Raw genomic sequence first — 108,142 nt, 5'->3', positions numbered from 1 at the left:
TACAATACTTGTCATGTTATAGACATCGTATTATATTACATAAATATACACTAGACTGTACACTGTATTATATAAATATGTAACATACTATATTATATATACAACATACCAAACATTGTATTGTATAAATATCCAATACAGTATTTATTGTAGTACATAAATATATAATATACTATACATTATATTATATAAATCTGCAATATACTATATATTATGTTCTATTATATAGATTATATATCATATAAATATATACTGCATCATATATTATGTTATATAAGTATACGATATATTAGCTAATATAATTTTATTTATTATTATATGAAAATGCTTGTTGGATTGGATAAAGGAAGTTTAAGCATAAGAACAGCTAAATTCTTTACCCTCCTTTGTGTTAGGGAGGCTTCTCCAAAGTGGGGCAGGCTCCTTAGGGATTGCTACCCTGAAAGGAATATGGGCTGCGGAAGGTCTTTAGTTGAGCCCTCCAAAGCATGTTGTTTACAAACATGAGATCTATTCCGTTCCTCCTCTGCTTCAAAGGCTTTAGAAACAGAATCTAGCCCAGGAGTGGGAAACCTCGGGCCTCAAGGCCACATGTGCCCCTCTAGGTCCTCCAGTGTGGCTCTTTGACTGAATCCAAACTTCACAGAACAAATCCCCTTAATAAAGTTTGGATTCAGTCAAAGGGCCATACTTGAAGACCTAGAGGGCCACAGGTGGCCTCAAGGCCACAGGTTCCCCACCCCTGATCTAGAGGAAGGAATTATTAAAACTTCTGCCAAGTGGAATGGTCCTGATGGGGTGCTTGGGTGCTTGTGCTCGGACCCTAATTCTAACATCACATTTCTCCTTAGCCTCTGCTTGGGTGCCTGTGCCTGGACCCCAACTCCAAAACCACATCCAGTTCTAAAATCACATCTCTCCCTAGCCTCAAAACATTGGCCCTAGTAGTTCCTCTCCAGTTCAAGGGCAGCATGCCTTAGCAAAATACTTATCTCTCCTCCTGATACTGCGGCTAGCTGCACCTATAGAATTTATTGGTCCGACTCCCTGTGTAGTGCTAATTGACTGTGCACTGAACCATAATGATATTTACTACTTACTGACTTTAACTGATATGTATCCTAGACATAGTCAAATGTATACTCCCTTACATTCATCTTGTCTAACAAGACAGTTGATGGGAGCCACTTGGATATTTCCAGTCAGCCCTGACCGTTAGTTGACTTAGTGACATTTCATGGTCAAAACCACACCTCCAGGTCATCCCCCGTGCCTTGGGCTATTTCCCAGTGAACTCTGGGTAAGATACCTATGCAATAGATACAAAAAGTGCATGTTCCTTTAAGAACTGACCACCCCTTAACCACTCCCTGATTCCACCCCAAAACAGCTAATTGACATGTTTCACCCCCAAATCTCCTATAAAAACTTTCTCTGTAGCCCTGTAAAGTTGCAGGTTCCCTAAGAACTCTTGCCCGCTGTAAAGCATAATAAATCTTTGCCACTTTGACTCAAAGAATGCTTGAGATTGTGAATTCATTCCAGATGGCCCTGACCCTCTCCAGTACTCAGGTCCTTGAGGGGCAATCCTCCTCAATGACCCCATCTGGAAACTCCAGTCTTGGGGTTCCTGGACCTTGGCTCCTTCAACCCTCAACAGTCCCACTCTTGATATCTTCTCTGACAGATGGTAAGCTTCTTGAGGTTAAGAGCTATCAAGGCTTTTCCTTTATACCTTCCAGGCTTTATGTGTAGTAGGTACTTAATCAATGGTTGTTGAACTGAACTGAATGCTGATACCCTAGGCAGTCTCTGGTTCTTCTTTTCCCAGGCCCATGACAAATACCATCTCTGTGTTCTAGAAAGTTTTGGCCCTTCCATTTGGTCACACAGTCTCTAGGAAACCAAAATAAGCCAGTCAAAGGCCTTATAGATGGGGACAGTTATCACTGGAGCCTAGCAAAGACTTGTATGGAGATTAGAGTAGTTCCCATCTGTTTCCAATCCTTGACCGGCTGGTTTGCATATTAATGACACAGCTTCCCAACTGCTAGCCAGAGCCAATAAATCAGCTGAAACCTATTAAAACCCACCACAGAGCCCTTCCCTGAAATGACAGCTTTGTTCTTGTTAAAGCTTGAAGGGACAGAGTGTCTCAGGCTGTGAGAATGAAGACGAGAACGGACTCTTGAGATTGCTGGCCAGCAGTCAACTCTTGCCCTCTGAGGCTGCTGCCATGGTTGAAGGAGGTTTCTAGGAGAAGGGAATGGGGACTATAAACTCTCTTGCATCTAAGGCTGGACTTTGAATTAAGAACAAGCTGGTGAGGAAGATGTAAGTAGAAGCAACAAAAGGAGCTTGGAACTTCTCTCACCCTAAGTCCTAGTCTTAGTGAAAGAAAAGAAATCCCAGAATCCCAGTACATTAAAGCTTAGAAAACAGAAGGTAAAACATTTACAAAATAGCTGAAATTTAAAAAAAAAAACCAACATGGAATCTGGAGAAAATTTTGAGCAAATCACAACACTGAAAGTCAGTGTGTTCATAACCAGTAGATGGCACCAAGATTTTGGAGACAACTTGTGTAGTATAAATGTATGTATACATATGTAGGGCAGCAAGGGGGAGCAGTGGATAGAGTACTGGACCTAAGGTCAGATAGATCTATGTTCAAATCCTGCCTCAGACACTTAGCAACTGTGACTCTGGGCAAGTCATTTAACTTCTATCTGCCTCAGTCTCCTCATATATAAAACAGGGATGATCATATAGCACCTACCTTACAGGGCTATGGTGACAATCAAATGAGATATTTGTAAAGTGCTTTGCAAACCTTAAAGCACTATATAAATGCTAGTTATTACAAGACCAATATAACTGAGTTTTGTTCATCTTTTTTTTTTTTGCTCTCCTGTTGACCAGATTAATATTTAGGGTGACAATGTTATCTACTGGAAAGAACACTGTACTTGCACTTGGAAAAGACCTGGGATTGAATCTTGCCTGTGACACTTGCTGTGAGAAATTTGTAAAAGTTAGGGAAAATTAAGTTTCCACAGAACAATTAATGAAGTTCAGCTTGAACAAAGAAGGGAATAAAAATTAACTAAGATAGGTGGATCCAGCCAATCAGAGAAGGGCTAGTGGTTTTCTGAAAACTGCAAACCCAGGATGTTAGGAAAACTGGCTTGAACCAGCCAGAAAACAGTCAGGGTTGAACAGAGAACTGGATTAAATTGCTATTACGCATGCTTAATTGGCTAATTGAATATTACCTTACACACCCACAGGGAGGAGTTTTCCGCCATTTTTGAACATGGGATGTATGACAACGGGAGGGGGACATGCTCACACATATCAAGGAGAGAACACATGAGGAGGTATATCAGGAAGAGTGTAACCCAGAAGGGAGCAGACCAACCCGCTCTCTGAAGGGAGGTACTGAGCTGATGCTGCATCAATCTGCGTCGGTCTAACACTATAAAACCGATCTCATTTTTGTAAGCAGTACTCCCTCTTCCTAAAGAAGGGCGGAGTCTGCTCCTGACCTGGACCATTTTCCAACTCCTTTGGATTTCTCAATAATAATAAATTGCCCTTGATACCTGCATTTCAATGTCAACTGTATTTCTAACACTTGCTATCTGTGAATCCTGACCATCTCACAATCTCAGTAGTTTGTTTCCATATTGATAAAAGAAAAATAGTCATACTTGTGGTTCCTGTTTCACATGATCATCATATGCAATCAAATCAGATAATCTATGTAAAGTGCTTCATACAATTTAAATTGTATAATAAATTTAGCCATATCCATGAAAGATTATTTTAAAAATTCCATCTCCCACTTCTTCATCTTTGCACAGGCTGCTCTTTCTCAGGCCTGGAAATTATTTGCCATCTAGAATTCTAGCCTTCTGCAAAGTTTAGCTCAGTTACCACTTTCCAAGTGAGGCCTTCTCCGATTTCTCCAGGGGCTGCTGCCAATACCACCCCTGATCAGGACCAAAAACCTTGGTCTACTTTGCATATGTTTTGTATCTATTGATACGCTATTTTCCCCCTTTATAATATAAGCCTCTTGAGAGCAAGAACTGATTCATTTTTGTCTCTGTATTCCTAGGGCAGTACCAGGTCTGTAATGGGCACTTAACAAATGCTTCTTGACTGTTAAAAATAAAACATAGAATCATAGGTCTAGAGCTGGAAGGGGCTTTGAGGATGGGTGGTTTAATCTGATTCCTCCATTTCACAGCTGGGGTCTAGAAGCAGAGGTCCAGATAGCTTAAGAGACTTGTTCACACTCTGCTAGGTCCAAGTCAAGCCAATCTAACTGTCCTATAATGGGATGACACACAGCTCAATGGCTGGAAGTGACTTCAAAGGCTATCTCGTCCACATAGGTAATAACTAGCAGTTAGAATTTGAACTCAGGTCCTCTGATTCTAGGCAGTGTTCTTTCTATTAGACCAGGCTGCATTTTAATGGTTACAAAGTATTTTTTCTTTACAACAGGCCTTGGGTGAGAAATGTGATTTTATCAGGCTGGGGAAATGTCTTCTACCAATATATATTAGAACTTGTCTTCAATGCAGTAGATCAGTCCTAGGGAGTTGCTTGAAGTTGGGAGAGGTCAAGCCCACTTGTCCAAGGGTAGCCCTCGAATGCAGGTTTTGCTGACCCCAAGGCCAGCTTTCTGTCCTGATTTTACAGATAAAAACATTAAAGCTCAGATTAAGTGATTTGCCTGTGATTATTTTTGGTTTGGGAAAGTCTGTATGACAAAAAGGACAGTTTCAGAGGAAACTGGGAAAATTTGTGCGAATTGTAGCAGAATGAAGTGAGCAGAACCAGGAAAACAATTTATATAATCACAGCACTGTATAGAAAAACGACCTTGAAAGACTTTAGCACTCTGATCAATGCAATGACCAATCATGATTCGAGAGGACCAGTGATGAAAGTACGTCTTACCCACCTCCTGGCAGGGATGGGTTCAAGATGCAGAATGTTTTTAGACACAGCCAATGAGGGAATTTGCTTTACTTGATTATGCATATGGAAATGGAAAGGTGAGAAATAAATGCTTGTTAGTTGAAAAAATAACAAAATTAAATTCGAAAAAATAAAGTGCTTGCTTGTAAGCACGGGCTGTAGCCCTTTCGTAAACAGAGCTGTTCCAACTAGGTACTGAGATGTAAAGCAGCTCCTCATAGCAAGGAGGCTGCATAGACTGCACAGACCCCCACTAATCCTTCTCATCATTGCTCATTCAGCCCCCAGGGCAGTTGAAAGAGGGTGTGGATCATTTCCATTTTGTTTTTGCATCCGAAAGCAAACAAGACCAAGCTCAGTCCGGGTTGCAACACAAAAGACCAGTGGCACACTAGGGTACCGGAAGTGAGAGGGGACTCCAAATATCAGAGAGCTATTAGAGTCTATGGGAGTCCTCAATTCACTGGGTACAGATTGGGGTAGAAACGGGGAAGGGTGCTATTTCAATCAGCAGGATTTCACAGGCCTGTGAACTTTCAAAATTTCCCAAATACATCGGTCCAAGAATAGCTTGAGGTCAAAAGCACACTCTCCCAGTTAGCAGTAAACAGGGCCAGAGAGGAGGAGGAAGAGAGGTCTCTGAAAGCTTAGTCATCCCCAAAGATTTTAAGTGAAAACAGTTTCTGTGGGGTCAGAGCATCACAGCTTAGGGGCAGGAAACAACAGAAGTTTCCAGTCTGTCCTATAGAAGGTGTCCAAAAAACTCCCTCTCCTCTTCCTTAGTTTGGAACCTCAGGCAGAATAAAACGTTCACGACGACTACTTCCTGTTGACCTAGGCAAGCATTCTTTTCTTCAAGGCCCCTCCAAATATGCTATAGTATGCCCTATTGGGGATTCAAAGATTCATCTAGTTCAACTTGAATTTTATAGAATAGGAAACCGGAGTCCAGAGAGGATGAGGAACTTACTCGCCCAGGTGACACAGAAAGTGTTGGGGCCAAGATGATAACCCTACACTATTCTTCTTGCAGTCCAAACATAGATGACAGATCTTATCAAGTCAGTGCCCCACAGTAGCTAGGGAAGCCACTGGGCGCTCTTAGCGGATAGTGAACTCCAGAGATTGGTCTCAATTGCATCTATGTCTCCAGGACTGGGAAAAGCACTCTCCCTGGAGTCTGCAGTCATATATTCAATCCCCCTTTGGATAAGCTTTTTCACCTTCCTGAGCCTCAGTTTCCTCATCTGTAAAATGGGAGAGAGGAAGGGTTTGCTCCATGGCTTCTGAGTTATGACTCTGACTTGAAGGGCATACATGTACTCAAGATTGAGATTTCCTCCTAAATGGGAAATGGAGAAAGCTTTTGGCCTTGTAGAATCATCCTAACTCCCAACCCCACTAAGATAGTTTCTTATCCTTTTGGCTAGCCCTAATTTTATTATGAAGCATTAATCATTAAATTGAATCTTCAGCTTTTCCCTGTCAACTGGCTTGTTCCTTACTGCCGATAGAGAACCGGAATCTCCCTTATCTTTTAAATAAAACTCACTTTACCGTACCATCTGCTCACTTTATTCACCCAGGGGTGAGGAACCTGTGGCCTTCCAGGTTCTTGAGTACGGCCTTTTGCCTGCCCTTTTATTAAGGGGATTTGTTCTGTGAAGTTTGGATTCAGACAAAGGGCTGCACTTGAGGACCCAGAGGGCCACATGTGGCCTCGAGGCTGCAGGTTCCCCACACCTGCCATACCTTCCCTCGTTTTCACAGTCAAAATGCTAGAAAAAAAAGCCTTCCTATACTCGTTGCCTCCACTTCCTCTCCTCTCCTCTCCTCAAGATTTCTTATAATCTGGTTTCTAACTTCATCACTCTGATACCATCTCCAGAGTTAAAAACAATCTCTCAGTTGTTGAATCCAATGATGTTTTCGCATTCCTTACCCTTCTGGATCTCTTTGCAGTACTGAACACTGATGATCACCACTCTCTCCCAATTCCTAGGCCTTCCTTCTCTTAGTTCTCCACCCATCAGCAGACTGACTGATCCGCTGGTTCCCTTGCTGGATCATCATCCATATGTTGCCTCCTAATTGGGGATGTATCCCAATGTTATATGATCTGGGCCTTCTTCTCTATACTAATCATTTCCCTGCACATGATTCCCATATCTATCTATATATCTATAGATATCTAGACATAGCTATCTATATCTATCTATATATATACAACTCTAATCTCTCCCTTGAGATCCAGTCTTGCATCACCACTTACATTCGGGCCATCTCAAATTCAACATGTCCCAAACATGATTCAGTGTCTTTCCCCTAAAATCCTTCCCTTTTCCAATGGAGGGCACCATCATCTTCCCCACCACCCAGGCTCACAGCCATGAATCCTCATTTAATATTATCATTCTTACCTCCATAACCTTTCTCCTAAATGTCCCCTTCTCTTCATTAACAGCCACTATCCTAAACAGATTTTCATCACCTCTTGCCTGGACTGCTGTTGTCTTGTTCTTGTTCAGTCGTGTCCAACTCTTTGTGGCCCCATTTGGGGTCTTTTTGACTAAGACACTTGAGTGGTTTGTCATTTCTTTCTCCAGCTCATTTTGCAGATGGGGTAATTGAAGCAAACAGGGTTAAGTGTCTTGCCTAGGGTCACACAGCTAGTAAGTGTCCGAATCCGGATTTGAACTCACGAGGATGACTATTCAAACGGCCTTCTAATTGGTCTCCTCACCTCAGATCTCTTAAAGCCCTTCCCAACCTGGTCCCTTTCTACCAGTCCAGTCTCATTACACTATTCCCCTCCATACTCTATGAGCTACCTACCTACACTGGCTGCTGGCCCATTGCTCACCACCTCCTGCCTCCTTTGCATTGGCTCTCCCTCATGTCTGAAATGTTTTCTTCCCCCAAGCTTGCCTCCTGGTTTCCCTGACTTCCTTCAAGACCTAGCTCATATCTCACCTTCTGCAGGAGCCCTTTATGCTACATATATGTGCATTCAGGGTGCCCAAAAAAGTCTTAGTTCAGTTTTAAGCTTTAATAGCTTAATAACCTTGAACTTATGTTGTCTTGTCTCTTTGGAATGAGAGTTCCTCTAGGGTAAGGATTTTATTTTTTGCCTTTCTTTGTATTCCCTATATCAGCACAATACCTAGCACACAGTAAGCTCTTAACAAATGCTTATTGATGGATTTGACTCTCCCACATCAGTTTTTATGGGTTCAATTCTCATGTCTACTCAAATGACTCACATCCATCCAGTCATCCATCTATCTCTATTTCACCATCCATTTATGGGTTCAATTATCGTGTCTTCTCAGATGCCTCATCCACCCATCCATCTATCCATCCATCCATCCATCCATCTCTAGCTCCAGTCTCTCTCCTGAGTGCCAATCTCACATCAACGATTTTGCATGGTGGAAATTTAAACAGAATAAGTATTTATGTAGCACCTATGCCAAGCAATGGGCTAAGGCTTTTAGCCTTTTATTAAGGGGATTTGTACTGTGACTCAAAGGGCCACACTTGAGAATCTAGAGGGCCACAAGTGGCCTTGAGGGTGCAGGTTCCTCACCCCTGGCTAAGCACTTTACAAATACTGTCTCTTTCAACCTCATCATAACCTGGTAAGGTAGGTGCTATTATGACCCCCATTTTGCATATGAAGAAACTGAGGTGGACAGAAGTTAAGTGATTTGCCCAGGGTTACACAGCTAATGCCTGAGGCTGGAATGGAACTGGGTCTTCCTGACTCCAGGACCAGCACTCTATCCCTTGCACCACCTAGCTGCCTCTGCAACGTCTTGTGGGAATCTCATAATCGACATACCCAAAACAAAACTATCTTTCTCACCCTAGACCTAAAATTCTTTCCTAATTTTTCTATTTCTATTGAGTTTGCCACCATACTTCTGCTTAGATGATTTAAATTGCATAAAATTTAAAAGCTTTTGCATGAACAAAGTCAATGCTGGTAAGAAAAAAAATTCTCGAAGGGTCTCAGTGTCCACATTGTTTTAGATTACTCATCCTTTCTTACCCCACACATCTAATCAGTCACCAAACCTTGTTGATTCAACCTTTTGTATCCATGCCCTTCTCTTCTCTCCCATGGCCACTACTCTACTTTGAGGCCTCATTATCCTTTGCAAGGACCAGTGCAGTAGCCTCTATGTGGTCTCCCTGCCTCATCTCTACCCCCTCTCCAAACCTTCTACCACATAGCTGCCAAAGTGATATCTCTAAAGTGTAGAACTAACCATGACACTCTCTACTTCAAAAGGTTCCAGTAGTTTTCTTTTAGCTCTGGGATTAACTAACTTCTTCCTAAAACCCTTCATAACCAGCCTCCAACCTACCTTTCTAATATTATCATAAGTGACTCTCTTCCTAAAACCTCTGGTCCAGGTAGATTGGCTGTTTCTCATACATAACATTAGATGGAAAAGGCAGGTCTCCTTGCCCTTGGACAGGCTGCCTGCCCCCTGCCCCCCCCATCACCCCCAACCCATGCCTAGAATGTATTCCTTCCACCTCAGAAAATCCTTAGTTTCCTTCAAAAGATCAGCTCAAACAACACCTCTTACATACAAAGCCTTTCTTGATCCCCTAAACAGGTAGTGCCTTCCCACCACACAAATTACCTTGGATATATTTGTATGTCCTCTTCCCCCATAAGATGTAAATTAATTCTTTGAAGGCAGGACTGTTTTTTGTCTTTATATGTCTAACACCTAGAAAAGTGCCTAACACATAGCAGATGCTTAATAAATGCTTGTCTGTTGGTTGATTCAAAAAAATATAAAATGCGATCACTGGAAAGGACAAGACCCAGATGCAAATGGACACATGAGGCTGGTATTTGAGAACCCTAAGAATGCCAATGATTGGGGGAAAGAACTCCCTTACTCAACGACAACTGCTGGACAAATTGGAAAGCAATTTGGCTGAAATTAGGTTTAGACCACCAGGGCCTCAAAGCACATTCCACAATGAGCTTCAAATAGATATGTGATGTAAATATAAAAGGAGAATGGAAGGAAGTACTTTTCAGATCTATAATTAGGACAACTCTTTACTAAGTATGGGATAGAGGAGATCATAAAGATAGACAATTTAAATTACATAAAATTTAAAAGGTTTTGCATGAACAAAATCAACGCAGCTAAGAAAAGAAGCTCTCAATTGTTTAAAAGAAATCTTGGTGTTAAACATCTCTCATAAAAGTCTGAGATCTAAAATATGCAGTGAATTGACCCAGATTTATAAGACCAAAAGCCATTTCTCATTAGATAAGGGATTAAAGGATGTGAACAGTTTTCAAAAGTAGAAAGTTACTAATAACCATATTAAAAAATGCTCAAAATCACTCATAATAAGAGAAATGCAAATTAAAACAACTCTGAGGTTTCAATTCACATCCATCAAACTGACAAAAGGCAGAAATACTAGTGTTCTGGAAGACTGTTCGTAGAAGCATAAATTGATTCAGTCCCTCTGGAAGATAATTTGGAATTATGCCATCAGAGCAATACATTATTCATATCACTGGATGCAGAGATCCCTCTTTAGAGCATAAAACTCCAAGGAAGTCAATGGTATATGGTAAAAGGGAGCTGATAGTGAGGGCATATGGAAGTTGTAAGGAAGATGGCCTTTTTCCATTTAAAAACAATGGCAACAAATAAAAGTTCCACATACTATATAATAAAATATTCTTAGCAGCACTCTTTGTGGTTACGAAGCTAGAAAAAAAGTGGGTGCTTGCTCACCGACTTAAGAGAGAGTTCACATAAGGAAATGACCCTGATGTAAAAATAACCTAGAACAAATGGCATTAATTTTAAAAATGGTTAAAAAATAAACCATAAAAAATAAAAACAAAGATAAAAGGGCTGGGAAATAGACTGAAATTCCAAGCCTGAAGGCAACACTCAGACCATGCAGAGATCATCTCATTCCCAACAGAACCAGTCATGCATCTCACTGCCCCCTCCCCCACCGGCTTCTTCAGGTCTGGACCAGGGCACAAAGGGGCAGCACCAGCAGGAAAGCATGTATTGCTTCTCTTGTAGAAGGTCAGATTTATGGCCAAGTCAGGGGATAATCCTCACCCTCACCCAATGACATGAAAACAGCAAGTGGAATTTTGATGTCATAGCTTTATTGGATATGTGAACTGAGTCAGCGAGTCCAGACCCAACTGTAACGGATTGCTTCATGGTTGTCAGAGTCTCTAGTGTGCATTATCTCGGAAGATTACAACCAATGCAGAAAAAAATCATTAAGACAAGAGACGCTAAAACGTGCCCTAGTGTCCCAAGTGATCTAAGGCAGGGTCAGGTGGCACCCCGGCTTCACTCCACCCTGGGCTGGTTTGGCAACATGCCCAAGGAAACAAATTGGCATTAAAATAATAGCCCCATTCCTCTCCTCTTTTACAGAAATGAGAGCTCTGGGGAGAGACCTTAGAAAGCCACACTTTCAAAGCCTCTTCCCCCTCCCATGCTATGTCCCCATTAAAGGGGCATAATGGTGATTACTGTAGACCATGGTAAAGGAAGAGAAGCCTTCCCACATGGCCCCTTGCATTTGGGGCTGAAGCTAATGGCAGCTATCACACGAAAGCCACACCATGGAGCTGAAGGAGGGTTCAGAAGTGGAAGCAAAATGAGGCCAGTGATGTTAGGCAAGCCCAGAGTCCCATCTTCCAGGAACAATGCAGGTAAACTGCCTCCAGATAGAGTTTATCTACTGCTAATGATACTGCTCCTTAACACTGTATGGAGTGAAGTGGGGCTGGGGACAGAGGAAAAGGAGATGACAGAGCACCAGGTTCATTCAGGGATTTGCCAACATGACTGCTCTATCTCCATGTTGCTCCCAAGTCTGATTTCTGCTGTCCACCAAAATTCCCTTTGGGTGGGAACAACAGAAACAGACCAATGGCTGCTGCCAGAATACCAGAAAAGGGAAAAAAAAAGTCTACCCCAAGATCAGAGAGGAAAAAACAGACCTTTTGGTCCAAGTTCACGTAAGATGCTGGCAACACCTCCCAAACCTCGAGGGAAAAGGAAACACAATTCAATGTTGTCCTGTTGCTTTACACAAGGGAAACCACCGCCCTATCCTGAGACGTTCCTATCTACTGGCCCTTAGTGTGTTTTTTTTTAAAGTTTTATTTATTTTTAATACCCAAACCAAAATTTAAAAAACATTTTGCTTTTAAAAAAGAATCCTTAAAAAAAGAAAAAAGGATCTAAAACCTCCACAAAAACATGTCTCAGTGGACAAGTTTCAGACTTTTCTTCTTACCCCACTCAACTTGTTGCAGGCACCATAGCAATGTTTTGGAAAACCAGCTCAGTCCTCATGACCCCCTCTTTTCACCCCTGACCCCTGGGTCAGACCTTTAGCAGCATGGAGGACTGAGCAGGGAAACTGTCCAAGAGCAGGGTCACAGCTGGATCTTTTGGCTAGAAATGGGGTTGGGGGAAAAAATGCACTTCTAATATCATTAAAAAACAAAATAAAAAAACACTACCCCAAACACCCTATTATCTGCGCTGAGCTTTCAAGGGAATGTATAAGTTATTTGGGAAGAAAGGAGGCAGGCCAGAGGAAGGGGGAAAAAATAAATACCAATAGCTAGATAATAGTCATCAGCTCCCCTAATGTGAGCAGAGGCCCCCTGGCCCTAACTCAGCTGCTTGGAGAGAGACATCACCAGAAGAGGCTGTCCTGATCCACTGACCCTGACTGTCCAAATACTGCATGGCCCTCTGGTCTGCCCCAGGCAGAGCAGGACCAGCCTCTTTTCACTGCCTGTGCCCAATCTGATGGCAGTTTCCACTGGCTCCTGTTTCCTCTTCAGCCCTATGATCCTGTAGCCTTGCTTCCCTCGATTGGTGCAGGAGGATCAGCCTGCTCTCTACTCTGATGGGCCTGCTTGGCTTATCTCCGGCCTCAACACTCAAGGATTTCTTGGCTAGTCTGACGTGAGAGGATGGTGGTGGGGGGGAGGTGAGTTTGGAAGCGGGCCTGGAATGGAATGGGCTCAGCATTGCCTACGCCAGCAGCATTGGGAATCATCCCCTGGACTCTCCAGAGGGGGTTCAGGCCTGCTCCTTGTCTGCCCTCCACAGCCGTTCCTTCACCTCCAGGGGCAGGGTATTAAAGAGATCCTCCTCCACCACCAATCCGCTCCGCTTCAGCAGGGGACACTCCCCTAGCTCCACAGGCAGGCATTCCAACCGGTTGCCCCGAAGCTCAATCTGGGTCAGGTTGGTCAGCTCACCCACCCGGGATGGCAGTGACTGTAACACGTTATTACCCAGATGCAAGGTCCGAAGCTTCCGACACTGGAAGAGTTCAGGTGGAAGGCCCTCAATCTGGAAAAGAAGGCAGGGAAGAAAGAAATTTCAGTTCCAGGACTCCATAAACCTTCAGAAACCCTGGACCTTCCAGAGTCCCCAGTCCAACACAGGGCCTAGGGCCTACCCTGCATCCCCCATCTGCCCATGAACTTTGGGTCACATTTGCATCTTTAATTTCTTCCAGACCTTACTCTTTCCCCCTGCAAATGCTGTTAAGAAGAACAATGGTTATAATGTTTGATTATTACAGCAAATATTATATTTACTAATTGTCTGGTACGTCTATTAATCAATTCCATGAGTCCTCTGACTTTGTTGTTCTAGGACAACTGAAGCCCTTCTGGGCTGATGGCATTCTAGTCCAAAGATTTACCAAGATAGGTAAGAATACATTCCTGCCCTCCAATAAAAGTGACCCATGCTGCTGCCTCTATCAGCTTTGACCCCCAATTCACCCCTTATACTTTGGATTACAAAAAAGCAGGATGGGAGGCTACCAGCTCCTTTCTCCCAAAGGGAATAGTAACCTTTCCTTCTGTTCCTGAGCAGGCTGTTCTGCAATGCACAAGGACAGTCCTGTCACCCCACAATGTTCTCAGGGAAACAAGGTAAAATAAGGGAGGGACTTAAGTTTCCCTCTCTCCCCAAGGTAAGACTACCTAGGCTAAGGAGCACATAAGGACAGCAACTGGTTCAGTGTCAGAGCAACAGTTCACTGGGGCAATCCTTCTGGGGGGGCCTTCTGCCCCTCACCTTAGCGGCCTCTTAGGGATGATGCTCCCTTGCTCTGTTCAGAAAACAAAGAGTCCTTGCAGTTTTCCATGAAGGTCAGCAAAAGCCCCAGCTTCCTTTAATAGCCACATCCGGCATTTACTGCCAGGGATTGCTCTAAACACTTCTTGTGCCTATTTATATTTCTAGTCTGCACTTTTTGGGGGTCATAATGAATTCTGGATTCAGTAGTTTGTGGTGTCAAATAGGGCTTTTTCCTATTGATTCTAAAACTACCTCTTTTAAACCCTTCTAAGACTTGATTTGATAAAGAAAAAGACTGTTGGCCTGGGAATTAGAAGACTTGAGCTTCGATTATGGCTCTGTCCCCAACAAACCAGATGACCCTGAGCAAATTACTTTTTCTTCACAGGTCTCAGTTTCCTCATCTGCAAAACAAGGGGACTGGACAAGATGATCTCTAAGCTCCCTCACAGTATTCTAAGGCCATGCTTCCCTTATTCCATGCCCCCACTCCTTCCCCATCCCCTTTAAAGACCAATCACATTCACTCAGCCTTTGTCTCTCCAGATTGAAAAGGCTTTTTGGAAAAATGAAAACAACCGCCCTGGTTTCATATTCAGTTCTTTCTGCCAGCGCCTAGAGACACCGAAGCCCCTCACCCAGAGTACATGGTGTAGCTTCATCCCAAGCAGACACTGAAACAGTTTAAAAGGACTATCAAGACAAAGTTTCAAATTACAATGGCCTGTTAAGAGTACAAAGGTGGTTACTCCAGTACAGGTTCATGCTTTCCCAAGACAAAAAAATCTTACAATTTCAAGGTCAGGAAAATCTAATCTCTCCCTGGAGGGAGGCAGACAGACAGAAGGACAGCCTTACCAGCAAAAAGCTGGGTGCTAAATATTAAATCCCTAGAGGTCTGGAATACACCAAAGCCATGGAACCCACCTCCAAAGGACACAGTGTTGTGGTGGTGGCTGAAGGAGTGTGTGTGCTAATTCAAATCAAGCTTCCACCTTTTTCCTAGCAAAATCCCATAGCCAAAGGGCTGCCTGTGATGACAAGAGGTCACCCATCTAGACCATAGGGATTCTCCAAGTAGGTAAAGGGCAATATTTCCCATGACATCAAAGCAAGTGGGTGGAGGAATATATACCACAGTTGGAACTGACCTTAGGTTCCTTCTCAGAACCCTCCTGCCATCCCAGGAAGTTTTTTTAATCATTGCATGGCCCCACTCTGCCTGCTATCTTCTCCCACCAGAGAGGCTCTTCCTTCATCTGGTTCTTTAATGGAAAAACAGATCCAGATTTTGGCAAGGAGGGGAAGTAAGGAAAGAGAGGGAGAAAGGGAGGGGGAGAGGAGGAAAGGGAGGAAAGAAAGGAATAAAAGGAAGGGGAAAGAAAGAGAGGAAGGGAGGGAGGGAGAGAGAAACAGACAGACAGACCCTCACCCTGCCTGAATGGGCATCTGAAAAGAAACAAAGCCCTGTGTTCACCTTGGCCCAGCTGTGGGTGTGGGAGTAGGAGAAACCCAGAGCAGAAATAAGGAGCGAGGTAGTTTGAGGAAAGGCTATGAAAGTAGGAAAGCAGACATACTGTGTTTGCCAATCCATGTAGTCACACACAGCTGTTTCTACAGAATCTGGAGCCAGACTAGTGAAATGTCTGATGGGTTTTCCCCTAATTGAGGGGATCCAATGCAGGCAACTAAGCTCTCCTACCTTCACTTCCTCTTGTGTGTGGTCTCCCACACATTGACTTTGTTGTTCTAGGACGACTGAAGCCCTTCTGGGCTGATGGCATTCTAGTCCAAGGATTTACCAAGATAGGTAAGAATACATTCCTGCCCTCCAATAAAAGTGACCCATGCTGCTGCCTCTATCAGGTTTGACCCCCAATTCACCCCTTATACTTTGGATTACAAAGAGACTATAAGCTCCCAGAGGGCAAGAACTATTTTAGATTTTGTATCCCTAGCATTTAGCACAGTGCCTGGTACACTGCAAGCACTTAATCAATGCTTATTGACTAATATCCTTTTATTCACCTCTCACTTCCTTCCACTTTCCTCACAGCTGGTATTCCTAATGTGTAGTACAGGAGAAAGCACTCTGGGTTTGGAGTCAGAGGACTTGGGTTCAAATCCCAGTTCTGACATTTATGACACTATCTGGGCCTGAGTTTCCTAATCTCTAAAATTAAAGGGTAGGGGTAGATGATCGTTGACATCCCTTCCATCTCACAATATATGATCTTTAAGACCTCCAACTCCTAGCCTCCCCTCTCTCTCAACAGACATCTTCACTTCCTCCTTCACAAAATAAACTGAGACTATCCAACACAACTTGACTGTCCTGTGACCTTGGATGAATTACTTCACCTTCTCTGGGCTCCAGTCCTCTTCTGGAAGTATGAGGGGCTTGGACTAGATCATCTCTGAGGGTCCTTCTACATTGTACACTCTCTAATCCTCTCAGCTAGAAGTTCAGTCACTGAGATCAGCACCTGAACCATGGACCACATTCATCAGGAAGTTTATGAAGTACTCTCAGGGAGGAGATAGATCCTAGACACCAAACTCATCTTCCCTGGTACTTGGGAAAAAGCACAGTCAGTGAAATCACTGGCAATCCAATGTAAATTCTGTTCTGGCAGGTGGTTTACACAATGATGCTGCCACCTAGATGCCGATATCTACAGCTGATGGAGGACTAGTCAGGAACCTTCCAAGTCAATGATATTTATTCAACCACTTTTTCCTCTCGGTTCAAACCTGGGAAGGACATTAGATCAAAATAAAGGGACTAAAAGCTCCAATAAATCTAATTTCATGCCATCTAATCTAATCAGGTGCTGACTCCCCTTTTAAGCCTCATTTCACATTACTCCCTTGAAGTTCAGTCAAGTAGGACTAGAATCTATTTCAAAACTGCCTCCAGTTTTGCCTGAGGCGAGCAGTCTCCCATGCTTAGAATTCTTTTTCTTTTTCTATTTCTTCATTTCATCTTTTATGGCTTAGCTCCGACTCCACTTTACCTGGCCCCCGTTGTTAGTACTCTCACTCTTCTCAAACCTCCAATCTGGATCTCTTCTCGGTCCTCATCACTTCCTACTTTATGCATGTTATTTCCCACCAAATAGCAACCAATCAACCTTTGTTAAGCACCTACTATGTGTGAAGGAAGTATTATGTTAGGACTGGGCATACAAACAACAGAAAGATTTCTACTCTGCAGGAGCTGACGTTCTATCGGGAGAGACAAGACATACACGGTTAAATAGACACAGAACGTATACAGAATTAATGCAGGGTGGTTAGGAAGAGTGGTCACTGGCAGTTGGGGGGATTAGGAAAGCCTTTGTGTAGAAGGCGGTGCTTGAGCTGCACGTGTTGGGTACAGGAAGAGAGCCAATCAGCATAAAAGCAAGGACTGTTGCTTTTCATCTCTGTCTCTCTGATGGTTAGCAAAGTGCCTTAAGAAATGTTTGTCAGATTGACCTGGTTTAACTCAACCAAGTCTCATTCTCACACTGGGGATGTATGGTCCCAAAAGGATATCACTAGTGCAGGCGTGAGTGATGAGGGACTAGATGACGTCACACTGGGGATATGTGGTCTCAGCAGCTCAGGAAAGACTCTACCCCTAAGAGCCTTCAGCTTTATCCAGATGGAACAGAGAACTCTAAAGGGGAAGGAACACGGACTGGTGTGTGACACTCATACACAGAGGAGTATCTGAGCATATTCTATTGCTCTGCTTCAAACTAGAATTCTGGACTAAAGGACTGGGAAAAGGCAGGAGATGAGGTTAACAACAACAAAATAACCCATTTTCATGTAAACATGTCTAGTACTCTGAAACAGCTGGGCAGAAACATAGGAAATGATTAAGCAGACTACTAACCAGGGCTTTCAAATTTCCAAGAGGGTCTCTGGAAACACACATGCCAAATTCAACATCCTCCTCCTCCCTTAGTCATCTGCAGGAGCCCTTTTTTCTACAGGATGACCTTAAGACTGCCAAAAGCCCAAACAAAAGAAGGACAAGCTGAAGAACTAATTTCACAGGAAGAGAACTGGCAGGCAGCACAGAATCTCTGGGATGGATAAGAGAGTCTTGGGAGCCTGAAGACAGCCCCCCCACCAAAGACATCACCCTCTCCACCAGTCTTTCTCACAGGGTTAAGGCTGCACCTGCCCACTGCTCCTATACAGTGGAGGCAAGGACAAGGAAACAAGGGGTCTGGAAACTGGACTGAATTCCCTTGGGAGTAAACCAGGGTAGTAGGTGACAGGACTGTAGATTTAAAGCTAAAGCTACTTTGAAAAGCCATCTAATCAAAACCCCCTCGTTTTATAGATGAGGAAAACAGGGTTCAAAGAAAATGACTTGCCCAAAATCATACTGATGCCAAGTATAGAAGATTAGATAGATAGATAGATAGATAGATAGATAGATAGATAGATAGATAGATAGACAGACAGATTCTCTGACTTCAGGTCCTGCCCCTTTTTCCATGGCATCATGTTGAGTCTTAGATCTGGCTCTGCTACCACTTCACTGTATAACAAACAAGTCCCTTTATTTATCTGTTTCTCAGTGCTCACATCTGTGAATTGGGGGAATTGGACTAGGGGACCCCCAAAGTCCGTTCCAGTTCCAACTTTACAATTCTCTGCTCTACCTACCTTCCTTATTGACTTAACTCATGCTACCTCAAACTTAGGACACTAAAGAGTTCCCCTGAGGAAAGGAAAAAGAATGTGATAGTTAGACTGAAGGGAAGACAGTATTATTGTCCCAAATATTTGTGGAATTATTCCTAAGGGGGCACTGAGCTTCTGCTCTCTGTATCCAAGGAAAAGAAGCAAGTCTAGGATACAGCAGGAAACAGGGAGTCGGTTATATGCTTCTACACTTCACTGCTTTTGAAATCTCCTCCTTAAAGGACCTGTGACTTTTTTTAGTCTTGGAGAACTTGTAGGGATGAAATAATCATCCCTGTATACATCCAATCCATGATGGGCTTCTTCAAACTTAGCTAGTAGCCTGGTCCTAACACAATAGACACACACACACAGTTTGCCACTGAACCCATATTAAAAATCTTTCCAGCTTGGCACAACAGCCAGAACTTATTGGCTTGGTATGCAAGAATCCAAGGTTATTTTCATCTTTATGATGAAACATCACTGAAGGACTTAAATAGAAGAAGGTTAAGACAGAAGAGGAAAACTTCCTGGTAAGTGATTAAATTCAGGGAGAGGAAAGGTTAGTGATCTTTAGCCTAAGAGATCTTAGAGAATGCACTTGGTTCTTGGCCAGTTCAGGAACGGTCCTCCAGACCAGAGCTACAGTAGGTTCCATGTAGCTCTAACTCTGTAAGAACTAAATACTGGATGCCAGCAAATTACCTGGCATAGAACATATGCCAGTCCTCTGCTTGTTCTCCTTTCAGCACCAGAAAGGTCCAAAGCAGGCTATAAACCCTTTACCATCTACACATTTAACCCAACCAAAATGCTCTTCAAATACTCCCCAAGAAAGTAAACTTCAATACATGTGACTGTCCTGGGGGTAGGAGGTACACAGAACAACTGTGATATTGTTTAAGAAACTCAAACCACAAAAACCACAAGATCTTTCTGTAGGTTCCACCCCATCTTAGCAAGATGTCCGTAGCCCAGCCACACCTAGGAGTGTGAGGGTATAATAAAATTACAAATTCTTCCTAACTCAGGGGGTGTCCTAGGCACTCAAACCCTCCAGGGGTGAGACCACCAAGCCAAAAAGGCTGACCCTGAGTAATCCTCATGGGAAGTCTCATAATATGCTAGGAGCTGCATACTTTCATTTCAAGGAAGGTAAATGAGAGACAGAAAAATCCAAGTCCTCTAAGCTAAGTGCCTGGATACCTTTTCAATTCTCATAGTATTATACACTGCTATGGTGGGAGTAGAAAGGGTCTTTAAAATCCACCATAATAAAAATAAAAGAAAAAAAATCTACCATCATATCTCTAATTGAAAACACTGATTACAGTTTAAAGACTGGTTTCATTCCAGCAGTTAATATCCTTCCTCAATGAGTCCTTTTCTTTCCTAACAGATGAGCAGGTGAGGGTGGTTCTTAACTTTATTCTGTGTCATGGCCCCTTCGGCAATCTGGTGAAGCCTACGGATCCTTTCTTAGAAGATCCCTTTTAAATAAAGTAAATGCTCAATTTCAGCTAGAGGTAAGTAAAAATAAAGATGTCATTTTTTTCCCATCCAAGTTCATGGACTTGTTGAAATCTACCCCTTGAGGGTCCATGAATCCCAGATGAAAAACCTCTATGAGAGACTTGAAGAAGTAGTGGATTTGCCCAGACTCCCAATCAAGCCAACAACTTATTGTGGAGGTAACGAGTTACCTCACCTCTTAATTCTCTGTTTCATTCATGCTTTTTTTGAGAAATGTAATTCCTAGGAAAGGTAAAGAAACAATTACACAAATGTGATTTTCTTTGTATGAATTAAGCTCCCTCTCCCTTTTGGCTAATCTAAATCCCTCTGCTCTCTCTTCCAAGATTCTTTTTTTAAAAAAAAAAAAAGGCCACTTTCAAAATCCTGATTAACCCACCTCACTGATCTTACATTAACCGTACAGGCTCCTCTGCACTGGGCCCACCCTGTACTAGAGTGATTTTTAAATGTTTTACACTAAAGCTTTTCTTCAGTCCTATCCACTCTCTATGTCAGTCAGTAATCTCTTTGAGGGAACCGACTAGGTCTTCTACTGTTCTTGTATCTCCCTCCAATATTCATTGAGACCAAATTATTTTATGTATTCAAGCTTTCACAAGCTCCTGTATAAAAATACAATTCTTGACCAGGAAAGTATAATAGAAAACACAGGAGATGGAGCCAGAAGACTTATATTTGAATTCAGGTTCTAACACTTACTTGGTTGTATGACCTTGGGCATGTCGCTTTACCTGACCTTGTTTTTTTATCTATAAAATGAGAACAACAGTATTTAACACTGCTATCTGCTTCCTGGGGTCATGGTGAGGAGAATATTTTGTAAAATTTAAGGCACTATAGAATGAGAGTTGTCATCAGCTGCTTCATCTAAAGCCCCGCCACCCCCCTAATTCTACCATGAACTTACCCGGTTGGCTGTCACAGCCAAATTCTGAAGGTTCTGTAGCAGTCCAATGTCAGCAGGAATAAAGGTCAAATTGTTGTGACTGAGATCCAGGTAGCGTAGCTTGCGGCAGTAGAAGAGCTGGGTAGGGATCTTCTCTATCTTGTTGCGGTTCAGGTAGAGCCGCTCCAGGTTGGTGAGGTTCCCGATCTGGATGGGGATGTAGGCGATTTGGTTATACCACAGCTTAAGGCAGGTGAGGCGATGCAGGTGCTGGAAACTGATGATCTCTTCTATGGTCTTGAGGTTGTTGTCCTTCAGATCGATCTCCTGCAGGTTGTGGAGACTGAAGATGGAGTGTGGGATGCGTTCCAAGTCACAGCGGATCAGTTCCAGCTCAGTCAGGTTCACCATCTTCTTCAGGCTGTTGAGGACAATCAGCTTGGTCCCTTCGTTGTTGATGGAAAGCTTCTGGAGGTGGACACCCACATCCGTGACCACCTGTGGCAGCTTGGTTAGGTTGCTCTTGAGCCGCAGGACCTTGAGCCGCTTCAGCTCCCGCAGACCGTCTATCACGATATAACGGTTGTTCTCTGCACTCAGGTTGCCGGTCAGGTGGAGCTCCTCCAGAGTCTTTAAGCTATAGATCCACAGAGGGATCTCTTTGATGTCAGTGAACTTGATGTGCAAGGCCTTGAGGTTCTCCCTCAGGAAGGCCAGGGCAGGGGCCTCGATCTTGGCTGCCGTGTGGTAGAGCCAAAGCTCCTTGAGGCTGGTGAGCTGGGCAATGCTGGGAGGGATGGTCACATCAGGGATAAGCTCCAGCTTGAGCACCTCCAGCTCAATGAGGTCAAAGACGGTGTCTGGAATCCCACTTAGCATGAAGAGGTGCAGCTCCAGCTTATCCTGGGAGTTCTTGGTGATGCGCTGCCTCAGCTTCTCCAACGTCCACTCGTTGTTCAGGTTCAGCTGCCGTAACTTATTTTCACTCACCTCTGAGAGGAAGACGGCAAAGCGCTTGGAATAAAGGGGGTCATACTGGTCGATGAGGTGCAACATGAAGGCAAAGTCATTCTTCACATCAGGGATGTCGCTGTAGCTGCTCTCCTCCCGGATGGACTCAAAGGAGTACTTCTTGAGGGAGCGCCGGAGCATCCACCATAGCGTGTACATGCATATCAGGCCGTAGAAGATCACCAGACTAATATAGAAAGAAGCCAGGATCTTGAAGAGGGTGGCGAGAGGGTGGGCACAGCGGTAGGTGCGGTAGCCCGTCAGGCTCTGAATGTCCACGGTACAGTCGACGTCAAACTTTATATTGTTGACGTAGTACACCGTGTAGCTGATGATCAGGATAAACTTGATTACCTTGATGATGGTCTGCCGCATGTAGAGGCGGTAGACGATGTCCCCCTCCTCCACGTGAGTCCGGAATTTCTTCACTTTCTCAAAGAGAGCTTTGGCCTGCTCCCCTTCCTTCTTGTCTAGTACTCCGGTCTCTGACCGGTCCACGATGCCTTGCTCAATTCTTGACTTGCTCCGCTGTAACATGGGCACAGTAGCCTCCACATCTTCACTCACGGTTGATGACTTCTTGTCCATGGAGCCATTCATCTTGCTAAAGGCTGGCTTAGGGTCACTCTCTTCCACCACTGTCTCTGAGAGTGCCCGAGTAGTCCAAGGGGAGTCAAAACATTTAAGCAGGATAGAGACAAAGTGCTCCAGTTTGGAGCTGGTCCGGGGAAACTTGAACCAGAAGTTACTGCAGGCCAAGAAGATAAGTGTATGGAGCAGCACCAAATAGGGGAAATACTTGGCGAACCAGTGGAGCCGGTTCTCATAGCATACCGCATCCACATAGTTGTACTGATGACGATCAAGGTCATACTTGATTCCTTTGGGCCCTGGGTCTGGAGATGTAAGGATTGTAGAGTTGTAATAGGTGGGATCTGGGGCAGGAGTAGACCAACCTTGAAAGGAATCATTGCAGGAGTCTTTAGTAACCCATTTACAAGGGAGACAGATCATCTTGTCCTGGGTGACCTGAAGAGTCCCCCCAAATACTGCAATCATCAGCATGACAATGGATATGTAATCTGTGAAGACATCCCACCATGGTTTCAGGATTCGGTAAGCTGGCTGAGTATCAGCAAAGTACCGGAGCTCAGTGACAGGAATCATGGTTTAAACCTGAAAGGAACCCACAGGCAGGTATTATTGGCAGAGGGCAGCCTGGTTTCCCCCAGAAGAGTTATTAGCAAGTCGTCTGGGACTAAGTCAGTGTGAGACAATAAACCAATTGTTTTAAATTCTACTTGAAGTCTAAATGAAAATCACACCCAAATCATTTAAATAACATTCCTCTTAGAGGAGGTTAAATGACCTGCTAGGGAAACCAATAGGTAAAGGAAAAGACTAAACACTTTCACCCCATTTACAGAGGAGAAAACAAGAATGACAAGTTAAGTGATTTGTCTGTGAACACATGGTAAAAATCAGAGGCAGAGACAAAAATTAGACCTGTTTCCCAATTTGTAATGGGAGATTCTATCCATGAAGGCTCTCAATCATTAGGCCACAAACTAATTAATGAACTTCCTTTGGTTCTATTTCCTCCTCATATTAAGAATCATTTTTCTGTGTCAACCAAAAGGATCCAGATGTCACTTTAACAAAAGATTCTGCCCAACCTGAATCTTGCTTTCTACTAACTCAAAGAAAGAGAAATTAGACATTCAAATGATTAGGAGTAACACCTGAAGAACATCTAGTCTATTTCCTTGTCTCCAAGTACTCTTCTCCTAGATAACCCAAGAAAGATGTTTAATATACCTTCATTCATTGCAACATATCTGTCTCAAGACAACCAACCCTTTAAGGTGAGAGGAAAATGTCTAGGTAATTTGAATTTGGCTACTCTACTATTAACAAAAATAACAACAAAATAATCTCCTCTATTCAAACACCACCTTTCTTCAAGCTGTCCTAAGTATATGGAATATACTAGGATATGCTAAGATGACTGTGAAGGACAAAGGTGAAAAAAGAGAGGAACTGAGGCACTCGATCAAGGTGCCGTTAGCCATGATGGATCCAGAAAAAAACAGATGCCAGAAGCCTTGATTCCCTAGGCTACCAGAGCAAAGATCACAAGTTTCTAGGAGCCAGGTCATGGTGAGGCTGATATATACCACCCCCTTGACTTGCTGGTTTCTAGAGCTGGATATCTACCCTCTCCTTGGAGAGCTTAATTAAGTCACAAGCAGAGTGACTGAAGGCTAAGCCATTCCAGGAAAAGGACTAGAGGAGAGAGAGTCACCCAGGAATGGCTTTGTGAATCCACAGGGTGGTAGCAAGATCTCTGTAACAGGGATGGGTTTCCTTAAGCCACCTACACCGTGGAGAAACCAGCCCTTTTACAACTTGCTGAATCATTTGGCCCCACCTTCCACTAAAAGGCAAAGATCCCACTTGCTCCTAGTCTTGACCTGTAACTATCTAAAGCAGTATCTAGAATGTAAACACGTGCCAGGAAGAGCCACTCATGAAGTCCATAGTACAGAGAATACAGATAATGGGAGTTGTCAGCATACTCTAAGTCACTTGAGAGTCCAAAAACCAGAGATTCGAGTCATATGAGCCAACTGCCCTGATGCTCAAGCAGGTCTCCTCCCTGACTCTCTCAGACAGGGCGCCAATATTGAAGGTGGGGTGGGTAGCCCTGGGAAGGATGTGGTTACAATTGCTCAGCCTTTAAAGAATGTTGGGGGAATGGGAAAAGAAGGTGTGGAATAGAGAAAGAGGGGCTAGGCCTAAGCCAAATTCAAATCTCTGATGAAGAAACTGGTTCCCTTCTTCAGCTCTCAGGTACACTATCCCTATTTAACGGATGGATGAAGATCATGAAATCCAAGAAACAACACAACGTTCTTTTGTGTAGCAGTGATGCATCCAGAAAAGGACAACAAGACAGCAATGGTTTTGGTGGACTCAGTCAAGAAAAGTAATCTAATGGAGCCACAATCTCTCCATGGATATTTAGGAGCATCTCTGCTCAGTTCATCAGGGGAGATAGACCTCATCTGATTGTTATGTCAAGTTATTCTGGGTAGTTTCCTTGAAGGAGGACGGGAAAGCTGACTGCAGGACAAGCTAAGAAGCTTGGTTATTGCACAAATTTTGGGGAAGACAGTTCAATCCTCCTGACCACTGCTGTTAACATGTCAGTAAGAGAAGTGACTTTGGATTGGCTTGCATAAATTAGCAACATAAACTGGTAAGGGAGAAACCACGGTCTCAGTAAAGTCAAGAGGGCAAAATCCAACAGGCTTTCTTCTCGTGTTCCTCCCTCAGCTAGAACGTGGAAGGGGAGAGATTAAGGTTCAAAGGATAGCTCAAATGCCTGCCCCTTTTGGCTGTGTCAGTTATACATGAGATGCCCTCAGTCAGGCTGTTGGATTTCTCCTTCCACAACACATCTTTGAGTAGCTGTTCTCACAATTTGAAAAATACAATTTAATAATAATAATAATAATAATAATAATAATGGAGTTAGAAAGGACATTAGAGACTCATAATTATTATCATATGTAATTAATAATTATTATTATAATAGCTATGAAAGCCCTATACTAATGCCTCACCATGGCCTGGAGTTAACCTAGGGCACTTAAAAGGACATATGTTCTAGCAGGATCTGCCAAACTGGAAAGGCTTTGAATTTGGTCTTGGGGCAGAGAGGACCAGCCAGGCTAAGTACAGAGAAGCCACAAGGTGACAAAATCTTTGGCCCTGACTACTTGGAAAATGAAGGAAAATACAAAATGGCCCTCAGTCCTGGGAAGTGCCTTTCTACTTTCTCAGTGACAGTGTGGAATAGTGAAAAAGGAGGCAAAGGATAGGGTAAGAATCACACAGTTTTTAGATTAGTGATAAACACGAACTTAACTGATAGTACTCTAAATCCTTGTTCAAAGATCACAGGGAAAATACTACTAGAAGAACCAAACTGTATAAATATTAATATTGTCTTCATAAAAGAAACCAGAAGATAGAAGTTACAGCTAAATGAAGGATGACTCACAGGTTCTCTGATGACCTATTAATAAGCATTTTGGGTGCCAGGTGCTAAGGGGAACCAGAGACATAAACACAAAAGTAAGACAGCCCTTGCCCTCAAAGAACCTAATATTCTATTACAGGGATACAATATGTCCACAGATGAGTAAATATAACATACGTACAAAGTGAACACACAATGAATGACTGGGGGGAAGAGGTATGCACTAACCACTGAAGAAATGGGGGAAGGTCTCTTGAAGCAGGTGACACCTCAGATAAGCTTGGTTCCAGAAGTGGTAGGTGAAGAGGGAGGGCAGTATAAACTCATTGGGTGGTGGGGAGAGTCCAGTCTATACAAAGAAAGGCATGGAGGCAGGAGATGGCAATGCTATGCAGGGGAAACAGCAAGCAGGCTAGTTTGGCTGGACCACAGACCACCAGTAATGTGTAATCAGCCTGAGAAGATAGACTGAAGCCAGATTGGGAAGGGCTTTAAAAGCCAAACAGAGGCATCTGTATTCTATCCTAAAGGGAGCCCCTGAGGGTTCTTAAGCAGAGAAGTGACATGGCCAGTCAGACCTGCACTTGAGGACTATCATTTTAGCATCTGTGTGGAAGAAGTACTGGAGAGCCACAAGAGCCATCAGGAGGCTCGTCCCAATGCTCCCAGAAAAGCAGCATATTGGGTATAGTGATAGTGATGCCAAAAAAAGAAAAGTGCACCAATGAAACAATGATAAAATACACAGTGATAAAATAGTCACAGAGAAGCTAGACAATGTTAGGGTTACTGTGTTAAAGCTATTACATACCTAAAAAAAAACCCCAAGACCCAAGCTGCATGTAATAGAAACATAACTTTTTATATAATTATCCTTTTCTGTTCTTTTATATACATGAAAATGATGTTCCTTGATGTCTGGCAAGTTTGTAATAAAAAAACATTTTTAAAAAGGGAGGCAGTAAGTTGAGAATATAGACCCAAGTGAATTTAGACAGCATTTTCTAGGAGTTTGGCTCTGAAAGAAATGAGAAGCAGAGGATGAAAGTCTAAGGGGATGGGAAGGTCAAATGAAGGTGGTGTTGTGGTTTTTTTTTTTAATGATGAGAGCAATCTGGACATGACTGAAGGCTGCAGGGAAAGTAGCCAGTCTATCAGGAAAGAATCAAAGGACTAGCATGTGGTAGGAAAACTCATAGTAGATTCAGTCAGCAAGGCTGTGTGGCTTCCTCTAGCAGTGTTCAGCAGTGTGTAAGCAGAAGCAGAAAAGGAAGATGAGGCAAATAATTCAGGGTCTAGAAAGGAAATGAGGTGCATGCCTTAGGGCAGTGGAACAGGGGATTTGAGGGTCCAAGACAGTGTTAAAATTGAACTGAAGCAAAGCCAGGATAGGAATGATAACATGGGAAAGCAGGATGAGTCTGCAGGTTGGGGTAAGGACAGAGAATGGATTTGGGAGGGATGACGCACAGGGAGGGCCAGAAGGACAGGTAGTTGTGGTCAGGTACAGGAATTTCAGAGTTACAGACAGAAGAGGTGGAACAGATGCGGGGGATGATGATGAGATCAAGGGTATGACTGCCTTGTGTGTCTAAGGCAGAATGAAGGTGAAGATCATGGGAGCTAATGAGGCTGATGAACTAGAGAATATGAATAATGAACACAAATAATGAGAAATAAAACACTAAAATAACTTTACAATTTAAATTAATGTAATAATCAATCTTCATTCAAGAGGAAAAATGGCAAAACAAACTTCTCTTGATAGACAAGTAGTGGGGTACAGTTATAAAATGGTACATTACTATAAGACATGGCTTAAGTCTCTGTTTTGCTGAAGTGTTTTTCCTTTATGTAAGAGAAGGTTCTGCAAGAAAGAATTATTGGAAAGTGACAACAAAAAGCTTTAATTCATTCAATGCAATTTTAAAAAATTTATTAAAATCCCTATGATGCAGCTCAATTAGTCCTCAGGGAAAAAATCATATCCTTATAATCATACATTAGCAAAATAAAAAAAGAGAGGTTAATGAACTGAAAATGCATTTTAAAAAATTAGGGAATCAATGAATAAACCTAAAATAAGCATAAAAGAGGAGTTATTTTTTTAAAAAATTAGAGAAATAGCTAAATTGAAAACAAAAAAATCCCTAGAAATAATTAATAAAACTAAAAGCTGATTTTAAAAAAAGACTAATAAAACTGGCAAATCCTTAGCTAATCTGAATAGAAAGAAGCTAGCAGAAAAATCAATAAATTAGCAAATGGCCACAGTGAAATCACAGCAAAACCAGAAGAAATAAAAAGCATAATCAGAACATATTATACACAGTTATATGCTAAAAACAAAAAATACAAAAGACATATAGAAATACCTTTGAAAAATATAATGTCCAAACTATCAAAGTACCAGATAAAGATCTTTAAAAAAGTCAATCTCAGAAAAGGAAGTAGATCTAGCTGTAAAGGAACTACCAAAAAAAACCCCACAAAAACCTCTGGACTTGATGGATTCACACAAGAATTTTATTAAACTTTTAAATATATGGTTAGTACTCATACTTCACAAATTATTCTCAAAAATTAAGAAAGAAGGAAAGAAAAAACTCTATCAGAATCCTTTTATGAGATAAGTATATTCTCAATACTTAACTAGGGAACACATGGAAAGAAAACTACAGGCCAATATCATTAATGAACATTGATTCAAAAATCTCAAAAAAAAAATTATCAAACATTACAGTAACTTACCTAAGAAATCATTCATTATGATCAAGTGGGATTTATACCAGGGATACAAGGATGGCTCAACATTAGGAAAACAACATAATTAGTCATATTAAAAACCCAAACATCCAAAACCACATGATCATCTCCACATGTGCAGAAAAAGCCTCTGACAAAGTACAATACTCTTTCTATGCTGAAAACCCTACAAAGTGCATAGGCATAGAGGGATCTTTTTTTTTTTAACCTATCATAAAAAAGCATCTATCTTAAACCAAAAGCAAGCATCATATGCGATGGGGATACACAATAACCTTTAACCAATAAATACAGGAATGAAGCAAAGATTCCCACTCTCTTCACTATTATTTGATATAGTTCTGGAAATACTAGCAATAGCAGTAAGACAAGAGAAAGGAATTAAAGGAATAAAGACAAGTATAGGAAATAAAACTATCCTTATTTTGCTGATGTTGTGATGATTTACTTGGAAAACCCCAGGAAATCAACAAAGATACTAACTGAGGCAATTAAAAGCTTCAGCAAAGTTGTAGGTTACATAATATATCCTCAAAAAATCAACAGCACTTTTATATAACAACAATGAAACACAAGAAGCAATAATAGAAAGGCAAATCTCACTCCAAATAACTACCAAATCCATAGAATACCTGGAGAACAATCTTCCAAAGCACACAAAAAACTTGCACATATTCAATTCAATTACAAAGCACTCTTTAAAGAATGCAAGAACAACCTACATAGCTGGAGGAATATTCAGGGCTCATGGCTTAGCCTGTGCTAATAGAATAAAAATGATAATACTACCAAAATTAATTTACACTTTTGATCCTGTACCAATCAAATTTTACCAAGAGGATACATCTCAGAACTTGATAAAATAATAACAAAAGTCATTTGGAAAAATAAAAGATATAGAATTTCAAGGGAAATAACAAAAGAGAAATAATGAGGACTTCTAGGCCTCAAACTTTATCTTAAAACAGCAGTCATCAAAACATGTGGTTAAAAAAATTGAGAGACAGAACAATGGAACAGACAAGCGAGATTCAGAAATAACAGAACTCAATAATCCAGCGTTTAATAAAGTAGAAAAAATAAGTTACCTAGGGAAAAACTCCCTATTTAATAAAAATTGCTGGGAAAACTGGAAAGCAGTCTGGCAGAAATTAGGCTTAGACCAACACCTTATACCACCTCCACAATACAACCTAAATGTATACGTGACCTTAATATGAAAGACCATAATAAAAAAAGTTAGAAAAGAAACAAACAGATCATGTACCTCTCACAGCTACGGGTAGGTGACATAGTCTTAACCAAACAAGATATAGAAGAACTTACAAAAGATAAAATAATTATATATATACATGTAGTATATAATGTATATATATAACTGTATAAGTAAATAATTATACAAAATAATTTACAAAAATAATGATTACTTGAAACTGAAAAGCTTTTGCATAAACAACATTAATGTATCCATGATAAGAAAGGATGTGGTTAAATGGGAAAAAAAATCTTTGTATCAAATTTCTCTGACTAGAGTTTGGTATCCATGTTACATAAAGAATTAATTATATATATGGCTAATAGCTATTCCCCAATAGATATATATTTCCCAATAGATAAAAAGAACATGAACAAACAGGATTCAAAGCCACATAAAAAAAATCCTTCAGATCACTAATTATAATAGAAATGCAAATCAAAATAACTTTCAGGTTTCACCCCATACCCTGCAAATTGGTAAAAAATTACCAAAAAGGGCAACAGTAAATATTGGAAGAGTTGTGTAAAGATAGACACTCTAATACATTATTGGTGAAGCGGCAAAATGATACAGCCATTAGGGGAAGGAAATTGGAATTATGCAAATAAAGTGACTAAAATGTCCATACCCTTTAACTTAGACACGCCACTACTGGGCTTATACCCCAAGGAAGGCACTGATAAGAAAAAAGTCCCCATAAACTTCAAAATATTTTTAGTAGCACTTTTTATGATAGCTAAGAATTGGAAACAAAGTAGATGCCGAGTAACTGAGGAATGGCTAAACAAATTATGGTACAGGAATGTAAGGGAATATTACTGTGCTATAAGAAATGATGCGTGTGATGAAATAGAGAAGCATGGAAAGATTTATATGAACTGATATAGAGTGAAGTAAGCAGTCAAGAAAACCATATACACAGTAACTATAACCATGTAAATGGAAAGAACAAAACCAAAAATATAAAAAAGGAAATGTAACAAAATAATAAAGATCACATGGGATTCAAATGAGGAGATATGAGAAGATACTTCCAACCTATCCCTTTTTCATGTACACAGATGTTATATATACTGCACGTTTTCAAACGTTCTCAATTTATCAATCAGTTGTGCTTACTATTTCTCACATGGGATGGCTCTCAGTAAGGGATTGGGGGAGGAATATAAGGGATGATACTCTGGATTCAGTGGTTCAGTCGTATCTAACTCTTCATGACCCTGTGGACCACAGTGTGCCAACGCTGTCCATGAGGGTTTTCTTGGCAAAGATACTAGAGTAGTTTGCCTCTTCCTTCTCCAGTGGATTAAGGCAAATAGAGGTTAAGGGATTTGTCCAGGATCACACAGCTAGTAAGAGTCTGAGGCCAAGCTTTTGCTTGACTTGAGGCCCAGTTATACTACCTTTCTTGAAGGGTCATCGGGTAGCGATACTAACTAAAACCTAACTTTTTCCATGCTCTGGAGCCCCCTACTCCTGTTTCTCTCTTAGGCAGTCTATGGGGTTGACCCAGAAAGGGGCCATATGTATATTTTCCTACCTGATCTGTAGCCTTATCCAGGAAATATGGTATAAACATGCACCTACACAAACATTAGGCTGTAACCAGAACTGTTGGTGTTGCTTGTTGACTAACTCATTCTCCTAGGAAACTCTGAGAGGATGTGGAAAAATAGGTTACATTGGATCCCAGGGGTTTGGGGGTTTTTTTAGTCTATGTACAGACAGTCAGACATTCAAGTCTGTGTCTCTAATCCCAGAAGCTTCTGGTAAAGACTGGAAAATAAGACCCCCATTTCTAGTTTAACAATCTGCCACCATTCTAGCCCCAAGAAGAACTTCAAGTCACTTCCCTTCTAAGCTTCAGTTTCCTCATCTGAAAAATGAATGGTTTTGGAGCAGCTAGGTGGCGCAGTCAGTAGAGCACCGGCCCTGGAGTCAGGAGGACCTGGGTTCAAATCCAGCCTCAGACACTTGACACATGTACTAGCTGTGTGACCTTGGGCAAGTCACTTAACCCCAATTGCCCTGCCAAAAAGCAAAAAAAAAAAAAAAAAAAAAATGAATGGTTTGTCTCTAAGGGCCCTTGTTCACATTTTTTGTCATCTTTGCCATTTTTCTGGTATGAAGTGAAACCTCAGGGTTGTTTTGATTTGCATTTCTTATTAGTAGTTCAGAGTGTTCTTTCATATAATCTTTGTGTCAGAAATCTCTTTTACCAAATCCAAGCAAGCCCCTTAATGCTGCTCCCTAATGTCACCTTAGCCTGTCTTCACTTCAGGATCAAGTACTTAGAGAATTCTTTCATTGTGAAGAGATTCCGGTTTAAGGGAGAATATAGTTTTCCCAATTCCACTTTCCAGAGGGAGAAATAGAGGCATTCTGCACCTAAATGCTTTGTCGGTGTTCCTGCACCCAGGTTCTAACACTAGAGTAAGTTCCTTCTTTTAGCCCTCTCACATCTGATTCAAAAACTGTAGCATTCCACACGTGCCCCACCAAAAGCGATATAAGAAATGAGACAGCAAAGCTACAGCAAACCTTAAAGCGTTCCATAAATGCTAACTACCTCCCTTTCTTCTTTGCAGGGTGAGGAGAAAACTATGGGCATGGAACATTGCATATAATGTCAGACTTACTTGACGTATTGGGTTAGTTTTGCTGAACTTTTTTCTTTTTTTTTTATTCTTTGTTATATGGACATAAGGGATGGTCCTCAGGGAAAAGAGAAGAGAAGACTATATTGGAAAATGAAGGTGAAGTTAAAAAAAAGATATTAATAAACATTTCAAACTATAAACAAAAAAACCAATAACATGATTCCATAGTAGCAAGAGCTTAAGGAATATTAGTCCTGAAACCAAGAGGCAGGGCCCTTAGCTCCTGTGAACAAGAAGCCCATTGGCCTGTCAACCTGGAGTATAAAGAGGTAGACTAGGAATCAAACACATTACAAATACTCGATTACAAGCCACAGGCCATAGAACCAGAAGGGAGTCCTAGAGATAACATGGTGGCCCGAACTCTAAATTTTAAAGAAAAATAAATGAGACCCAAGAGAAGTGAAGTTACTTGTCCAAGGTCACACGGGCAGTAAGAACAGAAGGAGGATTCAAACCGGTCACATGCTTCTTAATCCAGTGTTCATTCCACCATACCTAAAACTTCAGCCTGAAATTCCAAAGATAAAACAAAACCTGGAGACAGCCATGGAGTGGTATATGTGGAGTCTATTTTTCATTACCTACTTCATTAGGTTACTAATGTAAAGCATTAGAGAAATGTCGGAAAGGTTGTGGAAAGATGGGCACACAAGTGCATTGCTAGTGCACTGAACCCAAATGATCCTTGCTATTATGGTTATGACAATGCTGGGTGGAAGATAGACTGCAGCTGGCTACTGTGGTGTTCTAGCAACAGGGTACTCCTCAGACTTAGAAACACTGATTGGTATTTGTCCTCCTGGCATGGAGGAGGATACTTCAGAGAGGAGAATCTTGCAAGGTAGTTAACTGGACCAACTGCACAAAGTCCAGACACCTCCTTCCTCCCAAACTCCCCATCAGGCCAGGCCAGCCAAGGAATTCATTCCCTGTATCTTGGCCAGCTCTTCCATACTTACATAAAAGGTATGCTCATTAGGAAATGTCTAGGCCAAGAAGTGGGAAAAAGTAAAAAGAATCATAAAAGAGCAGGGGACACACAAAAGTTATCCAAAGCTACTTCAGAAGGCAGAACTGTGTTGAACCCTATACTTTCTTCACTTATACAACCATGCCAGCTCTACCAGGAAAAGATGTCAAAATTCAACACTGCAGAAAGCCTTAGACAACAGTCAATCATTAAAAGATCCTAAGGGTACCCTGGCTACTCCGTGTTACAGTCTTTCAATTTCAAGGAAAAGGTCAACATTCCAAATCCCTTATTCTTCTCTACCCACTCAATGGTCTGCCCTCAGAGGGGGGGGGGGGCAGGGAAGGGGAGGAGAGGGGGAAGGCAGCTCCTATTCAGACAAGTCTCCTCCATTACAGTAACTCCATTACAATACCTTCTTGGACCAGTAACTTAGGCAAAGTTTCCACCTCTGAGAGGCAGGGATGCCACTACTGATGAGAAGTATTGATGACAGAAGGAAACCCTGCTAAACCTTAAGAGCACTGAACACAAAAGATTAATCATCTTGAGCTTCACTGCCTCTCCCCAGCTCCTGTTTTCTTTTTTTTTTCTCTCTCTTTTGCACTTAATAGTACTTTACTTTTTCCAATTACATGTAAAGATTGTTTTCAACATTCATTTTTGTAAGATTTTGAGTTCCAAATTTTTCTCCCTCCCTTTCCTCCCCCCTCCTCAAGACAGCAAGCAATCTGATATAGGTTATACACATTCAGTAATTTTAAACATATTTCCACATTAGTCAGGTTGTAAAAGAAGAATCAGAACAAAAGGAAAAACCACGAGAAAGAAAAAAACAGAAACAAAAAAAAAGAGAAAATAGTCTGCTTCGATCTGCATTCAGATTCCATAGTTCTTTCTCTGGATGTGGATAGCATTTTCCATTACGAGTCTTTTGGAATTGTCTTGGATCATTGTATTACTGAAAAGAGCTAAGTCTATCATAACTGATCCTCCCACAATGTTGCCGTTGCTGTGTACAACATTCTCTCCTGGTTCTGCTCACTTCACTCAGCATCGGTTCATGTAAGCCTTTCCAGGTTTTTCTGAAATCCGCCTTTTCATCATTTCTTATGAAACAATAGTATTCCATTACATTCATATACCACAACTTGTTCAGTCATTCCCCAATTGACAGGTATCCCCTCTATTTCCAAATCTTTGCCACCACAAAAAGATATCTTATAAATGTTTTTGTACATGTGGGTCCTTTTCCCTTTTTTATGATTTCTTTGGGATACAGACTTAACAGTGGTATTGCTGGGTCAAAGGATAGGTATAGTTTAATTACTTTTTGGGTATAGTTCTAAATTGTTCTCCAGAATGGTTGAATCAGTTCACAACTCCACTAACAATGAATTAGTGTTCCAGTTTTCCCACATCTCTCCAACATTTATCATTTTCCTTTTCTGTCAATATTAGCCTATCTGATAGGTATGAGGTGGTACCTTAAGAGTTGTTTTAATCTGCATTTCTTTAAACAATAGTGATTTAGACGAGCTCCTATATTTGAAGCTCCGCAGAGTCACTCCCTACAACTCATCAAGCTATTTACCATCTACCTACTCACCAGGTCCTGATACCTGTTGTCAAGTCAAGAACTAGGTGCTATTCCTTTGTGACAAAGTTCTTGCCTCATACGTCACTAATTTCCTAATCCTCACAGCCCATTACCCAGCATTCTCTCTACTAGAAGGATTTTCTTCCTATCACTATCTCTTTCAGCCTCATCCTCTTCACAAGAGTCTCTGTTCTCTCTCTTCTCTAGCTCAACCTCTCAATGCGCCTCTCAAATGTCTTAAATCCATTAGCTCTTTAAAAAAAAGTTCTGATGCCTTTTGTTGTTTTTATCGCAGTCATTTCCCAATATATTCCTCTAACCACTGAACTCTCTCTCTTCTCTTTTTTGGTTTGGAACTGTCATTTTATTGGGAACTTCAGGTAAGACATTCCCTCTACCAATGTGGATGTGCAATCACTCTGCAACATACATCTTAGTTTCCTGGGCCACTCTGAGGTTAAATGACTTGCCCAGGATCAACCAACCGGTCCGTCAGAGATAGGACTAGAGTCCAGGTCTTTGAGGCAACAAGGCCAACACTCTGTCTACTAAATCCCACCACCTCTACAGAACCCTCCCTCGTAACAAGGAAAACCAGTTAAGCAGAACAGAACCACAAAGCGTGACAGCATGGACACAATTCTGCACCTGCTGACCTTCGCCCAAGTTTACATACTTCTTTACATTTTTTTTTCATTTTTTGTGTGGTTGCTCATCTTTTGTAGGAATCGAGATCACTCACTGCAATAAATCTGAGTTTGGTTGCCTCAAGGGTCATTTTCATTTACACTATTGGAGTTATCATGAATACTGTTCTGCTCTTCCTTTCTCCATTCATCATCAGTTAGTGTAAGTCTTCCCATGTTCCCCTGAATTACTCGTATCTGTCATTTCTTACTATATAACAGCATTCCATTACCCTATAAGCTACAATTTGTTCAGCACTCAAGCCATCACCCATTCTACATACACCCACTTTGCTTCCAATTTTCTGCTATTGACAAAGTGCAATTAATATTTAGGTATTCAGGGAACCTATATGTCTTTGGACCTCCTTAGTCCAAAGGTCAAGATGACTTTTCATTTTTGTCAATTTGATGGGTGTGGAATGAAACCTCATAGTTGTTTTTAACTTACATTATATTTCTTTAGTGATTTGCCCTATTTTTCTCCATATAGTTACTGATTGTCTTTTCTTAAACTGTTCAGATCCTTTGACCATTTATCTACTGGGGAAACCTCGTACCTCTTAAAAATTAAGTTCTCTTATTCTACCCTCTTTCTTATTTCTTTGTTAAAAAAAGATGGCTTTCTGGGAGGAGAAAAAGGAAGAGCTGTCTTAGAAAATATAAATGATGTAAAAAGGAGATATCAGTAATTATTTAATTAAAAAAAAAGACTTAGTTCCCTTCTGGGGAAAACTTACTCCATGCTCCAAAAAACCAGGATGATTTGGAAAGGATAAAGAGGGGAAAAAAAGATGAGAACCTGGAGTATATATATTAAAAAAAAAAAAAAGAAATTCATTTCATTGATCCTCAGGCTTGCTCTTCTATTATTTCTAATTCCCTCAGAAGTACCTGTCAGTTTGAGATTGTAAAGCTCCTATGAGTTAGGGAAAGCAACTCAACAAGCATTAAGTGAACCTCTGCTACAGGCCCCACACTGTGCTATGGACATTTAATTTGCCCAGTATAGTGCCCAGCACAGCATCTGACACCCATGGGTGATAGTGAATATAACCCATTTGAAGATGAGAAGGGAGGCAGTGGAAGGGAAGAAAGGAAGGTAAAAACAAGGAAAAGAAGAAAAGGTCTTTGAGGAAGTATCAAGTCTGGAAAGGGTTTTTAGGTAGGGGAAGAGCAGACAATGTTTTTAAAAAGTGATACTACTTGATTTTTGTTAAGTGCATTAAAAAAAATATTGCTGACCCCAATTCTCCCAGTATGCCAGAGTGTTCTTAATGAAACCATGACTCTCCCTGGTAGGTAGGGGGCAGGAGGCAGAGCAATCAATAAAAGGTGGAGAAAGAGCCTGAATGTCACGGGGTAGAGCAGAAGAATCTCTAAGTAGTGTTTTGAAATGGCAGCAGGTGGGATTAATCAGCTACAAAGAACTTCTTAGATATATAAAAGTGGTAAGAACCAACCAGCTGTTGAGGTAGGGTCACTCTCTTTCCCTAGAGGACTGTAAATAAGCCCCTATCAAATTTGTATTGTTTAGCTATAGCCGTTTTCAAACGTTCAATTTCTAGGCCACTTTAGCAGGGCCTAAGTCTCTAGGGACCACTTGGTACATCTATTCCCACAAGAACTGTGAAAAAAAAATCCTCCAAATGGGGGAAATGGTGCTGTTTTTGGGAAGGCACCGATAAAAGATAGTGTGTAAACTGTTCTTGCTAGAGAGATCTATGAATGTCCTTTTTAAAAATATTAATTCTTGGGGTCTCTGACCACCTGGAGCCCCTTGTGTTCACTAGCAGGTCACCCTTTGAGAAATGACTTTGATGACTTCCTCTCACGCTCAGAATTCCATAAGAATAAAGCAGGAAAGGGAAAGAGATTTAAAGTCTAATTTCTCTATTGCTGTACTCGGGAAGCACCAGACTCCAATATATGTCATACAGCTACTGAATGAATTCTAATGCACTCAGAATCTTTATCTGGGGTAAATTCAGCTGTGTAGAAAATCGGGTGGGGATTGTGAAGACAGAGACAGATAGACTCTGAGACTGCTGCTAAGAAAATGACACATATGTTATACTAATTCTGGGCACCCTGGATGGCATAGGCCACCAGGCCTAGTAGCGTTAAAAAAAATATTGCTGACCCCAATTCTCATTGGCATCGTGGTAAAGGAAAGAAAACTCCAAGAGGGGGCAGAATGGAGACACGACCCCTAGGGAGATGTGTACTATCTCACAGGGCTATGGAGAACCTCACATAGAAGCACACCTGGAGAGAAGTCTCTCCATTTCAACTCTCTGAGGTAATACTCTGGTCACCTTGCAATAGTTACACTCAAGCCACACTCAAATGTCAACGGTATTAGTCCAATGTTATTTGTTTCCATCCCTCCTTAATATAGCCCATCTCTCTGCGATTTATATCCAGGAGAGACAGCAAGACTTAATTGTGGGTTAAATGAATAGGATTCTGCTCCTAATGAAGAGACCACTCAAATGTTCCCCAAGCAACAGGTTCCTAACCTATCTTAACAGAACTTCTGATTGGGCTTTGCTACCTGAAGGCCTGGGTAAACAGCATCCAGATCCACTTCTGTTTAAGTAGTAAAAAAGAGTTTGATCCTAGTTCTGCTCCGCTCACTCAGCATTATATCCCGTATATACACAACCACAGATATATTTATTCTGTGATGACTAACCCTGATAGACTTCGCTCTTCTCAGCAACACAAGGTTCAAAGACAACTCCAAAGGACTCATGATGGAGAGAGCTATCTATATCCAGAGAAAGAACTATGGATGCTGAATGCAGATTGAGGCAAACTGCTCTCCTTTTTTTTTCTTTTGTTTTTTTTTCTCTTTCATTTTTGTGTTTCTTGGTTTTGTTTCTTCTTTCTCATGATTCATTCCATCGGTCATAATTTTTCTTTACAATTGACTATTCTAAATAAGTTTAATGCGAAGTTATATGTAGAAGACATATCGGATTCCATACCGACTTGGGGGGTGGGGGAAGAAAATCTGAAACTCAAAATCATATGGAACTGAGTGTCATAAACTAAAAATAAAAAATCTTAATTAAAAAAAAAAAGGAGTTTGATCAAGAAAGATTCCCCCCAAATGCTATCTGTAGCCTGAGAAAGAACTTTGGAGTCTGAATGCAGATGGAAGCAGACTATTTGCTCTCTCTTTTTGTTACTGTTTTGTTATGTTTCTTCTTTCTCCTCGTTCCTCCCATTGGTTCCAATTTTTCTTTACAACACGACTAATGTGAAAATATGTTTAATATGAATGTATATGTAGAGCTTATATCAGATTGTGTGCCATCTTTGGGGAGGGGGAGAAAATCTAAAACTCAAAATCTAATGGAAGTGAATGTTGAAAACTAAAAATAAATAAATTTTAAAAACAAATAAATTAAATTAAATTTAAAAAAAGAAAGATTCTCAAGCTGGGCAAGGAGGAGAAGTTCCCAACCCCCAATCCTAACTCAGTTAAAAGAAAAGGAAGGTTGGAACAATTCACTTACAGCTGTCTTTCTGTAACACTTTCCCAGGAAAGAATCATTTCTAAGAAGCCAATTTTTAGTATAAGTTGGAAAAGGGTATTAGGTCACCTGGTCCTTAACCCAGAATGAAGTCAGCTGTGGACAGAGAATAGTGGACACAGAAATCCACGAAAATACACACTGCCCCCTCATCCCCCACCCCCCATATGCCCACAAATTGGAAAGACACAAAGGCAGATGCTGATGGGGGCACTGCTTTCATTTCCTTCTAGTTAGAGGGAGCTGAAAGAGAGAGGAAGGGTTTTGTCCCCCAATTAGAGTCCACCCGCCATCACTAAGAGCAACTTACAAGCAAATGGTACTTAGATAGCCTCAGGCCACCCGCACCCAACAGTGGAGTGAGTCAGCCAGCTGGGATGAGACTAGTGCTTCCTGGCTCAATCCTTTCCCCACTTCCCTTGCACCCCCAGGAGCAGCCACACCCTCTACTCACTACAGAAGTGAGATCTTTCCCCGAGATTGAGTTGATTACAGCCCTATGCCAAATATTAGCTCTCAAGTGATTCTTAGAGGTGCATTCAAGTCTCTCAAAAAAGGTTTTCCTTTTTAGCAAACTTTGAAATGTTGAATGAAATGATGAAAATGTTGAGTAAGAGGCACCAATCTCTTCCCCTTATCAGCTCCCCCCTCTCTTAGCCAAAAGTACCTTGTATTCTAAACACAAACACACTACCCCCTTTTTTCTCTCCAAGCCACCAGATTACTGCTTCAGGCCAAAGGCAGCCACCAGGCTCAAAGTTCCTCTGCCACCTAGCTACAGAAGATCAGCTAGAGATAGTCCTTGAGACTACCTAAATATTTTCAGGTCCTACAACTATATATATCCTAGGCCTCTCCTAGGCCAACCAGAGACAAGAAATGGTCCCACTTCCCAGAATCAAAAAGGTCTCAACAAGAGCCTCTTAAAGGTAGTACATTCAGAGCTGTTTAACTGAACCTCTGGGAATGCACACACTGAGTCACCAGACAGCCTGTCCCGACAAGCAAGGAGAAATAAATCTGCTGGGGGAAAAAGACAACTCCAAAGAGTGTCTTGCCTCAATCAACTAAGGCTTCTTAGATGGTAACGAAATGCCCAAATGACTTCTCCAGTAATGGTGTATGTAGCCTCTTGGGCAACAGGACAAAACTACTCTTCCATCAGTTCAGAACAATCTTAAGCTGGATCTAAGGAAAGAGATTGTAAAGACAGATCCAATACCTTCTGGCCCCAGAAACCTACTTGCTCTCCTTGCTCTAGTCCCAGATTTCAGTGACAAGACTGACTACCCTTCACCTGATACCAAAAGCAGCTTTCTGATACTAACAGTAAGTAGAGGCAGGTTTCCTAGGGATCCTATTACAGAGATACTTAGAATGATGCAAGAGGAGAGAGATCAAAGCCAGCCTTTCACACCAGCTGATGATCAAGCCATTCATCATCCCTCATCACTCCTTAAAGGCTTGGCAGTCAGGACTCTAGGGGCATCCAGGTGGCATGTGAAAGTGATGGAATTTCACAACCACTTTTACTCCATTTGAATGCCACTCTGGGTGTAAAGCTAAATTGTATCAATACATTTAATCTTGAGGTTTTAGGCACTGGAGAGATCTTTAAACACAAACGTACTCACTTGTGTAAAACAGTAAGGAACATCAGCAAAGAAATCCAAAAAGCAAAAAACTTGTCTAATGAAAAAAAAAGACCTCAACTCATCCCCTCTCCTCCAAGGATGAGTTCAGCCCCTCAATGACATCACTAAGGAACAAGCAACATCACCCCACCCAGCCCCACAAGGACAGCTCAGCAACTTCCCCTCTGTGATGGAGCTGGAGTAGCCCTGGATTTAGTCAGTAGCTTCAAGTGCCCATCCCCCTTTGCTACTTGTGACCTGAGTGACCTAGGGGCAAATCACTTCATCCCCTTGGGCTTCAGTTCCCTCATCTGTTAAAAAAGGGAGTTGGACTAGATCTGATTCTCTTAATGATCTTAAGAATTATCATTCACAGACACTTAAGAATCTAGACGTTCTGCTGTGCTTCTAGAAAGAAAAACTGGGTTCTGGTATCTTATTATAGGTCGGATGCCAAGGGTAAAGGTGGATCCAGCATAGATTCAGCTAGAGAAGGAATTAGGGATTGACAACAGAGACTGGAACTGGATTTCCTGAAGGATCTCTGACGTGTGTCCCACTTTAGAAGATAAGAACAGGCATCAAAGAAAAGGAAGAGTGAACACCAAAGGAGGGCTAAAGTAAACCTTCAAAAACATACTTAGGCAAGAAGAGAAATCCTAAGAATAACATACAAGCGAAGGATTTCATAGCTTTCCCTAGATCCTTCCAAGCTACCATACAACTCCTCCCTCCATAAGTAACAGAAATTTCTCCACAGCAGAACACACTAAGCCCCACCCCCCCGCCCCTCCACAACCAAGACATTATATTAACATGATTTATAAATATCAGCAAGGCTTCATCCTTTGGTTAGGGGATGAAACCTCCCCAGGATTTCCCATCACCACCCAAGAAATGACTCCCAAACCAGCCACACTCTCCCATCTTAAAAATGTAAATGCTTGAAATTAAAAAAAAAAAATCAAGAGTGACCATAACCAAAATGTCCTCCAAGATGAAATTTGTGTCCCTGGGATGAGAATATTGCTATCAGGGACTCTTCTGTTCTCAGAGGAAATCACACTGCCAAGCTAGACACGGCATTTCTCTTTCTCTGGCCACCTGCATTTACTTCTCAAAGAAAGCAACATGGGCTGGAACCTGTACTCTTTCAGCCAGGATGTCCCTGGTCGTTAGAAGGAATTCTTACCCGAGAAAAGCAAGATGCTCTGCTTCCTGCCTAGTCTCCCTGCTAAGAGAAATGGCAGAGATTATGGCCCCTGACCTCTGCTTCCCTAGGGGGTAGAGTGCCTAGAAAACAAGCAGGAAACTCCGGCTGGGCAAGATTAAGATTGGGTGATTTTGTTCCTAATAAGCAAGAAAGCCTGAGAAGTCACACTAGACTTAAACAGTTTCCTTTTCGTTGTTCCAAATCCTGCTGACAAATAACAAAATCCAGATTTAAGGAAAGGAAAAAAACACAGGATTTCAGCCTGATACCCTTAGAAAGAGTCTTCAAGATGAGCTCTCAAAGGCCCATTCTACATGATTGGATCTATGTAAAAGATCTCTCAATAGACTTAATTTTCATATTTAAGTAGTACAGTAATAACCAGATAGAAATTAAATCAAGGAAAGAGAAGAACTACTCTCCTTTACTTCTAATTTCTACCAGAATTCCAGAGTAATACAGTGATAGATAACAGAGGAATATAGAGATTATTGTCCTTTGCCCTCAGCCACACTCAAGCCTGGCATAAGATACTACAGTTCCTTCCCACTCATGCTTACGGCCCCAGTAAAATTTAACTGACTCCTGCCCCTGAGGCTTAAAAGTCAAGAAGGAACATAAGAAAGGAAGCCAGGGCACTTACCTTGCAGGTGGTTTTGCTATCTACACTTCAGTCCTCTGTGCTGGAGTTGGACAGCATCTGTATGGACTGGATTCTGATTTGGTTCTGAAGCGCCACATTCCCCAAGCGCCATGGAAGCAGCCCCCCTGTAATGAAATAAGAACGAAGCATCAATAAAGGAGGTAGCAGGAACCAGCAGCCCAAACCAGAGATAAGAAGTCAGAGGATCAGGACTCTACTGCCCAGAGCTGCCCTCAACTCACTGTGACATCTTAAAGTGGGTTAACCTGTACCTCAGTGTCCCTTTCAGCTATAAAATGGGCATAATCTTTGCTTATATCGATATCACAAAGGAATAAGGTCCTGGCTAGTTAGTCTAAAGGAAAAAAAAATTCCAGGAATCATTATTGCCAAAATTTCCTAAGGAAGATGATATTCCATAGCAAGGAAGGCAAACCTCAAATGGTGGGAATGCTGCCAGGCTGGGATTAGAAGTTAGGGAGGAGATGGCTTAGGGAAAGATTCCTTCTGGGATTCAAAGCAGAATCAAAGCCCTAAAGCATACCAAGTCCTAGTTGTTAAACTCTCTCCCCTCTCAAACTACCTTAAATTTCTATACCCACAGCATATGTATGCTCCTTAGAAGGTAGGACCTGTTTCATTTATGTTTTCGTATCTATCGCCAGTGCCTCGCACACAGTAGGTACTCAAATAAACATTTCTTGATGTACTCTGCTCTGTGTACAGTTTGGTAAATTATTCACAGTATGTCAGAATTTGAAGGGACTTCAGAAGTCGTCTAATTTAACCTGCACTTAAGCAGGGATCCCTTTCCTCTCTTCCCTCCACCAGCAAATGATCCCTGACATGTGCTCTTCCAGTCCCCACCAGAAAATATCTAGGGGAAAAAATTGCCTAAGGCAGCTCCTTCTACCTTTGGATAGCTGTGAAAGTTTTTCATTTCACCAAACTAAGATCTTGCTTCTCCATAACTTCTATCCATTACTACTACTAGTTTTAACCCCTGGGAACAAAAAGAATAAGTTTGAACCTTCTTTCACCTACTTGAAGAGAGCTAGCATGCCTCTCTGCTAAATTTTCTCTTCTCATAAATAGTTACCAGGAACCCAGAAAACACTGCTTGGTCTATCTATGCCTCCTCCTCTGACCAATCTTAAGCCAGAATGTTTTAAGATGTTCCAGTAATTAAGCAAGATAAGAGTTATTTCAACCCTGCGAACCCAACCCTATAAGGTATGGGGAGTTATGTCCCATTCAGGGGGAAATAACTTTTTAAGACTTTTCCCTATGAAGTAAGGTTGAAACAACTTCACCTTGCTTAATTACCGGGTTATCCTAATACGCGGTCTGTGTTGATACTGTCCAGTGAAATGCAGTGAGCACACACACACACACAGAACATCACTTCAACCTCATTTCCTCTGGGACAAACCATCTGTCCTTCCATACCCAAAAACCTTTGCTTATGGGAAGAAACTGACCTTCATGTCTATGATGCTAATATGACCCTGCCATCTGCATCGCCAGGCTTTGCAGAACTGCCCCCTCATGACAGCATCTGAAATATCAGCTTTCTATATACAGGATACATCACACCCCCCCACTACTCTCTAATCAGAATACTTTGCTGACCACCTGGCTTTTCAGAGGGGAGGTTAATATGGTGTAGTGGAAAAGAGCACTGGATGGAATCAGATGACCTAGGTTTGAATCCTTATTCTGCAACTTACTAATTATTCAACCTTCAGTAAATTGCTTCCTTACTCTAGCCTTCAAGTTGCTCACCTGCAAAATAAGTGAACTGAACTAAATAAGATCTAAAGTTGTCCATTTCAGCTCTAAGTCCCATGATCCTGGGAGGCCAGGACGTTATTTATTGGGAAGCAGCATCGATGCTTCAGATAGATACAACAGATGCTAAATTTAACAGGAAAGAAGAAACCACAAGGAGATTTTTAAACCATACACCAATCTCAATTTAATCTATGTTTCCTTTCCCATTTGTTCTCCTGTCAACGCCTAATGCAAAGGTGTCCATGAGAGCAGGGCACAGAAGACTTGACAAGGAGTTTCCCAAATAGAATTACCCTAAATCCTTCTCCTTAGACCAGACGTCAAAGTCTCCCTTTGTCCCTCTCAAACAGGATGACATCAGTAGAATACTAAGTGATCACCAAAAAATTCTGCAAAGAGTATTAAGTACCCAGTGACTTAACAGGTAGCCCTTGCCAAAAGGAGCAAGATCCTTATCCAAACCTCATCTTCCAAAGGCCCAAGGGGAAAAAAAACAATGGTTGCGGAGTTTAAAAAAACAGCAACAACAAACTCTCAGCCCCCAGAAAAGAAAACCTGAGGGAACCTGATCACTGTCTTCAAGTGTCTAAAGGATTTTCATATGAAAGAGGGAGATAAGTAGACATATGTATACTTGACCTCATGGAGCAAAACTAGGAACAAAGGGAAATTACAGAGAGTTCTGTAATCTCAATCTAAAGAAAACTTCCTAACAATAAAAGCAGTCCAAAAGTCGCACAGGATGCTTCGAAGAAGAGTGAGTTCTACATCACCGGGAGGTCTTCAATAGAAGGCTTGCTCGCCAGCCATGTGGAGGACCAATATTCAGCTTCAGCTAGGGATGGGATCAGGGGACCGCTGAGTTTCCTTCCACCTTAGAGACTACAACCTGTAAATTACTACCACTAGGGCCCCTGCAACACAGCCTCTTCCTTCCAAGGGTCCCTCCCCAATCTCTTGCCCTTCCAAGGGAAGAGACCAGGCCCCTAATTCTTCAAGACAACACCAAGCTCTGCATGCTAGGCTGGGCCCCAGGCGTGAGTGGAGAAATAATTTTTTGTCCTACCCACCACGCTGGGTAGATTGCTGTCATTTACTTTACTCCCCTGGAAATGTTGACCAAGTACCACCCCCGCTCTGGAGGACTCAGTTTCCCCCTCTGTAATTGAAGGGATTGTCGATGATTTCCCAGATCCTTTCCAGCTTGGAAACCTTGCAATGCTGATTTTCTATGGAACAAATGCTGAATGTGGCAGAGCCCCAGGCCAACCCCTCAGACCATGTATGGAATGGGGTGGGAAAAAAAATTTAAGAGCCCCCCCCTTCACCCTGTCCCCGAGAAGGGGGACACTCCAAAGCTGAGCAATATCCTCCCCATAGGGCCAAGGGAGCTTTGAAACTGAGTGGCACCCCCAAAGCGAAATGATCCCCGGATTGGGAGATACCCACACCCAAAGTGAATGGCCCCCCTAAACTAAGTGACGCCCCCAAAGCAAAAGAACTCAACAATGCCAGGTGATAGCTCCGAAGCAAAAAGGAGGCTCTACGCTGGGGGATGGTTGGGTGACACCCCCAAAGGAAAGGCGGGGGAGAGCCCGAGGAAGGGAATGCGCCTGGCACCTCCCTTTCTCCCCAGGCGCCTAGGACAGGGTTCCATCACCTCCTAACGTGCGAGCCTTTCCTCAGTCCAGGTTAGGTGGTAACTGTGACAGCGCTGGCCCAGTCTGTTCCCCGGCCCCAGGCCCCCGGCCCCAGCACTTACGCAGCAGAGCCCGGCAGCCTCCCGGCGCCCTTCCGCGATTCGATCCCCGCCGGCTCCTCCGGCCGGCGGCTCCTTTTGTTTGTCCCCTCACTGCACCACTCGGGCTCCTCCGCCCCGGACGTGACGTCACCTACGGCGCACGCCTGAGGGGGCAGCGCGGGATGAAGAAGGGAGGGGGGAACAGCCCCTCCCACCGCCCTATGAGAAAGTAGAGTGGGGGAGGGGAGGGAGAAGAGGTGTAGCCATGTTTGTGAAGGACTCTCAGACAACACACAGTCTCGCTGAAAGCGCCATCTTACTTAAGGGCGGATGTTTAAAAAAAAAAAAAAAAGAGCTAGCGGAACGCTGTTAAAGGGACAGTAACTCCAGGCTCCAGGTTAGCCTGAGTCTTGTTTGGGGGTAAAAGCTAGGTCTTTGCAATCCAAACTTTCTCCTCCCCTGCAGCCGCGCGCGCGTGGGCGCCAGGTGAGTAGCTCTTCTGGACTAGTGGAAACAATAGGAGGAATGCATGCCAACAATGCTTACTTACCTGGAGCCTCTAGAGACCGGGCGTGCGAGCGCTTAGCGGGTCCTGTGCCTGTCACCGGGCAGTGCACAAGCACAGGCTGGATACCAGATGGGGCAGGAGGAATCACGGGCACTGACGGCCCCCGCGCCACCCGAGCTGGGCTCTTTGCTCTCGGGGGTCCGTGCGGTGGACTGGAAATTGCCTCGTCCTGGAAACCGAGAAACCTGGGTTCTAGCCCGCCGGTTCTGCCCAGGGTTGTGCGACCTTGGGCCTGGTCACTTACCTTTTCTAGGTCATTGTCCAATGTCAGTCACTGGTCGTCACCTTTACCATCATAATAGCTCCTATTTGAACTATGCTTTTCAAACCTTAAAGCGCTTCCCCTCCCCACTCCCGTTCATTAATTAATTTATTCAAAAAACCTGGATTAAGCGCTAGGCACTGATTTCCTGGTGGGGCTGCAGAGACCAAGAAAACCGACCGGCTTCTGTGCTAAAGAGGCCGTTACTGTCTTTGGAAGGAAACTTTAAGTACGAATATAAGTAAATTGTATCTGAGGCGGGATTTGTATTTGGGTCTTTGTGAATAAAGGTCTAGTGATCTGAATGCTGCACCACCTAGCTGCCCCGGTACGTGTAAATGCAGCTCAGAGGATAGGGCGTCAGGACTGGAGTCAGGAAGACCTGAGTTCAAATGTGACCTCAGATACTTACTAGATGTGTGACCCTGGGCAAGTCACTTAACCCTGTTTGCCTCAGTTTCCCCATCTGTAAAAATGAACTCGAGAAGGAAATGGCACACCACTCCAGTATCAAAGAAAACCCCAAGAGTGTGACTCGACTTAACTACAACAAAACGGGGTGGGGTTTGGTTGGGAGAATCATTAGGAATTTGGAGGAATCAAGATAGATGTTCTGTAGGACCCACCATCCTACCAGTTACCCAGATTCAAAACCTCTACTTCATCTTTAATTCACTCCCCACAGCCAGGCACTTGAAAGGTCCTGTTGATTCTCCCTAAACAACATCTCATTCATCCCTTTCATTCTTAACTCACAGGGTCACAATCCTAGTTCAGTTCTACATCACCGCTGCCTGGACTATTGCAATGCAACTGATCTCCCATACCTCATATCTCTCCCTTTTCAGATCTGTGCTCTGCACCACTGCCAAAGCGATATTCTTAAAGCACAGACCTGACCATGCTTCTTTAGAACTCAAGTCTCATCTCCTATCCAAGGCCATTCCTGATCATCCCCTTGGAATAGGTCATAAATGAATTATCAGAGATTAAAATTTACATTCCCTTTGGGCAGAGTACAATCAGGTAAGGGTGTGATACCCTATGTAGTGAGAGAAGAAAAAAAAGAAAGGAAAGAAAGAAGAAAAAAAGTTATGTTGCCCACCTGGAAGTTTAGTTCCTAGTAGGCAGGTTGTCTTTATTAATCCTTAATTACCGGATGGGCATTGCCTCAGTCACGCAGAGACCTGTTAAAGACCTTAGCTTAAAAAAGGCCAAGGTCCCCCACTGCATTCTGGGTCATCTCCAGTTGTCTTGATCCATATCTGACCACTGGACCTAGATGGCTCCGGAGGAGAAAGTGATTGGTCACTTTGCACAGCCCTCCCTCACTTCAATTCGATTCACTCTCATGTCATGGCATCACCTCGCTGATGTCACGGTCCTCTTCGAGAGCAAAGGACAAAACAGCAAAGCAGAAAATGAATCATCATCTCCATTTTACAGCCAGGTAAACTGAGGCTTAGAGAGATGGAGTGGACTTCCTCAGGGTTACAAAGCCCAAATCTCACACTATATTGGGATTACCTGAAGCATGGTCACACAGCTAATAAATCTCAGAGGCAGGATTGGAATCCAGGTCTCTCCAACTCCAAGTCCTTTATTCTTTCCAGCTCTTACTCAGGGTTTTCCCTTAGAGAACTTTCAGTTAAATACTAATATGTTTTTGTAAGAGGAGAGAGGGAGAGAATTGGGAATTCAAAATAAAAATGAATGCTAAAAAATGAAAATAAATCTCAAATAAGGACATAATGTAAAAAAAAAGAAGAAAACTTGGAAAACTTGACTTCAAATCCTGATAAGCACTTACTAGCTGTGTAACTGGGCATGTCACTTAACCTCTATCTCCCTCAGTTTCCTCGTCTGTACAATCAAAACTAATAATGGCACCTACTTCCAAGGGTTATTGTGAGGATGCAACGACGTAATATTTGTAAAGCCCTTTGCAAACCTTAAAGTGATACATAAATGCTAACTATTTTTGTTTTTGTTGAGACTGACATCATCATCATCATCATTCTTTTTTTCTAATGCTTTTAAAATTTTTTTATTCCATACTTTATTATTTAATGTTTTTTAGTTTTCAGCATTGATTTCCACAAGATTTTGAGTTATAAATTTTCTTCCCATTTCTACCCACCCCCCCACTCCAAGATGGCATATATACTGATTGCCCCGTTCCCCAGTCAGCCCTCCCTTCTGACCACTCCTCATCCCCCCCCATCCCTTTTCCCCTTACTTTCTTGTAGAGCAAGATAGATTTCTGTGCCCCATTGCCTGTATATCTTATTTCCCGGTTGCATCATCACTATCATTCTTAGTATGGTCCAAGATCTATTAAGCGGTAAAAGCAGAATTATCCTCCATGTCCCTTCTAGATTCCAGTCTAGCTTTCATCCCACGATACCAAGGTGCCATTTGAATTTTTCTCTGGTGATTATCTTTTTGGGGGTTGACAGATAACAACTGGTCTAGTGTAGACAGTTCTACATCGAGGCTTTTCCTGTGCTAAGCCTATGCCCAGAGCTTTGTTGATACAGAATCCTAATCAAAGTGACCAGTCTAGTAGAGATCAGGTGGGAGGACAGAGGCGGAGAAAAGAGAGATAAACACAGGAGAACTTCTGGCTGGACCTACTGTAATGACACAGCAAGGTTTGGGACTCTCCGAATAATTCCTTTGTTACTAAAGATTCTGCATTCCTGATGGCCGGCGTGTGGTACGTGCAGTTGAATTAGTAGTGGGATATGTAGGTTCTAGTGAATTTTAAATTTCATCAATATTTGTCTAAGGGTATGAGGATGTGTGAGAGCTTTTTCAAAACATTCGAAGGTCTGTCGTATGGAAGGAGGAATTAGATTTGAATGTCTCCTGGCATTTTCTGTCTCCCATGCCTGGAACGCTCTTCTTCCTCTGTTCTGACTACTGACCTCCCTAGCTTCTATTAAGTCCCAACTAAAATCCTACCTTCTACAAGAAGCCTTCCCTAACCTCTCTTTTAATGATTTCTTAATTATCCTGTATATAGCTTGCTTTTTATATATTTGTTTGCATGTTGTCTCCCCCATTCGATTTTAAACCCCTTGAGGGCAGCAACTGTCTTTTGCTTTTTTTTGTATCCCCAGTGCTTAGTACAGTACCTGGCACACAAGTAGGAGTTTAATAAATGTTTATTGATTGGTTGGTTGGTTGGTTGGTTGCTTGTCCTGACTCTAGGAGATAACACTAGAAGCAATGAGTGGAAGTTGAAGAATGACTTATTTCAACTTCACCTAAGAAAAGGCTTCTTAACCATTGGAGCTGTGAGATTTAAAGGGCAGCCTGACACGGTAAAATAGTGAGTTCTCTGTCACTGGATGTAATCAAGCAGATATTTATATTAGCTAAGTCATTCACCATTGACCATCATACAATGTTGCTGTTACTGTATACAATGTTCTCCCGGTTCTGCTCACATCAATTTGTGTCTTTCCAGGTTCTTCTGAAAACATTCTGCTCATCATACCTTATAGCATAATAATATTCCATAACAATCACATACCACAACTTGTTCAACTATTCCTCAATCGGTGCGCATCCCCTCAATTTCAATTCTTTGCTACCACAATTAAGAGCTGCTATAAATATTTTTGCACATGTAGGTCCTTTTCCCTTTTTTATGATCTCTTTGGGATACAGACCTAGTACTGGTGTTGCTGGGTCCAAGAGTATTCACAATTTTACAGCCTTTTGGGCATGGTTCCAAATTGTTTTCCAGAATGGTTAGATCAGTTCACAGCGCCACTAAATGTGCATTAGCGTCCCAATTTTCCCACATCCTCGCCAACATTTGTAATTTTCCTTTTCTGTCATATTCACCAAGCTGATATAGGTATGAAGTGGTACCTGAGAGTTGTTTTAATTTGCATTTCTCTAATCAATAATGATTTAAAGTATTTTTTCAAATAACCATACATAGCTTGGATTTCTTCATCTGAAAACTGCCTGTTGACATCCTTTGCCCATTTATCAATTGGTCAGTTTATCAATGACTTTTATTCTTATAAATTTGACTCTGTTCTTTATATATTTGAGAAATGAAGCTTTCATCAGAGAAACTTGTTGTAAGAATTCCCCACCCCACCCCACCCCCCGCCCCAGTTTTCTCTGCTTTCCTTCTAATCTTGGCTGCATTGGCTTAGTTTGTGCAGAACCTTTTTAATTTAATGTAATCAAAATTATTCATCCTGTATTGCTCTCAGTCTCTTGTTTGACCATAAATTCTTCCTTTATGCCTTATAGATCTGTCAGGTAAACTATTCCATGCTCCCCGAATTTACTTATGCTACTACTCTTTATATCTAAATCATGTACCCATTTTGACCTTATTTTGGTATACGGTGTGAGATGTTGGTCTAAACCTAGTTTTTGCCAAACTGCTTTTCAGTTTTCCTAGCAATTTTTGTCAAATAGTGAGTTCTTGTACCCAAAACTGGGATCTTTGTTTTTATCAAATACCAGATTACTATTGTCTTTACCTACTATATATTGTGTACCTAATCTATTCCACTGATCCATCACTCTATTTCTTAGCCAGTACCAGATTGTTTTGTTGATTACTGCTGTATTATACAGATCTGGTATGACTAGGCCGCTTCACTTTTTTTTTTTCGTTAATTCCCCTGATATGCTTGACCTTTTATTCTTACAGATGAATTTTATTTTTTCCAGCTCTAAATTTTTTTTTGGTAGTTTGATTGATATGGCACTGAATAAGTAAGTTAATTTAGGTAGAATTGTCATTTTTATTATAGTGGCTCAACCTACCCATGAGCAATTAATATTTTTTCAATTGTTCAAATCTGACTTTATTAGTGTGGAAAGTGTTTTATAATTCTGTTCATATAGTTCCTTGGTTTGTCTTGGAAAGTAGATTCCCAAATATTTTATATTGTCTAAAGTTATTTTAAACAGAATAGCTTCATCTCTTGCTGCTAGACTTTGTTGGTAATATATAGAAATGCTGATGATTTATGTGGTTTTATTTTGTATCTTGCAACTTTGCTAAAATTGCTGATTATTTCAACTAGTTATTTAGTCAATTCTCTAGTATTCTACAAGTATACCATCATATCATCTGCAAAGAGTGATAATTTTATTTCCTTATTGCCTATTCTAATTCTTTCAATTTCTCTTTCTTCTCTTATTTTTATACCTAATATTTATAGTACAATATTGAATTATAGTGGTAATAATGGACATCCTTGTGACAAGGTTTAGAGTTGGTAGAGCTGGTTCAGGTGTGAAAGAATTCACTTAGACAATTTTCTCCTAACTAAGGGGAGCTTTATTGACACAAAAGCAAGCAGGCTAGTCCTGGAAGAAGGACTAGCAATTTGCAGAGAGACAGGGGCTTCTTTTTATAAGGACAGGGAAAAATTTATGACCCAGGATGAGAGAGACAAGGAATTTTGTGGTCCAGGATAAGGGGGAAGTTTCTTGGTATGCCAGGATAAGGGAAAGAGACCTTAGGATGCCCTCAGGCTCAGGAGGGGCCTGTCAAGGTACGGAAAGAGCAACCCTTAATATTAACACTTAGGACACCTTTGAATCACATCACTTGTGTCCCCTGATCTTATTGGGAAGTCTTCTAGCTCATCCCCATTACAGATAATGCTTGCTGATGGTTTTAGATAAATATTTATCATTTTAAGAAAAGCTCCATTTATTCCCATGCTTTCCAGTGTTTTTAATAGGAATGAGTGTTGTATTTTGTCAAAAGCTTTTTCTGCATCTATTGAATAATCATGTGATTTTTGTTGGTTTCATTATGGTCAGTTATGCTGATAGTTTTCCTAATGTTGAACCAGCCCTGAATTTCTGGTATAAATCCCACCTCTTCATAGTGTATGATTTTTGTGAAGTGTTACTGTAATCTCCTTGTTAGTATTTTTTTAAAGATTTTGCATCAATATTCATTAGAAAAATTGGTCTATAGTTCTCTTTTTCTGTTTTGGTTCTTCCTGGTTTAGGTATCAGCACCATATTTGTGTGATAAAAGGAATTTGATAGGACTGGGAGGGAATTTTTATAGGGGAAAAACATTCCTAGGAGACATTTTATGTTAAGTTTCTCATGAGTGGTAGCATGTTTTAAACAATCCACTCATGTAATTTCCTTAAGGGTGAAACTTGTTTTGTTTTTTGTCTTTATATTCTTGGCGCCTAGCCCTTTTTTTTTAAAAACCTGATCTGTGATTTTGGTTTAAGAGGCTGCAGGAAGAAAGATTTCCTCTGTCTAGGCAGATTTGAACCATCTCTGTATTTTATAGAGTTACCTAGATCCAAGGTGTCAAATTGAAATAGAAACTGGGGGATACTAAATGGTGCATTAGAGTTCCTGAGGGCAGGGAGGAGACATATTGACTTAGAAAACCTTAGAAAATACTAACATTATGTTTTGTTGCATTTTTATTTATTTCGTTAGATGTTTTCTAATTAGATTTTGATCTGGGTAATCAGGAGTGGTTATAGGCAGCTTGTGGTGAGGTTGGCTTGTTGACACCTCTGACCTAGAGCATTGAGAGGTTAAGAGACTTGCTGGGGTCACCTTAATGAATGCTAGTTGAATTGTCTCCACCTTGTCTTGGTCTCTCCTATCTGTCTATTCTTATTCTCTATTCTTTTCCCGATCTACCACCAACAGTCTAATTCCTGAAGAAAGAATTCCGGTCTTGGAATCCTGAAGGTCAAACCTTGCCTCTGGCACTTATTAACTGTCTGAGTTCTATAAATATAAAGTTATCAAAGTCTTCATCTCCTACCTGTGCAACAATTGCCTTGTTCTAGTCCAACTTGCATAGGCCGTTAGGATTCATCTTCCCGACACATAACTCTAGTCATAAATTCCCACTGTCTATAGGATAAAGTTCAAACCCCTTAACATGACATTCAAGGTCCTCCACAGTCTGGTTCCAATCTACCTTTTCAGTCAGATCTCCTGTTATTCAAACAGACCTTATTCACCATCACTTGTACACACCTGGAACCTTCTTACCTCATGCCTATAGTTCATTTATGCTGTTCCCTCTGTCTGGAATGCCTTGCCCCTCCCTCAAATCATTGTCGATTGAAATTCTACCCACTTCCTCCAAGGGGCTTTTCTGGTCCACCTCTCTCCAGCTCCCCACCAGCAATCTTCCTAAATCCCAACAACATTTTGTTCTTCTGCACTTAGATTTTACTTTGTGTTTCAGTCGTTTTTGTCCATGTCTTTTCTCTTCCTAGACTATAAGCTCTTTGAGGGCAGAGACTTTATTCATCTTAGTATATTGTTCATTGCTTAGCATCATGGTCCATGACATATATCATGAGACATTTAATGTTAGTTGAATGAATGAATAAACAAATGAATGAATGAATTCAGGGATTGGTGGGTGGTTACAATTTTGTGTAAGGGATTTTTGTTACTGTAACATGGGCATGCATTAAGGAAGCTCTATAAACTGAATAGTCAGCTGGACCCTGGAGGAAGCTAGAGGAAGGAAGTGTTATCATGGTTGGAAGACTGCTGAGTGAGCTCAGAGGAAAAGCACGTCAGGAAAAACGTCTTTTTCCTGTAATAGCCAACACCAGCTGTGGCCTCCCCAGGCCATTTCTCCTGATCCCTAAGCTTTGGGCACCTGACCCTTTGCTGGAGGAGGGCAACCAGTATGGTGAGGGGATTCAAAATCATGTAATATGGAGATCAGCTGATCTGTTGAATGAATTGAAGATGTTTTAGCCTTGAGAAAATGCAAGGGTGATCTCTTCCTTCAAACACAGAATATAGCTTCAGAGGAATGTACATTCTTTGGAAACAGGGACTGGCGCAGTTTTGTCTTTGTATCTCCAGCACCTAGCACAGTGTCTGATGTCGTCTGACACAGTAGATAGTTTATTGAATGAGTATCTGAATGTCTGTCATGTGGAAGAAGAATCTTTAAAAATTTTTTTGGCTTGACCCCAGAGGGCAGAATGGGGAGAAATCAATGGATATTACAGATTTTGTTTAAATATAAGGACAGTCTTTCTAATAGACATCCAGTGATGGAACAGGTTGCCTTTGAGGTAGTGAGTTTCCCATTAACTACTAATTCCAAGCAGATGCTGAATGACCACCTGTTGGGAATACTGTAGAAAGAGAGCCTGGATTGGGTAGGAAGCTGGACATTAAAGGTTCCTTCTGGCTCAAAGATTCCTTGATTCTGTTCTCTAAGAGCAACTCAGGATAGATAGGATCTTAGAATGGTAGAGGAAGGAGACTCTTAGGGCATCTTGTGTAACTCCCTCATTTTTCAGATGGGAATGCCGAGGCCCAGAGAGGTTGAGTAATTTGACTAAAATCACACAGTAATACATGGCAGAAGTGGGGCTTGAACTCTTTCTACAACACCATTTTATTTCTTATTTTATATTTTGCCAGCCAGCCTAGCTGCCAAATATGACCTTCCATGATTGGAGCTTGGCAGAGAGGGGTAAAAGGAAGGTAAGGTAAGGGTGGTTCATAATATCATGGGATCATAGACCTAGAGCTGAAATAGACTTCAGATGCCATCTAGACCAACCCCTTCACTTTACAGATTGGGAAACCAAGGCAAACAGAGGTTAAATGACTTGTCCAGGGTCAAATAGCTAGTAAGTACCAGAGGCAGGATGTGAACCTAGGTCTTTCTCACTCCAAGTCTGACACTTAAGCAAAAGAGAGGTGAGTTTATTTTAAAAAATAATTTTGAACTAAAATTATTTTTAAAAATATTATTATTTAAGTATTATTAAAAATAAATTTGAATTCAGATCTTTGACTTTAGAAATGCTGTTTATATTTTACTGATTTACTTTTAGAAAATAATTCATTATAAATTTGTTACTAAATTTTCATACAATTAAACTTTCTTTACAACTGTTTTCTTTAACAATAAATAAATAAATAAAAATAAAATAAAGAAATAGTTTCACTTCATAAACTAAGTCCAGTGTTTTGGTTTCTAAACCTTTTCCTTTGCTTCAGAATTGATGCTTGTCTGATAGTGAAAGCAAAGATGACTGTCCAGTGGGGAAGCATTATAAAATCTAAAGCTACAGTTCACAGAATCAGACAATTGAGAGTTGGAAGGGACCTCGGTGGTTATCTAGTGCAATCCATATAGAAAAGGAACCCTCTCAATCCCATATCTAACAAGCGGTCATCCAGCCTCTCCTTGAATATCTAAAAGGACGGGAAACCTGCCCCTTCTCCAGGCAACCCCAACCACTTTTGAACAGCTCTCGTTGTTAGGAAGTTCCTCCTGGCATCAAGCCTCAGTTTCCCTCTTTGCACCATCCACCCCTTGCTCCTGGTTCTTCTCTTTGGGCCAACCAGAATGAGTCTAATCGCTTCTCCCCATGACAGCCATTGAATTGATCTCTGTCATGGACTCGAGGCCTTTCACCATCCTGATTTATCCTCCTCAGTATACTTTCTAGTTTATCAGCATCCTTCTTACACCGCTGTACATAACAGAACATAGTACTCTAGATGGGGGCTGAAGAGGGCCGAGTATATATATACTAGGACTAGGACCTCTCTGTTCCTGGAAAGTGCCCCTCTTGGTGCAGCCCAGGATACCAGTGAGTTTTTTGGCCGCCAGAGTGTACCACAGACTTTGATTTCTGTTGAGCTTGTTGTTGTTCAGTCTTTTTTCAGTTGTGTCTGACTCTCCATGACCTCATTTGGGGTTCTCTTGGCAAAGATATTGGAGTAGTTTGGTGTTTCCTTCTCTGGCTCATTTTACAGATGAGGAAACTGAGGCAGACAGGGTTAAGTGACAGAAGGCGAGTCTTACTGACTCCCGGCCTGGAACTCTATCCACTGCACCACCTAGCTGCCCTTCTGTTGAGCTTGCAGCCCAATAAAACCCTTCGTCAGATCTTTCTCAGAACAAACGATATCCACCCATGCTTTCCCCATCTTATATGCATGAAGTTGATATTTTTGTACCCAGCCCAAGACTTTACATTTAGCCCTATTGAATTTCATCCTGTTAGGTTTGGGCCGGTGCTCTATTGTAGAGAGTTTTGCAGAAGCAGCAGATGACACATGAAGGCCGGCAAATAACACAGAAAAAATTTAGGAACTCAGAAATGCATACATATATGTATAGTATTATGTAACATTAACCCAAATTTCACACTAAGGTATTGTAAATACCCCATAAAAGAAAAAGGAAAAAATTCAGACTTCTCTATACAGTAGGGCCAAAAAAATTTACTCAGATTTTCCAGATCCCAGGGGTGCCGTGCCCCTAAACCCCGTGATGTGGAAGGGATAACTGTCTTCTGGCACAACCTGTTCTTGATGAAGCCATGGTGCCTCTCTGCTTCCCTCTTTTAGGGACTCACTTCAACTGGCTCCTTAATGACATGTTCTAGAATTTTTCTACTAGTCTTAGTCAAACTGACTGGTTTATAGTTAGTTTAGAGATTCCTCTCTTCCCTTTTTTTTTTTAATCAGGACTTTCTTCATTCTCGTGCACTCTCCTGTTTTCCGTGGTATTTCACATATCAGTAAAAGTGTCTTAGCAGTCCCTGTTCTTTCAGCACCAGAAGATATGGTTTATCTGGGTCAGGTGACTTGAATTCATCATGGATTAAAGGTGTGCTGTTTCTATCTCTCTTGACTTACTCATCTAGAATGTCAACTCCCTGTTAGTCATTTTTATCTTGTCACTTCTAGCATAAAGGTCATTCTCCTTTGCAGAGAAAATAGAAATAAAATAAGGATTGGGCAGCTCTGCCTTCTCTCAGCTATCATTATCCCATCTGCCCCAAGCAAAGGTCTGATCCATTCTCTGATTCTCACTCCCCCCACCTATACAGGCTCTGACTTCAGTCTCACAACTTATACTGACTAACAGGCTGGATCCTTCAGAGAGCACCTGGCTAGATCCCCACCCCACCCCCAACACCACTTTAGAATTCCAGGGATAACTCAAGGGATTATGAGGTTTTTCTAATGCTACTGCTCATGAGTCCCCATCCTGTGTGTCTCTCCACCACCACTACCATTGATCAGCTAGTCACTACCTGCTCAATATCATCTAAACAGTGATCGGTGCCCCAATATAATTTTGACCAGGTCATAGCTTGACAACATCATTGATAGCCAGTTAACATCAATTTGCTTTTACACAGGGATATTTACTGAAAAACTACAGTAAGCACCAAAGTAGGGAAACAGACCTTGAACTGAAGTCTGCTCTCCCCTCTCCACCTTAGTCACTCTATCATGAACCATGGGCTCACACTGAAAAACGTTGCTATATCACCTCCCTCCCACCAAGTTCACTTTTGGGCTCATTATGGCCAATGGAAAGCTTGTTCTCTTGCTTGCAGGGCCTAATGTCTTGGTGACCAGAGCAATTTGCTACTGGGCTGGGTCAAACAGGTCATTCCTCAGCGCTGATTTCTCACTGAGCTTGACTATGTAAGCTTATAAGGTAATAAACCTAGTTTGTTCCATCTCCTGTACACATTCTGGGAAAGAATGAAACACAACAAAGACAGAAAAGCAGCAGCGCCATGGAGGGCCCAAGGCCCTTCTACTCAAAGCCCCACAAAAGTTCTTCCTCCTCATTCAAAAACCATCAAGAAAAGAGAGAGATCAAAGTCCTCTGTTGAAGCTGTTTGTAGACACCCTCAGTTCTGGTCAGAAGCCAAATAAAAGGCTTTTGGTCACATTCAGTAAGCCAAAAGAACCAGTGTTAGACTATCTACATGTGTTTTAAAGGAGAGGGTGGGACCTTTCCATTATATGTTTTCTGAAGCAGATTCACTGATCTGGCATTTGGGCATTCAACAGACAGAATGCACGTTGTACATTTTTAGAGAACTGGGATCCTCTTGATCAATCCCCCATTAAATGTGCATTTCTTTGAAAAATCTAAATTAGCTGATGAATTTCCTGTGCATACACATCAATCTCTTCGGACAAATCTCATTTTGCTACCTCAATGGAATCATTTTCTTTTGTACCTTCAGAATTTCATTCTTGAGCACCTCTTGTCCCTCCTAGGCTGATTTTGCTTGAAGCATTTTAATCTGCGATGCCACCTATCTTTGCTATGAATCCTCTGAAACTTGCTTTCCACAAATCTTGAATGCATGTCGTACCATGCTAATTTCCTTTCCTCTATCACAAACTTTAAGATGGAATGGTCATTTCTCCCTAATGTTCCCATTGTATTCATCCTAGCAACTTCTTCCTTCCTTTTAGTATCAGATCTAGAATAACATGTCAAGAAATTATTTGTTGCTCTGGTTTTTTTGGTGGGGGGGAGGGAGAGAGAGAAAGAGGTGGGGGGGAGAGAGAGAGAGATCCAAAAGATGTCTGGATTTAATTACCACTATTTTGGTAATGATAATAGCACATGTTTATATTATTGTGTTTTCTTAGGGAAAGCTAGTGCTGAAATTCACAAATTTCATAAAAGACAAATTCAGTTTTAAATGCTATAGAATGGTTTTCTGCACTGACTGGGTAGGAGATGGGGCCACTTGGCCTCTAAGGTCAGAGCCTGGCTCTGATAGTCTATACTGTCAGGTCTCTTTCAGTGTTAATATTCCATGTTATAATTCTGTTCTAGCTCTGACATTCTACATTTTAAGGTCTCTCACACTGCTAATGCTCTGTGTTTTGTTGTCAGTTACCTTTAATTTAATTCAATGGATATCCATTAGGTGCTTACTATGTATAAGGTCCTATTCCAGGTGCTTAGAGATACTTTGATGGCTCCATGAGTTCCTCAGTGTGAATATTCCTTTCACTGATGCTGATTGCAGCCCAACTATACTTGCTCATCCTGTATGATTTTGGTCTCTGTCTATAAATCCTGGGGTATGAGGGTAGAGGTGCCTGGAGGATAAGTCCATCTATCCGACATGCTTTCCTCTATATCTCTTGACATGACATGTTGGATCAGTGGATTCTGTGCGGTCCATTTGTTAGCCCTTGCTCTCACTCCATGACCAATCTACCTCCTTTTCTTGTCATAACTCTGCTTCTTCTGTCATTATTTTTCTCTTGCATGATTCTTTATTGGTAATAAGCTCTAGCCTTTTCTTACCCACCACATATTCTTCCACTGTCCTTTGAGTACCTGAAACTTTCATTCTTTTGGAGACTGTGATATTTCATGACTCATATCCAGACAGCACTACCTGAAGCATACTGATATTCAGAAGATGGGCACCAGCAGAGAAGGAATCAGAGGCAAGCAGGACAGCTTTGAAAGTCACATGCTGAACTTACTTAAAAAGAAAAGCCGCTACATGCTAGGTTTGCGGTTTCATGTATAATCCTTCTTTTCTGTTCTACTGTTTATATGAATATACTGACTTTATTGCGTGATGCTTAAGTTTAGAACAAAAAAAGAATTACAGGAAAATAAAAAGGGGGCCGGGGGTCATTGTTTTAGGGAGCAACTTGGGATCATGAAGAGCCCTGAACCATTTCCCGAATACAATCTAAATGTTTGATATGGATAATCAGAGGGCCATTGATCTTGTTTATATCTTCCAAAGAATTTTGTATGATTTCAAAATATGCGCGGGAGACACCTTGCTTTAAAGGCAGGATTTTCCTGTACTAGATTTAGTGCTTTATCATGAACAAACGATGAACATAGTGGGATCTTATATTCTCTGCATAGTTCAGTCATTTGTATGACTGAAAAAATGTTTTCTACAAAATATTATTTGCAAATGCCTGCCCATTCACCTCTCCAACAATGCAATTAGTATATGTATAGCTTTTTCTTTTATGTATTTTATAGGCCTGGAAATTTAGGGATATATTCTTATCACCTTTTCTGTAAAAAAAAAAAACAACAATATTTATTGATTTGTTTTTAATGTTCAACATCTACTTCTACATGATTTTGAATTCTAAGTTTTCTCCCCTTCCCTTTGCCCTCCCCTCCCCAAGATGGCGTGCAATCTGATATAGGTTATATGTATCCATCTTATTAAACATATTTCCACATTAGTCGTGTTGTAAAAAAGAATTAGAACCCAAAGAAAAACACGAGAAAGAAGAAACAAAAAAAGAGAGAGAGAGAGAAAATAGTGTGCTTCGACCTGCATTCAGATTCTATCACTTCTTTCTCTGGATGTGGATAACATTTTCCATCATGAGTCCTTTGGAGTTGTCTTGGATCATTGTATTGCTGAGAGGAGTTAAGTCTATCAAAGTTGATCATCATACAATGTTGCTGTTACTGTATGCCCCTTTTTTAATAATGAGGTCTATGGGTTTTGTTTTGTTTTTTAAGAGTTTGCTGTCCTCCCCCCATTCAGATATCTTGGGCACTATCACAATTGGTGTCTTCAGAACGTGCATCCTTTGTGTATACTCGTTTTTCTTGCTGTAACCAGAATGGCCTTTGTTTTCTTTGAGTGACTCACGGGCCCAAACTCCATTAGATGTTAACCTAATCCATGTGGATGTGAACCTCCCAGGGTCCTAAGGGGAGGGGCCTACTCAAGAACCTATGGCATACAATACCAGAGCTCAGACTCTGGTGATTCAGATGATGTTTGATGATGTCTGAAGCCCTATAAGAAGGGAGGACAGAGCCATTTGTGCGGGGTTCTGGAGATGGTGTTGATGAGGAGACTCTGGGCAGCTGTAGCTAAGGAGCCCTCCAGCTTGTAAACCTGGATGCTGAAACTTTGTTGAACTCTGGTAAGTATGTGTTGGGATTTGAATCAGACAAAGTCTGTTGATGTCTGTAATTTGTTTGCATTTTGTTTTGAAGTTCAGGGTGCTGGCTTTTTCCCCTGAACTAACTGAATGATATTTGAATGCTGAATTAAAAGTAAACTTGTCAACCCCTTCACCTTGCTTTCCTTAATTAAGCAGATCAGAAGAATCTGTGCTGTTGGCAGCTTTCTGGGTGCTGGCTGTGGGTGGATCTTATACCCCCACAGAAGCTGCTAGCCAGATTGTTGAAACACTTGCCTTTCTTAAAATGCCATTTTGCACACTGTTGTTGAGTACCTTGGAGATTATGGTGTTAAGGGTCCAAAGGGGAGAAAAGAGTTTGTTACCAAAAAAAATCGATACATCTGCTCCATTTTTTTTTTTTGGTCCTCTTGTTGTCCTCCAGTTTTATCATTAAATGCTCTAGGGATGTTTTGGCTTAATTGGACCCTTTGCCAAAACTTTCTATAAACGGATTTATTCTTCACTGCTTTTCCATTTTATGAGACAACAGAGATGCTGCTGCTCATATTTTCTCCTAATATCCTTCCCCATAAGATTTTACAAATGAGTTTACATTTTAAACTGATGTTGTGCTCTGGAATGCTGTTCTCTTCACTTAGCAAGAAGATCTAATGTTGGCCAACTGAGGAGGTTTCTAGACTCTTTTGTTCTCCAGCATTTATTAGGTGCTCATTGTATGCCAGGGGCTCAAATAGTGATTCCAAAAAATGAAGCAGTCTGTACTATAAAGTCAATAAATCAATAAACATTTAGTTTTTTTTTGTTTTGTTGGGGGGGGTTGGAGGGAGGAAGGCAGAGCAATTGGGGTTAAGTGACTTGCCCAAGGTCACACAGCTAGTAAGTGTGTCAAGTGTCTGAAGCTGGATTTGAACTCAGGTCCTCCTGACTCCAGGGCTGGTACTGGACTCACTGTGCCGCCTCACTACCCCTAACATTTACTTTTTTATTAAAATTTTGGGAGGGTTTTAATTAGCCAAAACTTGCTTTCTTGTCCTTCCAGCCTATACCTCTGCCCCCCACCTCCCAATTGAGAACACAAGAAATACAAAGGCCGTTATACATTGTTGTTATCGTTCAGTTGTTCAGTTGTGTCCGACTCTTTGTTACCCCATGTACCATAGCCCACCAGGCCCTTCCATCTTCTATTATCTCTTGAAGTCTGTCCAAAATGATGTTTGTCGTTTCCATGATACTATCTATCTCATCTTTTGCAATCCCCTTTCCTTTTGCCTTCAGTGTTCTCCCAAAATCAGAATCTTTTCCAATAAGTTCCATCTTCTCACTATGTGGCCAAAATATTTAAGGTTCAGTTTCAGTATCTGACATTTCATCAAATAGCCCAAGTTATTTCTTTAAGTTTTGACTGATTTGATCTCTTTGCTGTCCAGGGGACTCTCAAAAGTCTTCTCCAGCACCACAGTTCTAGAGCATTGGTTCTTCAATGCTCAGCTTTCCTTATAATCCAACTCTCACAGCCATATATCACTACTGGAAAAACCCATAGCTTTGTCTACATGCACCTTTGTCAGCAAGGTGGTGTCTCTGCTTTTTAGTATGCTTTCCAGGTTTGCCATAGCTTGCCTTCCAAGGAGAAAGTATCTTTTAATGTCGTGGCTCCTGTTACCATCTGCAGTGATCTTTGAGCCCATGAATATAAAATCTGACACTACTTGCATTTCCTCTCCTACAGTTTGCCAGGAAGTGGTCTTATTTTTTTTTTTATTATTCCAGCTTTTACACCCTCCTTTTTCACTCTTATCAAGAGCTTCTTAATTCCTCTTCACTTTTTGCCATCAGAGTGATACCAATTATACATTTATAGTCAATCAAAACAAATTCTTCATTGGCTATATCCAAAAATAATTTGTCTTACTCTGTATTGAGCCCTTCAGCTCTCCATCAGGAAGTAGGTAGCATGTTTTATTATTAGGCCTCTAGAATTGTGTTTGGTCATTATGTTGATGAGTTCAGTACAATAATATTCCATCACATTCATATACCGTAACTTGTTCATCCATTTCCCAGTCTATCCTTCCTCAAATTTCTATTCTTTGTCACCTTAAAAAGAGCTATAACTATTTTTGTACACCCTTAGAGTTTGTTTTGGTTAGGATTAATCTTTCCCCTAATCTACCCTCCCTCTAATTCCCTCTTCCCATTTTCCTCTTTCCCTCCTTTTTCCCTGTTGAGTGAAATGTATCTCTTTATCCATCTGTAAGTTTGTATGTATTCGTCCTTATTTTAATCAGTTCAGATAGGAATGTGGTTCAGCTGTCAGCCACTCCTTCCCACTCCTTCCTTCTTTCTTGTTTGTATAAAAGTCTACCTGTGTACCTTGACCATGTGAGATAATTTTCTCCAACCTTCTTTTTCCTTCCCCTTGCCCCACTCCTAACATATTCCTCTACCCCTCTCTTTACATTCCTTTCTTAAGATCATCAGAACAAAACAGAATCATTTATAGGCCTTGTCTCATTGGACATGCTTTATGAACCCTGATGATTATAAGGATCAGAGGGGACACATGTATCATCTCCCTTTATTTGAATGCAATCAATTGATCCTCATTTAGTCCTCTGTCATTATTCATTCATGTTTACCTTTTAACATTTCTTTTCATTCCTATGTTTGAACTTCAGCATTTTTCTGCAGCTCCGGTCTTTTCATCAAGAATGCTTAGAAGTTCTCTATTTCATTAAAGATTCATTTTTTCCCTTCAGCATTATTCTCAGTTTTTCTGAGAAAGTTATGCTTGGCTGTAAGCCCATCTCCTTTGCATTCTGGAATATTGTATTCCAAGTTTTCCACTCCTTTATAGTGATGGCTGCTAAATCATATGTGATCCTGACTGGTTCTTTGGTACTAAATTCTATCTTTCTGATGCTCGCAGCATTTTTTTCTTTGACCTGGAATCTCTGGAGTTGGGCTAAGATATTCGGAATTTTCACTTTGGGGTTTCTTTCAGGGTAGATTTTTTTTTCTATTTCCACTTTACTGTCTGGTTCTAAGAGATCTGGGCCATTTTATTTTAAAATTTCTTGAAATAGGATGTCTAGACTCTATTTTAGATATGTTATTCAGATAGTCCAATGATTCTTTAATTTTTTCTCCTTGATCAGTTTTCTAGGGCGGTTGCTTTTTGCTATAGGAGACCTTATATTTTCTTCCGTTTTTTTTTTCCAATCTTTTGACATTGTTTAAATATTTCTTGTTGTTGTATGGAGTCATTGGCTTCTATTTGGTTCAGCAAATGTTCAGGGAGTTTGTCATTGGGCAAGGTTTCTATCTCTTCTGCCAAATTGTTATTTAACATCATTGTGACTGTCTGTTTGTATAAATGGAAACACACTTGTCAGCGATAGTGGGGAGGAGGGAGATGTGTATCCCTCCATAATATGGTTGCCCCTAGTGCCCTGAGAGAGTTTAAATGTAGCCACATGGTAATGGTCCATCTCTGGGACACTGAGGCCTACCAGCATAAGGTCAGGTGGGGAGGGGTTCCTCCCTATACAGGGGTTACACACTGTGATTCATCAGGGTCTTACCACCCTGATTGGAGGGGGCCATGTCCAGTTATCCTGATGTGTATCTTGCCACTGGGCCTATGTGGCTCCAAAATAGAAAGTGAGGCTGGTGACTTTGCATAACCCTCCCTCATGTAAATCCAATTCACTTGCAAGTCACAGCATCACCTTCCTGATGTCATGGTCCTCTTTAAGAATGAAGGACAAACAGCAACAATTTTTTCCAGTTCTTTCTTCCATATATATATATATATATATACACACACACACACACACATATATATATATATATACACACATACATACACATACATACATATACACATAGATATATACATACATATACATTCACTTATATATATTCATAAACATATATAAACATATATATGCATATTCCCTTCAACTACCCTAATACTGAGGTCTCATGAATCATACACATCATCTTTCCATGTAGGAATGTAAACAAAACAGTTCAACTTTAGTAAGTTCCTTGCAATTTCTTTTTCTTGTTCTTTTTCTTGATTACCTTTTCATGCTTCTCTTGATTCTTCTGTTTGAAAGTCAAATTTTCTATTCAGTTCTGGTCTTTTCACTGAGAAAGCTTGAAAGTCCTCTATTTTATTGAAAATCCATATTTTGCCTTGGAACATAATACTCAGTTTTGCTGGGTAGGTGATTCTAGGTTTTAATCCTAGCTCCATTGACCTCCGGAATATCGCATTCCAAGCCCTTCGATCTCTTAATGTAGAAGCTGCCAGATCTTGGGTTATTCTGATTGGGTTTCCACAATACTCAAATTGTTTCTTTCTGGCTGCTTGCAATATTTTCTCCTTGATCTGGCAGCTCTGGAATTTGGCGACAATATTCCTAGGAGTTTTCTTTTTGGGATCTATTTGAGGAGGCGATCGATGGATTCTTTCAATTTCTATTTTGCCCTGTGGCTCTAGAATATCAGGGCAATTCTCCTTGATAATTTCTTGAAAGATGGTATCTAGGCTCTTTTTTTGATCATGGCTTTCAGGTAGTCCAATAATTTTTAAATTATCTCTCCTGGATCTATTTTCCAGGTCAGTGGTTTTTCCAAGGAGATATTTCACATTGTCTTCCATTTTTTCATTCCTTTGTTTCTGTTTTATAATATCCTGATTTCTCATAAAGTCACTAGCTTCCACTTGTTCCAATCTAATTTTTAAAGTAGTATTTTCTTCAGTGGTCTTTTGGACTTCCTTTTCCATTTGGCTAATTCTGCCTTTCAAGGCATTCTTCTCCTCATTGGCTTTTTGGAGCTCTTTTGCCATTTGAGTTAGTCTGTTTTTTAAGGTGTTGTTTTCTTCAGTGTATTTTTCAGTATTTTTTGGGGTTTCCTTTAGCAAGTCATTGACTTGTTTTTCATGGTTTTCTCGCATCCTTCTCATTTCTCTTCCCAATTTTTCCTCTACTTCTCTAACTTGCCTTTCCAAATCCTTTTTGAGCTCTTCCATGGCCTGGGACCAGTTCATGTTTTTCTTGGAGGCTTTTGATGTAGGCTCTTGCACTTTATTGACTTCTTCAGGCTGTATGTTTTGGTCTTCTTTGTCAGCAAAGAAAGAATGCAAAGTCTGAGACTGAATCTTGGTGCGTTTTCGCTGCCTGGCCATATTCCCAGCCAACTAACTTGACCTTTGAGTTTTTCAGTGGGGTATGACTGCTTGTAGACTACAGAGTTCTATGTTCCACGTTTGGGGGGGAGGTGCCAGCTCTGCCACACCAGCACTGCTCCTTCCCCAACCCCCAACCCGAACTGGGCTTAGATCTTCCGCAGGCTGTGCACCCCTGCTCTGATCCGCCACTTAATTCCTCCCACCAGGTGGGCCTGGAGCCGGAAGTAACAACAGCCGTAGCTGCTGCCCACCTCCGCTGCCCCCGGGGCTGGAAGCCAAACCGCGAACTCCTTCTACTCCCACAGCTTTTCGCACTAACCTTCTCCGCAGTCTTTGGTGTTTGTGGGTCGAGGGGTCTGGTAACTGCCGCAGCTCACTGATCCAGGGCGCTAGGGCCCCCTCCGCCCAGCTTCTGGTCTAGATGTTCCAAGCCGCTCAGGCTGGGCTCTGCTCCACTCAGTTCCCAGCTCCCAGCTCCGACCTCCGTGTGGGATAGACCTCACCCAGAGACCATCCAGGCTGTCCTGGGCTGGAGCCCTGCTTCCCTCTGCTGTTCTGTGGGTTCTGCCGTTCTAGAATTGGTTCAGAGCCATTTTTTATAGGTTTTAGAGGGGCTTGGTACGGAGCTCACTCCAGTCCCTGCTTACCAGCCGCCATCTTGGCTCCAACCCCTTCCCAGTTCTTTCTTCCATAACTGTCATTTCTTTTCTAATTTTTTTTTTCCTTAAGTATTCTTATTCCATTAACAAAAACATTTTCAACTCTTTTTTTTTTAAATTCTTGCTTTGTCTCCTCCAGTAATTCTAACTGATTTTTTTTTTCTTAAGCTGTATTTTTCTCTACGGCTTTGCTTGTAGATGTTTTAGAGTCATTCACCTAATCTGTGTTTGTGTATTAAGCCTTCCCTCACACCATAGAAGCTCTGTATAGTGGGATTCTTTTTTGTTTGCTCATTCTTCCAGCCTATTTCTTGATTTCAGACTTGATGTTAGGGCTGGTCTCTGCCACTCCTCTGGTAGGAAGGTCTGGGCTAGTCCTGTTGCTGCTTTTCTGGGGTATTGAATATTCTTCCAGGATTTCAGGGACAGGCTGGAGACATTCAGTGCTCCCAAAGTGATCTGATCCAAGGCAAAATCTGATTGCTGCTACATCTTCTACCATACACATCCTTTTCCCCACCCCATGTCTGAGCTCTGCAAATTCCTGACCTGGGTTTGGGTCTAAGCAAGAATAAACTGCTCCTAGACTCAGTCCCTATCAGCCAGCTAGAAAATCCTATTGGTTTGGAGTGGCAAAATTGTAGGCTTCTCCTGGTCTGGAATTCTGGCCTTAGTTATTCCTTTGCAGACTGGGCTAGATGCTAGAAGAAAGACCCTGGTCTGACTCATACCACTGCTGCAAACTTCTAAACTTCCCTTATCTATACACAGCCCATAGCCTCCCTTTTCAGTATGCCCTAGGTCTATGACTCAGAGCTGGGTCATGGACATCAAAACTGCCAGCTCATACCTGTCCCCATCAATGTGCCCCACTATGGGCCTGGGGGTGCACCCTCTGGTCCTGGGCTCTGCATATCCTTGTGCACACCTCTCCCTGGGTGCTGGATGGCCCTCACATGGCCAGACCTGGTTCCCTGTGTCCTTGGACCACCTCTCTTTCTATCCTGAGCTAGGCTGGACAAATGACTCACTGACTTTTTCCTGGATTTTCCCTTCTGGATTCATTCTGGTGCATTTTCTAGACATGTCTGGAGGAATTTTTGGAGGGGAGCTCACTAGTCCGCTTCCTGTCATACCCCCATCTTGAACAGTATTAAGCAGTAATTATGTGCCCAAAACTGCTAAATGCTGGGGATAATACAAGGAAAGGCAAAACCAGTTTGTCCTCAAGGACCTCACATTCTAATGAGGCAGATAACGTGTAAATAACTAGCTGCCAACAAAATATATGCAGAGTAGTGGAAAGAATTTTTACAACCAGTGTCTCTGATCAAGTCCTCATTTCTAAAATACATGGAGCACTGAGTCAAATTTATAACAATACAAGTCATTCCCCAATTGATCAATGGTCAAAGGATATAAACAGGCAGTTTTCAGAGAAAGAAATTAAAGCTATCTATAGTCACATGAAAAATGCTCTAAATCACTGTTTGATTAGCGAAGTACAAATCAAATGAACTCTGAGGTACCACATCACACCTATCAGATTGGCTAACATGACAAAACAGGAAAATTATAAATGCTGGAAAAGACCATGGGATAATTGGAACACTAATGCATTGTTGGTGGAGTTGTGAACTGATCCAATCATTCAGGAGAGCAATTTGGAACTGTGTCCAAAGGGCTATAAAAATGTGTATACTGTTTGATCCAGCAATACCACTTCTAGGTCTTTATCCCAAAGAGATCATACAAATGGAAAAAAGACCCATGTATACAAAAATATTTATAGCAGCTCTTTTTGTGGTGGCAAAGAATTGGAAATTGAGGGGATATCAATCAGTTGGGGAATGGCTGCACAGATTGTGGTATATGAATGTAATGGAATACTATTGTGCTATAAGAAATGAGGAGCAAGTGGAAAAACCTGGGAAGACTTATATGAACTGATGCTGAGTGAAGTGAGCAGAGCCAGGAGAACACTGTACACAATAACAGCCACATTGTGCAATGACTTACTTTGATACTTTGCTAAGAAGAGATATGAAAAGATCTAAGACAACTCCAAAAGACTCATTATGGAAAATGCTGTCCACATCTAGAAAAAGAACTATGGAGTCTGAATGCAGAGCGAAACATACTCTTTGCTCTTTCTCTCTTTTTTTTTTTTGTTCTTTCTTGTGGTTTCTCCCATTGGTTCTAATTCTTTACAACATGACTAATGTGAAAACAGATTTAACATGAATGTATATGTAGCACCTATATAAAATCACATACTGTTTTCGGGTGGGGGGAGGGGAGAGATGGGGAGAAAATTTGGAACTCAAAATCTTATGGAAGTGAATGTTGGAAACTAAAAATAAATACATTTAATTTTTTAAAAAGATATGTAGAGTAGATGGAAGGTAGTCTCAGAGAGGAAAACTCTAGCAGTTGAGAGGATTGGGAAAAGCCTCCTGTTAGGAGGGGAACTTGAGCTGAGCCTTGGAGTAAAACAGGAAAACTGAGATTCAGAAGTGAGGAGGGAGAACATTCCAGGTATGGACAGCCAGTGTAAAGACACCAAGATGGGAAATAGAGTGTTGTGCGTGCAGAACTAGGAACTAGGCCAGCATGGCCAAACAGAAGACTTTATTTGATGCTGGAGAGCGTCATGAGGGCTCACTGAATAGTGGGATGATATGATCCAATGTTATGGTTTAGAAGAATCACCTTCGAAGGAAGAAAGGATGGATTGGAGAGGGAAGAGATATGAGGGAAGGGGACCAAATGGGAAGCCGCTTCAGCAGTCCAGGCAAGAGGTGATAAGGGCCTGAATTAGGGTCATGATTGTGTGACTGTAGAGTCACACAATCTTTCCAAGTGCAGAGCACACTCTGTTGCATTCACCCCACTCTCCCAGTCATCTCAGTCTGGTTTCTGGATGTCTTGAAGGAAGATGGGGCCACCGCATTGGTTTCAGAGTTTCATCAGCTTCCCAGCATGTCCCCTCTCCTTGTGGGATTGGTATAGGAAATACTTGGCAAAGTTCTTCAAAGCCACATCATCTCCGTCAAAGTAGTAAGACATGGACAGGTAGACGTAGGAGGCGTAGACCTGTGGGTGGACCGCTGCCTCCGAGTCCTGGTGGTAGTTCTGCCGGGCCTGAGAGGGGCATGAGGAGTGATTCCAACTGGAGAGGAGTGATTCAGTGAAGGTAAACAAACAAGATTTGAATATCTGGGGTGAGTTTGAGTAATAAGTCCAGGATAACACGAGGTTGTGAGCCTGTGTGATAGGAGTGATGGCGGGTGCCCTTGACAATAACAGAGAAGTAATAGTTTTAGGATAAAAGATAATGAATTTTGTTTTGGACATGTCAAATTTGAGACATCTAGTTTTAAAACATCCAAAAGGCAATTGGTGACTGGGGTTCAGGAGACAGAATAAGGCTGTATATAAAAATCTGGGAATCATTAGCAGGGATGATCATTGAACCCATAGGAGCTGGTGAAATCACTAACCAAGATAGTATAGTTGGGAATTCTTAGCCTTTTTTGTGTCATGGGCCCAGCTGGCAATCTGATGAAACACTATGGACCCCTTCTCAGAATAATGTTCTTAAATATATAAGATAAAATACATAGGATTATAAAGGAAACCAATTATATTGAAATACAATTATCAAAATTAAAAATGTTAATGGGCCCCCCGCTAAGAACTGGTAAGGTCATTAGATTTGTCAACGAGGAGATCATGGCGGAGGGGGAAGGATACAGGGGGAATCTAATCTTGGCCGTGCAAAAATGGAAGCTGTCAGTAAAGATCTATTTTTACCGAAAGGGACATTGGTCACTTTAGAGCAAGTAGTTTCAGGTGAACAGTGAGCTCAGAGGCCACATTATGGCGTTTAGAAGAGAGTGAGAGGGGCTGAAGCGCAGGGGAGGGGGGTCGCTGCGGTTTCTTGCTTTCAACACAGCTTTAACGGAACCCGCGGCTCGATTCCCGTCCGGAGCCGCCTTCAATCACCTCTCCACCTTCACCTCCATTAACCAACACTTGCAGCAGCCGGCTGCGGCCGCCGGCCGCAACCTCCGGCTACTCGATCTCCGCAGCCATGACCACCTCGTGCCCCTCTCAGGTGTAGCACAGCTACCACCAGGACTTGGAGGCCGCCGTCAACCGGCAGGTCAGCCTGGAGCTCTCCGCCTCCTACGTCCACCTGTCCACGGTGTACTTCTTTGACGGAGATGATGTGGCGTTGAAGAACTTTGCCAAGTATTTCTTACACCAATCCCACGAGGGGAGGGAGCATGCCGAGAAGCTGATGAAACTCTAAAACCAACGCGGTGGCCCGATCTTCCTGCAAGACATCAAGAAACCGGACCGAGGTGACTGGGAGAGTGGGCTGAATGCAATGGAGTGTGCTCTGCACTTGAAAAAAATGCCAATTAGTCTTTTCTGGAATTGTCCAAGCTGGCAACTCACAAGAATGACCCCTATTTATGTGATTTCATCAAAACCCACTACCTGGACGAACAAGTAAAGTCCATCAAACAACTGGGTGATGACGTAACCAACCTGCAGGCTTGGTGGAATATCTTTTTGACCAGGGTACCCTTGGAGACCAAGAATACTGAGAGCTAAACTGCACCTGGCTTCCCCCACACCTGGGAACTGTGGGCGTGACTCTTGCTGTTTTTCAGGGCATGCATATTTTGGTTATCTGACCTTTTCATAATCTGTACCCAAAAACTCCCACCATTTGCACCCCAATAAAGTGACTTGGTACTGATGGAGAAAAGGTGGGGGGGGGGTGAAGAGAGTGACAGGAGAGGAAGTGGAAGCATCTAGTCTAAGAATTTCTTCCAGAAGTATAGGCAAGAAGGATAGGAGAGATAAAGGATGACATAGCCAGTGGAGATTATCAGATGAGGAAGGAGTGTTTTTGGAGACATCCTTTGTAGGCAAGGAAGGAGCTTACGTTGTATCTGGGGAGATAACATGAACAGAATGAATGAATGAAAGAAAAAGCATTTATAAATTCTTTCTCTGTACAAAGCACTCTGCTAAGGGCTGGCAATACAAGTAGAAAATTGCAAGATATTTCCTGCTCTCAGGAAGCTCACATTTCAATAGGGGGAGAGAGCACAGATAAGTCCCAGCTGCAAGTCAAATGGGGTTTCTTAAGGTACAGCGCCAAAGCAGCTGGTCATGCATCTTCTTTAATGTCATTCACATTGATAAAATTAAATATCTGATGTTAAACCATTTGAAAATACTGAGAACTTTGGTGGCAAGAATTTGCTTTTCTGGTACTTCAATACCTGTGGCTATTGAGGGCTGAGTGGTTTCAGCACACGCACAGGCAATGGACAGATCCTGTCACTTTTACGAGGGTCTCTATCCAGAACCTTGCTGCCCCAGCAAGGTTGGCTTGTTCTTCTAACATTGGCAGTTGGTCAGCAGTTAGGTGGTGAGCCCTCTTCCATAAGTTTGCACCCTTGGATGAAGGCTGTGGAGACCTGGTTGGGTAGAGCAGGTTGGGAAGGAGGGAGAAGGGTTGCTACCAAACTGACAGGTCTTGGTCTTACCTGCCTATCTGCAGTGCTTGACTGGTAGTTGATGTTGGTAGTTGTAGCTTAGGCAGGCCCCTTCTGTACAAAGAATGTTCCCCTCAGTGATGGCTGTGGAGACTGGGCTAGAAGCAGGACAGGCTGGGCTGGAGGGCAGTGCAATTCCTTGGGCTTTTGTTCTTTGTCTTTTTCCATTAAGGTTCAAAGTCAGGTGGTAGTGGTGTTGTCAGTGACTTGACCCTGTTACATCTATAAGTAATGTGCAGAATAAATACAGGATAGTTTGGGAGGGAGGGCACTAGCATTTGGGAAGATCAGGAAGGGCTTTGTATAGAAGGTAATCTTTAAGCTGGGTCTTGAAGAATTCTGTAAGTACAGTAGGGAGTTTTTAACTTCCTAAAGAGTAGGACAGTTCAGACATGGGGATGCAAACAAAGGTGGGAGGTGGAGTGATGTGTGAGGAACAAAGAGAAGACCAATTTGGCTAGATTATAAAGTGTAGAAAGTAATATATAATGAGCCCAGAAAGATATGTTGGGGCCACATTTGTGAAGGACTTTAACAGCCAAATAGAAGAGTCTGTATTTTGTGCTTAGGACAATAAGGAGACACTGGGAGGTGGGAGGTGGAGGGGTTGAGCAAGAGGAATGACAAGGTCAGAGCTAGACTTGAGAAAAATCACTTTGATAGCTGTGTGGAGCCAGTGGATGTTTATTAACTACCCACTGTTGCAGGCACTATGGACACAAAGGTAAAGACAATCCATGCTTTCTAAGTGGAGGAAGGATTGAAGAGAGGAGAGATTTGGGGGAAGGGGAAACCAATTGGGAGGCCATTTTAGGAGGTAACAGGATAGGCAAGAGGTAGTGGGGATCTGAACTAAGATATTGGCTGGGTGCATAAAGGGAAGTGGTTGTGATGAGATGTTGTGGATGTAGAAGCAAGACTTGGCAACTGATTGGCTATGAGGAGTGAGCATGAGCAGTTAAAAATAACAATGAGATTATGAATCTGATATGTTGGAAGAACTGCGTACAAAAATAAGGAAGTTTGAAAGAGGGGTGGGTTTTGGGGGAAAGATGGTGAGTTCTCTTTTGGACATGCCAAGTCTGAGATGTCTTGGGGATATCCAGTTTGAAAAGTCTAATAGGCAGTTGGTGATGTGAGACTGAAGTACCTAGGTATAAGTAACTAGGATCAGATATATAGATCTGTGAGTCATCTGCATAAAGATAATAATTAAGTTCATTGGAGTTGATGAGAGAGACCAAGACGGAGTAGAGGCCAAGGATGTAGCCTTGGGGAACATGCTCAATTAACAGATGTGACCTGAGAATGAGTGGTCAGAGAAGCTTTGTTTTTCTTGCTTACTCCATGGGTAGGAGAGATAAGAGAGAGAATTTAGAAAAATTTAGAAAATAAAATAAAATTGAAGGGAAAATAATTTGAAGGGTGTTACTGATTTTTTTCTTAGAGTTTCCCTATCTCCTTATCCTTTGCAACAAATGCTGTCTTTCAAGTGGTCTTTTTGCACATCTCATACCACAGCACAAGATGGTCCATGAAATGATGTTTCCTGACTTGTTGCCTTTAGACATTTGATGAAGGAGAGAACCTGAGAGTCATCTTTCCATTTAGTGCTGCTTCCTTTTGTCTTGTGGGTTCATTGATATTAAGACCAATAGTGGCTTGATTTGTTGAAGGGGGGAAAAAAACCCGGGGATTCAGGGATCCCAAACCTAAGTTCCCAGGGCAAGGTCGACTGGAATGAATTTATGGGCCCAAGCAATCTTTAAGTCAAGTTGGTAAAAGTTGATTGTTACGCTTTACAGTGGGCAAGAGTTCTTAGAGAACCTGCAATCTAATGGGGACACAATTATGTCTTATATATGGCATTTTGGGGGGAAACATGTGTCAAGTGTCTTGATTAGTTGTTTTGGGGTGGGATTAGGGAGTGGTTAAGGTGTGATTAAGGAGTGGTTCTTAAAGGAACATGCACTTTTAGTATCTACTGCGCAGGCTTATTACCCAGAGTTCACTGGGAAATAGCCCAACGAGGGGGCTAGGAGAAGGTGTGGTTTTGACTGTGACATGTCACTAAGTCAGGTAGTGGTCGGGAATAGCTGATGATACCCAGCTCGCTTGCATCAAGTGTCTTGTTAGTCAAGATTAATGTAAGGGAGTATACATTTGACTATGTCTAGGATACATATCAGTAAGGTCAGTAGACAGTAAATATTGTTATGTCCCAGTGCACAGCCAATTAGCAATACATAGGGAGTCTAAACTAATAAATTCCATAGGCAGGCACAGCTGGCCACAGTATCAGGAGGAGAGATAAGTGTTTTGCTAAGGAATGCTGTCCTTGAGCTGGAGATAATCTGCTAGGGTCAATGCTTTGAAGCTAGAGAGAGACGTGATTTTAGAGTTCGGGTTCAGGCACAGGCAACCCAGGCAGAGGCTGTTAGAATTAGGGCCAAGCACAAGCACACAAGCACCCCATCAGATTCAGTAATCATACTTGTAGGAATATGTTTTAACAATCTGGCTAGCAGCCTCTGTGGGGGTATAAGATCCACCCACAGCCAGCACCCAGAAAGCTGCCAACAGCACAGGTTCTTCTGATCTGCTTAATTAAGGAAAGCAAGGTGAAGGGGTTGACAAGCTTACTTTTAATTCAGCATTCAAACATCATTCAGTTAGTTCAGGGGAAAAATCCAGCACCCTAAACTTCAAAACAAAATGCAAACAAATTACAAACATCAACAGACAGACTTTGTCTGATTCAAATCCCAACACATAGTTACCAGAGTTCAACAAAGTCTCAGCATCCGGGTTTACAAGCTGGAAGGCTCCTTGGCTACAGCTGCCCAGAGTCTGCTCATCAACACCATTTCCAGAGCCCTGCACAAATGACTCTCTCCTCCCTTCTTATAGGGCTTCAGACATCATCAAATGTCATCTGAATCACCAGAGCTCTGGCAATTGGTTCTTGAGTTGGCCCCTCCCCTTAGGATCCTGGGAGGTTCACATCCACATGGATTATGTTAACACCTAATGGGGTTTTCGGGGCTTAGCACCTAGTAAGGCTCACTGAATTATTCAAAGAAAACAAAGGCTATTTTGCTTATCAACACAGAGTAGTACAAAACTGGCTATGATTTCAGGAAGACCTGGGAGCATCCTGATCTGAGTGGGGGGGTGTTCTGACAGTCACTTACCCTCTTAGTGCCCTAAGCAACTCTCAGAGCAGATGAAGTTGTGTAAAAGAAATCATAGGAATGTGATACACATACATATATTGTCATCACCCTCTTATCTTTTTTATCATAGTCATCTGTGTATACATTCCCTACTGTCACCCCTTCACCTGTTAGATTATATTGATTAGATTATATATATAGATCTTTATATCCCTATTACCCAGTATAATGCCTGGCACTTAAAAATGTTTCTTTAATTGAATGAATTAAGATTCAGCATTAATTCAGATTAAGATTCAGCAATCCTATAGTTTAATGGAATAGGTCAAAAGAACAAAGCCAGGAAAGGCAAGTATAAATTCATATGGTCTGGGATGCTATCTGTAATTACTGAAGAAGATTCTGGGGAGACTGAATCAGGGGAGGCTTAGGCAAAGTAGGCTTCAAGGAGCTGATGAGTTCACAGCCAAGTGGCGTAGTGGATAGAGCCTGGGCCTGGAGTTAGGAAGACCTCAGATACTTACTAGCTGTGTGACCCTGGGCAAGTCACTTAACCCTGTTTGCCTCAGTTTCCTCATCTATAGAATGAGCTGGAGAAGGAAATGGCAAATCACTCCAGTATCCCTGCCAAGAAAGCCCCAAATGGGGTCATGAAGAGTCAGACATGACTAAAACGTCTGAACAACAATAATATGCCAGAGGAAGGGAAAGGAAGAGACTAGAGTAGTCCCTCTGGCAGATTCCAGAAGGAGGCCTCTGGACCGGAGTGAGAAGTGCCTAGAGTAGTTGTGTGGTAATGGGAGGAGACACTCTAATGACTGTGTTGTGTAATAGAGGCGGGGCAGAGTTCAACTTTGTCCAAATATCTTGGATCTTGCCCTTACTCTACCCCAACTCTCTGTTTCTCTGTCTCTAATACCCATCCCTATCTTATAGACTGACATCTTCTCTCCACCACCACCACCCCGCCCCCCCTTTCTCTTTTCAGTGATTTGTTAATATTTAAAACTATTCCTGGTGTCTAATTTCAAGCCAGTTCTTGAAACTCTGGAGGTAGGGGAGTGGAGAAATCTGGTTTTGCCACTGGGCCTCAAGATCTCTGCTTACCTTCCTGACTTGTATAATTCTTTCAGTCTGCTGTCAGGAATTCAGGTTAGCAGCGTCTTCTCCCTGGCTGGAGCCACTCAGGAGAGGACAGCACTTCTGGAACACGGGCTAACTCAGGGTAAGTGGATCTGTCAGCTGGCCTCTCCAGCCTCACTCCTAGCCGCCTGCCCCCAGTGCTCTGCGAATTTATAGGAACTACCATAGCGTAGGATTTGGAGCTGGATGGGACCACGGAGATCACTGAATTCGAACCTCTAGTTTTATTTTACGTTCGCTTATTTACATGTCCTTTGTTTTTATGTCACGTTTCCCTCAAAATATATCCCTCCTCATTTCACTTTTCCAGGGAATCCTCTCTTGTAACAAGAATTTTTTTTAAAAATTCCCCAAATCCAATGCACACCTCCTTTCCATCTGGTCACATGGGCAACAGTCAACAGCTGTAGTGTCCTATCTCCTGATTAAACTAGGGAGCTGTATTTTCTCTCTACTCTGGGAACAAGCTTGGTTGTTATAATTGGCCAGGGCTGGGTTTCATTTCATTCTTTCTCCTTATATTGTAAGTCATTGTGCAGATTGTTTTCCTGACCTCTCTCCTTCACTCCATAGATGAGGAAACTGAGACCTAGAGAGGTAATATGATTTTCCTGAGGTCACAAATAATAGTAGACTTAGAATTCAAACCCAGACCCTTTTGATTTCACTTACATTGCATTTCCTACTGCACTTTCTCTCTTTTCTAGATCAGAAAAGGACTTTAAAACACTGACCTTAGGAAATTGTAATATGATTAGCCCTGTTTTATAGATGAGACAAGCAAAGCATAAAGAGGTTAAATGACCAGTAAATGGTAGAAAGAAAGAAGACCAGAACCCAATTCTTCTACTCCCTTGGACATAGTCATTTTAAAAAATGGTGTCATGGGAAGAGTGATAGATTTGGAAATGGGAAGACCTGAGTCCTCTTGCGACCACTTTTGGCCAAGTCAGAGGCCTCTGTTTCTTTATCTGTCTAGTGAATGGCTGCCCTGGACTAGATGACCTCTGAGGTCCATTCAAGCTATAAGTCTATGACACTATGACCTTAAATCTGTACTGAGCCTCCACCGTTTTTCAGGGCACTGTGTAAAGTTGCTGTAGGGAAATAGATAAATTGAATAGGAAATTCAGGAAATTTTTGTTTGCTCATTAAAAAAAAAAAAAAACACAAACCCAAATTTGTATAATAAGGAATCTTTGATAAGAGCTCGAGTTGTATAATACTAAATGAGCACAATGTGAGTTTTAGAAAGGAAACCTCATTGTGGTGAGGGAGAAGATAAAGTGAGCTTAAGCTGGGCCTTCAAGGAGCAATTAGATTTAGGTAAAAGCAAGAGTCAGGAAGACCTGGGTTCAAATTCCTCCGCAGGTACTTACTAGCTGTAGGTAAGTGCTGTATAAATGCTAGCTGTGATCCTAGACAAGTCACCTGACATCGCCGTGTCCCAGTTTTCTCAACTGTCCTATAGGGGGTGGGGGGGGGGTGGACTCAGTAGTTTCTAAGGTTCCTTCTAACTTTAAATCTATGATCCTATGAGTTAACAAGATGAAATTTAAACCTAATGAACATGACATGTAAAGAGGCAGTGAAGGTGGTTGTTGTTTGTCCTTCGTTCTCTAAGAAGACCAGGCCATCAGAGAAGTGGTGCCATGACATGCAAGTGAATTGGATTTAAGTGAGGGAGGACTGCAAAGTCACCAGCCTCACTTTTTCCTCTGGAGCCATCTGAGTCCAGTGGCCAAATATAGATCAGGATAACTGGAGATGGCCTCAATGCAGTTGGGGGAACTTGTCCTTTTTAAGCTGAAGTCTTTAACAGGTCTCAGTTTGACTGAGGCAATGCCCATTCAGTGATTAGGGCTAGGCAATAAATGAAACAGAGAATGGCCTCTTTACCAAAATACAGTGGGTAGGGATGGAAGGGAGGGAACAAGGATCTATTAAGGCCTACTACACTCCAGTCCCTATACTAAACTCTTTACAAATATTGTCTCATTTGATAACATGCTAGACCTGGATTCAAGAAGACTCGAGTTCAAATGCAGCCTCAGCCGCATAGTAGCTGTGTGATCCTGGGAAACTAATTTAACCACTACCTGCCTCAGTTTCCTCATATGCAAAATGGGGATAATAATAGCACCTGCCTCCCAAAATTGTTGTGGGGATCAAATGAGATAATAAGGCCTTTGCATGTCTTAAAGTGCTATAGAAATGCCAACTCGTAAAAGTCCCTGTCTGGTTTTTGTTTTTGTTTTAATCCTGTAAGTAGGGAGTCAGGTGAGGCCATAGGTTAAATATCAATACAGTAGAAGTGGAGTTGGGGGAGGATGGTGGTGACCAAATTTGGACTTAAGAATTAATGAAGTGATATGGATGCTGATAAGATCTGGATTTAAGAAGTTCTAAGGAGCTCTCTGATAAGGAAACTCCCTTCACCTAGGCAGATCAGCACTTTTGAATCTTAGGGAATTTCCTCAAATCCCAGAACTAAAGCCCAGGATCCCAAGGTCAGTGTCTGAGGTAGCCACTCGAAAAGCCAGGAGTGATCAATAGAAGCATAACATCCAGAATGAGGGAAATTCTGATCTCAGCATCCTCGGCTCTGGTTAGACTACAGTCAGAGACTGTGTTCTTTTCAAGGGGACAGATTTTCATAGGGACATGGGGCACAGGAGCCTGAGCTTCTGGAGGAAAGCAACTGGGATAGTGAGAAGTATAGGAGCCATGTCACATCAAGGATTAAAGGAGATGAGGAGGTTTGGAAGGAAGGAAGACTCAGAGGGAGACAATTACTGTCAACTGACAATTTGTTCAGTGTACTTCTCAATGCTTGGCTTGCTGGGGATGCAAAGTAAAAAATAAAAAGTTCTTGGGCTGAAAGAGTTTACATTGTCTTGGGGTGATGCAAATGTATACAAATGGATTAATGCAAAGTATGAACAAAATAGTTTCTTTATATATAAGGTTCTATTGATGTTTTCTGTTTCTTAGCTTATTACAAAGGGGTAAGGTGGGGGGAATACATTCATATCTTTTCATCTGAGTTCTGTTTGATCTTTGTAATTTTGTTACATTTACTTTTGGTGTGCAGTTCTTTGCATTTACATTGTAGTCATGTGTATTGTTTTCTTGGCTTTGCTGACTTCTTTTTGCATCAGTTTGTATAGCTCTTTCCATGCTTCTCTGTATTCATCACACAAGTAATTTCTTACAGCTCAGGAGTATAGTTTGAGGTCTGGAAGTGCTGTTCCTCCTCATCATTTTGATTGGTATTCTAGATCTTTTATTTTTTCCAAATGAACTTTGTTATTATTCTATAAAATTCTATAAAATATCCCCTTGATAATTTGGTTGTTATAGCATTAAAAGTAAAAACTTTGAAAGTATTGTCATCTTTATTATGTTGGCATGGCCCAGCTATGATTACTGAGTATTCCTCCATCTATGTTGGTTGTTCTTTAATTCTTTAAGAAACATTTTGTAATTTAATACATATGAGTCTTTTGTGTGCTTTGAGAGGTCAATCTCCAGATATTTTATGCATTTTGTAGTTATTTGCAATGATATTTCCTTTTCTACTATTGCTTCTTGTGTTTTGTTGTTATTATATAGAAATGTTCTTGATTTTTGAGGATTTTGTAGCCGGCAATTTTGCTGAAGCTAGTAATCATCTCAGCATCTTTGCTGATTCCCTGGGGTTTTCCAAGTAACTATCATATCATCAGCAAACAGGGATAGTTTCATCTCCCCTTTACCTATCTTTATTCCTTTAAAATCTTTCTCTTGCTAGAAATGCTATTGGTAGCATTTCCAGAACTATATTAAATAATAATGGGGAGAGTAGACATCCTGACTTTACTCTCATATTTATTGGAACCGGTTCTAGCATATACCTATTGCATATGATGCTTTCTTTTGATTTTAGATGCATGTTTTTTGTGATATTAAAAAAGGTCCCTCTGTCTACATTTTGTAGGTTTTTAGCATAAAAGAGTACTGTACTTTCTCAAAAGGCTTTTTTTTCTATGTCTATTGAAATGATTATATGGTTTTTTATGTTTTTAATATGATTAATTATGTTGATTGTTTTTCTAATGTTAAACCATCCCTGAATCCCTTATATAAGTCTTACTTCATCACAATGAATGATTTTTTGAATAAACGGCTATAAAATTTTTGAGTCAGTGTTCATTAGTGATATTGGTCTTTAGTTTTCTTTCTGTGTTCTGTCTTTCCCTAGTTTAAGTATTAGGACTGTATTTATCTCAGGAAAGAGTTCTGGTAGGGTTCTTTCTTTTTCAGTTTTTGAGAATATTTTGTGAAGTGTGGGTACTGTTTTTTAAAAGTTTGATAGAATTCTCCTGTGAGTCCATCAGGACCAGGAGTGTTTTTCTTTGGTTTTTACTTTATGGATCCCTTGAAATCTATTTCCTTTTCTGAGATTGGGTCATTTAAGATCTCTTCTGTTAGTTTGGCTATTTTATACTTTTGAAGATTTTCCCCTTTTTCTTTTGTGTTCTCAGGTTTGTTAGCATAGGATTGTGTGTAATGTGTTCTGATTATTCTTTTTTCCTTCTGATTTTGCTGTGATTTCACCTTGCTTATTTGTAATTCTACTAATTTTGATTTTCTGCTTTCTCCTTAATCAGATTAAGTAAGGGTTTATCAATTTTATTCATCTTTTTGAAGAATCAGTTTTTAGCTTTATTATTTCTATGTTTTTTTGCTTTCAATCTATTTCCCCTCTGATTTTTAATATCTCTTTTGTGCTTATTTTAGGTTTGTTTGTTGGTTGGTTTTCTAATTCTTAAGTGTATGTTCAGTTTATTAATTCTCTATTTTATTGACATATGATTATAAAGATATAATTTCCTCCCTGAGGACTGCTTGAGCTATATCCCAGAAATTTTGACATGTTGTTTCATAATTGTCATTTTCTCTTATATAGTTATTAATTGCGTCTGTGATTGTTCTTTGACCCACTCATTGATTTAAGATTTCATTAAGACTCCACTTAGATCTGTATCTTTCGTTTGTGGTTTCTGAACCAATGGCTGTTTTTATTGCATTACAGTCTACAAAGGATGTATAAACTATTTCTGCCTTTTAAAATTTGTTTGCAATATCTCTGTGCTGCATGGTCATTTTTTGTAAAAATTCTTTGTGGTAGAGAGAACTATGTTTATTCTTTTGCTGTCCCATTTGGAAGATGATATAAAACTTTTAAGTCTAGTTTCTCTAGAAATTTATTCAGTTCCATACTTTCTCTTTCTGTTAGACTTATCCAAAACTGGCAGAGGGATATTGAAGTCTCCTGTCATTAGTGTTACGCTCTATGTCTTCTTGTAGCTCACCACCCTCCCATTCTCCAAATATATACACACACACACACACACACACATATATACACACACACATACATATATATGTGTGTGTGTATATATATATATTTGTGCGTGTGTGTATGTATGTGTATATGTTTATATTACTCATCCTAAACTCGAATCTACATTATTAATGTTTTCTCCATCATTTCCTTAAGTTTAGAGTCAACAATCAACAAAATAATAAATCAAGCCCTGATTTGTATCTTTGTATTTTCCCAGGTGTAAAGGCTTACCCTGAAAATTAAATAGTTGGCTTTCCAGTAAGAGCAGGCTCCTACACAACCCTGATTATATGGCTCCTAAAGATTGAATCTTAGGCTGCCTGTGCTAGGCAGTTACAGCCTTGCTTTTTCCATCTATAAAACAGGTAGAATAATTCCTAAGGCCTTCTTTCCAGAATGAGCACATGAGGAAGGAAAGGGCTCTTGGGGCCTTTGGGAAGGCAGGGTCAAGTGAATCTAGCCCCTAACCATGGGTCAATCCATATGCCACATATTCCCAACATAGCATGGGACATCCAGTCCCAAATCCTTCTTAATCTGGAACCTCCAGAGACAGGGTTCTTAACCTTTTTGATGTCGTGGACCCCTTTAGCCATGGACCAGTGGATCTATGGAGCCCTCCTCAGAATATTGTTTTTAAATGCATAAAATAAAATATGTAGGATTATAAGGGAAACCTTATGTTGAAATACAGTTATCAAAAATCTTTTAAAAATTTCCCAGACCCCCTGAAACCTCCCTATAGAAAGGCTCCATGGATCACAAATTAAGAACTCCTGATCCAAATGAAGCCCAGTTTTACCCACCTTGTCCTCTTCTGCCTTTGGAGGGGGAAGTCAGTGGTGTCTCTGGTATCTGGGAAAGCCATGCTCAAGAGCCCCTCAGTGCTGGTGGTGCTGAGTCAGCTGGGAAGGAGATCGGTGGTGAAGCTGGCCAGGCCCTTGCACCAGACGGTAAGTGTGCTTGCCCTTCCAGGCACAGAACCACTTCTCTGTTCTTCCCCCTCAGATCATAATCCCCTCCTCTAAATACTGCACAAGAATTGGATCAGCCCTGCAAAAAAGCTGTAAACCCCTCCTAGCCTCTCACGTCTCCTTGGGACTGTACAGAGAGTCTTTAATCCAACTCCCCTCCTCGAGAAACTGAGGCCCCAGTAGATGGGTGCTTTACTTAAGGTGACAGAGATAGTACGGTACAGGGGGAATAGCACTGGAGAAAAGTCACACGGAGTGCCAGGCTTGAGACTTCTGCTCTGATTCTTGACTGTATAACCTTGGATGAGTCACCTAACCTCCCATCTCAGTTTCCTCATTTCTGAAAGGAAGGGGTTGTTCTAGGCCATCTATAAGATTTTTACCAGGTCTAAATCTTATGATCTATTCAATAATTCTGGAAATGAATTACTCCAGTTTTTGTGTATTTTGTCTCATTAAATTTCCAATGACAAAGACCCATCTTGAAACTGGAAATAAATATGTATACATGCACACATTATCCACAAACACATGCATGTGTATGTACACCTGTAAATATACCTGTGGGGCAGCTAGGGGGAATAGTGGATATAGTACCAGCCCTGGAGTGAGGAAGACCCGAGTTCAAATTTGGCTTCAGACATGTACTAGCTGTGTGACCCTGGGCAAGTCACCTAACCCTATTTGCCTCAGTTTCCTCATCTGCAAAATGAGCTGGAGAAGGAAATGGCAAACCACTCCAGCATTTCTCTAAGAAACCCCAAATGGGGTCACCGAGAGTTGGACATGACTAACTGACTATACATACACACATGCATGTGTGTGTGTATTTACATATAGAGGGGAAATATATATTTCCCTTTTCCTACACCTGTGATTTCTTTGGTATGGGGGATCCTGGTGAGGAAACTCCCTCTATCAATGCAGATAAGCACCTTGTCTGTAGTAATTTATATTCTTATAAAGACACCTGGGCCATTGAGAAGGCAGACGACTTGCCCAGTCATGTAGCATAGGTACCAGGAAGTGGGACATGAACCCAGGTTTTCCTGACTTGGAGGCTGGCCCTCTGTAACCAAAAAGCTGTGCAGGGAGCTAATTTTGGCCAGCTTCTAAATTGTTGAAACCCTCTCTCCTCTGTCTTATACGCAATTTCTAGCTCCCATTCTAATAGGAATGTCTCTAAATTAGAAGCTGTTTCAGTTTGATCTGCAAATGTTTCTTTATGCACAATTGAACAGCACCAGGCCCAAAACACTAAGATGTTATTGTGTGAAGAGGTGGATTTCAGGGCAACAAAATCTTGACAAACAACATTTAAAGACTGCATTTGGTGGCTTAAATAAAAGCTTTTTTTGAAATAGATGCCCTTCCCACTCCCACCCCCAACCAAAAAAACAAACCCCACAACAACAAAACCACCATCTTTGACACCAGTAGTTTAAAGGCACTAACTTTAAAACAGGACAGAATCACAGATTGATTCATCACTAAAAACATGAATGGAAGCCCTTGTTCTTTTCTGTTTAAATTTTGTCCGAGTACAGTCTCAATTAAAATTCTTGGCCACACTGTTTTCTGAAAGTAATTTACTTGGGACAGATGCCTATGCCCGGGCACCGTGTGATGTGACTCTGGGTTTAGGTTGTTGTTTGGGGTTATTTTTTTTCCAATATTTACAGTTTTACATTATATAGTTTTTGTATTTGGAAGTTCTGTCCCTTTCAAATAAACATGATGTATATTCTTAAGGGGATATAACTGGCCCATAAAAGCTTTTCTGAAAATCTTATGTTTTAAGTAGCAACACTAAAAGGGAAATCCAGGTTCTCTGACTATTCCAGGGCTCTTTCAGCTACAGTTGCTTTGCCTTCCAGGGCAGGAGACTAACTCCACCTCAGCTAACCTGTGTTCATAGCTAACTTTTTTTTTAAAGTTTTCATTATGAATAATCATCAACAAACACAAATATTCCAATACACAAAAAACAAAAAAGAAGATTAGTAGGTAGTTTAGGTGTATATTAAAGTTAACACAGCAGTAATAAAACTGCCCTGTTTGTGTCTCGTTCTGACCTTTTTGTTTTCTTCTGTGTATGATTTTTACGTTTTCTTAGCTAACTTTTCTAGGTAGAAATTTGCCCCTTTTTAAGCACCAAAACTTTTTTTCCCCAGAAATTTTAACTACTTAAGAAATCACACAAGCTGGAAAAGGACCCATATGTACAAGGATATTTGAATGGAAATTTTTACACATTACTTGGCCTTAAATAGTCTGTACTGAACCTAAATTGTTTTTTCTTGATAAAGAGGCAATCAGTAATATTTATGAACATCCTCTCCTTAGGTAATAAGCGTTTATTGTAAGTACCCATTATGGGCCAGGCACTGTTGTTGACTCAGTCCTGTCTGACAGGGTTTTCTTGGCAAAGATACTGGAGTGGTTTGCCATTTCCTTCTCTAGCTCATTTTGCAGATGAGCCAACTGAGGCAAACAGGGTTAGGTGACTTGCCCAGGATCACACAGCTAGTGACTGAGGCCGAACTTGAACTCAGGAAGATGAGTCTTCCAGACTTCAAGCCCAGTGCTCTGTCCACTTCACCACCTATCTACCCTTCCAGGCACTGTACTGAGTGCTTTATTTTACTATATTATATAAGGCTTGGGTAGGAGTCAGGAATCACAGCTAAATCATTGGGTAACCTTAGTCAAACCACTTCCTACATCCCTTCTTCCCTGTTTCCTTTGTATAAATGGGAAAGCTAATCAATTTGATGTTCAAAGACTGCTACATGGTAGGCCTTGTGACATCGGTAGTCAAAAGCAGGGTTGTTTATTTATTCTCACACTTACATGGCCCCTGCTTTGATGCTGCTTTGGTTTTTGTGTCTGCTTTTTCATATTTTTCTCTTGACTCTATCTGGTATCATTTCTGGCTGTTGTCGGTGTATCTGCTTCTGGTAGACTCCTCTACCCTTCTAATTTGATTCTGGCTGGGATTTTTAAGCTTGTTGGAATAGTGTGCAAAAATAATTCATCCAATTCTGAGCAAGGGTCTGAGGGGGCCCTCTTGCAGTCAAAGGCATAAGCTCTAGTGCCTAGACTTAGTCATAGTTCTCTTGGGTCCTCTGAGACCATTTCCTTCTTTTCTCATTCTTAGAGCAGATAAATGGTGCCCTGCCACCCCCCCACCCCTCCATCCTCCATTCTTGGATTCCTCTATTTCCTTGATTCTCATTCCCACCCCTCTCAGCCTCGCCTGGCTCCTTCACTTCCCACCTCACCCCCTCAGCTTTTCCCTTTTCTTCTCTCTTCTTTTCCCATCTCTCCCACCTGTTTCCCCATCCTGTACCCTATGTCTCCCTAATCCTTACATCTCTCCAAATCTTCTGTCCTTTGTTCCCTCTTCCTTTTCTATCAGGCTCTTCCAGCTTCAGCTCTCACTCCCCTCTTTCATTTCTCATTTCCTCAGCCTTCTGTCTTCATTGATCCTCTGCTCTTTCTGTCTCAGTTTCTCTCTCACCTCCCCACCCCACTTCCCTTGCCCCTCCCCACCTTCACTCTTATCCCCATACTGTACTTTTTGGGAGAATCCTCTTCCTATTTGTATGCCAGGCTTTTGGATCCTCAAAAGCCTCTTGGTGTAGTTCTATACTGGAACTATTTCAGGGAATAAATATTAACCCTGCTGACTATTATAAATACCCAAATTAACCTCAAAGATCCTATGAAGTAAGGTGCTGTTTGAATCCAGAAAAAGAACGGACAGACATATATGCGTATATGTATATGTACGTGTATATGTGTATGTATGTACATATGTGTGTGTATGTGTGTACACCCCTCACACACACACACGCGCACACACACACACACATTTGTGCCTAATGGTAGCCATCTCAAAGTTTGGGGGAGAGGGAAAAAAAAAGAAAGTTACACAATAACTAAAAAAAAAAAAAAACCAACGAACCACCCTGCTGTATCAGAACATCTGTGACTCAGACCTCAGACAAAGGTTAAACTTGATCAGCTCCGTGACCAGCTTGGGTTGAGAAGAGGGTAGGGTTGAATCAGTGTTCCCCAGGGTTAGTTTAGCCCAAGTCCCTGAATCAAATCAGAGAGCTGCTGAAAAGTCTTCATTCGAACCGGGGGGAAAGGGATGGGAAGGAAATGTGGCAGAAGGGGCTGGGCAATCTGATGAAGAGCCTGGGTCCTAAGGACCCCGGGAAACATCCAAACTAGTCCTGGAATAGACTTAGGCCGGGCATGGTCTGAGATCAGAGATCAAACCTAGAGTTACCTGAGAGTTGTTTTTGTTGTGTTTTTTTTTTAAACAAGGCACCTTTAAAAAAAAACCCAGGCTACTTTTTATTTTTTAAAGGAGGGTACTTTTCTGTTAAATGAGGCTTTTTTTTTTTTCTTGAGGTGGGGGTGGAGCTAAGGATGAGTGACCCGAGCTGGAGCCAGTGGGGGAGGGAAGAACGCTTTTCCCTGGGGTCTGATTAAGAGGGAAGGAAGCCTCCTTCCAGCACATGTGCCTTTGCTCTGCCTCTCTTTCCCTCTTCAGGTCAAAATGTCCAAGCAGGTTCAGGCTCGAAGGCTGGAAGGCATTGACAAGAACCCTTGGTGAGTAAGAGAGGAAGAGCGTGTGTCTGGAGGAAATCAAGGTGGGGTGGAGGGTGGAGGGGAGAACGGGGAAGGACGGCGGAAGATTTTGATCTAGGACGAAAGTTTGTGTGAACTAGGAAGCGAGGGTGTTGGAATGGCAGATGTGCAAAGATTTCAGGTGAGACCTGCCTTAAGTTCTGGAGAAAATAACCTATTTAGTAGGGGGAGGGAGGGGCTGTAACTCAATCTATTTATTGGGGGGGTGGGGCGGGGAACCTTAAGCCTGGGATTTCGACAGCTTTCAGCCCACACAGTTGTGAGATAAGATTTGTCCATCCCACCCTCCCTACCCCACCCTTCCTCTGGTGAGAAAGGTTTGCGGCCCCAACTCTCAGGACCAGGAGAGGGAGGAGTTAATTAGGTCCACGAATCTCCCCACTCTGAGAAGCAGGTTTTCTGAGGACAGGATTGGAGGAGTAGGGAATGAAGAGTCCATGTCTGGCCCTGAGGCATAGCAGGGGATGGTGGCCCCAGTGGGGTAATTAGGGAATCCTTAGACCTAAAGGGACTTCTCATTTGCTAACGGTCTTGCCATCTTGATGCTAGGGGACTTACAGAGGTGGACCAGATTGTATCTGTCCTTGGCCAGTCACTTAACCTCTGTCAGTCTGGGTTCCTCCACCGTGAAAAGGGGATCATGATAGCACGCGCCTCCCAGGTGGTGGGGGGGGATCCAATGGGGGTGATATTTACTTAGCAGATGCTTGGCACTTGGTAGGTGTTTAATAAATGCTTGTTCTCTTGGCCCTTTCCTCTCAGAACTGGACAAGGAATAGACCCACAGAGGAAACAAATAATGGTAATAGCTAATAACAGCTAACCTTTCTGTAGCCAGGCATCGGGCCGGCTGCTCTAGCGTTCTGTACTATGTAAGCAATGACTTTGGAGGACAGAACAGAATAGAGTAGGAAGATGGGAAGGGCATGCCAGTCGGTTGATGAGCGTTTTTTAACGTGCCGGGAATTCACTGTGCCGAGCTCTGAGAGTACAAAGAAAAGAAAAAATCTACCCCAAAAACTATATGCAGGCATAATTATACATATATGCAAGAGAATCTGGAGATGATCTCGGAGGGAAGGCCCTAGCACTAAGGAGAGTGGGAAAGTCTTTTTACAGAAAGTGAAATTTTAGCAAAGACTTGAAGGAAGACAAGAGGTGGAAATGAGGGAGGAGAGGGTTCCAGGGATGGGAGACAGCCGGTGAAAATGCACAAGATTTAAAAAGGGGGGTGGGGGGGCGCTAGGTGGCACAAGTTGGCACAGTGGATAGAGCACCGGCCCCGGAGTCAAGAGGACCCAAGTTCGGATCCAGCCTCAGACATTTGACTTACTAGCTATGCGAACCTCGGCTAGGTGCCTCTCAAAAGTTGTGTGTTTGTCTTTCCTTCTTGAAGAGGACCCTGACATCAGGGAAATGACTTTGATTTGAGGGAGGGAGGGCTGAGCCTCGAAAAAGGGAAATGCACGGTGTTGGGAGATGGGAGTGTCTGCCAGGTACAGCCCGGAGATCAGTGTCACCGGATCAGAGAGAGTACATAGAGGGGGATCAAGTGTAAGTTTATAATAATAATAACAGCCAGGTTTGCAAACGGCTTTACAAATATTTAATTTTATTCTCATAACAATCCTAGGAGGTGGGTGGTGTTATTAATATCCCCATTTTACAGATAAGAAACTGACAAACCAAGGCTAAGTGACTGACCCAGGGTCAGATAGCTCATCTGAAGCTGGACTTAGTAGACTCCAGGCCCAGGACTATCTAATGTGCTACCTATCTGTGGTGAGTGGAAAGGCAGGAAAGGAACCCAGTGATTGGCAAAACCTGTATTAAGCTGGCTTGGAAACTGGGAAGGCATAGTTGCTGTGTGATCCTGGCCATGTCACCGAAGCTCTCGGTGAAGAGAAGGTCCTGGCCTGCCTTGGTAGAGGGTATTTTCTCAACTGGGAGTTCCCTCTGCTAAAAATATTACCAGTCCAGTTGCTATCTTTATGTTAGTCCTTCTGAACACCTTTGAGGATGGATATAGTGCCCCTTGGCCCAGCTCCTTGGTTCTCCTGAAGGGTAATAATGGGCACGGACAGAATGTGGGGAACAATTGGTCTGTTCCATGACCACTGTTCTATGTGACCAGATGATCAGGGCCATTTATTTCCTAAGGACTTTCTGTAGAAACCTTGCTACAGAGCCCAGAAGGCATGGTAAGAGGACTTCACCGAGGGGGAGGGTGGTGGAGGGCAAAGAGGAGCCCTGAGGTGAGTAGCAAAGGAAGAGAGCTCAGGAACTAGCAGTGTGAGCCTCAGCGAATTACCTCTGTGCCCCTCAGTTTACTTATCTATAAAATGGAAGAGTTGGACTTATAAGGTCCCTTTCAGCTGATCTTATGACCATTCTGTGCTCTGGCTTCATTCTAGGATGACCCTTTGGGTCCTTGGAGCAGACCGGACACCAATATCCCCCACCTTTTGTCCATGCCCATGGACAGGGAGAGAGATGTGCTGGTCCCTGTTCTCTAATTCTGCTTTTGGTTTTCCACTCCCACGCTAGGGTGGAGTTTGTGCAGTTGGCCAACGAAAGCAAGGCTGTGAACTTGGGCCAGGGCTTCCCTGATTTTGCACCGCCAGAATTCTCCGTGGAAGCATTCAAACAGGCTGTCAGCGGAGACATCATGCTCCATCAGTACACTCGCGGTTTTGTGCGTCCCCCCTCTCCCTCTCCCTGCTCAGTGTCTTCTTCAGTCCATTCCTGAACCACCCCACCCCTGTCTAACCTGAACACAAGGACCAGACTTAACTCATGACCTTTCTGCAAACTTATCTTCCCCCTAAGAATGTAGAGATTTGTGCCCAGACAAAAAGGAATGAAAGAGAAAACTCTAACCCACCCAGCGAGATAGTCTAGTGACCTCTGACCTTGGCAGGCCCTCTCGATTCCCTCCACAGGGTCACCCTCCCCTGGTCAAGATCCTGGCTCAGTTCTTTGGGAAACTGCTGGAACAAGACTTGGATCCCCTAAAGAATGTGCTCGTGACAGTGGGTGCCTATGGGGCCCTCTTTTCTGCTTTTCAGGCTCTGGTGGATGAGGGAGATGAGGTGAGATATGGAAATACTGGGGAGATAGAGGTCTGAGGGTAGAGGGTTCCATATAGAGTGTCTAGTCCTAATGGTGACACCCCTTACTTTCCTTCAATTGGTCCCCAGGTCATTCTCATTGAACCCTATTTTGACTGCTATGAGCCCATGACAAAGATGGCTGGTGGCCGTCCTGTGTTTGTGCCACTACGACCGGTGAGAATTTCTAAGGAATCCAGGCAGGGTGGGGTTCCAGGGCCAGATCCTAGGAAGTGAGTGTGGCTGAATCCTGTCCCCTTTAGGGATTAGGAGTTGGGGGTACATGGGAGGAAGGAAGAGGGTGAAGAGAAGGTGGGACCAGGTAGAAGGCAGGAGGAAGACTAGCCTTGGAAACTGAAGGCAGTTCTGGCTTCCTCTCCCAGCCAACAGCCCATGATGGCCACTTGATGTCCAGTGGTGACTGGCAGTTAGATCCAGCTGAGCTGGCCAGCAAGTTCACTCCCCGGACCAAAGCCATAGTCATCAATTCACCGAACAACCCTTTGGGCAAGGTAAATATTATACTTTTCTTGAGAAAGAAATTCATTCTTGGGAAATTCAATTCTTTGGAAGAATTTCATCAGAACTTCCATTGTGGAAACCCCCTCCACCAATGCATATTAGCATTTCTGAGTTAGCCTTTTAGGGATTTAACAATGTCATACTGAGAGGTTTGGCAAGTTGTCCATGATCACACAGTCTTTGTGTCAGAGCCAGAACTTGAACCCGGGTCTTACTAATGCCAAGACTAGCTAGCTCTCTACCACTTTATTTTTATGCCTAATTCTAGCTTTTATTTATATAACACCTTGAGGTTTACAAAGTACTTTACGTTATATTCATTACCCTCATTTGATACTCTCAACAACCCTGTGAGGTCATATAGGTATAAGACCTTATTTGACAGAAGAGGGAAATGGAGGTACAGAAAAGTGAAATAACCTTCCTGGAGTCATATAGCTAAGAGAGCTGGGACCTGAACCCAGGTCTGTTGACTGAGTTCAGTGTTCTTTATACTTTATTATAGTATACTATTTAGGGCAGGCATAAAGTATCCTTCAATCATTCTCTCTTCCTTTGACTGGAGCTGGGTTGTCTCCTGCCCCTTAGGTAGGAACCCCTGAGTTCCAGTGCTGTCTCCCTGGAGGTAGCGTGGGTCCCTGCTGGATAGTATTCCATCATGGGCCTATTTTTGCCTCTTTTCTCCCCTCCCTTCCTTTTCCCTACAGGTGTTCAACAGAGCAGAATTGGAATTAATAGCAGATCTGTGCAAAAAACACGATGTCCTGTGTTTCAGTGATGAGGTTTACCAGTGGCTGGTGTATGATGAAGAGAAACACATCAGCATAGGTATGCTAAGCTTGGGCACGGCCCCACCTTGAACATAAGAGGACCTGATGGGACTGAGCATTAGCCAATCCAGTTAATCAGTCATATAAACGATAATTTATTGAGTGCCAGACACTGTGCCAAGCACTGGAGATACAAAGAAAAGCAAATTTAACAAGCGTTCTTTCATGCCTTCTGTTAGTAAAACATTGTGCCAAGTCCAGGAGGACAACACAGAGTTTGGACGAGGTGTGGTCCCTGCCCTCATGGAACCCATGGACCAAGAATCCCACCTACAAGATTCCAAGCCAATGGTCATTCAGCCTTAGCTTGAAGACCTCCAGTGAGAGGAAAACCACAACCTCTCAAGGCAGCCCACCTCATTTTGGGGTGACTTTAACCATTAGGAAGTTTTTCCTTACATCCTTTAAATATTTTCAAAGATGTCATTGCTCCTGGTTTTGCCCTCTGAGCTAAGCAAAATACATCTGATCCGTCTTCCCCTGTAGCCCTTCAAATAGTTGAAGACAGATGTCATGGCCTCTATGGTGTTCACTTCTAGGCTAAACATCTCCAGTTCTTACCTCTCCCTTCCTTCTGCACCCACTTTTTTTCATCCCTTAATTATTTTTTATGTTATTCCCTCAAATTCACATTATGCCCGTACCCTTTCACTATGTATATTCCTTCTACCATACTATTAGTGGAGTGGTACAATTTTTTAAAATTACAAGTATCATCTTCCCATGTAGAGATGTAAACAGTTCAGCTCTATTGAATCCCTTATGTTTTATTTTCCCTTTTTAGGCTTCTCTTGGGTCTTGGTATTGGCGATAAAATTTTTTTGTTAGTTCTGGTCTTCTTATGAAGGTTTGAAATCCTTCTGTTTCATTGAATGACCATTTTTTTCCCTTGAAGTATTATGCTTAACTTTGCCAGGTAGGTGATTCTTGGTTGTAGTCCTAGCTCCCTTGCCTTCCAGAATATCATATTCCATGACCTCTGATTCTTTAACGTTGTAGCTGCTAAGTCCTGTGTAATACTGATTGTGGTTCCCCAATATTTGAATTATTTATTTCTGGCCACTTGCAGTATTTTTTCTTTGATCTGATAGTTCTGTAATTTGGCTATAATACTCCTTGCAGTTTTTATTTTGGGATCTCTTTCCTGAGGTGATCAGAGGATTCTTTCAATGCCTATTTTGCCCTCTGGTTCCAGGATATCAGGGCAGTTTTTCTTTTTCTTATTTAAATTTATTTATTTATTTTTAGCTTGCAACATTCATCTCCACAAGCCTTTGAGTTTTAAATTTTCTCCTCTCTTCCTCCCTTCCCTTCCCCTCTCCAAGACGGCATGCAATCTCATATAGGCTCTACATATACATTTATGTCAAACATATGTTCACATTAGTCATATCGTAAAGAAGAATTATAACCAATGGAATGAATCACAAGAAAGAAGAAACAAAGCAAAAAAGAGAGAGAGCAAATAATATGCTTTGATTTGCATTCAGACTCTGTAATTCTTTCTCTGGACGTGGATAGTGTTTTCCATCATGAGTCTTTTGGAGTTGTCTTAGATCCTTGCATTAATGAGAAGAGCCAAGTCTATCAAAGTTAGTCATTGCACAACGTAGCTGTTACTGTGTACAATGTCCTCCTGGTTCTGCTCACTTCACTCAGCATCAGTTCATATAAGTCTTTCCAGGTTTTTCTGAAGTCTTCCTGGTTATCATTTCTTATACCCCAATAGTACTCCATTACATTCGTATACCACAACTTGTGGCAGTTTTTCTTGATAATTTCTTGAAAGATGCTGTCCAGGTCCTCTTTTTGTTTGTGACTTTCAGATAGTCCAATGATTCTGACATCCCTCCTGAATCTATTTTCCAGGTCAGTTGTTTTTCCAGTGAGGTGTTTTACATTTTCTTCTATTTTTTCATTCTTTTGAATTTGTTTGATTGATTCTCGATGTCTTATAGAGTCATTAGCTTCCACTTGCCCAGTTCTAAATTTTGAGAAAGTTGTTTTCCTCAGTTAGCTTTTGTGCTTCCTTTTCCATTTGGCCAATTGTACTTTTTAAGGAGTTGTTTTCTTTAGTGGGTTTTTGTATCTCCTTTTCCATTTGACTAATTCTACTTTTTAAGCAGTTGTTTTCTTTTTCCAGGCTGTTGACTCTTTTTTTTATAATTCTCTTGCATCACTCTCATTTCTTTTCCCAATTTTTCTTCTGCTTTGCTTAGATGATTTTTAAGCTTCTTTTTGAGTTCTTTCTGGGCTTCAGACCACTTCCCGTTTTTCTTTGGGGTTTTGCCCTTGGGCGTTTTGACATTGTCATCTTCTTCTGAATTTATGTCTTGATCTTCCCCGTCACCATAATAATTTTCTCTGGTCAGATTCTTTTTTTGTTGTTGTTTTTTGCTCCTCTTTTTTGGCCTTTTTCCTTTCTTTTAACTTTTAGCTCTGCTCCCAGGATGAAAGGTGCACTATCTCCGGCTTCTTGTGTTAGGGATTACAGGTGCTGCACTGATGTTGCCCTGAGGCCCACAGGGGAGCCTTGGGTTTGCTGTTGCACTGAGGGGGTGCAGTAGGGGTTGGCTGCAGCTTACCTGGTGCTGAGCTGGGATCCTAGTGCTGGTATCTCGCATGGGGTGTTTCTGCATTTCCCCAGGGCTGCACTGAAGCATGTGGTGGTGTGGCTGCTGGAGGCCACCTCTTTGTACTAGGCTATGCTGAAGTATGTGGAGGCTCTCCGAGCTGGCTATGCTGAGGCATGGGGGGGGAGGTCCTGGTGTTGTCATTTGCCTGCTCTACTGAACTGGGGCTCAGGATTTCCCACTGGTTTGCTGAGGTGGGGCTTGCTGGGACATTTCCTGTCCTCGACTGTATTCCCCTTTTACCTGAATGAGGCAGACCTTTCCTGCCAATCTTCCAAGTTTTTTGGGCTAAAAATATTGTTTTACCCCATCTTTTTGCTGGTTCTACTGTTCTAGAATTTATTTGGGGGCTATTTTATGGTTATTTGGAGGCGAATATGGGAGACTTACTTTACTGCTCACTCTGCCATCTTGGCTCCCAGGAGTCAGGTGATGGCTCTCGTTCTTAAGCTTAAATCTATCTCTCTGAAATGTCTGTCTTTTTTTTTTGGAGGGGGGAAGGCAGAGCAATTGGGGTTAAGTGACTTGCCCAAGGTCACACAGCTAGTAAGTGTGTCAAGTGTCTGAGGCTGCATTTGAACTCAGGTCCTCCTAACTCCAGGGCTGGTGCTCTACTCACTACACCACCTAACTGCCCTGAAACTTCTATCTATTGGACTTACTCTCTAGGACCAAAGAGAACCAGTATAATCCATCTCCTATGGGACAGTTCTTCATATAATTAAAGACAGCTAACAGGTCCTCCCCTCTGCATTTCCCCTCCCCCAGGGTGTTTTTCAGGCTAAACACCCTCATTTCCTTTCATCAGTCCTTACATAGCATTAACCTAAAGCCTACCAGTCTAGTTGCCCTGGCAAAAGGGAAATAAGTTTGTCCTGCCATGACCTATGCTTAATGAAACCCTGCTGACTTTTAATGATCTCTGCTTCCCTTTCTAAATGCTTCATAAACTACCTCTTTAATAATAAGTTCTAGAATTTTCCCTGGAATATAAATCAGGTTTACTAGTCTGTCATTTACCCACTCCACCCCCTTCCCTTTGTTGAAAAATGGGACAATAGTTGCCCTTCTGCAGTTCTTCAGGTCTTTTCCCCTTTCCTAAGATCTTTCAAAGATAGATGATAGCAGCTCAGTTCATCATGTTGGATAGTTCTTTGAGATCTTGCACATCAGGCCTAGTGACATGAACTTGGTGGCAGCGAGATGCTCAATCAATAAGTCTATAAGCATTGATTAAGGGCCTACTGTTTGCCAGCCACTGTAGTAGGTACTGAAGCTACAAAGACACAAATGAATCAGTCCCTGTCCTCAGGGTGTTTACATTCTGTTTGAGGGAGACAACAGATACACACATATTAAGTATATACAAAATAAATACAAGGTAATGGGGGGAAGGGTGGCATTAGCAGCTGAGGGAGGGGGAATCAGGAAAGGCTTCATGTAAAAGAAGCTGCTTGAACCGAACTTTGAAAGAAACAAGGGGTTCTAAGAGGATAAAGTTGAGAGAGTGCCTTCCAGTCATGGGAATTGCCAGTGAAAAGGCAGAGATGGAAGTCAGTATCCTGTGTGAAAAACCCCAGCAAGGTCAGTATAGCTGGAGGGTGGAATCCACAAAGAGGAGCAACACATAACAAGTCTGGAAAGGTGATTTGGGGACAGGTTGGGAAGGGCCAACAGAGGATCTTAACATTTCTTTTTTTTGGGGGGTGGGGGAGGCAGAGCAGTTGGGGTTAAGGGACTTGCCCAAGGTCACACAGCTAGTAAATGTGTCAAGTGTCTGAGGGCAGATTTGAACTCAGGTCCTCCTGACTCCAGGGCTGATGCTCTACTCACTGCGCCACCTAGCTGCCCCATGGATCTTAACATATCACTCTTGAGGTAACAAGATCTTAGCTTTAGAGCTGTAAGACACCTGTGAGGTCAGAGCCTCTTTTCACAAATAAGAAATTTGGGGCCTAGAGAAGTTAAGTGATTTGCCCAAGGTCACAGAGCTAGGAAGTGGTGGAGACAGGATTTGGGACCTAGGCCTCTGCCTCCTTACATTAGAATCTCCCATTTGCTTTATTGCTCAGACCTTGTGCATTCACATATAGACATCTGGTTTCAAACTTCATTGCTGGCTCCCTTCTTGGGTATTGCCCTCAGAGGCCTCCCTCCCTCTTCCCACGGTATACCTGTTACTCCCTGTGGCACCAGGCTTGTCAGATCTATGCAGGGGATTTTCTCCCTCTCACTCTTTTTCCCAGTTTAAAATCCTCTTGATTAGATACATAAGACTCCCCCAAAAGATGTTTTTATTGGTCCTTCCTAAGGCACATTCCATTCCTGTCCAAGAGCCCATCATTCCTATATTTTTAGCAACAGTCCAAAAATCCAAATCCCATTCACAGGCTCTGTCTTTTTTAGCCAGCTGTTTACTTTCCAAATCTGCCTTTTCTGAATTCCTTACTGCTGATTGGTAGTGATGATGAAAATACCACCTGTACCCCAAAAGCCTTCAGGGTTTTGGGGGGTCTTTTGCCCAGCACCTCATAATCTTTAGCAATTGTCTGTGTAGGTTCCTTTTAGTGATAGCCTTTGTCTCTACATGAATTACCAGAAATAAGTGGTGGACTTCATCTTTGACAATTCTTGGGAAAACAGCCTACCTCTCTGTTGTTATTGTCAGGTTTTCCTTAGGACCTCTCAGCAGGGAATTTTCAGTGAAAACTATTGGCCTTTTCTCCCTCTGACCATTACTGGATGTTCTCTTGTTTGATGGCACAAGTGGATTCACATCTTCCTTCATTCCTGGGAGCCTAAGATGGTCCAACTGCAGTTAGCCTAGCTCCCCGACCTTCTCTGGGAAGAGCCTCATGCCTGTTATACAGCTCCAAATATTCTTTTCTTCCTTCTTGGTGACATATTCTATAACCCTCCAGTCACCTAACAGAAGCAAGAATTCCCCTCTGCATTGCTACATCCATTTTCAGCTTTGTTTTCTCCTTGATGCATTTATTCTCATTTCATTCATTCATTCTTTCAAGGAACACTTCATTCTCCTTAATAATCCAGTGAGCAGAAGGGCTCCCTCCAGTCCCTCCAGCTCTTTCACTTTATCATATAGGACAGAGACCAACTTACACTTTGGGTATATTGATAAATACTCCAAATGGTCCTTCTGGATAACTCTCTCATCTAACACTTATGTTATATCTGAGACCTGCGGTGATAAAGGGCCTCTCTGTGAGATGCTATTAGGTGTTATTCTAATGAAGTCCACCTGCTTGGTTTCACCATGTAACTGGTCTCTAGTTATATCTTTTTACTTCTCTGGATGCTAGGCTCTCTGTCCCTCCTTGGGAGAGGCAAAGATACATTTGTTTATCACACAGAAGCAGAAAAAACTCAATTATACAAAATAGAAGAACACAGGACAAAATAAAATTATCTAATGAGAATTACCTTCCTCATTTGATCTCCAAATGCTTCCATCTACTGACCCTAACCCTGGCTGCTGGAGCCTCTAGCTACAACTGGGTATTAATTTATTTAGCAGACGAAACACAAAGACGAGCATCTAGTGAGATCTGCTTCATTTGTTTCACCTACTTGATGCTCTAAAGAGCCCTTCCACTACTTCTATTTCTGATAGACTTCCTTTCCCTCTAAGAGGAGAGGGAGGCTGACTTATTTAGTGATTGGACACAGGAAGGTTAGATGAAATCCAGTTATCTCATAAGTTCTTCCTGCCTCATTTCACCTTGTTCTTGAGTTTCACCTGGATGCTACTGTCCTCTGTCTCTATTTGAAGGGCTCATTTACTTAGGAGATGAGGCACACGTTTTTAAGACACAAGGCAAAGTCCAGATGTTTATTTAGATCTTCCTGCTTCACTTTGTCTTGCCACCACTCTCTGTTTTCTTTTTCCTTATTTTTCTGGGCAGTGGGCTCTTTGTCCTAGCCTTTCCTGTCCTCCATAGTAGGAAGTAGCCCCCCCCCCCCATGCTTCTGTAAGTGGCCTTGGCACTAGGAAATGTGCAGATAGCTGGACTGATCCCATTAGAAGAGAGCCTGGTAAGAAATGATGGCGGGAGGAGGGTTTCAGAGAAACTCAGGAAGACTTACATGAACTCACACAAAGACAAATGACCCAAAGAATTAGGGGCTTTGAGCAGCAGCATAAAATTTTAAAAGAAAGGAGACAGAGAAAGGGGGGGTGGGAAGAGAGGGACAGAAGTGAGACAGAGGAGAAATAGGGAAAAGGGAGTGAGAGGAAAGGAGCGAGTGAGTGCCAGCTTGTGCTGTGGCAGCCAGCAGACCCTTGGTGTCCTTAGTCTCTTAGCCTGCTACAGCCCACCCTGTGGCATTTGACCATCCACCAATGAGTTTGTCCCAATCCCACAACAGCCGTTTTCTCTTCTCCTTGGCAGCCAGTCTTCCAGGAATGTGGGAACGCACCCTGACTATTGGCAGTGCAGGAAAATCTTTCAGTGTCACTGGTTGGAAGGTAAGCCTTGGGAAAATATGGGGACCTGAAAGATTGGAGAGAAAGTCTGGTTGAGAGCAAGAGTGAAGATGTTAAAAAAAAAAAAAAGTAAGGTTTGTAGAGAACAGGGTCCAGGGGAGAATCTAATCCTTTTCTTCCTCTGGTCCAGGTGGGCTGGGTCCTGGGCCCAGATCATCTTCTGAAGCATCTTCGGACTGTCCAACAGAATTCCGTGTATCACTGCCCCACACAGGCCCAGGTGAGGGATTGGAACTCCTTTCTTTCATGAGGTGTCCTGGAATTTGGGGCAGGGACTCTTGGAGATTCTAAAACTACTATCTCTGGGCAGACCTTGGGATAGAGCCCCTCTGGTCCCCCCCATTCTCACCTCTACTCCTGCCCTGGAGGAGATTGTCACTGTCAAGGGTGAGAAAGCAGCAAGTGTTCACAGGAAGGGGTGACCTCAGGAAATCTAATGAATCAGGAGGCTGCTATGGCTAGAGTTGACAGATTCTAGCAAAGCATTTGACAGAGTCTTGTAGTCTAATTTATGGATAAGGTAGAGGGATGTGGGGTTAGGCTAATAATAGTACAGGAAGTGGATTCAGAATGGTTGAATGTCCAGGCCTAAAGAAGAGTCACCTATGGTTCAGTGTCAGTCTGAAAGGAGTGCTCCAGTGGAGCGTCAGAGGAATGAGTCATTGGTCCCATGCTGTTCAACATTTTAATTGCTGACTGGCATAAAGGCCTGGCTGGCAGACTTACCAGAGTACAGGTGACACAGAACTAGGAAGGATAACTGTGAGTTTGGATGTCAGAAGTTTGGTGTCAGAATAACCTTAACAGAGTAGGATGAAATTTAGCAGGTGTAAATTTAAAATCTTACATGGGTTTAAAACCCTCAAAATCACAGACATAATTTAAAAAAGCATGGCTGAACAACAGTTTGTCTAATAAACTGAGCTGGGGATTTTAATGGACCACAAACTCATTATTGGTCAACAGGTGGCACAGTGATTAAGTGCCGGCCCTGGAGTCGGGAAGACTCATCTTCCTGAGTTCAAACTAGCTGTGTGGCCCTGGGCAAGTCACTTAACCTTGTTTGCCTCAGTTTCCTCATCTGTAAAATGAGGAAGAGAAATGGCAATTTTTTCAAGAAAATCCTAAATGGGGTCATGAGTGAACAATAACAAAAAACCATCCTGTGTGATTTTAGGCTGAGAGTTGCATATTATCCAGGATTTTGAGTGTGAGCGTGTATACCTCAGCAATCATTGCAGATCATTACAAATCACATTTTTTGTTTTGTTTTGTTTTGACTGTCTAGACTTAAGCAAGTGTTAATGATGTAGATTAAACTTATGTGTGTATGTGCATGCATTTTTCGCCCAGAAGGCCCATTTATAAAACATTTACCAACACACTCCTAGGCTCTTGCCATGTGAAGATCAGCTGGAGGAGCTAGAAATGTTTAGCTTGAAGAAGGCTTTAGAGAGGACTTGATAGCTGTCTTCAAGAATGAGAAGGTCTCTCATGGGGAAAAGAGGTTGGCTTTGTTCTGCTAGGCTCTGGAAGACCGACTAAGAGTCACTAGTACCAGTTAAAGGGAGATAGATTTAGGCTTGATAGAGAGACACACATTTTAACAGCTGGAGCTATCCTAAAGTGCCTCAGGCTGCTTGCAGAGGTCATGTCCTGCTGCCTTCATTAGAGGCCCCTGGATGATCGAACATCGGGAAATACTGTAGAGGAAATTCTTGGTCAGATCCTGTGATCAGATACATTTATTGAACCTTGCCCAACCCAGGTACTAGACACTGGCTGGTACAAAGAGTTGTAGTATTGACCCAGTTCTGAGTCAGCCATTATTAAAAACCACACTTCTAAAATCCATCCTTTACAGATCTGCCAGAATAATCATCCTCAGGTAAAGGTCTGATCTGGTCACTTTCCTCCTGCTCTGAAACTTTCAATGCCTCCCTAGTAGCAAACCTCTCAGCCTGGCGTCTAACAGGCTTCCACTGGGCTTTGACCTGGCTGGCTGGCCTCATTTCACATGCATTCTATGTTCCAGCTGACCTGGGTGATTCACTGTTTTCTGTACTCAACATACGCCTCCTGCGCCTTAAATTTTGTCCCCTCGTCCCCACTTTCAGAATTCTTATGTTCCTTCCAGGCTTAACTCAGGTTCAGGCTCCAACAAAGTGCCTTTCTTGACTATTTCCCTCTACTCCCCACCTAAAAGTATTCTCAAATTTTCCCAGCTGTACACTTTTTTTATGAACATCTCTTTGGTCCCATCACACTCTACTTTATATATGCTTATCTGTGTTCAGGTGAGATCACTCCCAATGCTTTGAGGGAAGGGGTTGTCACTTTTTAAACTTTGAATATTGAATGCCTGGTGTGTAGGAGGTGCTTAATAAGTGTTTGTTGAATGAAAAATAATGCCAGTTAAAGGCCTGTACTGTGTCTTAAGCCAAAAAGTGTGATCTCTGTTTAGCCCAATAGAGGTATAACTAGTCCAACTAGGGAGATGAAACATGATTATGTGCCAGAGGGGGAGTTCAGACAAAGGACAGTTTGCCATAAGTCAAAATGGTCTTAAGACCAAAATAACTGAAGTAGTATTTACTGTTTATGTGTAGGTAAAGTCAGTATTTTAAAAATGGCAATTTTACATAACTAATTTATGTCATGCCATCCCAATTAAATTACTGAGTTAAAATAATAACAAAGTTTATTTGAAAGAACAGAGGGTCAGAAACTTCAAAGAGACCATGGGAAGAAAGATGTAAAGAAAACAGATTCAGTAGTATCAGATCTTAAACCATATTGTAAGATGAAAGCGTTATTGAGACAATCTCTCAGACAGAATGTGATGAGATTGGAATATTGCTGTGGTGAAGGAAATGATGAGCTGAAAAGCATGGGAATATTTGGACTTATGAAGGAGGATGCTGTCCACCTTCAGAGAAAGAGATGACAGAGGTGGAGATAAGCGTGATACGGACTAACGTGTGTATGGGTGTATATGTACAGATGTGTGTGGTTATACTGTGCGTGTGTGTGTGTCTGTGTGTGTGTGTGTGTCTGTGTGTGTGTGTGTCTGTGTGTGTGTGTGTGTCTGTGTGTGTGTATCCATGCTTAATTGTAGCCTTCTGGGGGGTGGGGAGGGGAAACATAAGGAAGTATACAGCAGAGAACAAAAGAAAACCTATAAGTGAGCAAAGAAAAGATGGGCAGCTTTCTTGAAATGGAAATTTGTTGTTTTATATTGAATTCTCTCCTATGTTCTGCCGTGTACAAGGCAATGTTAATTGTTTTTCTTGGCTTATTTTGTTTTTAAGTTCAAAATTTAAAAATGTACAAAAAAGAAAAAAAAAACACAAAATGGTCAGGGAAAGTTTTTTGTAGGAAATGGGATTAGAATGTAAACTCCTTGGGAGTACTGATTGTTTCACTCCTTTGTGTCACCAGCACTTAGCCCGATGCCTGGCACATAAGAGTTGCTTAATAAATGTGTGATTGATTAGAAGGTCTGCCTAATGAGAGGGGCATTCCATTCAGGAGGCAAAGATGCAGTGACATGTTGGATAAATAGTAAATAGATCAGCCTGACTAGAGTAGAGGACCCGTGAAGGAGGAAGCAAGGAGAGAGAAAGCTGGAAAGCTGCTTGGCCTGGAATGCTAGAGTGAGAACTTTATATTTTCTCCTTGCAATAGTGGGTAGCCATGGATGGTGTTTGAGCAGGGTAAGTGACACGACCATAGGATTATAAAACTTCAGAGCTGAAAGGAACCTTAGAAATATCTAGTCTAATCTGTTTCTCTTACAGAGGAGGAAACTGAAGCTTGGAGCAGAGCTTATTCAATTAGTTGGTGGTAGAAGCCTAATAAAAATGGGCTTGTAAGGAGATTAATTTAGAGGTCTGTGTATGAGCAATTGGAAAGGGAAGATAATAGAGCGGGTAAGACCACTTAAAAGACTGCCGGTCCTGGTGAGAGGCGATGAGAGCCTGGAGATGACAAATTTCACAATTACATAACACTCTGAGATTTACAAAGTACTTTACTTGTGCAGTGGGTAGTGCAAGCCAACAAAGCTGTCTCAAAGCTGTCTTCCCTGACAGACAGGGAAATCCAGGCCCAGAGAGGGGAAGGGACCTACCCTAGGGCACAGCTAAGTGACATTGCAAATGAGGCCTGGCTGTAGTTAGGAGGGAAGGGGACGTTATCCCTGGGCTCTTGGGAATCTCGACAGCGTCCCAGGTAGCCCCCATCCTGCTCTTTCTCCTACATTCCAGGAAGCTGTATCTTCCAGTTTTGAGCGGGAGCTTCGGCTCTTTGGTCAGCCCGAGAGCCACTTTGCCCAGATGCATAAGGCTATTCAGAAAAAGCGGGATCACATGATAAACAGCTTGCAGACCATTGGCTTGAGGCCCATCGTCCCTCAGGGCACCTACTTCCTCATGCTGGACATCTCCACCTTCAGTGAGACTGGGGGAAGGGGGGTAAAGTGCGGTTGGGGAGAGGGGAGAGGAGTAAGGGAACATTCTGGGAGTTCATCAAGGGCCTTCATGTGGTTCTCCCATGTCACACAGAGAAAAAGATGCCCCACCTCCCTGGCTCAGAGGGGGAGGCCTATGACTCTCGATTTGTCAAGTGGATGATCAAGAACAAGGTAAGTACCAGAGGGTTGCAAGCATGACTTTGCCCCCCCCTCCTCCCAACACCCCCTCCTCTCTCCTTCCCTCTTTCTCTCTCTCTTTCTCTGGACTTGGATCAGATGAGAGTGCTTTCAGTTTTGACCATCTATGATGCTATAACTCTGAATTACCTGAACCAGCAGCAGTAGCTGGTGTCAGAAATGAACTGTGATTCTATCCTCTCTCCTTTCCCCTTCCCCATACCCCAGAAATTCCTAGAATTTCTCTCTTTCCTCAAGCTGGGACTTGGTTTTTTCTCCTCTCTAGGGCTTGGTGGCCATTCCAGTCTCCGTGTTCTACGGCCCAGAGCAGAAGAAGCATTTTGACCACTACATCCGGTTCTGTTTTATAAAGGTGAGTGTGTGCATGCTGGGGAATCGTGAGGAACCAAGAGACAGGATAAAGAGAGGCATCTTTACAAGGCCCCAACTGTAGCTTCCTTCCCCTCATCATATCTAGGGATCCAAAATCATGCCAAGGACTAGCATTCAATGCCTCACTGACATGCCTAGGGTATAGAAATGGACAGGTGGGCAGATGCCTGACCCATCTCCATAAATCTGTTCCTTCTTTCCTGTCCAGAACCACTACTCCTATGTGGGTATTGCTACCTCACCCCTCCCCAGGCCCCTTCACAAAAGTACCTATCTTACCGGGCATGGCCGTGGGTTCTTGTCCCCCATCACTGCACCTGGCATCAAGGGTATACCCCTAGCCCTGGAGAGGGACAAAAAGGGCCCCAGTGCAACAAGAAGAGGCTTGTTGCTGTCTCCTGGGCTAAGCAACTTGATTTCAATCTTTGTTTAGAATGACTCCACTCTCCAGGCCATGGATGAGAAGCTGCAGCAGTGGAAAAAAGAGCTAGAACCCTGATTTCTGCACCGAAGTCTCTCCCATTCCTCCACCGGCTCACTTTACTTAATCAGATCCTTCCCCCTCTGTCCATCCATCCTTTGTGCATCAGGCATTCCCAGCTTTGGGGGAGGGAGGAGGGAAGCTCCTTAACTAGGGCCTAAGTCAGAGGAGAAAGGGATGAAAAAAAAGCATAGCCACCCCAGGTCTTCCTCCATTCCCTCACCTATCCAGCACCCACATTCCCATCCCTTCAAGAGGAAGCATTCAGCTTGGTTAGTTAGCATCAGTGTGTTTTCTCCCTGGCTGGGCTCTCCCTAGAACGTCTGTCCCTCCCTCCTTTATCACTTCCTCTTCTCCCTGTTGAGTCATAAAGTGGGATTTCCCTCCTCACTCTGAACACCTGAATCAGCCACCCTAACTGAAGCATGGATGCCAGCCAGGCCAGAAGTCACCTGAGGACTGCTTGACACCTGACATCTTGCTTTCATCCCTCCATGGTCCCATGTTGCTATAACTTATATTGGTTTTGCTTCTTCTTTCACTTTCAAGAGGCTAGGTCAACGGTTCAGCTGCCTTGCACAGCCAGCCGGTCCTTGGGAGGAAGCCTTTAGATCTAAATCAAGGGCGTTTACCTCAAGCCAAGAGCCATATTTTGCCCTTAATAAAGTTTATTGCACCCTACATAGGCTGTTGTTCTCTGCTCAAAATCCCTTTGCTCCTAAGTGGTCGTTTGTCACTTCTGCCCTAGAAAATCTCTAGCCTTCTTCAAAGCTCATCTCAAATACCACTTCCTACAGGAAGTTTTTCCTTATTCCTGCCAGCTGCTAGGGCTTCTTCCCCCAGCCCCTGAAATTACACTGCATTTTCTTTGTACATCTTTGCAGAATATTTATACATGTGGTTTTCCCCAATAGAATGTTAGCTCCTTGAGGGCAGGGACTTTCTTGTGTTTATCCTTGCATCCCTGGGGCCTAACACAGTGCCTGACACATGATGTTTTACTGTCTTGTTGACCAGTGGTTAGGATTCTTGATCTAGAAAGGACCCCATAGATTATCTACTATCTCAGATCCCTTCATTTTACAGATGAGAACTTTCAGTCAAGGGGTCCTTCCCCTACACCAAGCTCCCCTACTCAACCAGAAAAGTCCCAATGCTATACAGCGTTATCTCCTAAGATCCACCTAGGGACTATGTGAATCCAGCTATAAAACACTTAAAGACAGGTGTACATAACTGGGGAAACATCAGTTGCTCATGGGGAGGTCAAGCCAATATAATAAAAATGACAATACTACACAGATTATAAAGTGCTGTACCAAACTCCCAAAATAATATTTTATAGGCCTAGAACAAATACTAAAAATTCATATGGAAGAACAAAATCTCCAGAGTTTCAAGGGTCATAATGGGGGGAAAAAGCGGAGAAAAAGAGAGTCTATCCTCCCTAGATGTCAAACTGTACTACAAAGCAGTCGGTAAGCATTTAAGTGCCTACTATGCATCAGACACGGCATTCACTATGGGATACACAGAAACACAAAAGGCAATCCCTGATTTCCAAGGAGGTCTAGTTGGGGAGACAATACACAAACAATTACAAACAAAAAGATTTTAAAAGGATAAATTGGAGATGGGGGATCAGGAAAGCCTTCATGCAGAAGAATGAATTTTAGCTGAGGCACGAAGGGACCCAGGGAAGCCAGGAGGCAAAGATGAAGTGGGAGAACATTCCAGGCATGAGGGACAGCCAGAGAACATGACTGGAGTATCTTATTTGAGGAACAGCAAAGAGGCCAGTGTCACAGGATCACAAAGTGTG

General features: G+C 42.1%; 2 protein-coding genes and 1 pseudogene across 9 annotated transcripts; 2 read left to right on the top strand and 1 right to left on the bottom strand.

The window, feature by feature from the left end:
* Nucleotides 1–11,151: 11,151 nt before the first annotated feature.
* On the bottom strand, nucleotides 11,152–47,617 carry LRRC8A (leucine rich repeat containing 8 VRAC subunit A). The gene is made up of 5 exons (XM_036751165.1): nucleotides 47,378–47,617; nucleotides 46,849–47,046; nucleotides 43,293–43,417; nucleotides 21,277–23,442; nucleotides 11,152–13,400 (listed from the first exon to the last, which is right to left on the bottom strand). Exons 4-5 carry the CDS (start codon nucleotides 23,431–23,433, stop codon nucleotides 13,125–13,127), a joined length of 2,433 nt encoding a protein of 810 aa, XP_036607060.1. The 5' UTR covers nucleotides 23,434–23,442; nucleotides 43,293–43,417; nucleotides 46,849–47,046; nucleotides 47,378–47,617; the 3' UTR covers nucleotides 11,152–13,124.
* KYAT1 (kynurenine aminotransferase 1) lies at nucleotides 47,190–107,002 on the top strand. Of its 8 annotated transcripts, none has more exons than XM_036751168.1 (15): nucleotides 47,190–47,313; nucleotides 78,153–78,244; nucleotides 84,384–84,507; nucleotides 89,096–89,154; nucleotides 91,741–91,888; nucleotides 92,136–92,285; nucleotides 92,394–92,480; nucleotides 92,687–92,815; nucleotides 93,533–93,653; nucleotides 100,701–100,777; nucleotides 100,926–101,015; nucleotides 105,064–105,250; nucleotides 105,361–105,440; nucleotides 105,733–105,819; nucleotides 106,273–107,000. In XM_036751168.1, exons 3-15 carry the CDS (start codon nucleotides 84,421–84,423, stop codon nucleotides 106,336–106,338), a joined length of 1,368 nt encoding a protein of 455 aa, XP_036607063.1. In that variant the 5' UTR covers nucleotides 47,190–47,313; nucleotides 78,153–78,244; nucleotides 84,384–84,420; the 3' UTR covers nucleotides 106,339–107,000. The 8 variants fall into 8 exon arrangements, with proteins under 8 accessions (XP_036607063.1, XP_036607067.1, XP_036607062.1 ...); XM_036751169.1 differs by lacking the exon at nucleotides 47,190–47,313 and adding an exon at nucleotides 50,274–50,376; XM_036751172.1 differs by lacking the exon at nucleotides 84,384–84,507 and having other exon boundaries at nucleotides 106,273–107,001.
* On the top strand, nucleotides 72,355–72,887 carry LOC118841202 (annotated as a pseudogene).
* Nucleotides 107,003–108,142: the final 1,140 nt, after the last annotated feature.

Source organism: Trichosurus vulpecula, chromosome 3, assembly GCF_011100635.1.
Source record: "Trichosurus vulpecula isolate mTriVul1 chromosome 3, mTriVul1.pri, whole genome shotgun sequence".
Classification (NCBI taxonomy): Eukaryota; Metazoa; Chordata; class Mammalia; order Diprotodontia; family Phalangeridae; genus Trichosurus; species Trichosurus vulpecula.
This window is presented reverse-complemented; position numbering and strand designations above follow the sequence as displayed.

Excerpts from the sequence above, each read along its gene's own strand:
- KYAT1 (XM_036751166.1), top strand. Across the intron at positions 92,481-92,686 it reads TGTTTGTGCCACTACGACCG|CCAACAGCCCATGATGGCCA; the intron begins GTGAGAATTTCT and ends TTCCTCTCCCAG. Across the intron at positions 100,778-100,925 it reads TCAGTGTCACTGGTTGGAAG|GTGGGCTGGGTCCTGGGCCC; the intron begins GTAAGCCTTGGG and ends CCTCTGGTCCAG.
- LRRC8A (XM_036751165.1), bottom strand. The coding sequence starts at position 23,433 with ATGATTCCTGTCACTGAGCTCCGGTACTTTGCTGATACTCAGCCAGCT. Across the intron at positions 13,401-21,276 it reads TGGCTGTGACAGCCAACCGG|ATTGAGGGCCTTCCACCTGA; the intron begins GTAAGTTCATGG and ends CTTCTTTTCCAG.